This window comes from Thermobia domestica, chromosome 3 (assembly GCF_964235325.1).
Source record: "Thermobia domestica chromosome 3, izTheDome1.hap1.1, whole genome shotgun sequence".
Lineage (NCBI taxonomy): Eukaryota > Metazoa > Arthropoda > Insecta > Zygentoma > Lepismatidae > Thermobia > Thermobia domestica.
In genome coordinates, this window is record NC_137456.1 from 273,570,526 (window position 1) to 273,693,174 (window position 122,649).

Genomic DNA, 122,649 nt, shown 5'->3' on the forward strand with positions numbered 1-122,649 from the left:
TAAACACTTCCTTTTGTCGGGCCGCATGTAAGATTTGTTTTCCTTCGCTTTTTTCAATGTAGGCCAGCCATTGCATTGCAGCGATCGATTGGATACTTCTCCATCGATAGCCATGTGCCGGTAGAGTTCCAATGGTGTTGGGTTTGAGGAAATTCCGGCGAAATACTAAATTGGAAACACTTGCAATCGTTATCGTCTCCAAGAAGGGATTCACTTTGGTTTCTGTTTCAAATGACGTCATAAACGAAACGCATGTTTGTCGCAGTACATTGACATCTTGATTACAATAGTTGATAATTTCCTTCTGGAAATCAGACGTGTCATTACGATGATCGTTGTATCACTGCATGAACTTGATCCTGTCTTCGACGGCCATTTCATTTGCACCATAATACTTCGTTTCTGGAAGTGGTCCAATATACGATTGATTTTCTTTGGTGTTGAAGAAATGCGGGTAGTAGCCTTTGGTTGCGGGTAAATTGAACGCTTTGGACAATTTGCTTACTGCCATAGGCAGGAAGTTCAAAGAGTCAATGAACGTCAGATTATTGAAGATTAAACTCGATATTTTGGTCCAATTTAATATGACGTCAGGTCTCCATTGACATTGTTCTACCATGGTCTTTAGAATAAAATGTCCATCGTAGCCCTTCGAGTTGTGAGCGAGACAGAAAATCCTATTTATATTGGGACGACGTTCCCGCAAGTACTGGAGAAAATTATAAACTGGATCGTCCCCCTGGAAAATGTTGGCGCTGACCACACGTACTGCAAGACTGCTGGATATTATCGTTTTCAACACATGCGTAACATACTTGTTGTGCAACCAATAAATTCGGAACGTGTGGGAAAGAAAAAACGTAATGGGAAAGAAAAATTTTGCAGCATTCTACAGAAGTTTATTAACGGGTTGAAATACTTAAATTGTATATTTGTCTGCTAGTTTAGCAGAAATAAATTATTAAAAATAAATAAATTAGTTTCTTTTTATACAAATTAAAATATGTCTAACTTTGGAACCAATTATGGTAGAAAGACCAACTTTTTTTGTTTTATTCCTTGAGAAGAAACGACTCTAATAGTTTTAATCACAACCATATCTGATAAGCCAATTAAAAAATAGTATTTTAATATAAGTATTAAAGTCCACCTGTCAAAGTTTGACGAGGGTAAGTCACGCCCCACTCTGAGCTTGGCCGCGGAAAGGGTGGGGGTTGGTGAAATGGAGGGGAAAGGGGGTGGATGTTTGAATGAAACAGGTTCTCGACCAGTTTCTGAGATTACCTGTCAGCTGCCAAATACTGTTAGCTTTATAGAGTTTGTCTCCCTCAATGGTTCCATACTAAGAGACTGGACGATGTTGTGTGAAGTATCCTCTTTTCCCCGTTACCTCTGGAAGTTCATCAAGATGCATTCTATAGTGCGCGGGAAGAACAGTATATATCAGAAAACGCTGTTATTTTGGGACTTTCCCCCTTCCGGACAAATATTATAGCATACAGTAGTGGCGAAGGGAAGGGGGGCAGAGGGGTGCCTCCACAGGATTCCGATAATGTAAAGTCCTGGCCCCCATATATAGGTGTCCGTAAAAAAATGTCCCCTAAGTTTTCTTATAATGTCTTGGGAATATATTTCAAATTTGAGGTGTTTTCCTGGTAGCCGTCATTTTCCAATATGGCCGCCGCCCTACGTAAATATCTCTCTCTCTGTCTCTCTCTCTCTCTCTCTCTCTCTCTCTCTATATATATATATATATATATATATATATATATATATATATATATATATAAAGAGAGAGATCGTGAACCAAGACACTTAGAAAGATAATTTTGGTGTCAAAGTATAGGTTTCTGAGGCCGATGAATTTAAATATGGCATTGTTTATTGCCACTTAGAAATCTTACAACCTGGCAACACTGTTGTCTAACGATTAACTGTACAAAGTTACAAATGCGTATATGCACGCATTACTCTAGGATGTAGCGTACTTCCTCAGGACTAAACGAAACCTACTTTTTCTGGTAGCTTTCATTACGACAAGACATATTTTACATGGTAACATGAGAGAACATTTGTCTAAATCCAATATGGCAGCCAATATGATGCTAATTACTAGGCAACCAAGTAATGGACTTATTCAAATGCCTGTCAGTCCTAATTGGCCTAGAGCCTAGAGAATGGGAGAAAGAGGCAGGATACGGTCTCATTGAAGCAGCGTCTCCTGAGGGGGCGAGGGAAATTTAAAATACTCCATTTTTTAATGAAAAACACTGCACACCAAATGCTCTATAAGACGTTCTCTAAATAGCCCTGTTAGATCCAATCTGTATTGTGTGTAAACCGTGCATTTTTACGGGGGAAAAGCGGGGCAAAAGCCCTGTTTTTTGTGATATTTCTGGTTTCTCGTGCTTACTTCGCTAAGACTAAGCACTGTAAGCCAATCTCTAATTATCCTATAGCAGTGTTAATTTCAGATCATTTCCTCCGGAGGCACCACGCACAGAGGGGGAAAGCGACTAAAAATTGCGTGCTCCACAGAAATTTCTGCGAAGTCTCAAGAACCCGAGGGTGAATTTCGTAGCCCTTGGGAGAATTTCCCTCAAGAATCACCCCTGAAATCATCACTGTCCTAGGGAGTTGAAACAAGAAGCAGGATACGCAAAAAAGAACAAACTTTCAAAGCATTTAAAGTTTAGGCTCGTTGCGCTAAGCGCCTTCTTAGGACGAGGATATGGGAATTGAAAAATGCACGTTTTCTTTTATTTATTTATTTATTGAAAAACATGTTTGCCCTTTTTTGTCCCCAGACAATCATGCAGACGACACACACCAATTGTATTATTCAAAAATATTGCCATGATAGCTCCTATAAGACCCATTTGGAACGGTGTCCATACTGTGCATTGTTATATGGGGACAAGGGAGCAAAGTCAGTTTTCTTTGACTTTTTCGTTTTCCGCGCTTACCCAGCTAAGACTACGCACTGTCAGTTAGTCTCGATTTATCCTAAAGAGTTGAAAGAAGAAGCAGGATACGCAGAAAAGAACATACTTTCAGAATGATGACGTCCTATCGGTGGGACCTACTGCTTAACGTAGGATCCGAACCACTTGTGTCTCCATCGGGAATCAAACAAGGGACTCCTTGATTATAAGGGATGAGCGTAACTATTCATCCACGACACACACACACATACATACAAACACACACACATATATATATATATATATATATATATATATATATATATATATATATATATGCAGACTATAATAGACTATTGTACGTGGTAATAAATAGCTACAATAATATTCCAGGAACTTTTTGACTGTCCTTCCGTATAAGCTTTATTTTCTAGTAATGCATTCACATTGAAGGCTAGCTAAGTCTTTGAAAATAATGTTGACAAATTACAAGAATTCTTTGAATAACTTCTATCGACTTTTTTCTGTAATAGACTATTGTACATGATTCTAACACAAATACTCAACTATTGACACTTGTAATATCCAACATTTCTAGGATAGCACTGCAAACCTTTGATCACGAAATTAGTTTGAGGTTTCTCATTTAAACAAGCGCCTCTTTTAGGATCTCTTCTCTTTTACATTCAGGAGTTTCTTGAAAGACCCGCAGCTCTAGGTTTCTGCTCTATTATCTTCTCCACCAAATTCAAAATAGAAGTTCTTCTACTCTTATGCTTTCCTGTGACAACTCTCTACAATATCCAGGAATTTACAGCTCTTGTATCCGTACGTGCACTAAGAATCGTCTTGAACCTACCCGAATGAAGCATTCTGGTCGTTTTGGTTGAGTATGTCAACACCATGTTATGTTGCACAACAGCTCTCCTTCCTTTTTTTCTTCAAATGACAGAGTTATGATACATTTCAACGTAGAGTATTAAGGACTAGCATCAGGGGCGGATCCAGGACGGACTTCTGGGGGGGCGGTGGGTTGTAATACTGCTACTTAGAGGTACTTTTAAGAGCTCCAAACTCTGGGATGGGTTTTATTTATATATATAAAATAAGAAAGTTTCCTCTTCTGGGGAAGGGGGCGATCGCCCCGTGGATCCGCCACTGACTAGCATATATACGGTATATAGCTAGTCGTGACAAAAAGTATAGACCAACTCGAAATTTCAGAATCCTGCGATATACTTCCGCAATGATTTTTATAGAGGTAGTTGGTGACTACTTCAAATTATATGCCCGTAGCTAAAGCCCCTCTATAAAAAATTGTTTCGTGAGTACCTTAGGATTCTGAAACATGTATTTTTGGATAGCGCACCTGTTAGTTCCTAAGTGGATCTTGACCCGACTACGGTAGGTCCCATAATTATTTCTTGTGAAAATGTCATATATTACCTTTTACAGCCCGTGACGACAGTAAGATTTCTGTGATTCGGCCAATCCCTGTTCCTACTTGAAAATGCCTGATTTATAGCATTTACGCTATTAGTAAGCGCTACTGAGGTCAATAGGAGTTGAATTAGATTTTTGCGCGGGGCGCATTGTTATAGCATGTTTTCTAACGCGCAAAGGGATGTTCTGATTGGGGGCAGCTATGTGTATGTTTAGCCAATGGAGCCATTTATATCTTCGTGGCTTTGCACTCTAACTCCAAATAATAATAATAATAATAATAATAATAATAATAATAATAATAAAAATAATAATAATAATAATAATATAACTTTTGCCTCCTGAAAATAACCAGATGGTAAAGTTATGGTCGATACATTTTTGGAATTCTAAGGCATTTTAGAATGCTTGTCTATCATCTGGCTATCAGAAATAATTGATCACCATTTTCTCTACATATCTATAATTTTCTTACAGGGTAGTGTTTCTTACACGGAAGAGAGAGTAAAAAAAAAAGAGAGAGAGAGAAAGTGGCCGAACTTGGGCTATTGAACGTGAGGACAGGATGTTTACATTCGCATTGACACCTGCTGTAAAAACGGTCTGTGTACATAGATGAAAGAGATTTGTGAAGACCCTTCCCTTCATATCTCTCGGGACGAAAACAAAAGAAAAGGGTTGGCGCGGATGCCTTACCCTCGTCAAACTTCTTGACAGGTGGACTTTAATACTTATATTAAAATACTATTTTTTAATTGGCGTATCAGATATGGTTGTGATTAAAACTATTAGAGTCGTTTCTTCTCAAGGAATAAAACAAAAAAAAGTTGATCTTTCTACCATAATTGGTTCCAAAGTTAGACATATTTTAATTTGTATAAAAAGAAACTAATTTATTTATTTTTTAATAATTTATTTCTGCTAAACTAGCAGACAAATATACAATTTAAGTATTTCAACCCGTTAATACATTTCTGTAGAATGCTGCAAAATTTTTCTTTCCCATTAGAGATACCTAGTTCCTTAGAAACTGAGGAAATTCGGTAGCCATGTTCCCCCCATAAGGTCCAATATAAAAATTTTTGTGCCGAGAAAAGGTAGATCATCCCGTTAATCATGTGAATCTAAACGACCCGCTCGGGAGAGTAATGCTCCCGGAAGTACGCTTTTTCGTGCGCTACTCTAGCCAGCTGTTTTACGCGCTATCCTAGCCAGTTGTTTTAAGTTGGTCACAAAATTTATATCATGGAGTACAAGGGGAACAAAACGAGCCCTGCGGGCCTTCTAACCCATTCCTACTACTACTACTACTTATCTGCAGAAAAGTAAGTAAATCACTTTTTTGAGTATTATTTTCATATTATTTTAATTTAAAAGGTGTTATAAAAATGAAAAAGAAAATCTTTGCTCGGGCCGGGTTTGAACTCACGCCAAAAGAGATTTTCTTTATTAGAATATAGCGCTAGCCCACTTGGCCACGAAGACCGACAACAACAATCGTTTGATTTCTGCTATTCGATGGCAAGTTGGCAAGAAATGGATAACGCCAACCAATCAGAACTGTGTTTTTCGTTCCTACTTCCGGGAGCATTACTCTCCTGAGCTAGTTCTGAATATAAAGATCTGCATTTGGAGTTCGTCAGTGGTCGTTACGGCGAGTGTGTCGTGTTTTGTGTGCTCTATGAGGACGAGAGTTTAGTGGGTCTTTCTATACATATACATTACACTCTTTTTTCCCTTTACACGTTCATACATTCCCTTCTTTTTTCCACACTTTTTTCCATTCACTTTCCACTCCCACTATTCTCTATCTTTTGCCCTGTCCATCTTGGCCTTCAGACCTCTTTAACTGTTCGAACTTCTCTCCCGATTTTGACCATTACCCTATTGTGTCATACTTCTATCCTGATTTGACTTTTTCCCGATTGTGACATTACTTTTTTTCACGTATTTTTTACTTTATCATACTTATTACTTTGTCCATGTCATATACTTTTGTACTCATCTTACTACTTTTTCTCATTTTTCCACTAATCAAATCCTTACATTTAACACGTTTAATTACCTCTGTAAATTGCCGATAAGTCTTTTCCAAGACAGTGGCAATGGTCTTTTGCGCCACTTATGCGACGCTTCTACAAACAAACAAAATATCTGCAGGGAGTTCGACAGTGGCTGTGCTAGTGACTGCGTCGTAGTTTGCGGTGCTCCGAGGTTAAGTGGGCCCAGTGATACACCTACACTACACTTACACTTTCTGTTCCATTTACACGTACATACATTCCCTTCTTTTTTTATACTCTTTCTCTTTTCTATTTTCATTTCACACTTCCCACTTTCCTCTACTTTTTTGCCCTGTTCACCTTGGCTTTTCGCCCTCTTTCCCTGTTTGAACTCATTTCCCGACTTTGACTTTGCCTTTTTCCTGATTTTGACTTTTTTCCCGACTTGTGTCAATTCTTCCCGATTGTGTCCTGTACATTATTCTATTTTGTTTTTCAATCATAAATCCTCTGTTTAAGTTACACATTTGACCAATTAGAAATAGTAGCACACTTGACTAGAAAGCTGGTGCACCTACCTATTTGACTGATAATAGTGTTATGAAGAGGAGAGATCTGCATTTGCTATGGAATATATATAGTAAAGGAGTCCTGATAATAATTATGTTTTGAAATTATGTAAATTTTCGAAATAAATGGTTCAAATATTAGTGTGCTTATGATGTGTTTGATGTCATAAAGCTTGTGGTATATGATATATCAACACTTATTTCAGTTACCCGGTAAGTATTTACACTTGCTCTTGTGTATCTCAAACTATTAGATATTAGTGTAGAACAGGTGACCTAATTTTCGACTATTATAGCTAATAGCAGTGATACAGAAGAGAAGGGTATTCTACTGTGAGCTCTACGTTGGTTCTGACTTTATTATAAATAGTTTTGCTATATACGTTTACGAGATTTATATGACATTTATACCTTGCGAGATTTATATGGTAGAATTTGTCTTACAGGTTTACTTTTGGAACACCACTAGAAAGAATTGTTGGAAAATTATAATTGTTCCTCTTCAGTTTCTCCTGTAAATCTTCCAAAATGTGGTGTGACTACATCAGCAACATAACTGCTATTAGCTCTTTCGTACATGATTACTCTTGGTGCACCGCTAGAAAGAATTGTTGTAAAATTATAATTCTACCATAATTTCATTCTTTTTGTCCTCTAAAGGGTTTCCACTTGGCGACATGAGAATATTTCACTTTGCGTAGATGAAATTGACTGGAGCAACAGGATGTAATTGGCGAAAAATTAAAATTCGTTTACGATTTTCATATAAATACGGCTTCTGGACGTGTAGCATAAAAGGTACAGGGCTATGTGAGTCAGATGGTGGTTCCGAAATACAAAATTTATGGAAAAATGAACAGAATCATACTAATTATGATTATGAGAGTAACAAACTTTAGAAAGGTCATCACTGTAGATTGATTAATAAGAGAGAAAAGTTAAATTATGACTGTATTAAATTTGTGTTCGCGGATTGATGCGATATAATGTGAGATCTCTGTAGAGCATGATTTGACAGTGTTCTAAACCCTTGTGTTATTAACTAATTGAGGATATGTACCATGTCTTAATTAAGTTATGAGGGTCAATGTGGCAGAAAACGACCTCTGTGGGACTTCTAACCCCGTACACGCGCTCACGCTCGCTCAACTATCTTTGTAACGTAAGTAAATCACGTTTTTATCAATAAAGTTATGTGTAAAGTCAGCAACAGAAAAACCTGCAACATGAGCATGTAAGTTTATTGTGAACCTACGCCTAACAGAACAGAGAATCAACATAACGTCTAAGTGGCACGAATCACGCGAGGAGAAACCTCGGCGTTTTCCCCTGCACACTTATGTTGGAGCAAGAAACTTCGTCGTTTTACAATAAACTCTCATGCTCATGTTGCGTTTTTTTTTTTTTTTTTTTTTTGCTGCGGACTGTACAATGTAGTGTGTAGTTCGCAACACTTAGCAGTTCCAAGGTACTAATTCTCCGTAGTAATACTACACTAATGCATACAAATGTAGCAAACGAGCTGAAAATAAGAAATATTTGTGATTAATAGTGAATAATAAAGGCCAGAAATGAAACAGGTGTAATTGTAGGTAAGATTTACATAAGTAAGAACAGGTAAGGTCTAATACAACGTTGTGGGCTTTGTCCTGGGTCTCCGGGATTTTAGCCAAATTACAGTGCAAACAACAGAATTAACCTATGCTAGATAGTCACTAAAAAGCATAAATGTTATATCCCAGTCAAGGGAGGGCGCAACTTGTGGGCGCGTGGAGGTACGTCCGAAGGGAGCGGGCGAGTCAGCGATGGTGGATATGCGCACAAGCGAGGGTAGTTCAAATAATGTGGGCTTAGGCAATGATACAAGTTTCAATACCATTTGCCATGGTTTCATGCTAGTAACACTCCACTTGTGAACATAAAATATAATGTCTGTGCACTGTGCAGAAATATTTTGTTAGTGGTAGTAACGTCTAGTTAAGTGATCTTTCATATGCACTCGCTTATTTTATCCGTTTTAATGATATTACACTATGAACCCTGCACTTATAAACCTAAAATACAACTGATTAGTTTGTGTTTAATGCTTTCGCCTGCAGAAATTTTTTCGTTATAAATGTGTCTTTTCATGCAAAATATTGATTTTTCCACTGTGGTGCGCGGAAACTATACTTGCACCAATTTTTTATTGATGTTTAGATGAAGTGATGGTATCACAAAGCTATAGTATTGGATTAATTTTCTGAATGAGTGTTATTCTATTTTATTTATTTTTTTTTTTTTTTTTGCCGTTGCTCAAAATGAACTTGATAATAAGTGTAACTATCAAATCAAAACAAACCAAACACGGCATGCGTTACTTCAGTACAAGGCATATCAGATGTAAATAGTCAGGGTGGTAAAATTACTGGGAATGAGAAAATCTAGTGGTAACCATCATGGGAATAAGTGGTGTCATGTAAAAGTAACGACAGATCCTATAAACAGAAAAATAAATCATCCTCCTAGAATCAGGGCATTTAAATTTTCAATAGGTATCTCCCATTATCAACAAATGGAATGGAAAGTATTTAATTGAATGCGAAGCTACGGAATGTAATGTAACTTGTTAAGATAAAATCTGCAATTAATATCAGGACTGACAACAAAATTTTAATAGTGGCAAACAGCCTGGATCGTGGAAATCAGAAGGAATCAAACAAAGATAGATTTAAAAATGTATTTAGTATTGTGATGCCAGATGCCAGCATCAAGAAGAAAAAGAAAAAAGCTTTAGTAACGGAAACACATGTGTGACAAAGACATTATTATCATAATAGGAACTTGAGGACACTAGAAACCAACCACCTTACTGACACTCACACAGACCAGGGTTTGTCCAAGTAAACCTATCTGGAAAAAACCCGCGGGTTGGACACCTCAAAAAGCACATCTTAAAACCCACCAGGCCTTTTGAGCTTTTTGTTAGTATATTATTTTACAACTAAGCTGATCACATTGAATGTGATTTTTATAAGATTTTGAACCTTCCTTGGGCGAATTAGATGCTTGCATGTTAAGGTATACAACAACATTCAAGTTGACACCTTTACAAAATTTCTGAATGTACGGAGTGAATAATAATAATAATAATAATAATGAATACCTTAGCTTGAGATAATTGAATAAATTATTACAAGGATTATCCTAATAGCCTATTTGAACTAAATATGCAGTTTTGTATTTTAGAAAATACTTTCTATGAATAGTGTGCTTGCTGATTCGGCGAAGCCGATAGACGTTATCCTTCATACGTTTGACGGGTTTAAGGCCATAGGTGCGGGTACTACCAGTTAATAGGTAAATACATTACTAAAACTGTTTGTATTATTTATCTTTGGTGGTAACACAAGTATTCTTCAGTATAATTTGGTTTTCCAACAACAGTAGTTTAGTAACGTCATTTGTTGCTATTCATCAAATAAGCCTTCTGTAGAATCAACACCAGAAATATCGTAAATTGTATTGTATTTATTTTCATCCTTTTCATACAAATTGTTCACAACGTGAACGTATGAGTTGGACAAGTCATAAGAACACTGAATGTATACATATGTATACATTTAAATCTACATGCAATATTAAAATAGTGTGAATTTCTGTAAAAAAAAAAAAAAAAAAAAAAAAAAAAGTACAGTTTTTCATTACTCTAATTTACATACAATATAAAACAACATATCAGTTAGCCTTTTAAGTTTTTTCGGAACATAGGGGAGTATGACGTCATCATTTTACAAATTCCCTTTTTTTTTACTGTGGTCTAATTTCAACATTTTTTGGTGAGCTTCTCTTTAATCCTAGAACCCTAACATTTTCCCTAAACAGTCAGTGGACCCATTACTTTTTATGAGAATTTTTTCGGATCTCTTCGACAACATAGAAGGGGAGTTCAGAGGGACAAAAGGGTAAAAAAAGGGATATTTTTGACCAAAGATCCCACTCTCGCGATTCTTGCTCCGCTCGGCTACATGATAGGGACATCCTAAGAACGTCCTAGGGACATGAGGGTGACCTCATCTATAAGCCCACTCTATTCTAAAGAGAACGACGTATGTATCATCATCCTACGATAATTAGGGACGTGTCACGAAATTTTAATTAGTACACTACGTATTATTTTTGAAAGTGATTTCCAGATCTCTATGTTTACCCAGGCCCGCACCAGAGGGCCCCAAAACGGGAAAAAAGGGATTTTCCAGCAAAAATCCCAATTTACTCATTTTTTCCCTCCTTAGGGACGTCCGAGGGACATGGGGGTGATACAATCTGGAAGGCTGCTCTATTCTGAAGAGAATAGTGTATGAATCGTGATCCTACGATAATTAGGGACGTGTGAAGAATTTTTTGAAATTTATATAGGGTATTTTGTGACACACTGGGAATTTTCGCAGAAAAGGAAAATATTTTTCCCGTCTTTAGTGTTGAAGATAGGAGATTGGTATATGGCACAAGCAATTAGTACACTACGTAGTTTTTTCGAAACTGATTTTCGGATCTATATGTTCACCCAGGGCCGCGCCAGAGGGCTCCAAACCGGTAAAAAGGGATTTTTCAGCAAAAATCCCTATTTTCCTCAATTTTTCCCTCCTCAGGGATATCCGAGGGACGTGCGGGTGATACCATCTGAAAGGCTACTCCATTCTGAACAAAACGACGTACGAACCATAATTTTACGATCATTAGGGGCGTATCAGAATTTTTTAAAAATTTGTAGTTTGCATGTTAGGGAAATTTTGGGCGTTTTGTTGATGCTCTCTCAGCATGGATAAAAAATTTTCCCGTCCTTACTATTCAAGACAGGAAATTCGAATTTGTCACAAGTAATTAGCACACTACATAGTATTTTTCCAAATTTTTGGAGGTTTGTGCGCAGACCCGGTAGAGCCTCAGGGGGCCCTAAACTTTGAAAAAGTTTTTTTTGGTAAAAAAATCCCGATTTTCCCTAAAATAATTCCCTTCTGGCATATTATAGGGACATGCAAGTTGTACCGTTTGAAAGGCTGTTCCATTCTGAGAAAAACGAGGTATAAACCATGATCCTAGGATAAATAGGGATGACACTGTCGCTGCTTATCTGAGACTCAAGAAAAACGCCGAAAAAGGCAAGAATTTAAAAGGGTTAATAAAACCTTACTTAATAGATATACAAAATATATATACTTTTAATCTTATTTACTACAGGCGACATATTCGTCTACAGAATACAAGCAGTGCTCGAGTAGATAGTACTTGACTGCTTTACTGAAACCGGATGTTTTGTTGTTTAAAGTGGAAGGAATCTTGTTATAAATATTCACTGCCATAGGAAATGTACTGTTCTTGTGTACTTTTAAACGTGAGGACTCTACATGAAGATCAGACGCTTGTCTTGTATTATGCATATGAAAATCTGAGTTCAACCGGAAGCTGTTTGTGCCTATCTGTATATCTTTTCTTACAAATTTTAGAAGTTCATATATATATATAAACATGGAAGAGGTAAGATTTCAAGAATTTTAAATAGAGGTTTACAAGAAGTTCGAGGTTTACTTCCGGTCATAAACCTTAAAGCTCTCTTTTATAAAACGAATATGGAATATAGCAGTGCAGTAGATCCCCAGAATATAATACCATATTTCAATTTAGAATGAACAAGTCCAAAATAAGTTGTGAGCAGAACATGCTGACTGACACTATTTCGTAAAAGCTTTAACATGTAACAGGTTTGAGCCAATTTACTAGATAATTTTTGAATGTGAATTTTCCAATCTAATGTATCTGTCACCCAAAGACCAAGAAATACAAGGGCGTTTTCTTATCTCGTTTGTTACTACGTGAAAGCACATGCACGAAGACTTTGTTGTGTTTAGTATTAGTTCATTTCTATCCATCCAGTCACTGACGGCAGACATGGTGGAAACTACTGCATTACATAACTGAACGTAAGTTTCTCCGGTTACTAATATATTTGTATCATCAGCATACAGAACAATTTTAGCAGTCTAAACATTGTGGCAAGTCATTTATATATATTAAAAATAGAATAGGGCCTAAGATGGAACCTTGAGGAACTCCAAATTTTAACTCTTTGGTATATGAATAACATTTGGTTACTCCATGTGTGTCTCGAGTCTGACAGTTAATTTCAATAGTTTGCCTTCTGTTGGATATATACGATTTAAACCACTCAAGCATTTCCTCTAATACCATAATCTTGCAATTTTTTAAGTAAAATTTGATTATCAATTGTATCAAAAGCTTTGCTAAGATCAAGAAATATACCGGTTGTGTATTTCTTAGCGTTTATTGAATTTAAAGCGGAATAGAGAAAGGAGTAAAGAGCAGTTTCAGTAGACTTATTTGATCTAAAGCCATTTTGAGCAGGAGATATTAAGTTAAAATTATTTAGAAAGCTAACTAGTCTTATATACATAAGTTTTTCGAAAAGTTTAGAGAAAGTAGACAGGCATGATATTGGTCTATAATTCGATGTAAGATCTTTCTTGCCACTTTTATATAAGGGCTTAACAACTGCTAGCTTGAATGCGTCAGGAAGAACTCCACTACTAAATGAGTTACTTACTATGAAGCATAAGATATCAGCAATTTCATAAGAGCATTGCTTTAGAATTTTATCAGGAACTTCATCATATCCTGAAGAACTCTTATTTGTCATTTTCAGTGTAGTATTTAAGATTTCCTGACTAGTTACTGGGTGTAAGAACAATGATTTTTCGAAAATATCGTTGTGTCTTCGAACGTATTGTTTGCTAGATAGTATATTGTTCACGTTATTACTGATAAGCTTTTCCACTTCATTCGTGAAGTAATCGTTAAAAGCATTTGCAATTTCGGTCGTTTTTTTTATAATTTTATTTTGACAAGAAACGCTAGTTATCTTAAAGGGGGGTTTTCGTTCCCCAGATTCTTTCCGAATAATTTGCCATGTAGCTTTCATTTTATTGGAAGCTTTCCCAATGTAAGTATCATTCTCTAACATTTTTGCCTGTTTTATGACCTTCTGTAAAACTCGTCTGTACATTTTGTGGTATCGTTTAAACGCGGGAGTACGGCACCGTCGGGATAGTTAATGTAAATAGCGCATTTTTTGCTAGAGAAACCTTTATTCCAAAAGTCTTCCACTTCGAACTGACATTTACCGGTTTTTTTATCTTAAATTTTTGTTTAGGAAAAGCAGTATTAAAATTATGAGTAAGTATACATAAAAAGGAATTAAATTGGTCGTTAACATTACATTCAATATAAACATCTTCTCACGACACAGTTTTTCAACAAGTATCTGAAATATGCCACGTTAGTGGGTGTAAATGAACGCCGTTCAGACCATTTCACACCCACGTTTGTATTCTTATTAATTATTTCTGTGTAAAAATAAAGAAGTTGAGCATTATGATCAGAGTAGCCTAGGTTTAGTACATCAACATGAGATACGAAATCAACACGTGGAATTATAACTTGGACAAGAGCAGAGATTCTTGTTTTGCCTATTCTGGTACGAGTATTTACGATAGGTTTCACATTAAATGATGTACAGAGCGAACTGAGATCTTTTTCTTTGCTATTATTTAGTAAAAAAATCAATATTAATATCACCACAAATTACTAATGACTTTTTAGAGGACGAGATTTCCGATATAAGCCTTTCTAATTTATTCAACAAGTCATTCACATTACTGTCTGGCGTGCGATAGAAAAAATTCTTGTCAAATTTAAGACGCTTTATGCTCGGGGTTTCGAATACTACGTAACTCTACTACTTCAAGTGCTGAATTCAATCTTCCGTACTAGTGGATTTTTTTTATGTACAGTAAAGAAAGCTGCATTTTAGGGAAAAAGCAGTCTTGCAGCAACTGCACGGGGAATTTTCGTAATTGAATGCACAATATATGGGATGTGATCTTCAACAATAGAACCATTTATTTTGCACTGGAAAATACTTATTTCATATAAGACATTTTAAAACTTTTATTTTATAAAACATGAATTATATCTTTGTTTAAATTAATATATTTGGGGAAAGTCACTGAATTTCCTGGGATGACTCGATTTGCATTTGTTCGTTTTTCTCTATTTACATTTGTACTACACACACCACAGGGTGCAAATTTTTTGTTTTTCAAGTTTAAATTTTATGAGTATAAGCATGAGACATTCTAAATTTGCTGTATAGATTTGCTTGGATATTCAATCAAAAATTTAAAAATTGCGATCATTTTTTTAAAAAGTACTGAATAGAATTTTTTTGCATGTTGTGGAACAAATGCTATTGTTGCAATCACAATCTTTAAATATAAATAACATTTTAACACTTTTATCCCAAAAGCATTGAAATATTTCGAAAATAAAACAAACCGGAAAAAACAAACATAGGCCGAGGTCTTTTTTTTTTTTTACAAAAAGCTCGGTTTTTTTCAACCTGACAATACAAATGTAGTAGTTACTGCGTTGCCCCATCGTCACGATCTCGCAGACTCTCCCTTATTGAACAGTGAGGTACATGCAGCAAACGCTAAAATTCTGAATATTTTAAAGCGATTTTCAACTGCCAGAATTCTTGATATTAGCAGAATCAACACCTCACTTGGGTCGTTGTCAGTAGCAGATACCCAAGACACTATCATACAAGACATAGTTAGCATCTAAATAGTATCTAAAAAGTTCCTGGCCAACGACCTAACTGATCTCCTAATAATACTAGAGCCCATAAATGCTCCTATAGCTTTACTGTTTAGTGTAAATACTTCTGAAGGGGATCTAGTAAGTAAAATTACTGTGCGCCCTGTTTTAAAGCCTTAGTAGGCAAAGAATTGGAGGAAGAAATATATACAGGGACATGAAACATCTGAAAATCACCGACTTAGGAACTAGTGACAGTAATGGAAAATTTCCAGAGTGTCATTGTTTCTGGTAAGGTCTCGAGTATTGAAGCGAATGCTGTGGAAAATCAACAGGCGCTAGATTTGGAGAATGAAATTAACAATTGTTTTAAATCAAAACTATTAATTAAATTTTGGGAACTAGAAAATCGACAAGGTGTAAGAAACCAAATATTTTTAAAGACGATTTTTTATGGTAAATGAAAACCCAGGTGAGTTATTGATATACAATCAGAACGTACAAGTTATCACAATTGATTAAAGAAATGTGTTAAGAAGTGACATACCGCGTAATGTAAATTTATTATGTTTAACTGAACACTGGTTGAATCCAGATGAGCTGAGTGACCATAACACGTTTCCAGACCATGAGCCGTGGAATTTGACAGTATTGTTAAAAGCTGAGATTATAAATGGAATAGTGCATAAACCCGGTAATAGATTAGTAGCGAAAAGGTATTTTAATCACTCCAGCATACAACATCTGAATTATCCTTTACTTCACAAAACCTGAGAGCAGGCATTCACGGCTAATGACATGAATGATGCATGGGATAGTTTTCACAATATCTTCGTAACTTACTTCAACGAGGCGTTTCCAAAATAATATTAAAACATCAAGCAAAACACTGAGGTCTCTAAATATGGCGTATGAAAATGGGAATTTATCTCCAGAAATGCAGGAATATTATCAACGCTACAAAACCGTTTGTAAAAAGTTGCTTAAATCTGCCAAGAAATCAGATTACTCAAATTATATAGACAATTGTAAACACAAACAGGCAGCTATGTGGAAGGTAGTAAACATAGAGTTAAAACATAGCATCAAAACGAAAAATAATAAAAAAAAAAATACTGAATTGGATGTTAATGGGAGCAAAGTTACATACCCAGACCATATTTTAAACGCCTTCAATAATTATTACACAGGTTTACATAACCAGCACGTTCCTAATGACAAATCGCACCCAAACATTTGCAAGATAAACACAACTATCGGTACCATGTTTTTACGCCCCACCACAGCAAGATAGGTACCTGATATAATAGTGTCATTGAAGTCAAAGTGCTCTTCTGGTCTGGATGAAATACCAATTGCCATCATCAAAAAATGCAGCATTCACATCTCGGAACCATTGTCCTACCCCATCAATATGTCCTTTCAGACAGGTATCTTTCCTGAGAAGTTAAAATATGCCAAGGTTAAACCGCTATATAAGAAGGGGACAATACAAAAATCGAAAATTACAGACGAATTTCCTTGTCTTCTTTTTCAAAAATTATATAGAAAGCCTTTCTCAACTAGATTATACCATTCCTATCTAAGCATAATGTAATTTCACCTTCACAATTCGGTTTTCAAAAATGCAAATCAATTGAAATTGCTATCTATAATTATATGAATGAGGTCACCGATGCCCTGGACAAAGGCAAAAATGCGTGGGATTGTTTCTAGATTTATCCAAAGCTTTTGATTCTGTCCCCCATTACATTCTTATCCATAAACTTAACAGTTACGGTCTAAGAGGAGTCGTTAGCTCATGGATTAAATCTTATTTGCAAAATCGCACCCAAACTGTTGAAATTACTTTTTCGTCAGACACAGCTGAATCAGCAACTTATAAATCTCAATTTAGAAGCATCTCTACCGGCGTCCCTCAGAGTTCGATACTAGTACCCATATTATTTTTGTTATACGTAAATGATTTGCCACATGACGTATTATTAGCAAATACAACTATGTACGCAGATGACACAAGCCTAACAATAACAGATACAAACTATGATATTGTCTGCGATAAAATTGACGAGACAACTCGTAATTTAGAAAACTGGTCTGCCCAAAACAAACTAAAATTAAACACAGACAAATCCACAGCTCTAAATTTCCATCACATTCAAAGTAAGCAGTGCGTAGAAATTGATATATTGTTAAATAACACTGTTCAACAAATTTTGATCGAAAGTATGTAAATTCTTTGAAATTTCGATTTTTACATTCATTTAAGCATAATATGAAAGGAAATGATAATAAAAGAATTTTCTTATCTCAGGTTGTGAAAAAAACGCCGTTGTACAACAGTAGCTGTATATACACAAATCTATTAATATTTATAGAACATTTAAGAAAAATCCTTGTAAAAACCTACATTGCACTTTTTTTTATCTATTTCACTGTGATGTGATAAGCTGGGGAGTTAAGAAGTACCCTAACCTATAGCTTTCCATACCCTTGTACTTCGTTTTTCAAAATTGCACAAATACCAGTTTCACAGCGATACAGAAAATAAAGTAACCGTGGTCAAGTTAAACATTAACAATTCCGTAACAAAAATCAGTATTAACATAAAAACATGAAAAATATGTACAAATACCTTTTTGTGCAAGAGCTACACTGGAATGTAGACAAAAGTTTCAAGTGATCCCTTGTACAGGATTATGTTTATTTTATTTTGAGCGTCTTCGCTTGGCTTGCCTTTTGTAGGTTACATCTGGAGCATCCCTTGCAATAGTCCAACAATAGTCGGCCAATATGTTAGAAATCCATTTTCCCTCATATCTCTTCTCCATGGCTGCAATATCTTGATGGAAACGCTCACCATGTTCGTCACTTACTGCTCCACAATCTTCGGGAAAGAAGTCTAGATGTGGATGAAGAAAGTGGAGTTTGAGACATATTGCAACCAAGATTTTCGTAGCACAATAACAACTTTGCTACCAGTTGTTTGTAATTTGTTGCTCGATGTCTTCCCAAGAACTGTGAACAAACACTTTTCAAGCTTTCCCACGCAGCTTTCTCCTCGCCTTGGAGAATTTCGTCGAACTTGTGATCTTTGAATAGTTGCCTAATCTGTGGCCCTATGAAAACACCCTCTTTAACTTTGGCATCACTTAGTCGAGGGAATTGTCCTCTTAGGTACTTATAGGCCTCATCCTCTTGGTTCATGCTCTTACGAAAACTTTTCATAAGACCCAATTTAATATGTAGAGGGGGAAGCAAAATTTGGTTACGATCTACCAGTGGTTCATGCTGCACATTTTTCACTTCCGGCTGAAGAGTTTCTCTGGTACTCGAATCACTTTTGCGGTAATGAGATCTACGATCTCTACTGTCCCATTCACATATAAAGCAACAATACTTTGTATACCCTAACTGCATACCTAGCAACAGTGCTATTACTTTAAGGTCACCACAAATGAGCCACTGAAAATCGTAATATTTAATGTCTTGAAGTAAACGTTTCAAGTTTTTATAAGATTCCTTCATACGAACTGCGTAACCTACAGGAATTGAAGGAAGTTCATTTCCAATATGTAAAAGCTCTGCCTTTAAACTCACCTTGAACGAATGTATAAAGAGCTTCCACTCGGTAGGTTCGTAATTTTAAGTGCCCTCATGAGACCATTTACACCTGTACATGCCACAAGTGTGTCTTCCATAGTAAAAAAATGAAGTGAACATCTTCTCCCTATTCCGATACACTGAAATATTTACTTTTTCCTACAATAAATTCCATTGCTTTAAGCGTGACGCTAAAATTTCGGCTTTGCTTTTCGAGAGGTCCAAGTCTCTGATTAGATCACTTAGTTCCTCTTGAGTAAGTCTATGTGGTTCACATGGAGGTTCTTCTAAAACAAACGTAGGGTCCTTCGAAGCACTTCATTCAGGAGCTTCAACTTCTTGATCATCATCAGAAAAAAGATCGTATTCTTTAGGTGGGTTAGGAACAGGTAGTCCTTCTCCATGTGGAACACGGCGCATTGCAGAAGGAATGTTAGGATAGATCAAGGCCCGCTTCTTCGTGGAAATTCCCTTCTTGACGGAAGGAACCATACAAAAATAACAGTCTCTGATGTGGTCGCTTGGCTCCCTCCAAATCATGGGCACTGCAAAAGGCATTGAGCGCCCCTTCCCATTAATCCAATTTCTTAGATTGCTGGCACAAGTGTTACACAATGTGGGGTGCCCAAGATTTATCTTGTCTCCAATTTTACAACCAAAGTAATATTGATAGGCTTTTCTTATTAGTGGTGTTATAGTCTGCTTTTGTGAGGAAAATGTCACTTACCCACACACGTAGCAGATGCTATCCGCACTGTTTACACAATTTCGCGGCATTTTTGTTTATTGAAATCCTCAAAATGTCACTTGAAATAGTTCTGACAACTATTTAAAAATATACATTCGAAATACCAGTATTTTTGCGTACTTGTAGTTTTATTTTTATGTCTTGCACTACACAAACGTCACAACCAAAACGCTGATAACTGCACTAAACCTGTCTTTTCTAACAATAGCAGAACACTACTGAGATAAGGAACACAATGAAACCAAGCGTTCATATAGTTTCTCCAGTGTTGCCGGATCAGTGTAACATTTTACCCCAAACGAAGCGAATATATTTATTTTTAAAGCGTTATTATTAGACATGCCTGAAAAACGAAAAGTAGAGCTAATGTTAGAAAATAACTTTCAAATTCGTGATCAGCACCACAAAATCAATAAGAATTTGCTGATTTTGTTCAATTTACATTTTCGTTGTTGAACAGTGTAATCATCAAATCATGTACTCAAACTCAACCAAATTTTTAAGACTCTGGCTAAATCACAATCTCTCCTGGGAAACACATATTTTTACTTGCCCAAGAACTGAATAAAAATGCTCTGTGCATTAAAATCAATCAAAGATATTTTACAACTAGACACGATTCGTAACTTACATTTCGGGCTCTTTCAGTCTTTATTTATATATGGCATAATCTTCTATGGAAATTCTCGAAAATTAATATGTTGTTTGTATTTTAAAAAAGGCTTTTAAGAACTACAGCAGGGGCTAAAATAAACGACGCATGTAGGCCAATATTTAAGGAATTTAAAATTTTGCCTTTACTCTCTTTTTACATATTTCGACTGCTGCTCTTTGTCAAATACAACATTGACTTCTTTAACACATCAACACATAAATATGATACTAGGCGTAAGGATAAAATCCCCACCAAACAGCACTACACTAAGTTATATGAAAGGAATCCAATGTTTATGGGTACCATATTCTACAATAAACTTCCTCAGTATATCCGAAGGACAGGACAAAAAGTAGAGTTCAAGAGGTTAATGAAAACATACCTGTTGTTGCAGCACTGCTTCTAATCTGTAAATTAATTTCTAGATATGTAAGTGAATTTGTCTCTTGATAGTTTTGGAAATATATATTGTTTTGTACTGCTTTTATATCGTAGACGTAGCATAGTAGTTTAATTCAATTGTCTATTGATAGTTTTGGAAATATATATTGTTTTGTACTGCTTTTGTATCGTAGATAAAGCATAGTAGTTTAATTCAATAGGTGTGTATTTATTACTACGTGTATTTGTTATTTTTATATATTTGTACCTTCGACGAGCCTTATTCATATGCACGTAATCGTGCAATATGTTTGACTAAAAAGACGAAATAAGTGAATGAATGAATGTATATCTGCTTCCACATATAATAAAGAAAAAACTTGGGTAACAACCGGTATTAAGACATTACGTAAGACACTACAATCTCTAAATATAACGTATAAAAAAAGTAATTGTTCTCAAGAAATGCAAGAATACTATAAAACTACAAAAGCATTTATAGAAGGCTACTTAAATTTGCCAAGAAATCCCATTACTCAAACTACATAGACAGTAGCGAAAATAAACCCGCAACTGTGTGGAAGGTAGTTAACACAGAGGTCAAACAGCAATAAAACGAAAAATGAAATTACTGAATAAGACGTTAATGGAAACAAATTTATAAATGCAGCACATATTGTAAACGTCTTCAATGTTTATTACAGAGCTGTTCAAAACATGCACATTTCCAATGATATATCGCACCCGAACATTTGTAATACGCCTATCGATATCTGCGTATTACCCCCATCTGAACAAGAGAGGTACATGATATAATAATGGCATTGAAATCAAAATATTCTTTTGGTCTGGATGAAATACCAATGGCCGTTATCAGAAAGTTCAACTTTCATATATCGGAACCGTTGTCCCACCTCATTAATATCTCTTTTCAGACAGGCATATTTCCTGATAAACTGAATACTACAAGGTCAAACCGTTATATAAGAAGGGGGCCAAAAAGTTATTATTATAGATCAATTTCCTTGTCTTTTTTTTTTAAATCATTGAAAAAGTAATTCTCAACCAAATTATAACCTTTTTGTTATCTAGACATGTAATTTTACCCACACAGTTTGGTTTTCAAAAACACATTGGGACTGAAATTGCTATTTATAATTATAGCAATAGGGTCACGAAAGACCTGGGCAAAAGCGGAAAATGCGTGGGAATGTTTTAGGATTTATACAAAGCTTTTGATTCTGTCCGTCGTAACATTCTTATTCATAAACTTAATAGTCACGGTTTAAGAGGAGTTTTCAACTCATGAATTAAGTCTTATTTGAAAATTCGTGCCCAATCTATGGAAATAACATTTGTCTCAGAATCAGCAAATTTTAAATTAAATTTAAAATCATTTCTACTGGTGTTCCTCAGGGATCAATATTAGGACCCATATTATTTCTCTTATAGGTAAATGATTTACCAAGTGACGCAACGCCAGCAAATACAACTATGTACGCTGTTGACACAAGTCTAACTATAACAGACACAAGCTATGATATTATCCGCGATAAAATTGACGATACAGCCAGTAGTTTAGGAGACTCGTTTGCCCAAAACAAACTAAAATTAAACACAGATAAAAATACAGCCCTAAATTTCAATCACGTTCAAAATAAGCATTGCGTAGATATCGATATACTGTTAAATAACCAAATAATGTATTCATACACAACCAAATTTCTGGGACTTTGTGTAAATTAGAATCTATTTTACGAAACACACCTTCATTGGCCCAAAACGTCAATAAAATGTTCTATGCAGGAAGCTCTGTCAAACAGGTTGTAAATTTAGATACACTCCGTAACTTATATTTCGGTCTTTTTAAGTCTTTACTAGTGTGGTCCAATATTCACGGAATTTAAAACATTGCCCCCACTTTCTCAATACATATTTCGCATGTTCCTTTTTGTTAAAAACAACATTACTAACATACCACCAAGCGTAAATACGTTACCAGGTTTAAGGATAAAAACCCAGAAAACAGCATCGCGTAAAGTTATACAAAAGTAATACAACATTTATAAGTACCGTATTTTATAATAAATTTTTCAATATATTCGAAAGACGGAACACAGAGGAGAATACAAACGATTACTGAAAACCTATTTGTTGCAGCATTGCTTTTATTCCGCGAATGAATTCCTAGATGTGTAAATGAATTTTGTTTCGAATAATTAAAAAAAAATGTGTTTCTTTTTTATCGGGGATGTAGCTTGGTATTTTAAAGTAATCAGATTTTTTTCACAACCATATATATATATATATATATATATATATATATATATATATATATATATACATATATATATAGATAGATAGATAGATATAGATATATATGTACGTATGTATCTTTATACCTTGACAAGTCTTATTCACACGCACGAATTCGTAAAATCTGTATGATTATAAAGTCGAAATAAAATGAAATACAAAAATGTGCTGCTTACGCCACGACCTAAAAAGAAACTGCCTTGTGATTTCACATATCTGTTTCTTTTTCTAAGCCGTATTGACAGCTTCACTGAGTGCTTTTCTTTTGCAGCCTGTTACTGTAGGCTGGAAATAAATTTAGTGGAATAGCGAAAGATGGTGATATAATTAGTAAAATACTTACTATATATTAAAATAAGCTGTTTATAAAACCTGTTCTCCTACACTAAAAGTTACTTGTAATATTCTGCTTTTTAAAATATTTTAATACATGTCAGCAGGATTATAATGAGACCACAAAAAATAGGAGTCGAATTACTACATCAATTGAGATTAAAAATAAATTGCGCGCAGATCGACAACATTGAAGTCTCCATATTATTGTCAAAAAAACAGCTTTATTTTCCAAATTTGGCTTTCAACGTCTCGAAAATTCAAGTTCTATTGTCGCCTATGCATCTTTCCCACTCTTACTTGAACAAATTGACAACTTGTTGGCATACATATTACAAATGTAGTGTATCTCAATGCAATTTTATCACTGCTACAAATATAGTCTTTCCTGCCCCAGAAAGCTCTTAATGGCTTAGGAAACTTGTGTTTTACTTCATCCTTTACATTGTTATTATCATTTACTGTACAATTAGCATTTGATCACACTATTACAACTATTCATATCTTCATATTAAATTAACTCTTATTATATAGCATCTTTTCTGTTTTACAATATTTCCTCAAGAAAACGCTTTAATAATCACTGCGGAGATTTGGAGCTCTAGAAAGTTATAGCAAACAGAGGCTGACTAGCACAGATGGTTAGCCTGTCGAAAGAACATCATGAACAAGAACAGTGCTCGAAAATTTTTATTTTGACTCAGACTCCAGTTTTCAGAACTAGATATCATAATATAATTTGATATATGAGCCTACATATTTTAGATTTAAAGTGCCTAGACTCCAGACTCGTATTTCCAGTTACTATTGTTATCTGGTGTCTGGGGTTTCTCAAGCGTCGACAAGAGTAATATTAACAGGAAGTTATTATGTATTAGATGTGTTACTTTGCAATATCCTCGTTTTCTATTCCCTGCACCAAATAGATTCTGAGCATGTTAATATATTCATAATTTCTCTTGTCAGCTTTACATGTAAGCGAAGTTTAGTATATGGTACTACACTTACAGGAGATTAAATAGTGGGAAGTATTGTGTTTTATACGTTTTTTAATGTCCGCAGAAAAGAAAATCACCTAAAGTATTGTACATAAACTTCGCTTCATAAAGTTTCTTTTTGAACGTGCTAGTACCCTGCCATATACCCCAACTGGCATTTTTGTGTCCGTCAGTCTCATTGTTCGTCATATATATATATAAGGTGTTAGCGTAAAAGAAATAGATAACTTTAGTGGTCCCCAAATGTAAAGTTTTAATGACATGGTGACAATTACATGAGTTGTAGGGTACATCTGGAAGTTTTTGTGGTACAACTACACGGGAAACATCCTTTGGTTACACGGGAAACATCTAGTCTGTAGTCCAATTCTTCCCAAACACACATTAAGGCCCTACTGTCAATCAGTGCAACAGCATCACTGATACGTTCTTTCACTTGCGTTAAACTCTGAGGATAGGGGGAACATACACTATCTTTTATGAAGCCCCACAGAAAGTATCCACACCGTGTGAGGTCTGGATTTCGTGGTGGCCATTAAATCATAGCCATGTTCTCATCAGTTGAACGGCTAACCTACTGCCTAGGAAGAACTTCATTAAGGTAACCCTTTACATCGGAAAGCCAGTGGGGTGGGGCTTCATCCTCACAAATATGAAACTGTCACTATTTTCTTCAAGTTACGGCATCAACCAAAGTTGCAACGAGTTCAAGTACGTTCTTCTAGTAACGAATTCTTCTGGGGAAAAGAACGGTCCGTACACCTTTTTGGGCGATACAGCACAAAACACGTTCACCTTCGGGGAGTCCCTAATCTGCTCCACAATCTCGTGAGGGTTTTCACTTCCCCATATACGCACGTTATGTTTGTTTACGACACCACTAACGTGAATGGTTGATTCGTCCTCAAATGTGAGCAGCTGAAGAAAGTCATCTTTTTCTTCCCAAAGATTTTGTATGAACACACAATACTCTAAACATTGCTATTTGTCACTTTCACTGAAACTTTGCATAATTGCAATCGATATAGATAGAAATTGAGACGTTTGCGTAGAATGTTCCAGACAGTCTTTTGAGTAATATCAAGTTCACTCCTGCAAGTGTCGTTTATTTCCTTGGGCTGCGAACATAGCTCGCACCAACGCGCTTAGCTGTTTCTTTGACACTGGAGATCTTCCCGTAGATTTCTTTTTACAGAAACAACCTGTTTCTTCAAATTTATGCACCCAGTCATAAATGGCCGTGTAGATGGTTGTTTCCCATACTTTGTCGTAAAATGACGTTGCACTACAGTAACTGAATTTGTCTTGGCATATTCCAGAACACAGAACGCCTTTTCAATTTGACTCGACATATTCCTTCAAGCCACTTCAAGGTCAAGTTCAAGGGCAAAGCTGCTTACGTCAGACACTCGTCACTGAAACAAAAGAAAAACTGCCAGCCGCAAAACTTCAAGCATGTACTCATGTACCACACGTAAAATATTTCTGTTCAAAAAATACATAACATTTTATACATAATGCAACTTACCTATTTCTTTTAGTCTAACTCTGTATAGACACACACACACACACACACATACATATATATATATATATATATATAGAGAGAGAGAGAGAGAGAGAGAGGGAGAAATTCTGCAACATTCCTAGATAACGGCGTTGCGTGGAATTGCAGTCGATCAATAATGAGAAAATAGCATACATATAATATTGCAAATTTATAAATAAATTAAGTTGTAGCCTTCTAAACTCCATTCGACTAGTTTGTAGTTTATTTTAATAGACTAAAAATATCAGCCTTTATATGTATTTCACGTCTGGGAAAACATCGTATCACATATCTTCTTGTTCCGACCTATTTGCAAAGCAAATTTTAGATGTCCCGCTTTATCTCTTTTCCTCCCTTTGTCTTTGGATATATATATATATATATATATATATATATATATATATATATATATATATATAGTTTCATGAAAATAGGATAAATTTATGATATATATCGATGAACAGACAGTAACACAGAAGGACACATAAATGCCAGTTTGGTTGTATGGTAGAATTCTAGCTCACTTAAAAAGAAACTGACATGAATTTAAGTTTATGACCAGTACTTACCAGATTGCTACAGTCACCTCTAAAGTGTGTTTGTGTTAGTTTATATATTAATAGATACGTCTGTGTTATGTAGTAATAATATTTTTAATCACATTTCAGAACTTTTCACTTTGCTGCAAGGGTGAGAGCTTTTGTCAAATCAACAACCTGCAAAATAGGTTTTGTGTTGAATAAGTGGCTTCTGGTAGAATGAACATTCCATTGGCTACAGTTCAAGCGAAAATGGAGAATGAAACTACTGAAAATTGTGATTACGAATTATATCGTAGTAATGTTTATGAGCTGAAACATAATCATATTTCAACATGTTCTATGAATTTTTTGAAATGTAAAGAATCAACCGAAAGTGCAACGGATGGACGTAATAATATTCTAGTTTCTGCGGTGCCTAAATTCGAAACCGCTTTAGAACATAATAAAAATGATATAGTATCGGATTGGAAGCTAGCTTCGAGAACCATATGTTTAGTCAAGCGTTTATCAATACCTAATTTGTCTACAAAATACGAACCATTTCACAATACAATAAAGTTCGCGGATTCAGAATTGAGTGATTCTTGTGGTATGGCTGAACATTCAAGCAATCGTTTTTCGAGCCTTATTAGGGACAAGAAAGAAAAGAACGTTCAACAGTCTGGTTCAGGAGAAAACAGAAGTTCCGGATATAATGACATTAGACTTTCCATGGTTAGATATTCTTTGGAGCCCAAATTTAAAGCTACTTCAGAATATAATAAAAATTATGCGGAATCAGATTTCAAACTAAGTTCAAGAGCCATATGTTTAGTAAAGCCTTTATCGATATCTAATTTGGTTAGAAGTAGCGAATCACTTCGCTGTAACTTGAAATTTGTAGATAAAGAACTCGTTAATTATACTCCTAGTGCTGAACAATCAAGCAGTCCTGGATCTAGTCTTCGCAGAAATAAGAAGGAAGAGAACATTCAAGAAAGTGAATATCGAAGACTAGACGACGATGATATGGAATTAAGGTACGTTTATATTTGTAGTATTCCATTATTGTGAGAAACTCAGTTTTTTTATGCTAACCCAGTGAGTTTTATTGGACAATCGGGTTTAAATAAATTGTGTACTACATTTAAAGCCGTGTTTCTACATAAAGTATCTTTAAGCATCATTGTTCTATTTTACAGATTTGAAGTAAAATGTTGAAAATTCCTTCTCGCACAAAGTAAATCCGTGAGGATCCATCGCGTTTCGGTTTGTACTTATATCCGCTTATAGTTTTATTTGTAGAAAGGAGAAATTAGTCAATTTTGTACAGTAACAAAGAAGTGGGTAGTTCTCTATATTATAAAATAAGATTAAAATCCCCTTTTATACTCAAGATTCAACAACCAGCCGTTGTGGCTGAAGATGGTTTAGCATTCCTAAAATAAAAAAAAAATGTCAACTACATACTAGGATAGTACCTCACAAAGAAAGTCAGAATTGAAATAAAACACTTAGCTACATATTTAGCACAAATGCAGTGTGACGCATAAATATTCTCATCCCTAGAACCTGTGTGCTTGTTTCATAGTGCTTTTTTTCTTATGTCCAGGTAGTATATTGGCATAAGAAAGTTTATTTTCCACTTTTTGCTTTCGACGACATAAAACGATTATGCCCAGTGAAGTTTCTGTAAATATCATTTTGTAAATTGCATCTGACAATGGGCAAGAGATGATTATAAAACATAGAGGCAAGTTTTTTTTTTCCTCCTGTTGTATGAAAGTAATCTTACACTTTTTGTATTTACGGGTGTAGCTTACAGACAAGAGAGAAGTTTCAATTTAGCCAAAATATTATATTCTGATGTAGTACGTTAAGTGCGCATGATGGAAGACTTATTGTCTTTTTAACATTTGGAAGAGGGTGTCATTGCTAAGTGCAGATTCTTGAAGCAAAACTGAATAATTTTTCGGAGATTGCATTACAATCAATATAAAGAAATACGTTAGTATATAGTGTCTATGCAAGATAATTACAATACAGTATATGCTTAGTCATATTACCTTTTCCTTTCTCGATTCCACGAAATCTCTTGAATTGTACAGTCTGTTTTGATTTTCTTTTAATTAATAGTTTTACTTTTCATGATTCTTTTTGTTAAGTGGCACTATTCTTCATCTACCCATCATATATTCGTTTGGTAGGAACGTCCAGATAATTATCTTCTTTTATATGCAGTGTATGTTATTCTTTGAGGAAAAATTGGTAAAAATTCGTTAACTTTTATGCAGATTTGTGGAAGTAGAGGTTTAGCTGTGCCCAGTTCTGACTTATACACAATATATCGGAAAAGTAACGGAGCTTTTTTCTTTATAGATAACTATTAGCCCCATGTATTCAAGCAACATATCATCGGAAAGCTCAATATCTGCTCAAGAAAACGAGACCACAGTCATGAGAATCGATTAAAGGAGTGTCAAGTTATATAAGGGAAAATGATTGTATCTGGTATCGCTTCGTCACAAAAACACAATGGAGCAAAGAGCCAATTTTAAATTCTGTTTCAACCTAGTTGAGCTAATTTTAAATTCTGTTTCAAGCTAGGTAAGACATTTGCTCAAACATTGGAAATGATGAAACAAATGTATGGTGATGAGTGCTTATCTCGTACACGTGGGTTCCAATGGTATACGCGATTCCGGGACGGTGGTGAGTCCTTTTGAGACAACTCAAAGCCAGGCAGACCAAAAAACAAAAATCGCGATAAGTTGGTGGAGCAAGTGTGTGAAATGATCGCCTACGATGCGAATTCGACTATGAGATTGTTAGCAGAGGAACTAAATACGACGAAAGACATAATTCACGAAATTTTGACAAACGATTTAAAGAAACGGAAAATTTTTGCTTGGTGAGTTTTGCACACGTTAACTGACGACCAAAAACTTGCTAGAGTTTAACATTGCAAATACCTGATTAAAACAGCCAGACGAAACAAAACATTCTTGGAATCGATTGTAACTGGTGATGAGACTTGATGCTTCTAGTACAACCCGCTAACGAAACGCCGAAATAGTACGTTGGAGTTCCCAGGTTTTCCGAAAGCGGAAAAATTGCTTTTTCAGAAGTCACATGAGAAAACAAATTTGATTTGTTTTTACGAATCCAAAGGTATGATACGACTTCGGGAATTCCACAGGGTCAAACTGTTAATGGTAAATATTATCTGGATGTTATGCAGCCTTTGTGGAAGCAATCGTTCGCGTAGAATCCCGAGTATCGAGCACCAGACATTTGTCTTTATTGCACGACAATGCACAATGTCACAGAACCGTCGCAGTTCGTAACTTTTTGACTAAAAGACTAATCTGTGTGCTTCCACATTTTCTGTATTGGCCTGATTTATCACCGTGTGACTATTTGCCATCCCCGAAATTAAAATTGGCCATGAGAGGAACATTTTATTACTGTTACACACGTCCACTTTTCCGTGATGACGGTTATTAAGGCGATTTTGAAAAAGGACATTAAACACTCTCTACTAGAATTGATTGAACGTGTACACCGGTATATTGATGCGGAAGGGATGTATTTTTCAATAAAAGGAAGTGCAGTTCGTAAAATACCTAATTTGCTTTGTTTTAATTCAAGAAGTTCTGTTATTTTTCTGACATACTATGTACTCTTGATAATGTTTGGGAGTCGTGATAAGGATCGTACAAGATCAATAACAAATGTATTTGTATTTTCTCGTACGACTCAACATTTGCTATTTGTCTACTTTCCAAACAACAACAACAACAACAACGGTCTTCATAACCACCTCTTTTTTGTTGTCAAAAATATGAAATAAAATAACATTTGGGTAAACGAATATACCTTTCGATGTATGCATCATCTTGCTAATGCAATTGCTTCAATTTTACTGACTTTTTCATCCTTCTTATTCGACATTTATAATACTCTTTTCCTTAATTGGAAACAAACTTCCTGTGCTTTGTGAAATCACCTTATGAATGTTTTTCTTTTCCTTAATTGAAACACGGATTACATGAATAATGATTATATTTCACAAGCCGTGTTTGATTTGATGACTTTTTCTAGTATTGTGTTGTATTCGTCTTTGCTGTTTAGAATGAAAACTGTCATAGAGTGTTGATTCGTCTTTAGTTTTATGCATGGAGTAAAACAGATGAAAAAAAAAAAATGGCGAAGTTCCGTTTCTTAATGCATTCCTGTCTGGTGGTTTTATTGATTACGAAATACTCTCCTTTTGCACGCATTTCTGCGTCATGTGCCGAACTATTGCGAGGCTATGTGACACGGGACCTACTGATTAACTTGGAATCCGAAATATATTAGCTCCCACCGGGAATCGAATCAGGGTCTCCCACGCCAAAGGCGCATACGCTAACCGTGTAGTATGAAACAGTAGAGTTCGTAAACTAGACCATTAGTGTTGAAAGTATCACAATAAATATTCCAATGGAATATTAAAATACTTAATTTTCCAAGCTCCCAAATCAAATGCACAAAGAAAATAATTATTTTCAATTGATCAAATTACTCTTTTTGGGAAAATGAACACTGAAAATATAGTTTTACGCTTTCAGACGCAGCATTTAATTACAGTGCATTTAAATTACAATTTTTAAACTATACCAACAAATGACCTTTGTTTATAGGTATACCTTTAATTTTGAGTTCTTGTCACTTCGAAAAATATAGCAGGAGTGAAGCGCTTTTCTAGCACAGATATAAAGTGACTAGCACTATATATCCAGTATCAAATATTGGATCTCATATATTTGATACAATAGATTCTCGTTTAATTCTCTGTTGCACTACTAAATATAGAAAGCTCGTTACATCACATTCTGCAATATATTGTTCTCATACGTCGAATCTACAGCTTAAACAATTTTGGAGCTACATAATGTGCCTTAGATACTATGAGAATTACTTTGCTTAACATTAGGCGAAAACTATAAACAAGACTGTAGAATATTGCACTTACTAACTCTGTCATAGTAATATTAATGGAATGGAAAATAAGGATCACCTCTTAACATGTTCATTAAAATTTTGAAATGTAAAAAATCAGTAAAAAATATAACGTTGAATATAATTGCATTAAAGTTTATTTGTTAATCAAATTTGTTTACCTTCAATTTAGAATCACTTTACTTGGTAACAGAAATGATGTTACAGCAATTTTAGCAAGTTCAAGTACCATATATTTAAATAGTTATTCATGAATTCGTAGTTTATTTTTATATGGGAACCATTTCACAGTAAAGTAGGTTTTGTTGATAGAATAGTTAGAGACTTTACTCGTAGGGATGAAAAGTCAAGTGATCACTCATCTAAACAGATTGGTTATAAAAGCGAAGAAGATACTTCAGGAGATGATGATTTTTCATAATTAGAGAACAAATCTGAGAAACTCAGGTATGCCTATATTTATGCTAGTTCTCAGAATCATGCATGACACTAACATTTGTATATTCAACTCCATAAGATACTTTCTAATCGTATTGTCGTACTTTCAGTGTAAATAGAAACTAATGCGACTGGAGGGAATATGAATAAATAATACATGCCTATAATGTTTCGTAGTGTTTTCTATATAGCCTATAACATTTAATACTTATATGTGGCAAAATCTTCGAATAACAGGCTTTATAAAAACTATTTCATGAATTCTATCTTGAGATGGGAAAAAGTGTTTCCCTTACGCCTATTATGGTCATTTTAATAAATAATTAATTGTATGGTCCTATAGCTCTTATTCACATGAGAATGAACGTGTGCAGTAGCCAATGGTACACAATATTTAGCGCACTTGACGGACTGCGGACTCCTTCCCTTCTCGGTGTTTCTCTATCTAGCGTTATTGCAGATAAAAGTGGCAGGATTATTCAAGAAATGATGTTGCAATAAATTTAGAATATACTATGTGCATGCTAGAAGTATAAATAACAGCTTAATTAATTACATTTTAATTTATTCTTCTAGGACTGCTGGAAGCCGGTCATTGGTTTTATCCTACTATGACTACCGACTACTTTATATTTTGTCTCTGCCTCAGCCTATCCTAAATTAATAATATTTTTTTAGATTTTATTCACATTTCCTTGAAACCTTTCTCTTGTAACTTTTCTACATGGTATGCAAAGGATAAGGGATGTATGCAGGAGTGGTTCCTGAGGATGTACCTTCCCCCAAAATTCTAGTCTTAACTGTAAAGTTATGCTCACGTTAGAAATTTTAATGTAATTAAAGATTATATTTAATTTTGAACCCCCAGAAATTTTAATCTTTTCGAAATTTCTTGCACGCGTGACTGCACAGGATCACACACTATACTCTTACTACGTGGTTAGCTTATTGTTGTAACAGTGACAGGCTCCCTCTTTGAAGACTTCTTTCATTTAGCACAAATGCTTGATAGAAATGAAATTAGTTCTCAAGCCTCCTGATTTTTTTAAATACATTACATACAGCTAACAAATTCGTTCTTTATATACTGAAGAAGAGTTCGAGTTGTACGAGTAAACGCAAGAGGACATGTTCCCGCCGGATTACAGTCGCATATTAAGGGGACTCGTTTTACCTCCCTCCTTATGCAATATATTATGCACAAATATCATTCAACATATCATGGTATATATTGTAGCGAAATACGGTTTTACGATTTTACTCTGGGTGATGGATTTATTGGAATTAAAATTAAAGAGATTAAATTGAAGTAATAATGGAATGTTGTCATGGCATACAAGCACGTGTATTTATTTACGTAAATGGTTGTATTTGTGTTATGTTGTCACTGAAATAATGGCTAGACGCTAAGTCGTCAGTTTATTTGTTTTGTTTTGATTTGTAAAGTTGTGAACGAAATCTGTAATGTCACCAATGTGAAATATTGTCTGTTAACATTGACACAATTTGAATGTGGCACAACTTCAGATTTGCAACGATTGTTAGTCTGGGAATTTGATCACGATGTAATACGGGTTGAAACCAATGTTTCACCAATAGCTGAGATAAACACAAAAGATCGACGAAGCGAATTCCAGTGTCTGGAATCATGAACAAAAACCTCTTGTTGGAGAGGATTGGGATCAGAAGTGGATCAGAGGAATCAGAGACACTTAGGAAAAAAAGTAGCAGCCAAGCCGTGGTCTGCGATCCATTACGACTACGAATAGATCAAGAGTGATCTATTCTTCAACGTCCAACCATAGTCCAATAGTTATGGTTGCCTTCTAGTTGGTTCATTTGGAGACCACATACAACCAACTATCCAGTCCAGAAGATCCAGAACTGAGAAGTACTATTATCCAGACCAGACACTCATCGTTTAAGCAGGTATGTATATCTCAGCTATGTGCGTGTTGATCGTGATCCAATTCTTAGAGGTTTACGATTTGTGATCTGAATTGTTATGCTACATTCACACTCAAACATACACACAGACATCATGATATTGCTTAGATCAATACAGTTATTAAATGAAGCATAGATGTGTTATCATTCCTCTCAATTCACTTTGACCTACTCATTTCGGACAATGAGTAGTAGCAATCTCTGAACGTCATACTTTGTTTATCCCCATGCTTTTAAGGCACGACGTTAGGAGGTTGTTAATATATATATATATATATATATATATATATATATATATATATATATATATTATTTATATATATATATATATATATATATATATATATATATATATATGAATTTTATGAACTTCGGATCTTGAACCCCCTTACTAACGAAATACTGAGTACATCATAGTCCGATTATGTAAAATCAATTTGGTTCCTACTTACCTCGAAACAGTCGATTCACTGTATTTTTTAATATCTACACATTTGTTCATCAATCTTTAATAGATAGTTAAGTTAAAAGGAAGGCGGAATGTATTAATAATTAGTCGGTCGTGAACACCGAGCCAAAAAAAGAAAATAGTCTGTAGTTTGTAAAGATGTTTGTTTTCAAATTTTTTTACCAAATATAATGTTATTACTTTCTGTCTCGTATTATACTATAGAAATATGTTTTAGAAAAATGCAATTCTAAGTATATCTTGCAGGAAAATGAACCGAAGTACAGTTAATAAGTCACTTGGTTAACTATTGTGTGATATTGTATGAGTTCGATTTCTTAGAAGATTGAGTCCAAATTTACAGCCGAAACAGCTTCTTTTCAAGATTGTTACAATTGTTTCATATGGAAACATTTAAAAGTCTGCATTAATACAACTAGTTGTCATAGAAACATCTGAATTGCACATCTCTATGCATAATTCATCTTTCTATTCGCCAAACATAGGAATTATTGAAGTAATATAATATTTCCAGCTAGCACGTGTAGTATTGACAACATTCATATTAGTGGAAAGAAATCACTTAATACAATCGCTGGCTGGAAATTCAAAATACTGGATTACTGCAATTACAGAGCAGAAATCCTGCTCAAGACAATGTTACTTGTTATTTCGAAATCTCTATACAAGTTATTCACAGTAAGAACAGCTTATATGATTTTGAAATATAAAAAGTTTTTGTTCCTTAATTTCTTCCTGTGCAATTAGCACTAATGTGTCGTGATTTGTGTCCTTGACACTTTGAAAGATACAGCTTGAATTAAATGCACTTTTCTATCTGAAATGTTGGTGTTCATCTATGTGATTACCGGTATTTCTTTTAATTCTCGGTGTAAAGGTTTCATTTTTCATTTCGGAAAGTCGTTTACAGCATTACAAAATTTCTGAACTCTATGCCATTTCATTTCGCCGGACTCAGCAAAGGGAATTAATAAAGGGGACTATTTACCTTTGCGATTCCAAATTATCTCATATATAACTAAGGACCTGGAACACAGTCAATTTCAGATATGTGTATCGATATTTTAAATGTTGAAGATCAGTAAAAGGTTAAAAGATGGATATCATAATGTTAAATTTTCCGAGTTAAGTGATTGAGGCTATCGTCTAGAAGATAATAAAAATGATGTAATATCAGTTTGCAAAGAGAGTTCAATAGCTATATGTTTAATGAGTCGTATATAAATAGATAATTGATTGTAAAGTGTTAAACATCTCACTGTAAAATCAATTTTTTAATATTCTGAGATTTTGTTGTAGGGATGAAGTTGTAAGTAATCACTGGTCTAGCCGTAATAGTGACAAGAGCGAAGAGGACGTTCAAGAACATGATTCTCGAGAACTGGAGGACAACTCTGAGGAATTCAGGTACGGTTACATTTATCACATTTAGGGTTAATCGTGATGTAAATCTACTTTAGACATTCATCTACTTGCAATATTACGTTAATTGCATTTTCTTTCTTTAGGTAAATATGTAGTATTTTAATTGCAAGGAATTTAAATAAATAATAGAATGCAGTCTAATGTTATGTTTTCGTGTGCTTTTATGCATACAACATTTAACAATCATACACGGGACAAGGGCGAGAAAGAAACTTTATAAATGCTAATTCGTAAATTGTACCCTGAAATATGTAAGAACATGGTATATCTGCCTATAATGGACCGTTTATTAAACTGTTGTTTAGATGACGAAGATCCTGGTGTATTTCATTGTTTACTGTACCACCTAGAAGTTTCAATTTAGTTATATATTGTGTTCTTATACATTACATTAGATATATTTGGCACACATTTTATCGTGCTGTGTTTAATTATTATTTGTACATGGTCTTTTTTGTCAAACACAGATTCTTAACAGAAAATTATATAATTTCGAATAGATTGCATTTGAAGCTATACTAAGAAAGCTATATACGTTAATATATAGTATCTACTTCCGTATACCCTACGCTATATACCTTATGTTTGTTTCTCTTCCTTTCTTGACTACTTGAGATACATCGAATTCGACAGTCTGTAAATAATCTTGTTAGTTCTTAACTTATCATGTTTCTTGTTATTCCATATCTTAATATTGTTTATGTGCGAATCATATATCCATTTCGTTGTATTACCATCTAGATCATCGTTTTCCTATATACCGTGCATGTTATTACAGTGAAACCTCCCTTAACGGACACGTATATAATACGGACAGAGTTTTTTGTCCCGGCAAAGATATATGTTCTCGTACGGAACAAAACCCTCCCTTTTACGGACACTCTCAAATACGGACGCGGACAGTCCTTTTTTACCCCCAAACGTTTCAATAACGTCTTCATAACGGACAGGAATTATTCTCGGTTCTGTGATATATGACAATAGACAGAAAAGTCTTTTCCCCACAAGTGTATCTATCATCAAACATAACAACTTTTTTTTCTTTTTATGCCCGCAATAAACTGATTTCTGGTGGAAATCCTAGAAAGTCTTCAATAAGCACTAACACTCATGCAGGGTTAGTCGTATGGTCAAGAATTCTATGTGCATCTTCCCTTCCGTAACAAATTTAGTGCTTTTTCCTCTGGACCTTGCGCCTTTTCCGACAATAGATAACAAAAGAAACGTTGTTTATTTTGCAATACCATTTTTCAACGAGTAATGTTTTCTTTCTTACTTTTTTGGAAAAGCAAAATTTTTCTTTTGTACAAATTGGTGTGTCAAACAGTTGAACAATTAAAGAAATTTGCCATTAATCGCGGTGAAACAGAAGTTCTCCAATTGATCCAACAGTAGCAAGCAAATTTCGAACAGAAACTAGTGTCCGTAGGATGTACACGGCAGACAACTACTGCAGACTTATTCCCAAGAAATATGCTGTTTCTTCTCCACATTTTCAGTATTTAATAATAATATTGCATACTTATTAAAGCTATTTTTACTTTTCGTATAGGCGGTATGTGAATTAATGGATTTTTTTACATCGTGATGACATGTACTTAAGAAAATTACCATACACGCATTATCATTTGCAGCATACGAACATATTAACACATTCCCCAACAATAATATTATTTAATAGAAATTAATTTCTCCTTCTTCCCTCTCAGTAATTTAAATAAGTACTAAATAGAGTATTTTCATATTGAAGTTTATGTATTTACGCTCATACATAATGTATTTACTGTTTATTACTACATACAATTACCGTTGAGAGAAATTAAATTTTTATTACGTCTCTGTAACGGACACCTCTCAGTAACGGACAAAAATTTCCGTCCCATTGGTGTCCGTTATTCAGAGGTTTCACTGTATATGAAAAAATCTAGTGAAAATTCATTTTTTTAAAATGCAGATCTGTGGAAATAAAGATAGAGTTGTGTTCGATTGTGTGGCATTTACTCTTAAAGACGATGTATGTTTTTATAATAAGAAGCATATAATAATGAAAACAAATATTTTTCTGCTTTCTGATACGAATAACCATTTCCTAGTAATACACGTTTCAATCAGAAAAGGTAGTATTGAACCACTTATTTTTTCAAGACGGTATGAAGAAAGAAGTAATATTTGGTGAAGTGTCCCTACCTCTATGTGTGTATATATATAAAGTATTGCCTTACAATTGAAAGCATTTTCAGTTTTAGGTCACATTTTTCATCCTTTTATTAAATTCACATTTCATGTTATTTGCGAGAGATTTTCCTTTTCCTTAGGGAATCATCTTATTATTTTCTTAATGAAATGGGAATTGCACGGATAGGGATTATATTCCATTAGTCGTGTATCTTCGATTTGTTTATTTGCTGAATTGTATTCGGTGTCTTTTTGGTACACCTGCTTCCTTGCGCTTTTAATACCATATCAATTAATAATTACTTCAGTGTTAGGGTGTAATACATACACAAATCATATATACAAGTCACATATACAGTGCTTAACTCAGTACTTTTGTTAGTTACCGCTTTCTTGTCTCATATATCAACTTCGAAACTGTTCTTTGCGATATCTGCAGATTTGTGTGTTAAATGCTTTCACCGTTATTAAAAGAAATAGCAGTTTTTTTGAATTCACCTAAAGGATTTGTGTTCACCAACTTGACATCTTGAATTGAGACAGGAGATGTTCTTTTAAAGCCAGCCTTTAGTGTCAGGAAACGAAAAAAAGAGTTCTATGGTGCTGGATCCAGGAACAAAGCAGAATTGCAAGGCTGTCATTCGTTTATGAGCCACAAATTGCATGACAAACAGACCTTTATATGTTTATACAGTATTCTGCTCAAAAATCTATTAATTTTCCCAACGTTGAGACATTTTTTTCCCAAATTTTGCGAAGTATTTTCAATATTTCAAGATAATTGTACTGATTGACTGTACTTGAGAAAAAAAATAATAATAAAAGAACTTCTCATAGATTACGTTTCCCTTTATATCGGTGAGCAAAAGCTCCATTTCCTCAACGTTAAGCGTGATAAGTTTCTTTCTCTTGCTCTGGTGAAATCTTTGCACTTCCACTACATGGATTGAGATATAATATTCATGTCAAAAGCAAACATCATTGTTTCCCAAAATTATTATAAAATCCAACGGATTTTATTTGTTATTCGTGCATTGTAAAGTTTACACACACACAATTCTTGAGGTTATTTGTCCTGTTCGTACGAGAAATCTACTTGCATAGTTTCTCCTTCTATTCCCTATTAGGATTTTTCAGTTTTATTTTCTTGAAATCGTTTGTAGTGTCGTCAGATTGCAGCACGCCGTGTAGATATCCCAGTGTCAGATTCTGTATTGTCTTCTTCCCGTACCGCAAATCTGTAACTCGAGCAGTTATCGATTTAAATCATTGGTTTTCATTTCAATGAAAATTGCTTCGAGTATTTTTTTTTCTTAAAAAAAAAAAGCTTGAATATGGAAGTACAAATCACGCCATAGTAATACAGTGGGTTAGAGCATAATCAATTTTTAACATACTCATTGAAATTTTGAACAAATATGTTCGTCTAAACTACTTTTCTTCGAGAAACAAAATAGCATAATGTCATTCAGTGTGTCTTCACCTGTACGTGTTATGCGTGCGTGTGTATGTGGGAAAGTTTATTTGTAAGTACTTTTAATTTTATTTCACTGGTTCTTTTTGTTACACACTTCTAAGTTTCAAAAATGCTTCCTGCTTCTAATGAGGTCTTTCCTTAGACTTAAGCGGGACAAGTATATTACAGAAGTCGTGTTTTACAGATTATTTTTTTCTATTACAGTCTTATACTCGCTATTGTTATTTGGAGAGAAACCTGCCATCCTTGTTAGTTTAATACCACTGAAATTAGAGAAGTCGCAAACTCCCCCTCCCAAGCAAAGGGAAGACTCATAATTTATCTTTCTTGTTGCATTCATATCTCGACGGATCATCAGGTCCCAAAGAGTCCTCATTGTCATTCACATATTTCTACGTTTGTTGATGCTACTGTTAGTAAGAGCACTCCTTGTGGGAGTTGAGATACAGAATCTATTCTTTATGCCCTGGAATATTTAACTGAGCCAAATCAAACCCCCTTGAGTTCTTTTGTCTCTGGAGAAGCAGAAAATAAGATAATGGAAAAGCTGCTGGAGTGGGGAACTTCCATGTGGGTGATAGTTTCACGCATAAAAAATTGCCTGAGAAGCATAACTTTAGGGGTTTCTCCAATGTGTTGATGAGTAAACCATTCATTTTACCACCATTGAATCATTTTGTCTTCATATTTTTCCTTAAGTCTTGTCAAATTTTCAAATTAGTTGTGCTGATTGACTGTACCTCTATCAGGAACCCAATGATATATGACACTTTCATGCATGTCAGAGAAAGGAAACAGCATTTCCTTAAAATTTCAACGTAATTCGTGTATTTTTTTCTAATTGGTGAAGTCGGTGTATTGTCTTGGATAGGTTGCTGTTTAATATTAGTGTCGTGGGTAAAAAGAAAAAAGAAAAAAAACTGTTCCTTGAAGATCATTACAATTTTTTACGAGTTCGCTTTATTTTCGATGCGTTTTAACATGAGCACATATAATTCTGACTTATATTTTTGGTGCTCCGAGAGATTTTTCCTTGACAAGTTCATCACAGATGTTTCAACGTTTAGATCTCCGATAATCGTACCAACACAAGCTATATTGTTAGTCACAAATACTCGGAGCGAAGAGCCGGGTTCTATTCATGGCGTGTGGTTAACAGAAGTTGCAGATCCACGTCTCCTGTATCATTGCTGTTATAACTTTAATCTAGTCAATCCATTTCAATCACTGTATACACACTCATTCTTTGGTCACTTGTGATCAAATCGGATACTCTGTGTGTGTGTGTGTGTCAGTAACCAAAGACAGCTGTGTCCCTAATTGATCTCACCTTCTAGAAGCGTGTATGTCGCTAAAAACTTGTACTATGTACATGCAAGTATGTCCATGTGCATTTCTCACTATGCTTTCAATTTTTGTTATTATTATGATTATTGTTATCTTGTTTCACAAGGAGCTGAACGGTAATCCTTTTTTCCCCCTTTCAAGTTTGAGTCCTGGTAGCTTCTCAACACAACTCCAATCAATTTACTACAGTTTTTTATCCGGTATTATTGGTTATTAATTAGATTTTCATTCATATATAGGTAGACCAAAAAAAAAAAAAAAAAAAGTCTTATTTCCATTTATCCATCTCAATAACCGTATAAAGCAAATTTACTAATACATGTGATCCTTCTAAAATGTGCCACTAGATTTAACTACTATTTTTTTAAATTTAAAATTAAGTAAATAAAGCCAATATTAATTTAAGTTAAATATTAAGAGTCTTTGTTTAATTGAAGTGTATCCGTATAACTGAACTAATCGTCTCAATAACCTTCCATAATTGAAGTCCACATATTATAAAATTTATGTTAAGATGCTGTGAAACTAAATACATCATAAACTAAATACACTCAGTTCTTTAGTGACACATATCCAATTTCTATGTCGAAAATTAAGATGATAACATTTACAATGTTGGTGGAATACGAACCGTTAATAAAAATATCAGAACTATGTTGTTTCTCGACACTCAGCCATCACTCAAGATTACTGATCCATCGAATGTAATGAGAGTCAATCAATGACAGTGCTAAGTATCTACGAATTGAAAATCGTGTAATAGAATAATGCAATATATACGAATAAATTGCATTCTTTTGATATTCTTCACGCTGTTTACATAATGTAAATTCTTTCCGTGCGACGTTAAGTAAACATTTCGCGATACACTAATTTCACTTAGATATCTCTGGAAACTTCAGTCAGAAATTGTCCTATACTTTAAATTTTGTAATATTTATTTTCGAATTATAATTTATTTCTAAATATACTAAGAAATTTAGTAATGAGAGTTAAATTAGTTGCAACTATATTAGGTGGTATGCTGTTGTTGTTAAATGAACTATGTTGAACCAAACTATGTAGAAATTATTATTTATATTTTCTTCAACTTAAGAAATAATTTTATAGGAGTTTACAAATTGTAGAATTTGTTGTACCGTGAGATTCTATTATCTTTTTTCGCTGGTATGTAAGGCTTGCTAATATGATATGTATTAACACACATTTTTAGTATGCATTTCGTGTTGTGTTAACGACAGTCATGCTAAGAGCTAAAGAAATATCACAATTGTAAAGCAGCTTCCTTCTGCGACGACATGAATCTTTCTCTATACACTGTACCAATTGCTTTACAGTTTTAATTTACCTCTAATTTCATTATTCTTGGAACTGTATTGTGAAGAAACTACACGGGGTGGTACGACAATAAAACGACACAATGTAGTAGGTAGTAAAAAACATGAAATTAAGCCAAACACATCAAATGAAGCAGAATCAAAAGCGGTATTATTTTCGCGTGATACACATTCGAAAAAGAATGAAGGCCCTTAATGCTGAAATATATCGCAATCGGATCAGAATTGACACGTATGACCTAGGGATGGGCCAAACCGGTTTCTATAAAAACCGAAACCCGAAAAACCGACATTTCGGTTTTCTCCAAAAACCGGTTTCGGTTTTCTCCAAATCCGGTTCGGTTTTCACCGAAACTGGTTTCGGTGAAAACTTTTCAAAAACACAAAACTATTTCTGTGGAAATGGATTCGGTTTCCGGAAAACAACGAAACACCATTCTGGTCAGAAGTAGAACAAATTTTGGAAATTTCAAAAACCGGTTTTGATTTTTCTGAAAACCGAAAAACTGGTTTTTGTGCCCACCACTAATATGAACTCAACAAATATAATGATGAAAAGATGGAGAGAAACGCCTGGAGGTTCAATGGGGGTAAACACAAATGGGAAATATAAATGGAATCTCCATCTGTAAGTAGGAATCCCTTTTGCGGGTGTTTGTGTGGTTCGGATCCCATGTTAAGCTGTAAATTCACGTTTCATATAGCCTTGCTCCTGATAAGAGACTCTAAACTGAAAATCAAATCAATGTGAAGAAAGAAAACTAAATTGGTATGTTCTTTGAATACGTGTTTGAATTTCTCTTTCCCACACAATAAATTAATGATAGATGAAATAATTTTAAACTCAATTATACCAAAACTAAAAACATATTTTATCTAGAAACATCCGTAGAACTGGGAAAAGATTACAAATTCTACTATCTGTCCCACCCTAGGAAGATTATAAAACGGAAATGACGTTCAACGAGCGCGACGTTGCCACTTATTGTGAGTATGAGACCAATTGCAGAAAATAAAACAAGAACACAAACCAAACAACAGCGGTAAGCAACTTTAAAAATAATAATAATAGTAATAGTAATAATAATAATAGGAAAGGAAGTGTAATTACTTACCATACGTAATCTTCTGGAGGCAAGAAACAACCAAATCTTACTCCACACAAGTTCAGTGGGAGGGAGTTCGCAATGATAAGGGGGAGACGAAAAACTTAATATCCAGCTTCCTTTGCAATGCAGTCTATTCTGTAGAAGTCTTCTATGTTAGAAGCAACTTTATTTAACATTTCTATTACTTCAAATCTGTTCCAGCTTAAATCACATTCAACACCTTTATGTTTTAACCACTATACAATTTATTTTTTAGTACATGATTTCGTAGGGATTTTTTCGTCTTTCATTGAGTGTGTGGGGTCATATATCTATAACAACCACGGAATTTGGTGGTGCATTCGGAAGGAGTATTTCTTGGAAATGTCTTCTGCATCTAATTCTCCGTGGTAATCATCTGTTTTTGTGTCGCGAAAGACGAGGTTAGCTTCAGGAATTAACCCACTCTCAGTCATGGTATAAATCAGTTACTCCCCCCCCCCCCTTTCCAGAGGTGCCTTGACGCCTAAGGAAAAACTCTGTCTCCAGCTTCACTGCCTGCTTTCGAAAATATGAATAAACGTTTAATAACATGATTTTTTACCAGTGTAAAGAATTTTTCCCTTCTTTCTTTGCTTCTTATAACAATGTGGGAATTTTCAGCCACCTTCTCAAAAAGATAGCACTATAGCAGTTAAACAAAAAATTAACTAAGAACAGCACTAACAATAACGCAGACAACACACGGAATAACTACAAGAAAATAATAAAACAAAACAGAAGATACGCCCACAACAAAATCCACTGAACTATTACAGAACACAATGAATCAAAACTGTCATCTCGCTTCTGGCGATGTAGAAACAACTGAGCTCATGTTGCCAAAATTTACCTTATCGTAAGAAGTTCAACTGATAAAGAATAAGCTTGCATACCTCTATTGTTAGTATAACAGTCAATCTAACTTTCTTTGTGTATCTACTGCAAAAGTAGCTTCATTATAAAAAGGTTTTCGATACACTAATATTTGGGTGAGAGTAAATCTGACAATCTTACTTGTGTCATACTTCTGCTCTTGTTGTCGGCTACAGTTAGGGTTGCAAGTACTTATATTAATAAGCTAAATCAACTTATCAGCTACACTGGACACATAAACAATTATAAACTGTCGCGCAAGTCAACTCTCAAGGATTTTTTTTTTTAACCATAATCTTGAACACTAACCGAATTCACCAAAACCGTTTTTAGTTTTAAACCGGCTCGGTTTGCTACTAAAAACAGTTTGGTTTTCTATTAAAAATCGGCTTCAGTTACAAACGCAACAGTTTTTAAATTCGAAACAATTTTCTCTGAAAATCGGAACTGTTTTATAATCTTCGCAGTTTTTCAAAAATATCTGTCGAAGTACCAAAGGGGTCATTTTGACCCCTCACTGTCATTCATCATTCTTTAATTTGAACCGTAATTAGTATATGCAAAACATATGGCACCACTTTTCTTCTCTCTAACCAGTGTGATTATATCATAAATACCATAGTACAGTCATTTTTGGTTTTCTTTAAAAAAACAAAAATAGTCACACAGGGGTCATTTTCACACCTACTTATTTACTTTGGAAATGAAAATGAAATCCTTGAGTTTTACGTCCCACGATTATGCCGGTTAGGCTAAAGTAGACGGTGATGATGAGAAATGAATGAAATGGTGCAATAAATAAAGTGGGAGGAAATGGGTGATCCTCGAGAAAACCCACGCAGACGGTGTTTGTCCACCACAAATTTCACTTCCTATTTATTTTACATGGATAAAAAATGCGTTTTTTGATTCTTGTTTTTACTTTTTATCAAGGTGTATTATTGATGTCCTCGAAACAATTTTGAACAACCATTGAATTGTGGTAGTTATTTTGAAGAACGTGTTTCACTGTTTGCGAATGATTGAGTCTTCAAGTGGTAAACGACATGCACAACAGAGTTTCTAGCATAGTTACAGGATATTGACGATAGTATTTCTGGTGATGAGGACAGTAAGAGCTGGGTTGAAAAGGAAGATGTTACAGACCTTAGAAAATTAGATTTTTCCAGTACTTATGACAAAGGAGTCAAATATACTGATTCTGATTCTAGTAATAATGATTCAAGTGAAGAATCTGAGCAAGGGAATTCAACAGAAATTACTGGTAGGCCTAGTGAACTCCGAATCAGACTGTGTGGACGATAGTGAATGTAAATAAGACATGCGGAAGATTACAAAAACATTATATAGTTCGTATCAAACCAGAACCCACATCATTCGTTATGCGTAATATGGATGATGCTTGTGCAAGTTCATTCAGACTGATTGTAACCAATATTCTACTGCGAAATATAAATAAGTATGCAGAAGTTGAGGCCCGTCGAGTTTTAGATGATCCTAACTGGTCAGTTTCTCTCTAGTTTGATAGAATTATTGTCGTGCTGTATTTCTGTGGAGAAATGAGGATGAAAAGCGTTAAGTGTAAAGTGTTTCTGTCTGGAAAGCTTGGGCTACAGCTTTTTTCGGAATGTTATGCTCAGAAACAGGTTTGAAGAAATGATGAGTTTTATAAGATTTATCTTCAATCTAAGAGGAGCGAAAGATGTAAAACTAACAGGTTTTGTTTATTTCCTGCCCAAATAAGCTAAATCCTTATACTTATTGCACTATTGGTGACCGGCTCTTTCCAAAGAAATCTCGCGGTCCATTTCTTCAGTTCATGGATAGTAAGCCGGATAAATATGACGACAAATTTTGGACGCTTGTTGAAGTGAAGAACAAATATATAGTAAATAGTTTTCCATATCTAGGAAAAGATGAAAAGAGGCCAACGAACATCCCTTTTCCTAAACATGTAGTTTTACATCTTTTGAAACGTGGGATTGCAGGTAACTTGAAACAACATTTTTACGTCTCTACATTTTGCAAGGGAACTAAAAATTATCGCAATAAATTTGCTTGATACTGTCCCAAGCAACAGAAGAAAAGTTCCAGCTTCCGTACGTTTCCATAATAAAGATCTGTATACCACAGACTACTCAAAACCGTGGATGATATCACACTCACCACATATCAATGCAAGAAAAACAAAATAGTACTGATATTGAGCACCCTTCACAATAACGTACATGTAATGAGTGGTCACGAAAATAAGAAAACTGAAAGTTTTGTTTTACAATCAGCAGAAAATTGGTGTAGACATTGTAGACCAGATGGATAGTAAATATTCTGTGAGGGCTGTTAGAACTAAATGGCTGGTATAGCTCTTTTATAACCTACTTGGTTTGGCCGCCAGAAACTCTTATATCTTATACAAGTATATTACAAATAGGCATATTTGTAGACAGAAAATTGGAGAAGTTCTGCCTTTTCAAGTTGGCAAAGGAACATTCTGAGAAAGTGAGACAATAGCGTACTTTGAAAGACTTACTAACAGCATCAAGAACTTCCACCGGAGAAACAAAGAAGTGCTAAATCCTGACATGTAGCGAAATCAATGAATTGAAATTAATACCTATATGCCTCAAAATAATACTATTATCAAAATTTTGATTTATTCTTGAAACTTGTACTCGTTTATATGGTCTCATCTAATACTTTTAAATAAATGCATAAATTATTGTATAGTAAATTTTCCTGAGTTTGTATTTTTAAAAGATTCAAGTGTACATTTATTCACATATTGTCCAACATTTTGGCGTGGGAGATCATGGTTTGATACATGGTTAAAGCTAATGTGGATTCTAAAGCACATTAATTTTTATATCAAGTCACATCAAGTCTTGATTGCCAAAGGAACACTAAATTTCAACCTAAAAGCCTCTAAAACACAAGGGGTCAAAATGACCCCTTTGGTAGTTCTTGTATAATTAATTTTCTGGTAGTTCTTGTATAATTAATTTTCTGGTAGTTCTAGTGTTAAAAACTGAAAAACTGTTATTTCTTTTCGCACCAGTAGTATGGAATACCACACAGGACAGTGGGTAGTCCGACACCCTTTTCCGTAAACGTTGTTTCAAAGTTCATTTTTTACAAATTTTAGCCTTTATATTTTTTCACCGCTTCAATGACTTGTTCAAGCAAACATAGTTTTGCTAAAATACTTTCAATACAGAAAGGGCAAGCGCCTTTACACAGCTTTTACATCATAAGTAACAATAAAATACATAAAAATTGCAGTGCACGAAAAATAAGAATACAATAGAGTATTAACTGTGACAATTTTAAAATGGTTATGTATAACTTCGACAAAAATAATAATGCAAGAATTGAAAAAGAACTTTTAGGGATGTACAGCCCGGATCCTCCCTGGCCACACTACTGCTACAAAAATTAACATATTTTAAACTTTTGTTATACTACACTTTTCATAAACCTTTCGTGATGAGGAGGGAATCTCGTAAATTGTGGATGAAATTAAGAAAAATTAGGGCATGAATAAATTTGCAAAACAATCCGAATAAATTTTAAGATGAGACGAGAACTAATCCTTCGATAATTTAGACGAGAAATAAGTCCTCCATAGTCGAGACGAGGCAACTTTATTTCTGGTCTTGTGAGGAACACTATTTTGACGGATTGGAGATTATCACTATTCATCTAGAGACCCCGAAAACTATGAGTTATACGCTAATCTTAGTGACTTTGCATATTTTAATTTTCATACTCAACATGGGGATGGGGGCTAAGCTTAGACTTAAACAGCTTCGGGAGAGTTCCTATTCACTTCAGTAACCCCCAAACTATGAATTCGACCTAATATCAATCACTTTCGAATATTTTTACATTAAACCCGCTACAAACTCGTCATATACAAAAAGCGCGCTCTCCCACTAAGAAGGGAATCAATACGTACGCCAGGAACTTTTACTTGGGGTAATATTCAAAATGATAGGGCGTGTATTCACAAAGAAACATATTCTGTAACTCAACTATTAGTTATAATCTCTGGTTTAGTGGACTCCTCCCTCTCAATCTCCATTTATACTTATGAATTTGCGAAAAAAACACGCTTAATTATTTCCGAGAAGGAACTGCGGCGCGCAGAAGACAAGGATTAAGCATGTCTATTTTCTTAATTGTCTTGATCGAAACTCTGAAACAATGAAATCATGTGTTTTACAAAACCAGGCATGAGCATGTGACTACTTCGTATTTTGAAAGGAAACAAATAAATGAGCAAACCTTTTTTTAATTGATGCAATAAACATATGCAGGTAAGGAGAAACACGCAGAAACCCATTATGACATTAATGCACTAGAATATCCAAGGGTTGACATCAAAAGTAACTGACCTTGAAGCATTCTTACATACAATAGACAAACAACCGCAAATCGTATGCCTGACCGAACATTGGTTAACAAAAGAAAATTTTGAACAAATAAAAATTCAAAACTATGAAGTAGTTAGTCACTTCTGTAGGGAAATAAACAGCAGAGGAGGATCAGTAATCCTAGTCGAAGAAAACTTGACACAAGATGTTAAAAAAATAGACATGCGAAGTACCGAGTTCGCTTATGAATGTGCAGTCAGTCATTACTATAGAAAAGTTAAATTTAATAATTGCTGTAGTATATCGTAGCCAACGGGGATCTCTTGACACCTTCTTTAATTCACTCAAAATGTTTGTAGAGGGCATACGGAATATACACAAGAAAAAAAAATTATAATGTGCGGAGATTTGAAGATTTCCTTAAAAACTGTCCAGAAAAAGAACACGCAATTACACTTCTAAACACGTATAACGTAACATATATCATAAATAAACCCACTAGAATAACCACGCACTCAAAAACGGCTATTGACAATGTGTTCACTAATGTAAAAGATGACATCAACTATGATATAATTGATGGGCTATCTGATCACACATGCCAGATGATGTACACCATGTCTCAAAAAAGTTGAGCGCATTCTTTATTGCTGTTTCGAGGCAAAAATTTTCTAAGTCCAACTTCGGGTATCTTCGGGAAAAAGTAACCAGGTTCGAACCTCGAAGCCAACCTTTGCAATCGGGAAAAATCTTGCAGATGTGTTTTTCTTCTCTTAAATATAATAAGGCGTGTTACCAATTATATATAAAAAAGCAACATTGATTGAAATACTTAATGATACAATATTTCGAAACTGTATTAATGCCAGCACATGCTTGTTTGTCATTTTGCTCTCCATACTTAATGGAATATTTAGATACGTAAACGAATCTTTCCATATGCAAAAGAATGGTGAAAGTTAAGAAATTATTCTCTCCTGAGTACTAAAATAAAAGTCAAAGTAGAACAAAAACAGCGTTTGCAGTGGATATGAATGTAATTATTATCTTAAATACCGTTATATATCGCTAGAAGTATTATTCGTGGAGCGCTTGTGTTAGCTCAGTGGTACGCCGTTGGATTTCAAATCGTAAGGTCGAGGGTTCGATTCCGATCTGAGTCAATGTTTTTTATGAAATTCTATTTTCCGCAATGCATGAAAAATTATGTAAAATAATTACATTAAAATACGTCAGTTGTATATATATAACATACAATCATTGCAGAACAAAGTGATTATTATGTTTAAAATATAACAGGTGTTCACAGTACGTTGGTATCCTATGATATATGTGAATGTTAAATACAAATTAAGAAAATAATATCATCGTAATGAATAAATTATGTAGTGTATTTATTTGGAGCTATTTGTCGTCGGAAGTTACATCTGAATTTTCTCATTACAGCAAGTGATTTACGCTTTCTGAAAGGTAAAGAGACTATTCAGGTATAAACAGAAATTATTATACAAACTCCAATCTTCGTTACAGACACAAAACTCCCGATCCCCAAAACTATGTAAACAGGAAATTTACGAACACGAAGTCATGTCTAAGAGACTTATTTATACTGGAGAAAGAAGGCAGAATAGGATTTCTTTCCAAAGGATTTCAGTTCAATAATCTGCAAGGCTTTTGTATATGGATGTGGTCCCTTTCTCTCCGCCAATATATATAAAGTAAAAGCGATCGATATTAGTGTCGAATCCATAGTTGTCGTTGTTGCAGAAATTAATAATTACAACTCCGAAAGCGTTAAAGTCCAAATTTAACTCTCATTGTAAAGCTCCTTTGTGGTTAAGCGTATAGCGTACACGCTTTCGGTGTGGGAGACCCAGATTCGGCCCCCAGCGAGAGCTCATGTAGTTCGCGTTAATTAGTAGGTCTATGTCTCATATAGCCTCACTGCTGACGGGACGTTAAACTCAAAATCAATTCAATTGATTCAAAACCCATTATTATGGCGGGCGATAAAGAATGAAAAATAAAATGTCTCAAGTGACTGAGATTAGTGTCAAATCCATAGTTTGAGTTCGTGACACTGTTACAAACACAATGTCATTTAATGCCACGTTTTGGTATGAGCGACTATGCCTCCTGGATTTTGAATTTACAGGAGCAACATCAAAAGCATTGCTGACACAGCTCTAAATGTTTTGATGTATGTATACGTGTATATTCCAGCGAAACTCCGGAATGTCTGGAGCAACTTTTACCTAACATGGGAGACATATTACTTTCAATCTAAGAAAAAAAAATATTGTGGAATTCAGATACCTCAAGGGATTGAAGTTGGGAAGAGTGGCATGTAAAAATAGTGTAAAATGACTGATTGTAGAGTGTTATCCATTGTTTTCTCGGTCGTTGAGATGAGTAGTGAGGCACTCAATGGCGTTATATCCAAATTCATCCCCATCTTTACAGGATGAGGGGCTTGGAGATATGATTAATAAAATGTAAAAACTTACTTAAATATTTGTCGAAGTAATAGTTTTCTGGGGTCGCGAAAGCGTTTCTAATAACTTTGGAATGTAGTTTGTAACCACTTCAAGATGGGCTCTTTAATCATATCAATTTCTCACCTTAAAAAGAAATTTCCATCTCAACTAATAAATATATCAAGCTAGCCTTCGCAATCGAGAAAAAATTGTGTAGATGTATGTTTCGTCTTTTAAATGATATACTAAATCTAAAATCAGAGATTGAGTTGGTCGGTGGGTCAAATGTGTCAAGATTTATGAGTGGGTCAGTGGATCGTAAGTCAGCAAGGCGTGACCCACTGCGAAACACCATCACTGTGACTCACTGACCCATTGACCCACCAACCCATTCTGCTCAGTGCCTTCTAGATAGCATTTTCTGAACACTGGCAACTTTGTCTATGTTTTACTTTCAAGATCTCCATTTTTCTTCTTTTTCTTCATTTGGTTGTAATGAAGAAAGAAGTTCAGGCTCTTTTGGATTTTGATACTTCTAGTTGTAACAATGGCAATAGGACTTACTGCTTGGCTTTTGAGATGCAGGCTATGAGCTTTAGAGGAGCTAACTACTGAAAAAAAATGGTTTATTACAAATATAACCTCTTAAGTCAGTAGAGAGGATGGCGTGGATAATAGATCAAACTTAATGACGATGTATTTTAGTGGGTCGGAGTTGTCACAATGGTTCAGAGTTGTTTATAGTTGGTGATGGGTCTGAGTGGGTCATGGTGGGTGAATGGGTCACGTTGGGTGTTGAGTCATTGTGGGTCACGATGTGTAGTGGGTCAGTATTTTGTGGATCAAGGTTTCATTGACCCACACCATCTCTTGTCAACATTGCACTAAAGGGGAGAGTTTCCGAAGGTGCGCGTCGGCGATTTTCTCAAATTTTGCACATAGATAGTACCCCACCAGAAAGCAATAAATCTCGAAACGGTTCACAGTACCATCTCACAGAACTCGAGATAGAGGGATTTGTTTGATTGGCTAAATTAAAACCTCAATAATTTATCCTTCTACAAGCGAGATTTTCTTCATCGTTTCCGTGGCGAAGTCAGAAGAATATGCGGCAAGTAAACTTAAGAATATGCGGCAAGTAAACGAAGTCAGAAGAATATGCGGCAAGTAAACTCGCCCATATGCTTGATTTGTTTATATTCGCGCCCACCTTGGGATACTTGCTTTTTTCCCCTAGTATTTTTTACACTCACCTGAATATAAACAAATCAAGCATATGGGCGATTTAACATATTTTGGGGGAGAAATTTTGTGGTTCGTTGGCGTTTCGTTGAGTCTCTGCCGCTGGTGGTATAATTTTAAAACCGAAGTGGGGCCACCACGGATCGTAGCTGCGGGGTCACCAACTTTTGGCGAAATGTCGCCAGTAGCGCATCGGTGGTCTACTGACGCTTACGACATGGGGGCTTGTATCTGAAAACTAACAGAATAAAGAAGCATGGTATCCATGAAGCCCGTTGACACTAATAAAAGTCTGTAACGATGAAACAGATGTCAACACCAGAAAACATGTATTTTATAATTTCAAAGGTACCCCGTGTCGAGGAAAATGATTTGCCCCAAGGTTCCCCGGTGGGTCTCAGGAGTGGTTCAACTGAAAATTTGAAAATGGTAATGGGAATCAAGTAGTATGTCATTTAAAAGTATTACTAAAATTTAAAAGAATGGTAAGAGTCCCGAGTCTTTATGCTAACTTGTGCAAAATAGCGAGCGTTCAAGATGGTAATAAATTCTTCATTGAAAACTCCTTGACCACCTCTACAAATGTGAAACTGTGAAACTACCCAGAAGAGGTAAACACTTGTCTTACCATTGCAAAAGTATAATGCACCAAGGTAAAACAAGAAGCGACCCATTATGGGTTTATTACATCACTAATATTAAATTCTACGTTCCACGATTGTGTCTTTAAGCTAAAGAACAGGGTGATTGCGAATTATGAAATTAATGGTAGAATACAGAATTGACCCACAACCAACTATGAACCACTCTGAACCATTGTGACCAACTCCGACCCACCAACGTAATCAACTCTGACCCATGATCCACGTCCTTCTCTCCATTGACTAAAGAGGTTACACTTGAAACAAAACAAGACTGTGAAATTTTCACTTATCGGAGTTTGAATTCCTACCGTCAATCGCTCAAGCACCGCTCTGTTACAATACCGGTGGATCTGACCTTTACGATATACAATTCTAAAGTGTTTCTCATCTTCCAAATTAAGATGAATTTAAATTTATCATATATAATTATTTCTTTCTTGGCTTACATATATATTTCAGTAGAAAACAGGATGAAATTTGAAAGTATCAAATCAAGATAAAGTAGACCAACGTAAGAAGAAAAGAAAGAAAAACTAGTTTTCCATATAATTAAGCATGCCGTACTAATTTAAAATGCTCATGAAATTAAGCTTTTAATACAAATGTTATGTCTATTTTTCTCACAACTTTATGGTTTGATTGCCTTATGCTCTGAACGATCTATATATTAAACACCAGCTTCAGCAATTATTATATTAGAAAGCAGTGGGTATAAAATGCAAAGGACTGTAGTTTTCATTCCTCAATTAGTTTCTCAACTAATAACAATCGTTTTCGATAATTTTTACAAATCAACCCACTACCAATTTCCAATATATAGAAAATCCCCCTCCCCCCGCTCATAAAACACATTTTTAAAAATGCCAGGACACGTTCTGTTTATTTTTAGTAAAGAGTTATATACTGAATTTAAGCTCTCTAAGTTGAACGGCTTGTAAGATACTCAGTTTTTCGCAAAAATTCGGACACCTACTCCCCACTAAGGATATGTGTTATAATGAAAGTGATATGCGTATGATAACTTCCCAGTTGGGATTGAGGCCTGATTATATACCAAATGTCATTTTATTTGACTTTGCAATTTGACCGTGATAATCACGCAGACATAGTTACTTTCAGTTTTTTATACTAGGTATAATAATTCATATATTACAGGTGATTCAAAATTTTTTTCCAGCAGTTAGCTCCTCTAAAAGCTCACACGCTGTATCTCAAAATTGAACTCCTGTTGCTATTACCACTCTTACAATTGCAAATATCAAAATCCAAAAATGCCTGAGCTTTATTCATTAGAAATGGAGATTCAGAAGAAGAAAAATGGAGATATTGAAAGTAAAACGTAGACAAGCTCACCAGTGTTCAGAAGATGCTGTCTACAATGTGCAGAACAGAATGGGACGGTGGGTAGTTGGGGGTCGTTTCGTCCAAAGGATTTTCGTCCAGATACATTTAGTCCAAACACATTTGGTCCAAAGGGCAATTTCTCCAAAGAACATTTTGTCCAAAAGACAATTGGTCCAAAGGACATTTCGTCCAAAAGACATTTGGTCCAAAGGACATTTCGTCCAAAACACAATTGGTTTAAAGAACATTTCGTCCAAAGGACATTTCGTCCAAAAGCCAATTGGTCCAAAGGACATTTCGTCCAAAAGCCAATTGGTCGAAAGAACATTTCGTCCAAAGGATTTTCGTCCAGAGACATTTAGTCCAAACACATTTGGTCCAGGGACATTTTGTCCAAAGGACATTTCGTCCAAAACACAATTGGTGCAAAAGACAATTGGTCCAAAGGACATTTCGCCCAAAGCACAATTGGTCCAAAAGATATTTGGTCTAAAGGGTATTTCGTCCAAAAGACAATTCGTCCAAGGGACATTTCGTCCAGGGATGTTTAGTTCAAAGCACATCTCGTCCAAAGAACATTTGGTCCGGTAACGCTTGGTTGTCAAGGGTTTGCTTCTATTAGAAGAGTAAAAGTGATGCATATAACATTATGACTCACAAGTAATACTTCCCAAGTGTAACACTCCGATTTTGAAAAAAATAGGCAGGTAGATACTACACACAAAATAAACGAATATGTGTTTTTCTGCAGAAAAGTGGTTTTAGGGGGGGGCAAAAGCCCCTACTCAAAATTTTGAAAGTTGACGCCCGAAAGGCAAGAAGAGGTTGACTGAAATGAACGAAATTGTGCACAGATATTGCAGACGTAAAATGAGGGAATACGTGTTTCGTATTTTCCTGGGAAAAAAATGGTTACGTGGGGCACAGACTCCTCCAAACCTTTGATCACGAAATATCAAAAGTACTAATAACAGTATGTCAGATGTGTGTAAAGAACATGAAGAATTGCAACGAAACTTTGAGTAGGGACAATACGCAAAAAATAAATAAATACGTTTTTTTTATTTTCTGCGAAAGAACGGCTTTAGGGGGCAAAAGCCCCCATCCAAAAGTTTGAAACTTGAGGCCCGAAAGGTCACAAGAAATGAACCAAAGTGAATGAAATTGTGCAGAGATATTGTAGACATAAAATGAGGGAATACTGGTTTCGTATTTTCCTGAAAAAAAGAAAAAGATTTGGGTGGGACACAGACCCCCTACAAAACTTTGATCGTGATACATCAAAAGTGCGAATAACAGTATGTCAGAAGTGCTTAAAGGACATGAAGAATTGGAACGACATATTGTGTAGGGACAATACGCAAAAAATAAACGAATGCGAGTTTATTTTCTGAGGAAAAACGGTTTTAAGGGCCCCACCAAAAATTTTTAAATTTGAGGCCTAAAAGGCAAGAAGAAGTGTACAGAATTGAATGAAACTGTGCACAGATATTGTAGACGTAAATTGAGGTAATTGGGTTTCGTATTTTCCTTTAAAAAAAAAACGGTTGCGTATATCACGGACCTTTTAAACTGTTGATTACGAAATGTCAAAAGTGCAAATAATTATACGTCAGAGGTTCTTAAAGAGTATGGAGAATTGCAACGAAACCTAGTATAGGGACAATTCGCAAAACAATAAACGAAACGTGTTTTAATTTGTGCGGAAAACAGTGTTGGGGCCTAGGCCTTCTCCGAAAAAAAGTAAATATTACCGTAATAGCGCAGGAAGTAGTGGACCAAAGCAAATGAAATTGTGGGTAGACATTTTAGAGACCCTATGTAAAATAAGGTCTTTCGTGTTTCTGAAGTATCCCTATCCGTTTTTCTTCAAATTTGGCACATCAACAGCAAACAGGAAATTAATCGACACGTGTTTTTGTTTATGCGGAAAAACATTGTAAGGGTTAAAGGTGCCTCCTGAAATGCTATAAAATACACTATACTGTTTGTGCTTGTTGTTGATCTGCCAAATTTGAAGAAATCATATGGAGACACTTGTGAAACACGAAAGGCCATATTTTACGTATCCAATATCTACATACAATTTCATTCACTTCGGTCCACCTCTTCTTGGCTTTCGGGCTTCAACTTTCAAAACTTTGGGTGGGAGTTTTTGCACCCTACATCCCTTTTTTTCGCAGAAAATAAAACACCCGTGTTCATTTATTTTTTGCATATTGTCCATACACAAAGTTTCGTTGCAATTCTTCATGTAAATTTAGGCACTTCTGACATACTGTTACTAGCACTTGATATTTCATGAGCAAAGGTTTAGAGGGGTCCGCACTCCACCCAACCATTCTTTCTAGAAAAACACGAAACCCGTATTCCCTCATTTTTCGTCTACAATATTTGTGCACGATTTCATTCATTTCGGTCCACTTCTTCTTGCCTTTCGGGCGACAACTTTCAAAATTTTGGGTGGGGGCTTTTGCCCCCCTAAAACCGTTTTTCCGCAGAAAATAAAAAAACACGTATTTACTTATTTCATGTGTAGTATCTGCCTGCCAAATTTTTATCAAAATTCGAGTGTTACACTTGGGAAGTGTTACTTGTGTAGCTTCTTATTTCTAAAGGAAATTTTGAAATAGAGATTTATTCCGCAATTTTCTTTTCGATAAAACAAATATATGTTGAGATATTCAGAAAAAACGTAAACGCCTGAAAACTAAATGGCCACCTTTCTTTGCTTTCATTAATAATTTTACAAAAATACAGTTTTAGCTTCGCAGAAATACAGTTGTAGCTTCGTTGGTTAAGGAATTCACCTCCCAAAATGATAAACAACCCTTTGAAGAGCATACTCCCTCTTCATTTGCGGACAACATTGCCTCCGCATGGTCATGTGAATCTTGTATTTGGTTTGAGACTTTGCAATGGATATCTTAAATGTACTGTGCTGTACCGAGAAAATTAATATGAAAGCAAAATTATATACTATATTTGCATAAGGAGTAACACTGAAATAAAAATACAAGACAAGTTAACAATTCTGGTTTGTCATACAACTCACTAATTATGTAGAAACGTCTGCCGAAGTTACACACTATCAATAGTCTACAAATAGAAACCAGACTTGTGGTTAACCTGAAAAGATACGTATATTCTACACGAAATGTTCCAACTTTCATCTTATATTTGTCAATCACTTTTCACAATGTTGCAGCCAAGAGTGTGACTGTTTAAGAGTATTATCTTTGGACACTAAGAATATATTTCACTTGTATTTTTCTATTCTCAGTATATTTCATGTGTATTTTTCTATGCTCAGTATTTCTTCAAAGATACTTGACACATAATTTTTCACTTTTCTAACACAAGGGTTTGACTACCTAATATTTAACTTACTCAAATTTAAACTCCATTAATTTTAGTTACCGGTACTTATTTTAGAACTATTTCATTCACAACATGAAAACTTTAGATGTCATGTTAGCAGTTATTACAGCAACATACTTCACACTACAACCTTTCCCTCACTCCTGTTGTTCGGCCATGTTGTTTTCAGGCGTTTACGTTTTTCTGAATATCTCAGCATTATTTGTTCTATCAAAATGAAAATTGCGGAATAAATCTCTATTTCAAATTTCCTTTAGAAATAAGAACTTACTGAGTCATAATGTTATATGAATCACTTTTACTCTTCTAATAGAAACAAACCCTTGACCCCCAAGCGTTACCGGACCAAATGTTCTTTAGACGAAATGTGCTTTGAACTAAACATCCCTGGACGAAATGTCCTTTGGACCAATTCTCCTTTGGACGAAATGTCCTTTGGACCAATTGTATTTTGGACGAAATGTCATTTGGACGAATTGTCCTTTGGACCAAATGTCTTTGGATTAAATGTCTCTGGACGAAATGTTCTGGACTAAAAGGGTGGTCACCGGGTGGGCCAGTGTGAGTCACGGTGAGTGGTGTTTCGCAGTAGGTCACGTCCTTTTGACCCACGATCCACTGATCCACTCACAAATCTTGACCCATTTCACCCACTTACCAACCGACCCACTGACCCACTCCATCTTTGATTTTAACATGTATTGTTTCATTTAAAAGACGAAACATACATCCACATAATTTTTTCATCGATTGCGAAGGTTGGCTTAATATCATAATTGTAATGGTAATTTCTTCTTAAGGTGAGAAATTGATATGATTAAAAAGCCCATCTTGACGTGGGTACAAATTACCTTCCAAAGTTATTAGAAACCCTTTCTCACCCCGAAAACTATGAATTCGACAAATATTTAAGTAATTTTTGAGATTTTATTTTTAGCTCTCCCAGGCCATCATCCTGTGAAGATGGGGATGAATTTGGATGTAACCTCCATTGGGAGCATCAATATACATCTCAACGACCGAGAAAATTATGGATAAAACACTAAGATCAGTCGTTTTACATTATTTTTACATGTCACACCTCCCAACTTCCATAACTTCATACTACTACAATATTTTCTTCTTAGATTGAAAGTAATATGTCCTCCAAGTTTGGTAAAGGTTGTCCCAGACATTCCAGAACTACGCTCTCCTTATTAGATGTGCTGGGGGATCTTACTCTTACTGGAAGTTGAACTTAAACTTAAAGGTCATCCGAACTGCTCCCAATGAACTTGGCGACCACGAAAGATATGGGTTGTATACTAACATTGGTTATTTTCAATTATTTCTACATGTCACAAATTTCACAAACTCCTTCATTGTGTTAATGAGGGCTTAACTTACATGGCATCTGAAGTTCCAATCTTTACCTAAGAGACCCCCAAAATTATAGATTCGACACTAATGTAGGTCTTTTTTTATAATTTTGATGTCAGTCCCTTTCATTCCTCCTAGGACAGCAAATGGATACTGCCACTGCTAGGACTAAATTTGGTCTTAAATGGCATTAAAATTTCTACCAATTAATTTAGCGAACAGTGCTGCATTTAGAAGCTCGGCGTCCCTACGCACTTTTGCTCTCGGCGCCCCCAATAACTACACATTTCTCCGTCCCTTGATCCCTAACTTCCAAATAAAACTTAATTCGAATATGCTTAATTAGTGAATTTATTGCAGTTAAATACCACTCACTAGATGCTACAGCTAGAATTACGTAACAAAACATAAATGGGAAACATGTTCTGAATTATTTTCAAATTTCTTACACTATCATTAAATATATTAGAATAGTAAAAGAGGATTGCTCATGAAATAGTATATTTGCTCTCGATTTGTTTAACTTTTTCATTAAACTTTGCGCTCTTCAAATATGTTGCCCTCTAGGCACGGGCCTAGTTGGACTAATGGGAAATGCGGCACTGAAAACTTACGCTTCGACTCTAATATTGGTTGATTTCCATATTTTTTTGTCGCTACGTAACCACCCTGGGTGCGTTGAATTGAAAGTAGAACTGTTTACCTAAGTAACCACGAAACTATGGATTCGATACTAATATCGATCCTTTTCTAGCATTTTTGATATATATCCCGACAGTACTCTTTTCCAGATTGTAAGAAATATTGTTAAAATTGCTCTAGACATATCAGAATTATGTCGAAACACACCCATACATCCACATTCATATATATAAATACAGAGTGAGCGAGCGAGAAGGTGAGAGAGAGCGACCAAAGGCATCACCACTTCCACATTGCAAAAGCATATATCAGGTATTGAATTGAAAATCTATGTAAAGACCTTCTGCTGTGGCATGCTTCATAAGGACAATTCCAGTCTGCTCACGTGACCTTTGGGGTTCATGAATTTCTCGCGAGCGTTCCGACTTTGGAATCTCTGTTTATACCCTCTTTTTATGCCTCGGATAATTTTTCAAGAATATCAATGACATGCTGTAATACGAATGTTCAGAAGTAACCCCTATATGACAAATAGCTCCAAATAAATACACTACATAATTTATTCATTACGATGATATTATTTTCTTAATTTGTATTTAACATTCACATATATCATAGGATACCAACGTACTGTGAACACCTGTTATATTTTAAACATAATAATCACTTTGTTCTGCAATGATTGTATGTTATATATATACAACTGACGTATTTTAATGTAATTATTTTATATAATTTTTCATGCATTGCGGAAAATAGAATTTCATAAAATAACATTGACTCAGATCGGAATCGAACCCTCGACCTTACGATTTGAAATCCAACGGCGTGCCACTGAGCTAACACAAGCGCTCCACGAATAACACTTCTAGCGATATATAACGGTATTTAAGATAATAATTACATTCATATCCACTGCAAACGCTGTTTTTGTTCTACTTTGACTTTTATTTTAGTACTCAGGAGAGAATAATGTTCTATGTCTTAACTTTCACCATTCTTTTACATATGGAAAGATTCGTTTACGTATCTAAATATTCCATTAAGTATGGAGAGCAAAATGACAAACAAGCATGTGCTGACATTAATACAGTATCGAAATATTGTATCATTAAGTATTTCAATCAATGTTGCTTTTTTATATATAATTGGTAGCAAGTCTTATTATATTTAAAAGAAGAAAAACACATCTGCAAGATTTTTCCCGATTGCAAAGGTTGGCTTCGAGGTTCGAACCTGGTTTACTTTTTCCCGAAGATACCCGAAGTTGGACTTAGAAAATTTTTGCTTCGAAACAGCAATAAGGAATGCGCTCAACCTTTTTGAGACAAGGTGTACATAGAAACACAACAAAAAATTGACAATACACACGAAACACGCACAATCAGAAACTACAGCCTAGGACATAAAGAGAAGTTTACGAGATTAGTAACAAACGAAACATGGATGGACGTGTATAACAAACCCACAACTGACGAAAAATATAACGCCTTTTTTGGTCGTATTCACTGCATTTTTGACGTATCCTTCCCGAAAATAATAATAAAAATTAATACAAAAAACACAAAAAAACGTTGGGTGACACCAGAAGTTTAGGAACTCAGTAAAATAAAAAGACGTCTACTGAAAAACTCCCAACAAACAGGAAATAAAACACTAAATAAAGCATTTATAAATCAATACAAAAGAAAATTACGTAATATCAGACAAGGTTACTACACAAACAAAATAATGACAGCAAATAACAAAACAAAAACATTGTGGAAGGTAGTTAATCAAAATACACGAAGGAAAAATAAATGTACACAAAACAATATTAGTCTTTATGTCAATCAGACACAGATCACGAATCCTGACCAAATAGCAGATATATTTCATGATTACTTTATCGATATTGCAGATAAATTAACGAATAAGATGCAAGATAGCGAAAAGGCTATTGAACTATTAAAAAAATTTAAACCTAGGACATGCAAAACTATGTTCCTCATGCCGATAATAGAACATGAGGTGTTTTATGAAATAAATAGATTAAATCCAAATAAAGCTTCAAGCGACGAAATTCCAATTGAAATAATCAAGCAGAACAGCCGAAATTTAGTACCTATACTCACATACCTATTCAATGAAAGTCTCAATACATTAGAATATCCAAGAAAATGAAAAGAAGCTAAAATAAAACCAATCTTTAAACAGGGAGACAGAACACTGATACAAAATTACAGACCGATATCACTCTTACACCCAATAAATAAAATATTTGAGAAACTAATTAAAAAGAGACTAATAAATTTCTTGAACAAACAGCAGGTACTATGCCATGAACAACACGGTTTTGTAACTGGGAAAAACACAACTACGGTAACATATACGCTTATAAAAAAACATACTAAAAGAGATAAATGATAAAGTACTAATCTTAGGCATTTTCTATGATTTAAGCAAAGCCTTCGATCTCGTTAACCACAAAATACTCTTACGAAAACTTGAGCATTATGGCATAAGGGGAAAAGTGTTACAGCTGATGGAAACCTATTTACAGGGGAGGACGCAAGCAGTTGAAGTCTCCCACATACAAAATGGGAAATGTAAAAACATATTTATCAAACCCAAGACAAGTCCGCAACGGCGTGCCTCAGGGCTCAATATTAGGTCCAATCCTATTCCTACTGTATATAAATGATTTCTCTGGAATATTGAAGAATTTTGAAGTAATTTTATATGCAGATGACACAAGCGTAATTGTAGAAGGTAAAACCGTAAGTGAGCTAAGGAACAACACATGTAGAGTATTGGATCAAGCCAAAAAAATGGTTCGAAAGTAACTGCTTATGCATAAACAACACAAAAACAAAATACCTACTTTTTCACACAAAACAAAACAGAAAATAAAAGAAACCAAAAATAAATTGACCGATTTAAAACTAGATTTCACCCATGAAATTAAATTTCTAGGATTAAATATAAATGAAAATCTTACTTGGGAAACCCACGTTAAAGAAATAATAGTCAAATTAAATTCCAGACTTTATGCACTCAGGATAAAGAAACGTTAAACACTAAAGCTTTGATCCAAGTATACTACGGGCTTATACACCCTATACTAAATTACGGCATCGTTTTCTCGGGCAAATCTTCAAGCAGCAAAGCAGTCTTCATGAAACAGAAGCAAGCAATACGGATAATATTTGGTCTACACATGAGAACATCATGCAAAGAAAAATCTAAACAGCACCACATTCTTACCCTACCATCTATGTATGTATAGGAAACTGCAATCTATGCAGCTAAATTGAAAGATGGAACCCAAATAAGTCACGTTTATAATACCAGACAACAAAATGAAAGAAGACAATATTTTACAAAACTAACATTAAAATACAGGAAGGCCCCAGCCATATGGGAGTACAAATTTACAATAAGCTGCCCAGAGAAATAAAAAAAGAAGAAAATATAAATGTTTGTAAAAAGAAACTCAAGAGATTCCTGGTGGATAAAGTATATTACAGCGTACCAGATTATCTTTGCAATAATGTCTTTTAAATAGTGTAACATATTTCTTTTTCTAAGTGTATTTGAAACAAGAAAGAAGACTGTCTGAACCCTCCAAATACCAAATGTATCTTGGTTTCAAATGGAGTAAATAAATACAATACAATACAATATGATACTAATTTATGGAATTGGGTTTGAAGATAGAATTGGATTCCTTTTCTATCCAGGCGTGTGTGTAAAAAAAAAAAAAAAAAATGAATGTTAGAGGGATCTAGAATCTAAACGCTAAAATTGCTAGGCTTTAAAATATCAAATTTCAGCTTTCCAAGTTAAGCGGTTGGTGAGATACTCATTTTTTTGCAAAAATTCCGACCCCTCCCCACTCCTCCTTGGTATAGTAATTATTAGGCCTATAGTTAATGTGATATGATAACATATCAATTGGGATTGGGGTCTGATATAAACCGAAAATCTTTTCAATCTGCTTTGCCGTTTGGCCATACATAAAATTGGATTACATACGGTATTAAGTTATTGTTATAAATAACTACATAAACTCTCATGTGTCATTCACTTCCCACTTGTTCAGCGAACAGAGGCAATCGTAGGGTTCGTAACCTTGTTGTATAAGACTATTGCCCGGTTGCACCAACCGAGGATTAATCCGTGGATAGGGATTAAACTAAAGTTAACCCCCGTCTGGTACCACGAAAAAAAATATACTAAAGGTACCATGGGGTCAAATATTTGACCCCACTTACAAAAGAACTATACAAATAATATTACTTCTGAAATTAGGTTTCTTTATCCAGACATCTTTATTAAAGAATTTGAACGTTTTCATCATGTTTCAATATTCGTGTGTTATTTTTTTACTATAAATGTTTTATGTACACTCATCTTTAGTGCATTGCACATTAGCATAAGAATATTCGTTATTTCTGTAATTGTTCCTTTGTAGTTCTCTTTAATCGTCCTTGCATACGTCGCACTTTACAAGACTCATGTTATGCTGTTTGCACACAAAATTGCTGTATTCGATGCAGAATGTGGCGTGTTTGTTGTCCGCTCGAGGACACATGTAACACCGCCCGCGCTTTCCATATAGCTCTGTACCACTTCGTTGTGAAGGATTGCTTGTTATCCTCATACCACAGCTCTCAATGACTTTCTTCACTTCCTGTGGGGTAGGCTGGAGTCACATCACTGCCGTTTTCTTCCTTGCACTCAGACCCACTTGCACTTTCCTCACTCTGGGAATCAACCACTTCGTTGAATTCTTCGTCACCCTCATCGCAGCTCAAACTAGTCTGAATAGCGTCTTCTTCCTCACTGTTGAGCTCCTCCAAATAGACCAACTTTTCTTCTACAGATAGCTTTTGTCTCGCCATTATGTCGTTTTGTTTACTACCGCATGATAACAATCCGCCTTATGAAGAGTCGTTTTGATGTATGATTAGCGACATACTAAACGCCTGACTACTGCAGGAAACATATGTTAGTCGAACTCTTTATTATGGCACTAATCACGCGTCAGAACGACTCTGCATAAGGCCCAATGTGTCTACTGATGCTAGCGTTCAGAATTCTAGAGATTGCAATGTGGGCAACACCAGAAAGAAAATAGCCCATATTCCAGGAAAATATATTAGACTCAATATGATCCCATATTCAAGGAACTGTTCAATTCACGATTGTAATAATTATAAAAAAAGGATTATTATTATTATTATCTACCATTTATTTTGGTAGAAAAAATAATACATAGGGCACAAGTCATAAAAAATGAATGTAACATATTTCATAATTTTGAACACAAGAGGTACCATGGGGTTAATTTTGACCCCCAACACGTATACTAACAAATACCTCCCATTAGGTAAACCCGAGGTCAAGTATGTACTAACCATAATTCCTGTCTCAAACCAAAGTGAAAATGCAAAAAAAGGCTTGAAGCTATTTCGAATGTATTAAAAGTTACAGCACTGGAAATAAAACTGGGGTCAAATTTGACCCCATGGTACCTGATGTGAGTTAATCATCGAAGTGAGGATAATGTGTTGCACCAACACTGATCTGAAGATTATATCCCCAAATCGTCGAATTAAGATTAGCCATCGAAAACGGGAGATTAATCCTTGATAACGTCGTGATCAGCTGTGAGCAGAGTGAATACGCTTGCAAAATATTTGGATATTTTAGATCTATCTGGTGTTCGAACAGATAGAATATGCTATCCGACCTAGAAGTTTAATGAGACAAGGAAAATCCTTCTGAGTACTTCAACGATGATGCACTTTGTAATCGTTTTCTCCTGTCGAAGTATTCTGTTTTGGATATTTTACAGCGTTTTGTTGCAGGATTGCTTACAGAAGATTATAACAGTAATTTGGCTGTTTATGTGGTTATGTGGATATAAATGGTGTTACTGTTCTTATTTTAATTGTTCCTAAAGCAAGAAAGTGATATTTGTATCAATAAATATCTGTCATTACTACAATGGAGCGATTAAAGCAGCATACTTTCACTAATTCATTATATATTTATTTTATTCATTGACTTATTTATTATAGATGTGAATTAAAGAAATTTAGTTTTTAGTGGCTACCTAGTAGAGTTGGAAATAGTAGGGTAAATTTATCTCGCATTTAAGGTAATTATATTTATAAGATTCGACCTTGCTGCATGATACTCTCTGATAGTCAGTTATATTTTATGACATACACTGCCACATTCGTTCATTTAACAGGTCTATTGGCATTTTAAATCTTTACAATTTTTGTTTATTTTGGTTGAATATGCCCTTGTATATTAAATACTGCAGAAGTAAGTGTGAAAAGAAAAGCAATAAACCGAAGCAGAAAATCGGAACACTTAATTTTGTATGTCATAAACTAGAATTGTTCCCATCCTTACATTAAATCTGCTAGCATGTTCTGCAAATTTTACAATAAAAACTATTGATTGCTGGTATCGTGCTTCTACCATTAAGTCATACAGTAACCACCGTAAGTAATAACTTGATGTGTATATATTTTTAAAAAAATGTAAGCAAATTTTTACTAGAATTTCCGGTGCACATTTACTGCACAGATCCATAGATTTGTAAAATTTTCAGAACAAATTTGTAATAATATTTTAACAGACTAATGTGTTGCTAATCGAAATATGTTTTCTTCTTACCTGAATACGTAGCTATGTAAAAATATATTAATGAAAGTCGAACCTGTTATGCGCGGACTTGGCAAGGTTCTAGATTACTGGTCACCCTTCCCATTGATCAGTAATAAAGACAAAAATCAACGTGCCCTGCGGGGATCTAACCCTCCTTAACTCGCTAACGCTCGCTCAGCAGTACTGTGTAAATTAAATGTATAAACTTTAGTACAGAAAAAAATCAACCCAGCTACTAACCTACATGGGGGACCAGTAATCTAGAACATTCCGCGCGGATTTTCCTATAAGGTAGCTATTAACCATAGTATATGAAGTAAAGTATCTGAAGTCAATATGCTAATTCATGCCGCGCAACGACAAATGTCTGAGCGTTAAGAGGTTCACATAACTGTGAAATTTACGTTAGTAATGTGTTATGTTAATTTGAGCATTTGTGCTGTATCGCCGGACCACACGAAAATCGTAAAAAAAAAAAAAAAATCGTTAGATTAGATTAGATGACATTATATTAGCATAGTGTTAAGTTTAGAGTTACCCCTCCATTTTTTTTATAAAAAAATTAGGAAAATTTACAGGGGAAATGAGGTAAGAAATGATAATTTGGAGTTCTTATGTGTCGTTTAGGTTGTAACTTTGGCAGTGAAGTTATGTTTAATACGAGAAAAGATATGTGGAAGTGGGTACTATTTGCAAGACGCGGAAGGTTCGATGACTCAGTAGCGTGCCCATTTTATGTCAAGAACAGAACCCAAGGAACCTCTGCGGGGCTTCTAACCTGTTCCTACTCCTCTCTTACTTCTATTACTACTTATACTATGGATCCGGGTAGTAAAACTGCACGTTTTGATGTTTTTACTGCTTTTTTGTAGGAATGAAACTGAAGGAGGCTTAGGCTAGGATAAGTTACAAGTCAATTAACTTGAAAACAGATACGTGTTAATTTTTACAGTTTGGAATAAAAAAATCAGAATACTCGTATAAATATGGAGTCCGGATATAGGTATGGCATAAAAACTACAGTGTAAAAAACATAAAATAAATTGTGCTAGGTGGACACTATAAAGCACGAATGCTACCAGAGTCGGGGCAGGGTGAAACTAGTGGACCCTCACGATAGTGCAGAAGTGCATCCGAAAGGAGCGGGCGCGCCAGCGACGTCGTGTACGCGCGCAAGAGAGGGTAGTGAAAAGATGTGAATTTTGGTAATGATACGAGTTACAATAGCACTTTTCATGGAATCATACTAATAACTATCCACTAGTAAGCATAAAATACACTGTCTGCACTGTTTGCAAAAGCACATTGTCGTAGTGGCCACCTAGCAGGTTAGGTTGGTTCACTTACATTTAGTTAGGATATAATTCGATAAAACTCTGATACGAGTGTCTGAACTCTCTGATTCGATACGAGTGTCTAAACTTTGACACATACGCGCCATTTCCACACTGCCTTATCTGCCACTAAATCATAACAAGTGTACCTCTCCGCCATATAGTCCCTTCCACCTCCATATGCAATGCCGTTTACATCGAAAACAACCAACAGCAGACACTACCTTAACTTCAGCTTTTCTCATCATATGACTTTCAATGATTCTTCATAAGAAATCAAAGTAAATTAACCAATTTACCTCGTAAATTTACTAAAACTGGTCCGGCTATACAGCACTTAACCCTTATTTTGGAACGCAAATATACAAGCAATAAAAAAAATCGGGATATTACCTATAATGTTTTTAGTAACGAACAAATACATTATTCAACATGTAAAGTAATTTGATGCCATATATTGTGTTTGCACTATCCTCGTTTATATGTATACCCACCTTCGTTAACACACCCTCGCTACCGATCGGGTCACTCCTCCTACCGTAACTTGCTTAGATAGCATTCATCCTTTTAGTGACCATCTAGCAAGAGTTGGTTAGTGCCTTTTGCGCAATAGTTCTTATCGTGTACATACACTGAAGTTCCCCTGAAATGAATCTGTACAAGGGAATGCAAGTCCTCACCCAAGAATGGTTATTTAAAATACAAGAAATCGATTTGCTGAAAAAGAAGTATATATATATGCAAGAAATTTGTAATTCTGCACCGCATGGCCAATTGGTAACATTATGCAAACCCGACACTCAACTATTAAAATAAACTTTACTTAATAAAGATGAGCATATTTACGTACACCAGTGCTACTTTCTGGAATAAAGTATAACCAACTAACGACGCAAATGTAAACTTAAACCATTGCTATTTTTTTTTTCAGCGGAAATGGCGAGTGATGTACATGTAAATATATGTCTGGGTTTTAAAAAGGTTGCCCGAACAGAGTCGTGGGGGGCGAGACGGGGACATATAACCTCATTGTTGACTTTTATAACTGTTAAATACAGTGTGATGGTGAGACACGACAATATGATGAGTTAACCTAACCTAACCTTTTCTACTGTCCTACACTAAAAATAATGCCGTAAATATTGATTGTAAGGTAACCTAACGTAACGTAACCTAACTTACTGTACTCTACATTTCGAGCGTTTACCTCTGGTGCGTGCGGTCCCTTGTTCGATTGCAGGCCAAGTAAATTTGTTTTGGACAAGATCGTGTCCGTGAGTTTTCTCAGGGTACTTCCGTTTCCTCCAATATTCTCATTTCACCAATTCTTCTATCATTCCTTGTCTTCCTTAGCCTAAATGGCATAATCGTGGGACGTTAAACTTAAAGGGCCTTATGCAGAGTCAATTTGACGTGTGATTAGTGACATGCTAAAGAGTTCGACTTACATATGTTTCTTGCAGTAGTCCGGCCTTTAGTATGACACTAATCATATGTCAAAACGATTCTGCATAAGGCGGAAAGATTTCATTTTTCTACCCTACATTTTAAAATAATGGTTAAACATTGAGCTAACGTAACCTAACGTACTCTATCCTACCCCACATTTAAAAATAATGGCAAAACATTGAGCTAACGCAATCTAACTTACCCTACGCTGCCGTATTCTACCCTAATATTTTCTACTTCTCCCTATCCTACCGTATACTTTAGTGCAAAAACCGAACGTTGCATTTTAGACAAGACGGTATTTGTGTGAAGCTTAGCGTAGTTTGTAGTCAAAAATTATTTAAGAAAAATGGACTACCCACCCTTACTTGAAAATGTCTCTTAACAGCCGGATAAAGGAGTTTGATCTGCTAGAACAGCTATTCTTCTATTTTTTTTAATTTTTTTTTTTTTAATTTAATATTTTGAACCTAGATATCTATATTTGATTTGGTTTAGAGTTTAGCATCCTTTTCAGTAGCGAGGCTATATAGGATGCGGTCCTACAGCTTAATGTAAGATCCGACCTGAGCTAAGATTTCTCATGAGTTTCCTTGGTCTTATATAGAGTCATTTCCGGAGCTGATAATCGAAAGAACTTGAAAATTGAAAAATGAGAGTCATCCAAATATATAGGCCTATACATATTACCTATTTAACCTTGCTTTAATGTCAGATTCTGATTCTACATATCAAACATTTTCATGAATCTTAAAAGTACTAGAAAATGTATAATTATTAATTAAGGATTTCTATCGTACAATTCTTCTGGTTCATTTAACTTTTCTAAAACAAAATAATAACCAAAGTTTTCAATAAATACACTCTTTGTATTATGTTTAAATTGGATATAGATTTGTTGGGGGAAAGGAGTTACATTTTTACCAAAGCATGACAAAGATTTAACTTATCTAACAGATAAAAGGAATTTTTAGTCGTATTTGACATTACAATTTACAAGTAAGTAAATGTGCTAATATTGGCAGAACTGAGCTCTCGCCGGCGGATCTTCCACGCCATTCCGCTTATCCCCCCCCAAAAAAAAACGCTCGTATATATATATATATATTGGAATATCAGAAGCAGTTTCTTTTTTTAGTATTTGATATGACTTTCTTTATTTTATTTTATTTTTTTGTTAAAGGATATGTTTGTTCAAAAGCATTAAAACATATTTGCCTTCCCGAGCAGTCAATTTCACCCGCTTTCTTCCCATATCTAATACAAAAGTTACCACTTGCTTCGCGAATCAGTTTTCAGTTGTTACTGCACTGTTTTAGCCAATCAAATACATGATATTGCATGACGTCATGTCATGAATGTCATAGTTTTATACAGCTTGCGATTACTCGTGCATAAGTTAATCCTTTCTCACAAACTCTTGGTGCAACGATGTAAGATTCTTATCCAAAGATAAAAATAATCAATGGATTATCTTATCCGATCTTAATCTTCGGTTGGTGCAACCGGGCTTATGTGCACATGTATAAAGGGACAATAGTCTTTCATCCTTTCTGACAGAAAAGTGCAGATTTTGCTACTGGCTACACTGGTCTGACGCGTGTTGACGTACTTCCGTTTTATAATCTTCCTAGGATGAAACAAAGAGTTCTGCCAATATTAGCACATTTACTTACTTGTAAATTGTAATGTCAAATACGACTAAAAATTCCTTTTATCTGTTAGAGAAGTTAAATCTTCGTCATGCTTTGTTACAAATGTAACTGCTTTCCCCCAACAAATCTATATTCAATTTAATCATAATACAAAGAGTGTATTTATTGAAAAGTTTGGTTATCATTTTGTTCCAGAAAAGTTAAATGAAGCAGAAGAATTGTACGATAGAAATCCTTAATTAATAATTATACATTTTCTAGTACTCCTAAGATTCATGAAAATGTTTGATATGTAGAATCAGAATCTGACATTAAAACAAGGTTAAATAGGTTATATGTATAGGTCTATATATTTGAGTGACTCTCATTTTTCGATTTTCAAGTACTTTCGATTCTCAGCTCCGGAAATGAATCTATATAAGACCAAGGAAACTCATGAGAAAAATTAGCTGCATTCAAGAATACTAAACGGTACTGCAAATGACCTAAAGTTTCCAGTTCATTTACAGTAGAAGGAATGAGGTATTTTTCAGCTGAAAGTTCCTTGTAAAGTTTGGAAAAAGAATTGTGAGTAAAGGGATTCTTATACCTTTTACCGCTGGTTTCTCAGCCCCATAAGATAACGTGTAATTTTTTTCTTCGTGAATATGTAACGAAGTATGATACTCAACAACTTTAAATTCTCCATACGAATACAGACAAGCAATGAAAATTGGATGATTGTTTCAATTTTACTCTTACTGTTCTAAATCAAGAGTAATGAACTTTTTTTGTTAACATTGTAAAGGACTATTTATTTGAATGTTGTCTACTCCAATTTGGTCTTCGTGAACAGATGTGCTGCTGAGAAGCAGTGGTACTTCCCCCACTGAAGTCCTTTTCAATGAATGTAGCAGAACGTCGTGTTGTGCCATCCTCATCGCATTTGTCTCCTTCGTTTCCGCGGAGCGGATAGATTTTCTGTGAACACTACAAAGGAAGAACACGACAATTTGACCTATTTGCTTCTAGTTATTTCCTTCTATGATGTATAATGCGAAAGTAAAGTTCAAGTAGAGAATGTCAATTTGTGCATTACTAATATCTGTACTGATATAATTATTACTAGCCACTAATTTATATTAGTAAGTTCCGACTCTTCGTAATAACACTACCCCAACTGTAAAAAAATATACTTTGGAGAGCAGGATCAATAGTTCAATACAGATTATGGTTTAAATTTAGCGTTCCTTTGGAGCACTAAGTTTGAATGAGGCCTTTACATAGATACAAACTGCATTATTCTTTCTAGCGATTGGGATTTGAAATTCGTGGCGGGTAATTACTTCCTTTTTTCTGGCTACGTTATTCCAGTAATTTTCAGAAAGTAATGAAAAAAGTAAACTTCATTTCAAAATCCATTCAGCAGAAACTATGGACTAAACCCCATAAAGCAAGTTCCCCATGAATAAACATACCTAATAAATTTCCAAAAATACAGCAACTTTTTCCATTGGCTAGTTCGCGCAGCTTTGGAGCACGGATCTGGAGTTCGATTACCAGTGGAAGAGTCTTGAAATTTCAATGCATTACTAAGGATTCGATTTGCACTGAAGGCTCACGTTTCTTATAACATCGGTGCAGAAAGCAGCGCTAAACTCTGAAAGTACGAAACCAACCAAGCTAAATGGAGAGACGTAGTAACGTCACAATAATTTACACTGCGTGGGTGATTTTCTAGTGTTTTTATACTATGGTCATAAATACAAGTGGAACTACGGGCTCGAACATTTCTAGTTCTAGTTACTCAAAAGTAAGTAATAATACATACAGATAGTGTTAGGAAATAACTTTGGAAAGTGGATCATCACATAAAAACGTGAGAAACTCTATAGACCAACCTTGGTGCAGAAATGCGTTATTTCAGTGGTATAGTTCGCAGAAAGTTTGTCGTAACGGGTACAAGAAAGCAATAACTCCAGAGCGAAATGTGGGATAAAAGAACATGGTGATAATTTTCAGGGTACGAATGGATATATTAAATGTGTCAGTTTTCGAGACTTTCCTAGGAAAGAAGTTGCATTTTCTCTGCCTCAAAAAATAAGAGTATTTTCCTCAAGGGAAAGGTTTAAGAAAACAATTTTCTCTCAAACATCTGAAACGACTTTTGTTAATATTTCATACGTAAATATTTTATTAACAACCCCAAACTGTGATATAAGTGATTCAAAAATACAGAGCGGGTATTTTAGTCTTGGGTGACTGTTTTTGGACGATTTTTTTCTTAAAACGACTCACGCCATTCTGTTGATATTTTATAAACAAATGTTTCACTAATATCCTGACAATACAACGTAACCCATTTGTCTTACAAAGGATCAACAGGGTAATTTACCCTTGGAAATACATGAGATGGACAAAATTATGAAAACGCCTGGTATGAAAGAGGTGGCCATTTCAAACACGTATCTCATGAAGTATACAACTTTGTTTGTGAGGTACAAAATAACATAGTGGATGGCTTTATGCTTACTGCTTCAACGTAAATTAGGCTCTTATCTATTTCTTAACTGTAACTGTATGAACCAAAGAACCTCTCAGATCTTTACGATTTCTTCTTCTACATCATAAATCTAAAATAATTTTAATTTCATACGGATAATCTTATATACTTCTGTAAGTCATAATCTTTTGCTCAGACGCCACTCGGTTTAGCTTAGTTAAGCTTGAACAGTGCTTATTCGGGCAGACTGGTAAATAACTTGTGCTATTCTGCTAAAGCATTTGTAAAAGTACGACTTTACCTAATAGTAAACTCGTAGTGTACCTATGACCTTGAATTTTACTTATTTTTAGAAATCACAGTCGACGGCTATTCCACAAAGTAAGTAAAATCTGGTTCAAAGGTAACGAGCAGTGTCAGTGTACATCACACAATCGAGTTTTGTTTCTATGGTAGATATTTTCACAGTTAATATTAAAACCGGAAATAGGAATAGATTTCTAACACTTCCGGTTTTAGTAGAGAGATTAGACTATAGATAAAATATATATTCTTGGGAGGCTTAATTCATTGCAGAAAACTGCTTCTTGTTGTCTATTACAGCTTTTATTCTATAGCCATCAACGCTAAAACGGGAAGTCGTTGATTTCTACCACTGTTGCCGTGAATAGGGGCTTAAGACGGAAGATGGTAGATATATTAAAATACCGAATTGAATGTAAGAAAACGCTTCTCGCTAACTGTTACCATTTCTGTACTATGGATATCAGAATTTAAACCGGAAATGGTTAATTTCTAGGACTTCCAGTTTTAATTGAAGATTAATGGCGATGAAAGCTGTTCTTGAGATGGTTGAGAGCTACTCGATTGGACAAAACCGCTTTTGTCTATCTTTGCTGTTTTTTTCTTGGCAGTGAAGGAATCATGTCTTCTTTTTCCTTGAGACTTCCAGACGTCAAATACAGGCAGGTGGGTGAATTTTCACCCAATCTAGTGTTTGCGTTACTATTGAATGAGCAACTCTTGCTAACATAAAATTGAATTCATCACATATTAGTGAGTGCGTAACACGAAATTACAAATTTGTGTTCTGTGATAGTAAGTGCTCAAGAAGTATGTGGATTAATTTGCTTTTTCCTTTCGGGAGGAAATTCGTTGGTGACTCTGAAGGATATCATGGATAAAAGACGAATTTTGAGAGATCGGGAAATTGCTAGTGCACTTTTGAAAGAACTTGATACAGACAATTTTGACGCAGTTGAAGAAGAATTTGTGGACAGTGAACCTGATCAATTAGAAGTAAGTGAGTTGAGGATGATGTTATTGATTGTGATTTCGATCCCGATTTTAATCCTAACGAGTGTGTTTCTTCATCCCACTCCGAAGAAGCTAGCTTTTCAAAACAGCGTCCCAAAAAGGGAAAAGCCGATTCACTCTCAGTGAAACAGCCTTCAAAACAAAGACGTAGGTCTGAAAAAAATACCGAAGAATTAAGAAGTTTACGCTGGAAACCTAGTTCTCAAAATTTACATCATCTTCTTCTGAAGGAACCAGTTATCAAAGGAAGAAAACATGGAATGTGGTCAACTGTTGAACCTCGAAATAAATCGAGAGTATCTGCGAAAAATATAATACGTAATATTCCTGGTCCTATAGGGGATGCAAAAAAATAACTTCTGAAATGGACTGCTGGTCTTTGTTCATGGAAAACGAACTGCTTAGTAAAACTGTACTTTACACAAATCTGGAGATGTCACATCAAAGAACAGCTTGTACTCGAAACCCAGTCTGGGTAAGTAAACTCAGTGTTGAAGAACTCAAGGCGTATATTGGTATTCTGTTCATTTTAGGAGCTAGACAAGACAACCACATACCAACTAAGGTCTTATGGAAAGAGCTTGGTTCGCAGGTGTGATGTCTAATGGAAGATTTGTATTTATTTCAAACTGCCTTCGGTTTGATGATAAAACAGATAGAGCTTAAAGACAAACTAAAGATCCATTTACCCACATTCGCTGGGTGTGGGAGAGATTTCTTTCTCATTGTAAGAACCATCGAGTGAAGTGACCATTGACGAGCAACCCCTAGCATTCCGAGAAAATTGCAGATTTAAAATGTATATACCAAGCAAGCCTAACAAATATGGTATTAAGATAGTTTTTATGGTCGATTCTAACTCATTTTACCTCGTAAGTGGAATTTCTTATATCGGGAAGGAAACACCAAATTTTAACAAAGGACTGGCTGAATATTTTGTGGAGAAAATATCACAGCCAATTCATGGATCTAATAGTAACATAACAGACAATTGGTTTACCAGATTCCCCTTGATGACAAAGTTGCTCAAGGAACACAATTTGACTATGGTAGGGACTGTGAGATCAAACAAACCAGAATTACCACCAGTTATTATGCACGAAGAATTGTGAGCAGGAAACTTCTATTTTCGTTTTTGATACCCATAATCAATTGCAACTTGTGTCATTTAGCCCAAAGAAAAACAAAGTTGAGCTGGTTGCTTCTTCCATGCACAATTCAGCCACCATATCAGAAGAAAGTAACAAGCCTGAGGTCATAGAATATTATAATAGAACAAAAGTTGGAGTAGATGGTTTTGAGAAGCTGTGCAAACAGTACTCGTGCAGCAGGAAAACATGGAGATGGCCCCAGGCAGTTTTCTACGGTATTCTTAATGCAAGTGCCATTAATGCAAACATCATTCACAAATTCAACATGACATCAAGTGTATTAGAAGGATTGAACCGCCAAGAATTTAACCTTAATCTTGGACTGAAATTAGCACAAACGCATATGATGACAAGACTACAGTCTCCAACATTGCAGTTGTCTGTGAGATCAAAAATTAAGAGTATTCTGAAGATAAATGATGATGAAGGAAATTCAGATTCAGATTCTGTCAGCACTTCGTACGAAACATGCCCATCAAGGACGATGTCGCTTATGCCTTCTCGTGTAGACAGAAAGTATGCTGTGGAACGCCCGAAATGTGCTTCTTTTGTGTGTAATGAGCACAGTGGCACTTTCTGTAAAGCTTGTCAGTAAGAGTTCGTTACGAAGTTCAATTAAAGGACTTGTGGAATGAAAATGTAGCAAAGTTTCGAGAGCATTATTTGAGTAAAATCGTGTGCTCTAAGAGTAGTAGACTTTCAGTAATAAACTTTTCCTTAATACGCACTTTACATTAAAAAAAGAAATGGGTGAATTTTCAACCAGTCAAGTATTGAATGTATAGAAAATCTCTCACAATTGTCTGATACGCACCTTTTATTGTATTGTCCAAAAAAGTGTATTCTAATATATGCCGAAAGAAACTAAATACACACAACGAAAACTTATGGAAATGTTTGTTTAATTTTGTAAACATTTTGGGTAAAGCATAAAAGTATAATTATTAGTGATTAAACAAATCCTGACTAATATTTTATTGGTGAAAGTGGGATTTTAGTTCATTTAAGTTTTGAACAGGTTTCCTTTGATATTATTTACCGAAATATTGTCCAAGAAAAGAATAAGTGTATCTACTTTAAAATATAGTTGTAAGCTTCAAATCAAATCACACACAGAGGAAAAACAAAAAATATGTCGGTGAATTTTCACCCAGTCTAGTATTAGAAGACAAAAAAATAAGTCTAGTAATCTAGGGTTAAACAACCTCCTGCTTGAAGATAAGGATATGTCTGATTTTCCGTGTCTGATCTGATCTCTTCATTCTCAGAATCGAAGTAGACACAGTTGTACATGAGTCAAAATAAAATTTTTGTAGTAGCTTCCTTGTGTACAATTTGTGAAGTATCTTCATGTTACCATTGCTATATTTCTCTATTTCTAGTCCTAAGAAATATTTCACATCTTCTACAGTTATCTTAAATTCTTTCTTCAGTTCGATCAAGTATTCTTCAACCTCTTTCTTGCAATTGAATGCAATTAATCCATCATCAACATACAAAACGATGATTATATTTAGAGGTCTGAGCGGACACGAAATATCGCATCCGCATCCCTACCGCATCCGCAGCATCTCTATCCGCACCCGCATCCGCAGATAATGATGCAGCAAATATATACAACTTACATATTCTATAATATACGTAGTTTTCTGAATCAAATGAAACAATATATTATACCAATTTCCTCGTGATCAAATATTAAATACGATAAATAAAATGCAATAGAAACCGTGCAGATACAAATTAGAAATTAATGAACGATTTATGTACTTACCCAAGATCTTCAAATGTAGATATCGGACCAAAATAATGCGACGTAGGTCATATCCCCTCATCGACTAATTTTAGAGCACGTCACTAAGTTTTCAAACTTCATCATTACTCATAAAAAACGGGGCATTTGTTCTAAACAAAAAGACGAAATAGAAATAATCGTTATTAGGAAATAAATATTAATAATAGGACCGCAAACACATCCACATATCCCGAACTGTTACTAGCACCAGTAATTGCATTAAATTTAAAAAATAAATGACAAAACTAAGAACGCAATACAATGTATGCTTTCACGTCCAAGCTCCTTCGTGGCTAAGCGGTTAGCGTACGCGGTTTGGCGTGGGAGACCCGGGTTCAATTCCCGGCGGGAGCTTATTTGGTTCGGATTCCACGTTAATCAGTAGGTCCACGTCTCATAGCCTCGCTGCTGAACGGGACGTTAAACTCAAAATCAACTCAAGGTTTCACGACCACGCTTTTACTGAAACTAGAAGTGAAAATAACTTCGAATACAAATAGGAAGTCTATACCGTTAACTTCGGGAGGGGGCAATAGAGGAAGTTTAGAATTTACTGCATTTCTTTGCAGCCCCCAGTCATTGTTGGACACATTTAGGGTAGGAGAAACAACGCATTGGTTGTTCTTTCTTTACTAGAAGCCTAGAACATACATACATATACACATACAAGAAGAAAGAGAGAGAAATAATTGCTGTTATAAAACTCCAATCCCTCGGAATGTTCATTGAGGTCCGTGGCACCTCTCCGAAGAGAGAAATCTGTGGGGTCGCAAATGTGCATTCAGTATCTGCTGTACATCAAACAAAACTGAAGAAGATTTTTTCTTTTCTTTTAAGAGAGGGAGAGAGAAAGATGAGCGTATGATGTGATTTGTTTACTATTTCGGTGACCTACGCGCCTCTCCAGTTTGCCACAAAAGGCAAAGATAATTCTGCTGACCAGTTTCCAGTTTATGGAAGGGGATACGGTGTTTTAAATTAGGGTTTTGGTTCCTGACCTCTCAGGCTAGAAAAACTTTATTTAAAGATATATCTTCCTCTTCAAGGCAAATGGTCTGGAAATTTTCAGCTTTATCAGAGGGGCTTTGGCGGCAATTATTTTTCTTTCTTTCTTTTTTTTTTTTTTTTTTTTTTACAGCAAATAGCGGTAGTTGAGGAGTAGCGGTGTGGTCTCTCGTTTCTTTCTGTTTAGGTCAGAGTTGTCATTCACCTACAAAACGGCTGCTAAAAATATTGAAAACAGCAATAAAAGGACAACTCTCTCGTGTCATTTTTTGTCCTTTTGCTGACACTGAACACAAGCATCAAACACTATTTTATTTTGATTTTAGTATTTCTCAACTAGTTTTAAAACTTTTAATTCAAAATGAATGTTTCTGGTGCTCTTTCTACCATTAGAAAATTCACAGCATTTTTCTGGGTAAAAAAAATGTAGGAAACATTATTCGCAACTTTATCCGCTATCCGCAGAGAAAAGAGATATATATTCGCAAATACCCAGTTTGATACGGATATCCGCTTCCGCGCAGACCTCTAATTATCTTGTCTTCCTTTCTTTCCCTAGCAAAAAGGCAGGGATCGGCTTCACTCTTCTTAAAGTCTTGATTGAGTAAAAAATCACCAAAACGTTTATTCCAACAACGAGGTGCTTGCTTGAATCCGTATAAACTTCTTCTTAACCTACATACCTTCTCTGATCCATCTTCATTCCCCTCTGGTCGTTTCATATGTGACACATCGAGTTGCAATAAGTTCAAAACTTCATTGGCTGCTACATTTAAAATTGCTCTAATGGTTCTAAGTTTCGCAACTGGACTGAACGTCTGTTTATAATCAACGTTCTTTTCACAAAATCCTTTCGCAACTAATCTGGTTTTCTATTTTTTGTTTCTACAATCTGTTTCTGTTTTCATTTTATCAACCCATTTACAAGGAGTTGCTTTCTTTCCTTTTGTTTTCTTCTGCTTCTGCTTGCTTTCTTTTTTAACTCCCATGTCTCATTCTCCTGTAATGATTCCATCTCATTATCCATCGATTTGTTCCATACAAAACTCTCTTTACTTCGAGTACTTTTCTTTAATTCGAATAGCTTTTTTACTCTGAATAGCTTCATCATAGGAAGTGGGATAGTCTGTTTCACTTACAATCTCTTCCAATGACATCACAAGATCATCATATTTTGCTTGCTTTCCTAACTTCTAACGATCTCTAAGTACTCTTCCTTGACTAATGAGTTCGTTTTCATTACCAGACGTGGGACGTAACTGTGAATCGATCTCATCTTTAAGCTGAATTTCTTGGTTCTGAAAAAAAGATTCTGACCCTTCTTCTGAAGTATCTTCATTCTGAGGTTGTCTTTTTCGAAGTTGAACTTCTCTTGAAGTTTTTCCATTTGTATTCTCTTTGAAAATAAAATCTCTAGATATTACTACTCACTTTTCATCTTTGATCCAAATACGATATGCTTTATCTCCATTATATCCAATAAGGTGTCCTTATTTTGCTTTCTTGACCATTTTTCTACTTTGTATTGGAATATGCTGAAAGCACTTGCGTCCTATTTATCTCATGTGCTTAATTCTAGGCTTCTTCTTCCAAAGTTCATACGGACTTACTCCCTTCTGAGATGACACTGCTCTTTTGTTTAAAATAGAAATTGCAGTAGAAACCACTTCTGTCTACATTTCAGATGGAAATTGTACTTCTGAATTGGAATAGAGAAACGTTCTTGCCACTTCCTATGGTGCTCATTTCTCGTTCGCTACCACCACTCTCCTCTGGTGTGTGTAGGGAGCTGTGAGTCTTTGATAAATGGCGTTCTCTTTCAGTATTTTACGTACTTTAGCATTATCAAATTGTCCTGCATTATCACTAAGAAATTCCTTGATGGCACGACTTTCATCTTTAGCATTTGTTAATACTTGTCGCAATGCCTCTTTCACCTTAGATTTCTGATGTACAAGTATACCAAACCGATATTTCGAATAATCGTCACGAAGCACTACGAAATATCTCTACTTTAGATACTATTCCTGAAAAGAGCCATATACGTTTGCCGAAAATGATGACGGTTTTCGATTGCTAAAAGTTAACGTAAGTGGTTTCCAATTTACACATGATTCACACAGCATTCTGGTATCATTCACGCAAATAATCAGTCTTGTCCTCTTTAACTCTTTAATATGCTATTTGCCCTGATGACCCCATTTTGAATGGTATAGCTGTAACAAGGCTCTGTCCGACATTATAACGTTCACTTCTGCGTTGTAACGTATATATTTGCATACAGTATTGCCTTCATTAAATTTCAGAGAACTTTGAAGGTGTTTGTTGTTAGTTATTCAATGGATATACCTTATAATATACAAACGAAAGTATAACATGTACTGGACATGTGGTTTATGTTGATTTAGAAAGTTGTATTTTATTATTATTCGGTTAGATTGTGTTAATTCTCAGATTTTATGTTATGTGTTAATTCCTGATTTCGACGTTACTACCCTGTAATATCGAGCAAGCAGTGGCTTTCAGAGTTCACAAATCCCTCATTTCATGCACATGTTTAACTTCGTATCTGTATACCAGCACTAAATTTGATTCCCGCAGTTTGTTTTCTGAAATGATTCTGTTATCTACTTTTGTTCTACTAGTGTACGTTATGTAGAAATATGCTTGAAAATGTTCCACTGCCTTAAATTACAGTCTGCTTACACATACTGTGAGATTGCTTAACACACAACTTCGAAAACACGGCGCATCACAATAGACTAATATTTAACAGTTATAGAAGTTTTTTTGTGTATAGAAAAATGTGTGTAGAGATGAATGAAACCTAGATGAAAGCATCACGTAAGATATAGCAGATAACATGAATTGTTTTTTCTCTTCCTTCAGAATAACTAATTCATCCAGAGATGGAAGTCACATGTCAGTACATACGGCTGTCGTCTCTCATAACTGCAAAGAGTATGGCCGAAGGGTCAATCACAAATCAAACTTAAGAGCTCACCTGTTTACACATAGTAAGAAGAACCTTCATTGTCGTGTCTGCAGTAAAAAGTTCACTTTCAATTCAAACTTGCAAAGTCACTTACGTATCCATTTAAATAAAAGGTCCTATCGCTGCAATGTATGTGGCAAATGTTTCAATTTCAAAATAGCTTTGGAAAATCATATGAATATTCATACAGGTGAAAGGCCTCATAAGTGTAAAATGTGTGGAAAAGGTTTTACTCAGAGTTCAAGTTTGCGAGTACACATCCTTAGTCATACCGGCGAAAAGCGTTATTCTTGCGACAAGTGTGAAAAAAAATTCGCTACTAGAGCACAATTGATATCTCATTCCTTTACACATACAGAGCAGAAACGTTACGTATGCAAGAAGTGTAACAGAAGCTTTAGTAAAAAATTATATTTAGATAATCACCTTGTCACTCAAATGGATGAGAAATATTACTGCCAGAACTGCTGCGAAACTTTCAGATCTAACCCAAATTTGACAACATGCAACTTTACACATTCCAGGGACAAATATCAATATTGTCTTAACTGTGGTAAGGAGTTATGTCATAAGTCGAACCTAGAAGCGCAGAAGAAGCAAGATCTTCATTATTGCCATCTTTGCGGAAAAGGATACACGTCTAAATCAGGTTTGAAAATACACGTTTTTACTCATACTGAAGAAAAGCCTCATAAATGTGAACAATGTAGCAGAACGTTTAAATAAGTATTAGGGCTACTGAATCACATGAGAACACATACCAAACTTAAATCTTATCACTGTGAAAATTGTGGTAAGGGATTCAGTCGCAAATCTACCTTGAAACGTCACTTGTACATGCATATGGATGAGAAGCCACTCTGTTGTGAAATATGTGGTAAAGGTTATATTCAAAAGATAGGTTTGAATTTCCACATGATTTCTCATACAGGTGCTAAGTCTCATAAGTGCGAAATCTGTGGGAAGAGCTTCGTTCAAAAATCAAGTTTGAACATACATATGCTAACTCATACAGGGAAAAAGGCTTATTTTTGTGACAAGTGTGGAAAAGGATTCATTCGGAAACATCACTTAGAAACGCATCTGCTTACGCACACTGAGGAAAAGTATCACTATTGCGAAGTGTGTGGGAAGGGTTTCACTCAAAGGTCACAAATAAAAATACATAATTTAACCCACATAAATAAAAAATCTCATCGCTGCCACGAATGTGGTAAACAGTTCTTTACAAAACATGCTCTGCAGGTACATTTTTTAATACATACAGGTAAAACACCTCATAAATGTGTGATTTGTGGAGCAATGTTCCATCAAAAAGCAATTTTAAATCGTCATATCAACACCCACAATGATGCAAAACTTTGTTAAACCAGGAAGAACTAGAGTGCTCAGATATTATAAATTTTGTTCTGGATGTTAACATAGACCACGGATGCGCAGACACCAGTGAACTGTAAAATTTTGGGAGAGAGAAAATTATTGTGTAAATTACGTTGGATGACAGGTGATTACCAGTGACTTCGTTATTGTCAAGAATGTACCAGGCTAGTGGGCTTAAATTATTTACATAACATTTCGCCCGATGATAATATATTTATTTGAAGGATCACAAAAATAGGTAGAGGATTGTTTTCTTTCTTATTGTTTTATATCTAGCATTTAACCTGAATCAACTCTACCAGGTATAAATATTTGACAATTAAAATGCTAAGTAGTTGCAAACGTATATAACCAATATATTTCTTGTAACGGGAAATATAGACTTTTTAAGAAAATTTACTATTAATAAATTGTATCCATCTTAAGACTACTTCAGCTTCTTTCGTAGAAACAAAGTACGTATTAGTGTATCTCTTTGTAGGATACTACACACTTCTTACAATGTAAACAATGTAAAACTAAAAATGTGATGACAATGGAAAGCTCTAATACTCGAATCATTACGGAACACATTAAATCCATCTTTCTTATGTTTATTTATGTTAAGATATTTCTGCGTCACGCAAATATTACTGTTGCTATGTTCTACATTTCAGTATCACTATTTGCGTTCGACTGAACAACGTGAAGTTATATACAGGAATGTAGAAAGAAGTAGATAATCCTATTGTATTACCTATTAATATTGATATTCACATCCTATTTATTGCCGCAGTTCATTTATGTGTATAATCGGGAAATGTATAGTTGTGCTAAATTTCATAGGAAAAGAATTATAAATACGAAAATTAGGATGAATAAAACAAAATGTTGCTAAATGGAGAAGCATGATTTATTTTCGTTTTATTGTCCTTATTTACTGCACTTTTGACACGAAATATGCCACATTCATGTCTTTGCCGATTATACATGTACTGGCTCAGTGATTATACATGATGCGGTGGCTCAGTGGTATAGCGTTCACCTCTGGTGCTTGGGGTCCCGGGTTCGATCCCAGCCCCCTCCAAGTGAACTTTGTGGTGAACAAACACCGTGTGCGTGGGTTTTCTCGGGGTTGTTCCGTTTCCTCCCACTTTCTTCATTCCACCATTTCATTCATTTCTCATTATCACCGTCTCCTTTAGCCTAACCGGCATAACCGTGGGACGTAAAACTCAAAGATTTCATTTCATTTCATTTCAAATTCTTACCATAAATCCCCTTTATTTGAAAAACCTTTTTTTTGTAACGTTCTAACAAATACTTTCACAGCATTTAAACCAATATAACTACCTGAGCTTTTATATTTTTCATTTGAATATTTAATATACTATTCTTTATATACAACTGTGCATGCAGGACATGAAGTCAGGTTTCTCCGTCTACACCAAGCATCCTTTTCCTTTGTTACTAGAGCTCGGTTCCTCTTTTTTACCAGCGTTTGTACATATATATATATATATATATATATATATATATATATATATATATATATATCTGTGTGTGTGTGTGATTTACATAGTATCAAAGAGGGGCTTTAGTTTTCCCTTGTATATCGTTCATTTTCCTTTCCCCTTTGTTTTTCATTATTATTATTATTATTATTATTATTATTATTATTGAGGAAAGCAGAAAGTGAAATAAACAAACAAGTGATAGAACACTACAAGCAACTAGGAGCAAAACAAGAAGACAAATGGGAGTTAGCCCTAGAAGAACGCAAATCCTGGTTTGGGCCACAAGAAACAAAAAAAGTTAGTGCACAGAGCAAAAAAGTAGCTATGAACTTCCTCAAGAGGAAGATCCAACCCTAAAAAAGCGAAGAGCAGACAGACGAACAACAGAAGAGGTCCAAAGAAGAAGACAAAACACCTCACAAAGCTAGAAACTGAATAGAGAATCTCATTGAGTTCTTGAACTTCCAAAAGTAGAAAAATACAAAACCGCCAAAAAAAGGTCCCTTTTAGGACCACCAAAACCTCAGAAAAGAGTTAAGTTGAATATGCCAACCCTGAATACAAACCATTGGTCCTCGTTAGGGGCACCAAAAGCTCAGGAAAGAGAAACACTGAATATGCTAGACCCCAACCAAAACCAAAGGTCCTTAGGACCACAAAAGTCTCAGAAAAAAATCAAACGAAACATACCAAACCCTAACACACCTGTGAAGCCCACAAAACAGCTGAACAAAAGTAATGACCAAATAAGAAGAAAGAAAAGAGCAGACTCAGAAACAAAAACATGAAAAGGAAAGAATCACTCATACACAACCTCTCAAATAAAACTTTAAACCCTGACCAACTTGAAATGCTGGAAAAAGGATTATCCTTCTGCCCAACATATAAAACAAATACAATGGCCCTGAGAAAGGACCTGAAAAAGTTAACGCAGACACTAAACACACACTACCAGACATCAATAAGAAAAGAAAGAGCCAGAACAGAAAACTCCCCTTGCTAAAAAGAGAGCACAAAGAACCAGACATGACCATACACTGCATTCAGGAATACACAGGTCTGCTACAAGAATAAATTATTGAACCTTTACAAAAAAGAAACAAATCAAATCTATCTCTACGCCACACACACCCATTATACCAACTCAAATCACAAAAAGATATAAAACCCACTGAGAAATCAGGAGGCCTAGCAATAATGAACACAAGAGACTATGAAAAGCGAGCACTCCTCCAATTGGTAGATAAAACCACATTCAGAGAAAACAATCAAAGAAGCAATCATCAAAATGATAGAAAAGAAGATAACCTTTTTGAGAACCTACTGAAAAATACAGGAGCACTAAAACACTTCCACGCAGGAAGACTAATGAACAAAGGGCCTAAGCTACCGAGCTTCAACCTACCACCAAAATACATAAACAACCAAGACCAGCAAGGAATCTCCCATCAGGGAGACCAATAGTACCAGCCTGCAACATCCCCCCATAAAGCCTAGACGAATACATAACACACTTTCTTATGAAACTCCTACCAATACTACCAGAATGGCTAAAAGACACCACAGATTTCCTCCAGAGAATCAGACCAACCGAGGAAACTAATCCCACGAACCTTCTATACTACACCATAGGCATAAAAAACCTATACCCAAGCATAGAAAGCAAAAAAGGCATAGAACTCGTATTACACTATTACACTTCAAGGTATGACTGGCTGAAAAAACGAATGCAAAGGAGAAACCTTGGAGCGACCAGCCCCCGCTCTAGCAGAGGACTGATAATTTTGATATATAACAACTACATCAGATTTGGTGACTAAATATTTCTCCAACGCAAGGGCACAGCCACGGAAACCTCGGTGTCGGTGGCCTATGCGAAAATCTATGTTCACATGTAGCTAACCCAGACAGAAACGGGCCCCATAGAACCTCTACACGAATGTAGATTTGTAAAGGACATTATGGGAATCTTCCCAGGCAATAAAAAGCAACTGGAAACATATATTGGAAACCTACAAAGAAACAAAGGAGGACTAGAATTCACCATGGAAACAGACCAAACTCGAATAAACTTTCTAGATGTAACAATAGTGAAAAGACCATGCCGACACCTACAGACAGACATCCACTAGGCCTACAAACCCACAACCAAACAAAAATTCTTGAGAGCAAACTCAGCACACCCCACGACACTGATAAATTCACAAACAACAAGCCAAGGACTACGACTAACAAGAATCATTGAAAACAAAGACTAAAAACCAGATTAAAATTACTAGGCAGAACCTTTATAACAAAGAGGCTACAAAAAAGCACTGGTCAGAACCAAGATAGAAAACTTGCTAAAATAAGAAAAATTAAAAACGGGGGACTGACAGACTAATATTCCCACTACAGAACTACCCAAACTAAGAGGAAAGACTAAAAGTCATTATCAAACAATTCTTGGAAAGAGCGAAAATGGAATACAAAACAGAAGACTAGTGGCAAAAGATACCCCAAAGAATCTTAATGATAGTATAGAGGAGACTCAAAACCTAAAACAGCACCTCACAAAAGCAGCATATGACCAACCAATAAAAAAAGAAAACACTAAGAAACCAATAACAACACGGGAAGAAAACACACATAGAACAGAGAGACTAACACTCCAAGATTAGAAAACAAGAAAACAGAGAAAGAGAACAGAAAAAAGAATATATGAAGAAATGCAAAAGAAAAGTGAAGATAAAAAGAAAAAGAAAACGGAAATAAAAAGAGAACCCCTGGAAACAAAGTCAACGTGAAGAGGGAAACAAAAAATAAAAAAAACATGGAAAGAAAAAAGTAAAATAGAACAGAGAAAACACCCGACCTTAAACCAAACTGTAAACCACAAATTGAGACAAAACAGAAACCAACCAAAAGACCACCACAAAAAAGGATATAAACCAAAAGAAACTAGTAATAAATACTATATGGAAGAGAAAGGAGGGAAAATGAAAACGGGAAAAGAAAAGCAGAACGAAGAGGACAAAAACAGAAAGACAAAGGAAAACAAAAAAAACACCCAAAAAGAAACAGAGAAGGAAGCACAGCCTGTGGGAAACTAGAGCAACTGTGGTCACAACCAAAAATAATATGAAGAATAAAAGTACCATAAAAATAACAATAATAACCTTTATATAAATTGAAACAAAAACAATAATGAAAGAAACAAGGCAAAAAGACGAAGGATACTCAGGGGGAACAAATTCTCTCTCAGTTTGGTTTTATTGCTGTATATCACACATGAACGCTGAAAATGGAGAAAATAAGCTCCATTGACCAAAGGAAAATAACGCTACGTGAACACTTCGGAACCGCACTCGGTGCTCCACCTGCACATTTGTATATACATTGTACTGTGGCAACGCAGACCAAGGAGTCAGAATTTAAAAATCAAAACTGTACTTGTCAGTACAAAACGACAATCTCACCACAAAAATCACCACCACCAATCTCATCCTATACCTCGTAAAGACTTGTGTGGAAACGTACTTTTTAATACGAACCCTCAAGGATTGTATAACGCCGGAAAACCAAAAACAAAGAATACCCTTTAACACAAAGGAGAGGCCAAAGAACAGAGGAAGTGAACCAAGGCCAAACAAGAAAAGAAGAGAAGAGTAAAGGAGCAATACTCCAAAAAACTGAAAACAACCCGGAACTCTTTGGCCCAGGTACAGGCTGAGCAGGGGAAGGAAAGAGAACCTTAAAAACACTACGCAAACTAGTGTACTACGACATCTTGCGCAACACCACCAAGCCAAATAAATAGGGGATCCAACTTGGCAAACCCTTAATACGGCTTCAAAAACCAAATATAAACTTGGTTGAAGACACCAAAGTGCCAACCAATTTCGAAAGCAAACACACAAAATATAATAAAAAGAACTAAAGTTGAAATAAACAGAGGAGTCATTGAACACCACAGGCAACAAGAACCAACACTACAAAAAAGGGGGAATTGTTCTAGAAGAACGCAAAACCTGCTTCAGCCCACATGATGCAAGAAAGAGGCAGTCCATAGAAAAACAAGTAGCTTAGGACTTCCCAAAAAGAAATATTCCAACCACAACAAAAAATAACCAAACCATGCAAAGAGGGAAACAAAAACACCCCACAAGGAAAACCAAGAAGGGAATCCATAGAAGAACCTCAGGATTTCCTGAAGAACTTCCCAAGAATAGACAAAAGAAAACCACCAGCAAGAGAACAAGGGTCTTTCTCAGGACCACCAAAACTTTAAAACAAGGTTAAATTTTACATAACCAACCAAGGGGAAACTGTAAAACAACCACCAACAAACCCAACAAAAATAACGACAAAAAGAAAAAGAAGCAGAACTAGAAAACAAAACAGGAAATGTAAATAATCTTTAATACGCAACCTCTGAAACAAAATTCCAACCACCAACCAACGAAAAGTACTGAGAAAAGATATTCCACTCCTCTACACACGAAAAAATCAGATTGTCCTGAAAAGGAACCTGAGAAATTCACAGTGAAACTCGAACAAAATTCTACCAAATAGCACTAAAAGACAAAACAAACCTTCCTAAAGAACAAGACAACTTAGAAAAATAAATCCCACAGACATCAAAGTTTTACAACCAAACATGAAAAGCAAAAAAAGAATAACACTCGCACCAAACCATCACACCTCAAGACATGTTGGGCAAAAAAGAATGCGAGGGAGAAATTCTGTAGCCACCAACCTCATCACTAGAAAGGAGATTGCTGGATAGTCTGATGTGTATTATTACATTAGACTTGGTGACAAACATTTCTCCGGCGCAAACATACACCCACAGGGGGACTGGTTCTCGGTTGCCACAGGACTGGTTCATGCGAACGGCTACGCCCACGTAGAGCTAACACAGACAGAAGCAGGACCTAAGAAACCTTTATACGAAAACAGAACTGAAGCCCATCGGAAAAATAATCATCGGCACACAACAAAGACTTGAAACATATAAAAACCTGCCAAAAATCATAGGTGTATGGAGACTCACCATGGAAACAAACCAAAGACAAACTACAGAGTTGTAGCAAAAGAAAAGACAATGCTGTCTCCTAGAGACAAAAATACCTTACCAGCCCACAAATAAACAAAAACCCCGGGAGGGGACTCGAAAAGGGAAAGAATAAAGAAAAGGAGAAACAAGAAAAGTAAATAGAAAAAGGAAAAAATAGCAAAAGAGGGATAAACAGAAATCTATCCAACTAAAAAAATCAGAGACACAGAATAAAAAAAATCGATACTAGAACCTATGGGAAAAGACAAAAGCAACCAGAACAGTCAAACATCCCAACCAGGAACCACAAAAGAGAGATCGAAAACAAACCACAAAAAGGGCTTTAATGCAGACCGAAAGACAGGACCAAAAGATCACAGAAACAAGAACTATAAAGTAAGTGAAACAACAATAATAGCACACGGGAGACCCGGGTTCGATTCGCGGAGGGAGCTCATTTGGTCCGGATTCCACGTTAATCAATAAGTCCACGTCTGATATAGCCTTGCTGCTGAACGGGACGTTAAACTGAAACTCAACTCAAGAATAATAACAGAAAAAATACCGAGACAGCCAAAGACGAAATATAATAAAGAACACTTAAGAACAACAACAAAATAATGAAAGAACAGAAACAATAACCACTAGACTCTAAGTTAACATGGGATGATCACGTGAATGATTTGTTGAGGAAATTAAGCGCGAAAATATATCTTATACGTAAAGTTAGTAAGATTCTAACTACAGAAACATTGAAAACAATTTATTTAGGATTGATCCAGTCAATTCTGTCGTATGGACTCATTTTCTGAGGTAATACCTGTTATGCGAAGAAAGTATTTACAATGCAGAAGAAAATGTTACGAATAATGTTATCAGTTTCGTTTCATACACCAAGTAGACCATTGTTTCAGAAACTTAAAATATTACCATTGCCGTGTATACGGTATACATTCTCGAAACATCATCATTCATACATATGAATAAAAGAAACTGTCAACTCAATTCGGACCTACACCAATACAACACAAGAACAATCAAATCATATTCATATACAAATTTTCCGTCTAACAAGACCTCAAAATTCGTTACACCACATAGGAATAAAACTTTATAATAAATTACCTGATCGTGTCAAACGAATGCCAAACTTGCAGTTTAAAAGACACCTCTTACTTAAACATCTCAACTATGGTTTAGATGAATATCTTCAGTGTGATCTTTCTTTGTAATGCAAATATTAAGATTTATTTGACTTTAGAAATATATAAAACAAGGTGCAATTTATATTTTCTCTAAAAATACACTTTGTTATGTTTCATTGTTACGTATATATTTTATATTATTATTATATATATTGTATTATTATATATTATTTTTTAATAATTGTATTATTAATTGTAGCGTTTCTCTTGTAATTATTATTATTAATTGTGATAGTAACTATATCTCTTGACGAAGGCACGAACGCTAAGTTCTTACGGCGGAAAATGAAATAAATAAATAAACTTATAGTGAAACAACCACGCGTATGTTCACATCAACATAAACAAAACGTGTTAACGAATAAGAATAAGAATAAGAATAAGAATAGTAATAATAATAACGAAAAACAGAAAGGAAAAGGAAAAAGAACGATATACAGGGAAAACTAAAGCCCCCTTTCGATTTTTATAATCACATATATATACAGTGAAACCCCCTTAACGGACACTTCTATAATACGGAGAGTTTTTTTTTTTTTTTTTTTTGTCCTGGTAAAAATATATGTTCTCTTATGGAACAAAATCTTCCTTTTTACAGACACTCTCAGATAGGACGCGGACAGTACTTTTTTCCTCAAACATATTAATAACCTCTTCATAACGGACAGAAATTATTCTCGGTTCTGCGATCACAAACACACACGCATACATGTTCTTTCTGCAACCGTACTGAAGATTCTCAGTGGACACTTGCTAAAGAGTTTTATTACCCTTGTAGAAGAAAAAGCATGTATTTTTCGCTAAACAAAAATTTAGCCCATTAGTTGATTCCAAACACATCGTTTCAGAAGGTTCTGAGAATTTGAAATAAATGAAAACTGCTTAGTGTGATGACATACATGTACTTAAGAAAATTACCATACATTACCAAAATTGCCATGCATTACCTTTTGCAGTATACGTATATATTAATACATTCCGCAACAATAATATTATTTAACAGAAATGAATTCCTTCATCCCTCCCAGTAACTCAAATATGTACTAAATAAAGTATTTTCAAATTGAGTTTTACGTATTTACGCTCATACAAAATGTATTTTCTGTATATTACTGCATACAATTACCGTTGTGAGAAAGTAAATTTCTCTAACCTCTGTAACGGACACCTCTTAATAACTCCCAAAAATTAATGTCCCATTCGTGTCCGTTATTCAGAGGTTTCACTGTATACACAAACGCTTGTAAAAAGAGAAACGGAGCTCTAGTGAGCAAAGGAAAAGGATGCTTGTTGTACAAGGAGAAACCGGACTCTATGTCCCGCATGCACACTTGTGTAAAAAAGAAATCATACAAAGAGAGAAGGGAAAAAATATCTGTCATCATACACATCAAATTTTGACACTTTTTACCCCTCAGAAACAAAAACCAAGATATGCCTAGGGTGCAGTTTCCCTAATAATCTTATTGAAACTATTTATGGTGCGATCTGCAGGCCAAAGAGGAGGCTTCCAGATATTTGTATATTTGTTCCAATGTAGTCAGCAAGATTGAAATAATAATGGGAAGAAAAGGAAATTTTCCGAATTACCTAAAATCAGAAAATAATATTTGGTCTCAAACACTGCCACCAGACAGACTCGAACTATATAAAAATAAACCTTAGTGGATCACTAATATATCCTACAAGTATCATGGCGATATCAAACAAGGTAAACATGAAATTTAGAAAATAATGTCATTCTACGTCAAAAATTCTCCATTTTCTTACTATTTACAGAACATGGTTTATTATAAACCTCAACTGTACTTCCCCGAATTATCCTACTAAAAGTTTTTATGGTGTATTTTGTAGGATAAGGACGAGGCTTTTAGACAGTGATGCGTTTGTTTGAATGTAGCTAACAAGAGGGAAATAATGCGGACAAAAAATGGAATTTTTCCAAAATTTTCAACTAAAATCGTTAAATAAAATTTTCTGTAGCTGCCAATACTGCAGCCACAGACACACAAGCTATCTTAAAGTAAACCCTGGTATCCCCTTAATATATCCTAGAAGTATTGTGACGATATCTATTAAAGTAAGCATGTCATTATAAAATATCTCATGCTACCTAAAAGAAAATCCCAGTTATCTTTCCAGTTAGAGAACAAAGATGTAGAGTAAACCTCAACTATTTCCTCTAATTATGCTATTGAAACTTTTTATGGTGCGTTGTGTAGGGCAGAGACGAGACTTTCAGATACCTGTACGTTTATCACGTTGTAGCAAACAAGAGGTAAATAATAGAGACAAACAATATTTTTTTTTTCAAAATATCCCCCTGAAATCGGAAATTGAAATTTTCTGTAGCTGGTAACACTTCTAGTAGACAGACGCAAACTATCAAAATAAACACTGGTTCACCACTAATATATCCTATAAGTATCAAGGCGATATTTAAGAAATAAAGCTTCCCATTACAAAAAAAAATAGATTTCGGTAAACAGAAAAGTACGAAAAAACTAAAAAGATCAAGGGGTAGAACCGAAATACGAATTTTTCGTGCGCCCCTTCATTATTCCATTGTAACGATATGTACCTGCTTTAGTTCAGTAAGGACCAATGTTCGACAAGCTTAAGTTGACTTGCGCTTGGACGCAAAGGTACAGATTTATTAAAAAAAAAATGCCCAGATTTAGGGAAATTTAAATTTCCCCAGTTGGCAACACTGCGCACGGGCCTGTTTAATTGATGTCAACAATTAGGTATCCATTCAAGGTATGTATCAAACAAGTCTTAAGCAGATTTATCTACAACGGGGGAAGCTACAGGAAAAAATAGAAAATTCGAAATTCTCGAATTTTATACTTCGGGCTGTAATTTGACAAAATCTTCCAGGTGCTTACAATCAGTACACGTGATTTCCCTGAGGCTGTACTCTCCTTTCTAAAACAGCAAGTGGCTCGAAGATCTGTTTCTCTGTGTCTCCGTGACTGATTGTCGGTCACTGACATAATTCATGTTCCATTGCCCCATTCTGAAAAAACTTACTTATAGGGAAGAAACATTTGTTTCCGAAAAAAAATATATACATGTACTCATCCGAAATGTAACGGAAGTAACGCAAACTACATACGTTACTTAAAAATTTGTAACGCGTTACCGTCAATGTTTCTTTGGAAATATGTAACGTGTTACTAACAAAGGTTCCTTAGAAAGTAACAGGTTATAAGTAACTCCTTACTTTCGTTACGTTACTTCCCAAGACGAAATAGTCTGGTAAATAAGTTATACTGGAAAATAGAATTTCTTGGGATAGTTCTTGTAAAAGTTCTTGAAGATACAGATAGGAGCATAGGCGCCGACTTTGGGGGGGCAGGGCACTTTTGGCCCCCCAATATTTAAAGGTGGGGTCCTCGCCCCCCCCCCCCAATATATCTAGTTGAGGAAGAATTACCAAAGAGGAGCAAGAATTTCTGTTGTAAATTACGTCGCGCCTTTAATTCAATATTAGGAACAGCCTTCTTATTCGATAAAAAGCACCATTTTCAAATCGGCCTTTAACCTTTTTAGGATTTTCACTTTTTGAAGTAAACTTTAGACTTTCACTCAAACAGCTACTGCTTCCTTACTATTTATCGTAGGATCGTGGCTCATACCTCGTTTTTTCAGGATAGATCATACTTTCCAACGGTACCACTATCTTGTCCGTATTATACACCAGAAATAAGAAAATTGAAAAAAATTAGATTTTTCGAAAAAAATTGAAATTTTTGTGCCCCTCTGGCCCGGGCCTGAGTTCACGTAGGGATCTGAATCTTAAAAGAAAAAATCTTCTTATATACATAATACGTGCGCAAAATTTCGTTCTTGTATCTTGAACACTGAGGTCGGGAGGAATTTGTGAAAGTCTGAAGGTGGCCCATCTTTTCATATATGTATATAAATAGAGGAAGTTCGGGTATTATGGAATAGTCGGATAATATGGAATACCTCATTAGCTCACCTGTGATGTGTTGCAGTAGTATCGGCCCCACTCTACCGCACTCTCGATTATCCAAATCGGGGTCCCCATTGACCATAGTGAATGAATCAGGAATGCTTTGGCCCGGCATTGCATCACCTATTGAAATTTTGCTTATGCTTATTCAGGGGCCGCACGCTGGTGCGAATGAGTCAGAGGTACCTTGGCCCGGCTATGACGTCATTGAATTGGGAGTTTTGAATCAGGTGTTATGATAATTCTTTAAATTTACTAAATATATGGTCTTGATGATTCATTACGTTATGAAAGAGTACAGGTTTATGAATGCTTTTTTTTTTATTTTCGTTCCCTTTTATGGCATAAAATTTGGAGATTGTTATATCTTTGATGAGATGGACTAACACGGGTGCAAATGAAATCTTTAGTTTTACGTCCCACGAATATGCCGTTTAGGCTAAAGGAGACGGTGACGATGAGAAATGAATGAAAGTGTGGGAGAAAATTGGAGCATAATGTTGCCCACCACAAAACTATTTTCACGGGGTTTGAACTAGGGACCCCATACAGCAGAGGTGAACGCTCTACCACTGAGCCACCGCACCTCTACTGGTATGAATGAATTAGAGGTAGTTGGTTCGAAATAATATGTTCGTTTGACGCTCCTGAACTGGGATTTTTAGCTTGGAGCTTATGATGGCTTGTTTCGTTCCCTTTTATGGGTACAAAATTACCAAAACAAGGTTTGATCACTTTCTTCATGACCTATTACATTATGAATTAGTAGACCCCAGTAATAGTATAAATTAGTATTAGTATTAATATGAAATTCGAAAACTTTGGAGTTCCTTTGTCGCTAACAGGTTAGCGTATGCGCCTTTAACGTGACAGACCAGTTTTCGCTTCCCGGAAGGAGCTCATGCGGTTGGATTTCACGTCAATTAATAGGTTCTTTTTTCGCTGCTGAGCGGGACGTTAAACTCAAAATCAACTTAACTCGAAAACTTTGGGAGGAATACTTGATTTTTGGTTGTTATCCCTTTGATGAGATGGACTAACACTGGTGCAAATGAAATTTTTAGTTTTACGTCCCACGATTATGCCGGTTAGGCTAAAGGAGACGGTGACGATGAGAAATGAATGAAAGTATGGGAGAAAATTGGAGTATCCCGATCATAATGTTGCTCACCACAAAACTACTTTGCAGTGTTTGAACCAGGGACCCCATGCAGCAGAGGTGAACGCTCTACCACTGAGCCACAGCGCTCTCTACTGGTGCGGATGAATTAGAGGTATTTATATTGTATTCGTTTGTGGATTAAATAAAACTGTTGGAAAGATTTATAAAGATTCTTTCTGCATTGACTTATAATCATATGTTGAAAAGGAAACGTCAACTATATCGTGTTACATATGCTTACGTATTCGTTGTCACAGTATCGTTGGCATTGTTTGTTTGAACAAGTACGATGATTAATTGTCAAATAGTGTGTAATGATTTACTTTGGAAAGATACAGGAGTTCATTTCATATCATAAGACATGGGTATATTGATGCATCCTTTAAAATTTGACAGGGGTCCACCCACCCCACCCCACCCCTTCAATTTAAGCATTTATAGGACCTCAATATGTATCATGATAAATTTCGGTGGTCCTTTTATGCGTACAAAGTAGTACAACCATGTGTTCGGTTATTGACTTAGTCGTTTCCTTTGATGAGTATCAATGATTGATTTTGGAGCCTTATTACGTTATATGATTATTTGGAGGTGTACCTAAGATTATTTCTTAAATTTGATATGTACTTTGGGATCCATTTCGTTTTATCTTAGGGATGAGCGTGGATATCTTACATATGCTGATTACTATGTTATAGACATTGCAATCGTCCTGAGTTCGATTCTTGGTGCTAGTTTCAGGAAACCTTAAGTTTTAACGCCCCGCAAAACGATGGTGATGAGAAATGGTAGGTTGAAAACAAGAGAAAACATCATAACTTTACTTGGTTGTGAATTGAAGGGAAGATCTTACACATTAGAGACAAGCGCTGAGCCACCATACTCCATTGAAAAGTTTAGTTTGTTGATTATTACGTTATAGACATTGCATTCGTCTGAGTTCGATTCGTGGTGCTAGTTTCAGGAAAATGTTGAGTTGAACGCCCCTCGAGGCTAAGGGAGACGACGATGATGAGAAATGTTAGGCCAAACAGGAGAAAACATGAACTTGCTTGCAGATTGAAGCATGGACCTCACACATTAGAGACACGCGCTGAGCCATCGTGCCCCATTCGGTGTGGGCATTTTCACGTATGAAAAGAAACATGGACATGTTACGTTACATTACACATTTTCTGCTCATTTTTACGCATACGAGTTTGTTGTGAAATTGCAGAATCTGCTTTTACGAAGAGTATAATATCAGTTTGTTTATTGAATATCTCTAAGAGGTGTAAAAGAGGAACGATTCAGGACCTGGTTAATAACATTAATTTATATCGTTTTCGTTCGCAGATTAAATAAAAATGTTGCAAAGTTAAAAAAAAAGCTTCTTCGTGCATTGGCTTATAATCATATGTTTAGAAGCAAACGTCAGCTATATTGTGTTACATGTGCTTACGTATTCGTTGTCAGTATCATTACCATTCTTTTGTTATTGCATATTGAACATATACAGTATTTATTTGTCAATGATTTACTTTGAAAGGATATATTTCTTTTGAGATGAATAAAAGGGATGAAATGATGTGATTTTGGACATAATTAGTATCTCTCGTTTCCGTCCGTGGATTAAATAAAAAGACGATTCTTTGCTTAAATCTGATTAGTTCATTGTTCGAGCGATTTTTAAACGCTCTGCGTTTGTTGATCAGTAAGCGCTTCATTGATGGAACCGATGTTGCCAGATTTTGAAAATCTAAACGGCTCCGATTCTTTTTGAAACGGTTCCGCTGAGTTCAAGAATTTTCAAAACTAAATTTTTTTCGAATAAAAAATTAAACTTTTTTTAAACGAAAAAGTTTTCAAACTAAAATTTCAAACAAAAAAATTTCAGTTTTGAAACGAAAAAAATTTAAAAAATTTCAAACGAAAAATTTTCGAACAAAAGTTTTAAACTTTCAAACTAGAAAGGAAATTTAAACAAAAAATTTTTAATCAAATTTTGGAAAATTAAATTAAACTTTTCGAATTAAACTTATAAACTTAAAAATGTTCAAACTCAAGATTTTCAAACCGAATTTTTGAAAACAAATTTTTTAATTTGAAAAAAATTCGAATCAAATTTCAATCTAAAATTTTAAAAATCAAATTTTTTATGCGAAAATTAAAATTCTTTAATTAAACTTTTTTCGAATTAAACTTATAAACTTATTTTTCAAACTTTTCAAATCGAAAAAAAAATCGAATCAAATTTTTTTCAAACAAACTTTTCGAACTCAGAAAGTTTCTGATTTTGATTTAACTTCTCCTTCAACAGCAAGAATCGGACCTATTGATTAACATAGAATCCGAAACACATGAGTTCCGTCGGAATCGAACTCAGTTTTTCCACGCCAAAGACATGGCAAGTTTACTTTTTAATGTTTGATTAATCGTACCCATTTGGCTGGACATAAACTGCAAGTTCTCCAGGATTGAAAAAAAAGCCATCAAGACGTGAAACTTGATCATTAGAGCAAGCATAATATATGATATACCTATTGCGAACCAACCAGGATCGTGTACGGATTAATTCACAGATGTGTAGATTCTTAGATAAGTTTGAGGATAAAATTGAGTTATCTAGGAATTTAGCATTTGTTAACAACCAATGGTTGATTTTAAGACACTAAATCAATTCATTGTATGAAAAATAAATCTTATAAAGTAGATCATATTCTCATAGAACATAATAAAATAACTTTTTTGATTTCGAATGTTAGAAGTAAATAAATAAAAATTTTAATTAGGATACTTACTTATTTTCTAATTTCGTTTTCAAACTTTTTAAACATATAGCATTTTCGATTACAAAACGCACAATGTTTCGTTGGATACAGACAATGAAATGTTTTATAGTGATCACTCGTGTAATAGTAATAACTGTTGTTTCCGATTAAAATTTTTTTCAGAGCTCCTCCGTGGCTAAGCGGTTAGCGTACGCGCCTTTGGCGTGGGAGTCCCGGGTTCGATTCCCGGCGGGAGCTCATGTGGTTCGGATTCCACGTTAATCAGTAGGTCCACGTCTCATATAGCCTCGCTGCTGAAAGGGACGCTAAACTAAAATCAACTCAACTCAACTAAAATTTTTTCAGGACCTCGTTTTTTTAATATCCTATCGAAACTGTAATATACAATTGTCTTTCCATGTTCACACTTTTTTATCAATTGTTCAATGTTAAAAAACAATGCTGCTTAAATTTTTTCACCTTTACGTATTCACTTGCTTTTACGATTAAAAAACATGTATCATACACAAGGCACGACATATTGTGAATGAAATTACACTAAAAGATAAGTTAAATTAAAATTAATTTTACCTAATATCCCGTGTCGTATGTTAAATTTAGATGAAATAACAAATAGCTGATTATTCGACTATCATGCTAAATTCAGGCATTCTTGAAATTTTATCATTAAAGGTGTGAAAATAAGATGACATGTTCACTGCTTATGATTAATTTGCTTTCTATAATCATGTAATTAGATAATGTATTTCCTTTGTATTAATTTAATAAACTGTATATTGAGCAGATCTATATGCTGATTAACGTTGAAATTTTATATAAAACATCCTTTTGAAGTTTCAAGCTATGTGTTGAATAATGATTATCGTATAAGCTTCTTATATGTTAATGCTGATTTATACTTTTACAAAATTAAAGTTTCGTTTAACAGTAACACTCAAATATTAGATTAAGAAATATTTGCCGATATTTCATTTTAATGCATATATTTCGTACAAATTAGCATATTTTAGTAAATAACTCATAATTAAAGAATTCATTATCTGTCCTAACAAAATATGTGCTTACAACTAATTTATGTGTAAATCAACATTATTGTAATTATGACAAACTAAAATATGTGAATGCTATGCTTAAAAATCCTTAATAAACGAAAACGAAATTTTCATTAATTAATACCTATAAACAAGAGTTATTTTGTTAAGAAGTTAGCATATTTATTGATTTAATCATATAAAAGGAATTTCTTATTGTACTGACAAACAAATTTTAATATTTTTATCTGATATAGTGATGACATAAATAATAGTCACTTACATTATCCATATCAAAGTTCAGAATTTATATTACTTCATTGTGAGGAAATAAAATTAATGCGTCAGTAATATATTTGTCAAGTTTACGATTTATTGGTTAAGAATGATGTCATACATTGTGAAATTAAGTTTATCCAATTAATTAAGTAAATGAATATGCCTATGATTTAATATAAATACTTACTTCAAACAACTTTAAAGCATTACAAAAGCATCATCATCAACAGCTACAACAATAACCATACATACAAGTATCAAAATGGCTTCATGTTTACAGTTTTTAAATAGCAAGAATACATTAAAATTTACGAAAATTGGTGATCTGGAGACAAACATACCATATATGATTTTGTATGCTGAAAAGATAAAAACAAAGTTTGGAGAACGTTTATTACTACACATGGAAAGAAATGTAAACACCATTTTACCTAAACGATTCTTCCCAGAAGATACGTCGAAGCAAGAAGAGTTATTAAACTTTTTTAACGTTAGTGATGTGACATTATATTACGAAGGCCTCGTTAATGGCACTCATAGACTAAATTTTAAACAACATCCATCTGCTTCAAGAAATTAGCACAAACTGTGAAGAAAAACTCATAATGTACAAGTGAATGAAAATTAAGTGTCTTAAATATAGTGTAATGTATCATAATACAGTGTACTGTGTTAGTGCTTTCTAAATCTGTGTGTTTTATGAATTTTAAGTGGATACCTTTATTTGTTTCATTTATAAATATACAGTTTATTTATAAATAAATCACGATTTACTATAAATGTTAATATTTATTTCTATTACGAAGTTATGAACTTGATTCTCTAAATCTAGTAATCTGCTACACAACAATGACCTAATGTTGAAGAGTAATCAGAAATAACTTAAAGGATATACTGAAACTTGAAAACTAATCCTTACAGCTGATCGACTTTGCTTGATTCATGTCAATGAATGGTCTGTACATGCGTGTGTGTGTGTGTGTGTGTGTCTGTGTGATGTTAGCCTAAATAGCGGTCTTTCCTTGAACGAACTTTAATTATCATTGTAGCATCTGCTTTCCAAGAACATCTGAGGACCATAATAATAACGCCAAAAATCGAATCTGGAACTTGGCCACTGAAATCTCAAATGGACTTAAGGAAAGATTTTTTTATTTTTTTTTTATTTTTTATCGTAATGCATTTAACTTGGAAGATGCTGATTAGCACTTTGTCCTACAAGTGAGAGGAGTGAGAGGAAAGGAAATACTTCCGTGCTTGACATTGTCCGTGCAATGAAATTCTGTCAATCTTAGCATTTTGTTTGTTCTGTGCTCTGAACATTAAGCTGTTATCCGTTTCTTACAAGTTCAGTACTATAATGACTAATATTTATTAACTCACGTCTTAATGTCCGCTAACCAAATAGTTTTTATTTTCATTCCTGGAGAACTTGCAGTTTGTCCAGCCAAATGGGTACGATTAATCAAACATTAAAAAGTAAACTTGCCATGTCTTTTGCGTGGAAAAACTGAGTTCGATTCCGACGGAACTCATGTGTTTCGGATTCTATGTTAATCAATAGGTCCGATTCTTGCTGTTGAACGAGAAGTTAGATCAAAATCAGAAACTTTCTGAGTTCGAAAAGTTTGTTTGAAAAAAAATTGATTCGGTTTTTTTTTCGATTTGAGAAGTTTGAAAAATAAGTTTATAAGTTTAATTCGAAAAAAGTTTAATTTAAGAATTTTAATTTTCCCAAAAAATTGATTTTTAAAATTTTAGATTGAAATTTGATTCGAAATTTTTTCAAATTAAAAAATTTGTTTTCAAAAATTCGGTTTGAAAATCTTGAGTTTGAACAATTTTAAGTTTATAAGTTTAATTCGAAAAGTTTAATTTAATTTTCCAAAAGTTGATTAAAAATGTTTTGTTTAAGTTTTCTTTCTAGTTTGAAAGTTTAAAACTTTTGTTTGAAAATTTTTCGTTTGAAATTTTAATTTTTTTTGTTTCAAAACTGAAATTTTTTTGTTTGAAATTTTAGTTTGAAATTTTTTTCGTTTAAAAAAAGTTTAATTTTTTATTCGAAAAAATTTTAGTTTTGAAAATTCTTGAACTCAGCGGAACCGTTTCAAAAAGAATCAGAGCAGTTTAGATTTCCAAAATTTGGCAACATCGGTTCCATCAATGAAGCGCTTACTGATCAACAAACGCAGAGCGTTTAAAAATCACTCGAACAATGAACTAATCAGATTTAAGCAAAGAATCATCTTTTTATTTTATCCACGGACGGAAACGAGAGATACTATGTCCAAAATCACATCATTTCATCCCTTTTATTCATCTCAAAATAAATATATCCTTTCAAAGTAAATCATTGATAATTAAATACTGTATATGTTCAATAGGCAATAACAAAAGAATGGTAATGATACTGACAACGAATACGTAAGCACATGTAACACAATATAGCTGACGTTTGCTTCTAAACATATGATTATAAGCCAATGCACGAAGAAGCTTTTTTTAACTTTGCAACATTTTTATTTAATCTGCGAACAAAAACGATATAAATTAATGTTATTAACCAGGTCCTGAATCGTTCCTCTTTTACACCTCTTAGAGATATTCAATAAACAAACTGATATTATACTCTTCGTAAAAGCAGATTCTGCAATTTCACAACAAACTCGTATGCGTAAAAATGAGCAGAAAATGTGTAATGTAACGTAACATGTCCATGTTTCTTTTCATACGTGAAAATGCCCACACCGAATGGGGCACGATGGCTCAGCGCGTGTCTCTAATGTGTGAGGTCCATGCTTCAATCTGCAAGCAAGTTCATGTTTTCTCCTGTTTGGCCTAACATTTCTCATCATCGTCGTCTCCCTTAGCCTCGAGGGGCGTTCAACTCAACATTTTCCTGAAACTAGCACCACGAATCGAACTCAGCCGAATGCAATGTCTATAACGTAATAATCAACAAACTAAACTTTTCAATGGAGTATGGTGGCTCAGCGCTTGTCTCTAATGTGTAAGATCTTCCCTTCAATTCACAACCAAGTAAAGTTATGATGTTTTCTCTTGTTTTCAACCTACCATTTCTCATCACCATCGTTCTGCGGGGCGTTAAAACTTAAGGTTTCCTGAAACTAGCACCAAGAATCGAACTCAGGACGATTGCAATGTCTATAACATAGTAATCAGCATATGTAAGATATCCATGTTCATCCCTAAGATAAAACGAAATGGATCTCAAAGTACATATCAAATTTAAGAAATAATCTTAAGTACACCTCCAAATAATCATATAACGTAATAAGGCTCCAAAATCAATCATTGATACTCATCAAAGGAAACGACTAAGTCAATAACCGAACACATGGTTGTACTACTTTGTACGCATAAAAGGACCACCGAAATTTATCATGATACATATTGAGGTCCTATAAATGCTTAAATTGAAGGGGTGGGGTGGGGTGGGTGGACCCCTGTCAAATTTTAAAGGATGCATCAATATACCCATGTCTTATGATATGAAATGAACTCCTGTATCTTTCCAAAGTAAATCATTACACACTATTTGACAATTAAACATCGTACTTGTTCAAACAAACAATGCCAACGATACTGTGACAACGAATACGTAAGCATATGTAACACGATATAGTTGACGTTTCCTTTTCAACATATGATTATAAGTCAATGCAGAAAGAATCTTTATAAATCTTTCCAACAGTTTTATTTAATCCACAAACGAATACAATATAAATACCTCTAATTCATCCGCACCAGTGAGAGCGGTGTGGCTCAGTGGTAGAGCGTTCACCTCTGCTGCATGGGGCCCCTGGTTCAAACACTGCAAAGTAGTTTTGTGGTGAGCAACATTATGATCGGGATACTCCAATTTTCTCCCATACTTTCATTCATTTCTCATCGTCACCGTCTCCTTTAGCCTAACCGGCATAATCGTGGGACGTAAAACTAAAAATTTCATTTGCACCAGTGTTAGTCCATCTCATCAAAGGGATAACAACCAAAAATCAAGTATTCCTCCCAAAGTTTTCAAGTTAAGTTGATTTTGGGTTTAACGTCCCGTTCAGCAGCGAAAAAGGAACCTATTAATTGACGTGAAATCCGAACCGCATGAGCTCCTTCCGGGAAGCGAACCCTGGTCTGTCACGTTAAAGGCGCATACGCTAACCTGTTAGCCACAAAGGAACTCCAAAGTTTTCGAGTTTCATATTAATACTAATACTAATTTATACTATTACTGGGGTCTACTAATTCATAATGTAATAGGTCATGAAGAAAGAGATCAAACCTTGTTTTGGTAATTTTGTACCCATAAAAGGGAAGGAAACAAGCCATCATAAGCTCCAAGCTAAAAATCCCAGTTCAGGAGCGTCAAACGAACATATTATTTCGAACCAACTACCTCTAATTCATTCATACCAGTAGAGGTGCGGTGGCTCAGTGGTAGAGCGTTCACCTCTGCTGTATGGGGTCCCTAGTTCAAACCCCGTGAAAATAGTTTTGTGGTGGGCAACATTATGCTCCAATTTTCTCCCACACTTTCATTCATTTCTCGTCGTCACCGTTTCCTTTAGCCTAAACGGCATATTCGTGGGACGTAAAACTAAAGATTTCATTTGCACCCGTGTTAGTCCATCTCATCAAAGATATAACAATCTCCAAATTTTATGCCATAAAAGGGAACGAAAATAAAAAAAAAAAGCATTCATAAACCTGTACTCTTTCATAACGTAATGAATCATCAAGACCATATTTTTAGTAAATTTAAAGAATCATCATAACACCTGATTCAAAACTCCCAATTCAATGACGTCATAGCCGGGCCAAGGTACCTCTGACTCATTCGCACCAGCGTGCGGCCCCTGAATAAGCATAAGCAAAATTTCAATAGGTGACGCAATGCCGGGCCAAAGCATCCCTGATTCATTCACTATGGTTAATGGGGACCCCGATTTGGATAATCGAGAGTGCGGTATATTGGGGCCCATACTACTGTTGCTTCCAAGCAGAGAGGAAAGAAACTACTACCTCATGTCCCCATGATTCTCTACAGTCAGTCTTCATGTGATTGTGACATTCGTTGTGTTGGTAGACGTGAAAATCTGATTTGTTATTACAACCTGTATTTTCCTATTGAAATTTAATAGAACAACAATTCTTTATTTACAATGACGTTGGATATACAGAGTGGTAGTTTGATAAGCGCTATTATCCTATACGCCTTCGAATGCGTTTAACAGCTTATTCGTTTCCAAGCTGGCGTGGAGGGCAATATCGAATACCCGCAAGAAAAGCATGGTATTCCGTATTCCGTATGGTATTCCGATTACAAAAATGTCTATCGGTATTGGGCAATTAAACATACATTTATGATAATAACAATGCTAAGTGTATTTTTTATTACAGCAAATTGTATGATGATACAAGGGGTGAGCTTGGGTCCAGCGTTCATGATGTTTAATGTGAGCACACAATGACTATGCCGATCCTGAAGCGTATTATATTTATGACTTTTGCAAGTAATCACAATCAGTTATGGCTTGGCATTCTGAATTTTCATATATTGTCACTATATTCATTGTATGTTCAACAGAAAACTTTTTTCTTTTCTATATAGCATTTGTATTTTATATCACCCGTCTATTTCATATTACCCTCCAAAGTGGTTTCTTTACAAATTATAAATTTTACCCGCCCTGTAACGAAATTTCTTTATCAAGATATACATACATAAAGCTAAATATGTAAGGCGTATACTTGTTTTCCTTTCTGTTTCAATGTGCAATTATTAACTGAGTTACAAGCGAAACAAAAATGGTATTTCACGATACCCGAACTTCCTTTATATATACCTAAGTATAAAATATTTTTAAAAAATGTACTGCGTCATTTCTATTTAGCCTAGAGTCATGGTTCAAACGCCATTTTCTTCAGTATAATAAGCCCTTTCCAAAGGTATAATTCACATGTCCGTATCATACACCTAAACCAGATAATTAGGGAAAAACTCGGAAGTATTTTTGCAAATCCAACCAAAAAATTTTGCCCCTCTGGCCTAGACCTGGGTTGACGTGGGGATCTGATTTTTTTCTAAAAATACATTGTTATGCACGTAATACGTGTGCGAAATTACAATCTTGTATCTTAAAAACAAAGGGCAAAAAAATTGTTGAAAGTTTGAATTTAGGCTCTCTCTTTATACACACACATATATATATACTTATTATAAAAATTTACTGCGACAATACTATTTAGGCTAGAGTCATGGTTTAAACGTTATTCTCTTTAGTATAACAAACCCTTTCCAACGGCGTCACACACATGTACGTATCGTATTCCTGAACCTGAAAAACTGATTTTTTTTCTTTTAAAAAATCAGCCCGTCGGAACATTTGCGTCCTTCGTGCCCGGACTCGGCTTCACGTAGAGATCTCAGAAAATTTTGAGAAATATCCAAAGGTATATATAATTCCAATCTGATATCGTGAAAACTACAGGCGTGAACATTTTTTGAAATTTGCCTTAAGAAAAAGTAAGAAGTCACGCCCTTCCGCACCCACTTGGCACAGCCAAGTTGACTATCTGGTTCCAAAACGCATCTGGGGTGTTCTTTGGTCCATCCTTGACTTGACTAATAAAAGAACGACTTAAGTACCTGCTATAGAACCTAAATAAGAGGTCAAAGACCATAGTATGCCATGGTAACAAAAGTTACCAAAATCCTAAAAGAGTCAATAGAGCACTGAAGGTTCAACCAACACTATGGTAACACTGATATGAGAAGTGAAGATCAATGTGGTGCACTGAAATTCCCAGAATTTGAACTTGAATTTGTTTTAATGCGTTCACACAAATTTGACTTAGGTCATGAATTTAGAAGCGGAGCGGATGCAGCAGACCGAGATCTGGAGGGAAAGGGGCCTTTATCCAGCAGTTGGTAGAAAACGGCTGAATATGATTATATATTTATTCATTGTTTTGCCCCCCCCCCTCAATATTTTCTTCAAGTCGGCGCCTATGGATAAGAGAGCCTACATAAGTAAATATTTCTTAGATAAATTTCTCCTAAATTTACGAAAGATGTCATTTGGGTTTGGTCGTGCATTAATTAGAAGACTTCTGACGTACGATTTTTAAAGCTGCCACTAATGGAGTACAACTAGAAGTTTTTGTTTTCATTTCCTTTTGCGACATCTTAAAATATCTCATTATATAAAGGAACTCGTCACTTCAACGTTCATATCTTCTGAAGCATGTAAATTAAACTCAACAATGAAGGACGAACAGGTAATACAGTTTTGCTACATTTTACGAAGAGGTAGAATGTGTATTAAACTAACTCCAGCGATACCATATGAAAATTCTATTAGAAAGTTTCAATCGTAAAGTAGCACGGAATATTATTTTCAAACTGATTAAAGGAAAGCCATCATAAAGAAACAATGACAACGGCGTATCTATTCATGAACGTTGAAATATACAAAATCATATCATGAAAAGTAAATAATTTCCAAACCGCGACATTCGTAAATACACTTGTGTAATACAAGCCTAAAACACCCAATCAAATTGATCACGGTTTAGTAGACAGAAGACAATGTAGAGTAATTGTTTTCCGGTCATTTAGAAGAGTTGACATTGATAATGACGGCAACTTACTAGCAGCAATTATAAGAAAGAGATTATCGTTGAACACAGAAAATAATACGAATCTGATAACAGGGAGGCTTAGTTTTAAAAATGTTTCAGATGAGAGGGAAATACGAGATTGAAATGTCGATTTGATTTTCCGTTTTAGAAGATTCAAAGTGCACTATTATTAAGGATGTTGGTATTAAAATTATGGATAGCATTAAAATTTCAGTGAAAGAAAAACTAGAGAGCTTGGAACCCAGAAACAGACCAACACAAAAATGGATCCATTGGGAACATACAAAATTAGCTGAATAGACAAAGCAGGGAAAATTCGTGGGATTTCAAATTCCAACATTATAGCTGTACACAATGTTCTTGACTTGAGGCAGATTTAAAAAAAAATGTTCAGAAGAAATAGACCTGACATTTAGAAAAATATAAAAGTATTGAAATGCACTATAATACTAAGGATTGTCCGTGACATGTATAAAGCTACCAGCGAATGTAAGGAAAGCTATCAACCTCGTGAGGACGAACAGATCTAACAGATAATGATATCATTTTAAATAGCTCGACAGTTTTCTTTGGCAAATGGCTCAATACGCAGCCATAAAATCGGAAAGGAGAAACGCACACAGAAAAATCTACATTTCAGATCCTTACCGAACACAAACAGAAATTGTTATAAACAAAAAAGGAATTGGACAAGAGAGAAAAGAATACATTATTTCAATTCATGACCAACACAACGAAAGTCACTGCATAAATATCGAGGAATATGGACTTTGTCAATATCATGTAAATCACTCTCACACATTCCAAATATTCTTAGGATATATTATTAGTAATATATCATAAATATACTTACGTCTGTTTTTCGGTTCTAAATAAATGTCTATGGTTGTCGTGTTGGAAATGAAACACTCCTCTTGGACTCATGGCAACATGTCAATGTTTTAGTTTAACATCGAGTGATTATGAAATGAAATTATATGAAATTTTCAATTTGACGTCCCATGATTAATTACGTTAGGCTTATGGAAACGATGATAAAGCAAGTAAATAATTATGGAAGAATTGATAGTAGGGATGACACGAGTCGAGTCGAGTCGAGATTTAAGCCTGTCTCGACTCGTCTCGAGAAAATGTTGTCTCGACTCGAAAATATGTTTCTGTCTCGACTCGACAGTCTCTGTCTCGACTCGACTCGAGACAAAATATACGAATTAAAATATACGCACACATCAGCCACACCATTATGACTACCTACCTAATTGTCAGTATGTCGACCTTTGGCACGGATAACAACGGCGACACGTCTTGGGATGCACGCGATGATCCTTGGTAGGTCGCTGGAGAGAGTTTACACCACATATGCACACACACGTCACCTAATTCCCGTAAATTCCGGGGAGGGGGCTATGTGCTCTGACGTCATGTTCAATCACATCCCAGATGTGTTCGATTGGGTTCAGATTAGGGATGGCCGGATCCGAAGATCCGGATCTGATTGGGTCAGGATCATTTGGATCCGGATCTCGGATTTCGAATCTGGATCCGGATCTCGAATCTTGGATCTAGATTCGGATCTCGGATCTGGGTTCGAAATTCGGATCTGGATCCGAAATCCGGATCTCAGATCTTGATTCTTATCCAAACCCACATCCCACCCAAATTGTGGTAAACTTGAATATCAAAAACTCGCCGAAAGTAATTTCACGAAGTCACGATGTTCAGATTTCGAACCCTACACTTTTGAGTAGAACAGCATTTTCGTAACAGATAATTGAAATATAAGCACGTACGCAGCAATTTTTTCGGAAGAAAAATGAAATGAAATCTTTAAGTTTTACGTCCCACGGTTATGCTGGTTAGGCTAAAGGAGACGGTGATAATGAGAAATGAATGAAATGGGGAATTAAGAAAGTAGAAAGAAATGGGAGAATCCCGAGAAAACCCACGAGCGCTGTCTTTGTCCACCACAAAGTCCACACGGCGCTAGCTGGGATCGAACCAAGGACCCCAAGCACAGGAGGTAAACGCTCTTCCACTGAGACACCGCGCCCCCCTATTTATTTCGGAAGGGTCAAAGGTATTCGGGGGGGTTCAAGTTCAATTTGAGGATAAATTATATTAAAATTTGTAAACTAGCCCCTAGAATTATACTAAATTTGCACATAAATCAGGATTTCGTGGGGTCCGGACCCCCAAATTCCGACCCTTGCGTTCGTCCCTGTTGAAATATCTATGTTTTATAGCCTATTCCAGACAGCAACGTAAATTACGAAAAGGCAGCATAATATTTTAAAGCATGGTTCATAAGATAAGAAATGTACTCACATGGTCCTTGGCAATTTTTTAAAAAAAAACGACTATATTTTTTGTCATATCTGGAGATAATTACTCGACGTTTCTCTACACACTTATACGTATGTTTAAAATTCAATTAAAATTTTCATAATTCGAAAATATTTACAGCTTTCTTGTCTGCCACACCACGCAACAAATCACACGACCAACTAAATGAAAGATACTTCATTGGTGAAAATTCATCCCACGACCTTTTTTGTGTGTGTGTGTGTTCCCGAAACAGAGGCCGCTTGCAAAATGTTCAGATTCACAGGATCCCTTGAGCCGCTGTGGTCCAAGAGATCCAAAATCTTTTCCACCTTAATTGAGCACAAACTCGAGAGCGCGACGAGTTGAAGTTGCTTCTCAATGACAAGAAAAAAAACTAAGATTTTAGACAGGAAGCTTGGTTTACTAAATTGCTTTTCTCAACGTGTCCGCAAGTGAGCGGGCTTCGATATCAAAAAATGTTTTCTGCCAAAGCATATAAAGAAACAATAGCACAATAGTTTCGATAACATCTGTGTGGTCCTTCGGTAACCTTCTTGAATGCACATTTCCGTTTACTGAAAGCCCATTTATGAAAGAGAGAGAGTCTGAGTTTTGCTCACCGTCCACTTGTGCCTTATTGCTTTATTTATCTCAGGAATTCAACCCTCAACTTTCCAGCTCTAGTGGCCATTGAATTAGCGACAGACAAATTTTGTTGTAAGACATCAGTCTTTTCAAAAAAAAAATCTGGTCGGTTCAGAGCCTTTATGGTTTATATTACCGTGCGAAAAAGAAATCAACAAAGGGAAACACGATGATGTACCACCGAGGGAAACATCCCTGAATATTAATAACTGGCTTCAAGAAGGAACAAAAATTCGCAGCTCTTTCTCCTGAAAGAAAAAAGGAAAACGAAAACAAACAAACAAAAACTCTGATTTTCAATAAACCTATACATTTATTATTTGGTATCTTTTTTTAAAATTTTTGTCAACCCATTTTTAAGACAGAAAAGGAAATATTCCGCTCCCATTAAAAGGTGTCAGTATGCTGTACCGTTGCGTACCGACAGAAAAATCGACATATATATATTCTCCCTTCCGCCAAGTTGCGAAGCTGAATTTGGATTTAAACAGCCGGAAGTGTCACTGTTCATCTTGGCGACCCCGAGAACTATCGATTCGACACTAATATCGGTCATTTTCTATGATTTTTATATATCTCCTCCCTCCTCCAAGTTGTGGGGATGAATTTTGATTTAAATGGCATCGGAAGTATCATTGTTCATTTCAGCGACCCCGAAAATTGTGGATTCGACACTAATATGTAGTTTTCCCCTCTCCCTTTCCCTCAAGTTGCAGCTTCAAAGTAAAATTATAAAAACCATCCCGAACCTCATCAATGTTGAAAAGTTCATCGTGGTCGGTCTGATGATTCAAGAGTTATTAAGTTAGAAACATAATCACTTTCATTTTGATTGTTATAGATAATCGGTCGCACTAGAAATCATGTATTTCATTGCATATAGGATTTTGTACATAAAGTTTATGTAAGCGTCTATATTACAATATTAAATAATAGTAATTATATGTTTTAGTGCATGAGTATTATTGAAATTTGCCTACTGCTCTTTCTCTTAAGAAGTAATTTGGTTAAAATTAACAAAACTTCACCAGACCAAAGAGCATATTGAGAACTGTTTTATTCAAGAGACCTATTTGTTGCAACAGAACATTTCATGTTGGTAGGCTTGTATGTAACTGTAATTAGTGCATGCAACTGTATGTAACTGTAACTTCTGTAATTAATGCACATCCACGAATAAACGACATAACAGAAATAAGTGCAGACTATTAATTTTCAACTAGCTGAACCTTCACTCTCTACACAGCGCATCATTCACATATGAACATGAATTTCCTTGTCATTCCTCATGTCTGTACATGTCCCTTTACAGATACAAGTGAAGAACGCCTTCATAAAAATCGGCAACGGGAATCATAAAGGAGAAATTTTTTCGACTATTTTTTTCAATATCTCGCACCGTTTGCAACATTTGAGCCGACTTGTGATTGGAATTTCTAATTCATATATGACCAGTGTTTTCTTTCTTTTTGCATGCATTATGTAATAAGTAAATAAATTACACACACAATTAATTATATCAGTTATATACGGAGTTCATTTAAAAATAACTCCAAACAATGAAGATTCATCTTACACTCCAGAAATGGTTATCCTTCGTTTTCTTATCATTTGGCCATGAAACAAACACCTGAGAGATATACAACTATGTGATGTTGGAATATATAACTCGTAGGGTATGAAGCTTTACTTTAAAAAAAAAAAAAATCAGTACTTCCAGTGTACCCCTAACAATTTAATAAAGAACTAATTGTCATGCTTTTTTTTTAATATTCATTAGAACTGGACAATTTACACAAAATTTGGAATCGACCAATGAAAACGACACCTTTCTAGCACTTGTGGGTTCAATATCTCATTGTAGAAAGGACTGGAGACAAACATATAAACTTTTCTGTGGGGACAAACAAATACGCGTAAATCTAGTATTTTAATACAGATAATAATTGAAATAGTTTTATTTTCGAGTGCTATATTTTAATATTCGCAATAGTGAAATTTTTGAACTTATATATCATTACTAGTAAAATTAACCTAATACAAACATTTTTTAATTTTTTTTCAATATTTCCAATTTTTCCGGAAAGAAATCGGAATAAACGGTTTTTTACCAACAGGTTCAAAATTTCCTTATATTTTACAACACTAATTCAGACACACTTGCACTTTTCCCAGCATTAAACTCTGATATTAGTTCCGACGCAGTTCGCTGCCTGTCCTGTTTTCCCAGTCTGCTCAGCCTACAACGCCCTACATATGTAATGAGGTGGGGGGTGCCCAACACCTCGACGTTTGGACGTCGTTTCCCCTTGGTTTCGCCACTTGTTGAAGACATTCAGCACAGCACTCCTCAAACACCTGACAGATCCTGCAGTTTCCGAGATTCTGTATGCCGAGTGTTTCTGAATGAGTACTTTCTTCAAAATAATATTAAAAAGTATAGAAAGATTTTCGAGACATTCGAGTCGAATCGAGATTTTTATGAGCTTTCTCGACTCGAAAATTCGAGTCGAGAAATACGTTTGTCTCGACTCGTCTCGAATTTTACAAAGTGTGTCTCGACTCGAATTCGAGTCGAGTCGAGTCGAGATTCGAGACATGTCTCGACTCGTGCGCATCCCTAATTGATAGAATGAAAGTGGGGAAGAAATGGGAGTACCCCGAGAAACCCACAGGCACGATGATGTCAACCACAAACATTGCTGGCTGGGAATTGAACAAGGAAGCCACGCACAAGAGGTGAGCGCTCAGCCCCTAGGCAACCGTGTCCCCACTCCAATGATTATGCACTGTAGTTAACAGATGGTGATGATGAGATGAATCAGATGAATGGAACAAGAATAATTTCTAACCGTAGAAGTTAAATTTACAAATGAGAAAAAAATACAAAAGGAGAGGTAATACTATCGTTAGCATGCCTGAAACAAAGGTGCATAAGATGAATTACATAAAACGACGTAGAATTCCAAATTCGTCTCATACTGTGCTATACGCACCTTTAAACAAAAGAAGAGAAATGTAATTCGGACATTAATAAATACATGGTTGGAGAAGGAAATATCATACTCCTTAACATGGGTACTACGTCGAAACATCGAGTTTCATGTATTGATGTAGACCAAGTGGATGTGGAAAACGTCCTTTGTAACACGATTTCTTACTAATTTATCACACATGCTTAATACATCGATTCGTAATATTTACTACTACTATGGAGAGTGGCAAAATGCGTACAGAGATATTTCAATGAAGGTGCAATTTATTGAAGGATTACCTTGAACGAAGACTTTTTACCTGAAACTGAACCTCGTCTGATTAATATTGACGATAATATGTGCGCAGTCAACAGTAGTATAGATGACTTGTTTACAAATGGTTTTCATCATAGAAATTTTAGTCTAATATTTATGACACAAAAATTTCAGGGAGAAGGAGGCACAGATATGAGTTTGAATTCTTCTTATCTTGTATTATTTAAAAATTCAAGGAATAAATCAAAAATGAAACATATGAGTAATCAATTAACGCCTGAGAATCCAAAATTTCTTCTAGCCAGCTTTAACGACGAAACAAAGTTACGACATGGATATTTATTTATCGATTTAAAACATTATACCCCAGATAAAAATCGTTTACAAGCGAATATATTTACTAATAATGTTTATAATTACCTTTATGTTCCGTCGACGTAGAAGAAGTTGCTGTTGATGATGTTCAAGCTGTGTTTATAATGCTAGTTTTAAACTGTGTTTCTTTATTCTATCAGCGTGTCTCCAGTAGCAAAACACGGGGATCTTCTTTGTACGCTGTTCGAAGCAAATCTTAAATTACTTAAAGCTATAGTGGCAAACGCAGACACCCCAGTGATTCGTAGTCTTTGGGAATGTTCCATAATTTATTATAAGGTGATGTACCTCTTACAAAGACACTGAAACTAAGACCCATATAGCCAAAACGACTTGATACAAACTTGCAGCAGATTTGCAATTCAAGTCTGGCAAACCTGCAGCGGACTTGTGATGCAAGTCTTCAAGTTTAATGCAAACTTCCTAGTTGACGCTCTTCGAACTTGCAGCACGCCTGCAGTGCAAGTGTTTTGTAAGTTTAAAAAACAAGTTTCTGCAAGGTGTTTACTTGCACAGCAAGCCTACTGCAAGTTTTCACCTGTACTGCAAGTGCACAGCAAGTCGGCAGCAATTTAGTACAGATTTGACGCAAGTCTCTCCAAGCATATCACTTGCACTGCAAGTGCACAAGTTGGCAGCAAGTTTGTGTAGTTTGAAAGCAAGTCTCTGCAAGGATACCACTTGCACTGCAAGTCCCCAGCAAGTCTACACCAAGTTTGTAGTAAGCATTCTGCAAGTATATATTTGCATTGCAAATCTACATCAGGTATTCAGCAAGTGACTATAGTAAGTCTTCTGCAGGTATATACTTGCATTGCAAGTCTACTGCAAGTGTGTGGAAGTTAGCATAGCAAGCCTGCAGCAAGAACTTTACTGTATACGAACATACAGTATATTTTTCTCAACAACTTTGTCAAATAATACGTACACGTTTAAAATATAAATTATCTCTACATACTGGAACACTTAGGTAATTATCTTAATTACCCACTTGTTTTAATGCTTCATACAGTTCGCACCTATTACAAATGGCGGTCTGGCGAGGAGATTTCTAAGATTAAATGTTTGTGCCACCTGTTGGTAGAAACTAGAACTGACACACTTGTTACAAAGTTGCAGCAAGCCTCTGAATCAACTAAAATCTAGCAAGTGAAAATCAAATTACGGCATTCTCGGATAACTCTTTCGAAAACCCTGCAGCAGGTGTACAGTGCACGGAAAGTCTGACAAGTTAAAATCAAATATAGTGAAAGACTTGCTACAAACCAGCATGTTATTAGGGGATTAAGAAGATACAAGAGTACGCTTCGACATCTTATGAACAAAGGAAACTCCATCGAAAAAGGGAAAGCATTCACAAGTGCAACAGCGTGGATTCCTACTTGCATTGTAAGCTCCTATTCTAAGTGGTGCGCTATCAAGTTTACTATTCCGTTAGTGAAATGTAACACATAAAGAAAATGATTTTAGTTCCCCTTGAAGTTCTTAATCGTATACAATCCAGCCCTGGAGAAATGTGAAACATATTGGATCAAGACGTACAAAACATTTAACATGTATCCTCTCTTAGTGATGAAGATAAATGGAATCAATATAATAATATTCTTCAAAAATATTTACATTTAATGAGAAAGCAAGAAAACCTGTGACGCTTTCGTTACGTCAACTAAATCAGAGAACCTGAAGTAGAAGGAGAAATATTGTTGTCTGTACCCAAAATGTATCGCAAAAAAGCAGAATTCTTACTACATGGAATGAAATAAGATGGTAATATCACGTGAGATAATAAAAGAACCGTTTACATCAAAGATGATAAACTAGAAGGATCTCACATTGTAGATTTAATTTGCGATGTGTCGCGACCAAGGAAACACACAAATCCGCCTGTATAGGAGAAATAATGTACTTATTTATTTTCCAATAACAATCCACAATAACTTCTTGGAAATCAAGCAAAACAATACATCATCGTGAACGAAAAACCTATGAAATCATCAATTGTAAAAGGAGACGGAGTAGAAGAAATAAAGGAAAAAGTATTATCTCCTATAAGAAGAAGAAAACGAGTGTGTAAACGTCCATTATGGTCAAGATGGAAACCATAAAGTGTTAAACGAAATTCATTACAACCTTTCAAATTGATATTCGTTTTCAACTACAAAGAAATTCTGGATAGCTACAAAGAAGAAAATTACCATACGCTGTATAAAAAAGTGATTACTAAAACAATCAACATATACATTACACAAACCATTGCGTCGTCGTTTTAAAGGAGATTTCTATGTAGTGAATATTATCCCTTTCTATACGGGGAAGCACAATTGTGCGGGTTGATTAAAATAGATGTAGAAATGCCCCCTATTAGTTTCGTGCTTCAAAACGGCGTGCGGTGATTGTGTAAGTTTCCTTCAACGATTTGCAGTAGTTTTGGTTTGTGATAGAACATTTTTGGCGCGTACAAGAAGAAAGAAAAGTAGTGTTCCCATCGAAGCAATTACTGTCGCCGCACAGTGGGAGATTTCATCAATCTAGGGGAACTTTATTCAATCTATGATGCACATTTGAATGGTGCATGTTTTGACGTTTTATTCGATTGAAATATGCGATTTCTTTGATAAAGAATGTTATTTGTGTATTTTTTACCAAATAATTAACACATGTGTGAGAAAGGTAAACACGATAGTGTATTACACTAGGTAGTCAGGACAATAAACAAGAGTCAGCGTGTACGCAAAACTGACGGGAAAAATAAGTTCATTAGTCTTAGTCACTGCTCTGTTCGGAATGATCAGAGGAATCATTCACATAAGGCTCTTTTAACAATCGTAGTACCTCGGACATTATGTCTGAACGTTTGGTTTTGGCAGAAGCACGTTTACTAGCAATATATGGATCAAAAGTGATGAGCAATCTATGAATTAAATCCGTGTTGGTATTCCCTCTAGATAATTTTCTTATAAAGAATTCCCTATATTTCTTATTGTTCTTGTTTCGAACCTCCTGTGCTTCTTCGGGAAGCTGGCCTATAGGTAGAATACTGTCCCGTGAAATAGGGCTTTGAGTACGCTTACGGAGATATGATACCAAGAATACTCTTGTAAATACAGTTCCAAAATGCAACGAGCGCACTCACTAAATATGTTTGTGTCAGTCGGAAAACCACAATTTAAGCATTCTAAAATAATGGGAAATCGCTTAATTAAGTCGACATTTAACCCAGTTATTTCGTACGATTTTTCAGCATTCCGAAAAAACTTACGGGCTATATTGCCATCATTGGTATTTCCTGTTTGTTGTTTCGGGATATCTACCAATAGTCCGAGCTCACTACAAAATTTTGCTTGGATAAGTTTCTTTTTTATTAATATTATTCCATTTTCATCCGATTTTCTTTGCCTCGTACATGCCATCCTTTAATGTCTAGGCGGTAGGCAATGTGGAGAATGCATTCCAAAAGATGTATCCAAGAATAAGCCGGAGAGAGTCCAAAAGTCAAAAAGTTCATATCTGAAGTTTTATGAGAAGGGATACTAAGATTATTCATTTCTTTCGGTTTCGCTTCACATAAATAACATGTTTGCGTAGACGCACATGAGGATGCAGAATTATACAGTTTTCCATCAATCATACAAGAAAATCATCTTGGGGCGAACGATAAATTCCTTGTCTTCTACTTTCTGGACTTCGTTTTGTAAAGCCTCAACCGTTTCTTTTGCAAACACAGAACTTATGGGATGACATTATCTAGTAGAGGATGGAGCGGGATTTTGCCAAATGGAACAGTTTCGATTGTTAGTGACACTATACAGTTGAATAGGGACAATAGATACACCAAACAAACTCTCGTCAGTTGAATGTTCATCTAAAAAAGTTTGACGATACATACTTTATTGTGCACCATCACAGTCCCCTCACAGTCCCCCTTAACAATAATGTTAATGTTGCGAACATTGGACAAATTTCGAACCGTATCTTCTTGCGTTTTACTGAGTCTTCTTATAGTATCATCAAGAAGGGATTGCACCGGTATGTCAACGGATGTTTCTGTGATTTTTATTTCGTCTGGATAACAATGTTGCTTAGCATCTATAACCTTATCATAGGATGGATACATTTTACAGCCTGCTTATTTTGCCTCATTACGCACGACATTTTACTGGTTTTTCGAAAGATTCGCATCAACTAGTAACGCCAAAGCTTCATCTTTTGATAATTTCGCCGGAACTGGAAGTGCAACGCTTGGAGATTTTTTGATTTTCGTACCCGTGTGGGCAAGAACAACAAATTGATTCTATGTTCTTTAACTTTTCTACTCTGCACTTTTGAGGTACATTTTCGGTCTACCGCGTTTATTTTCAAGAGAAGTATCCGTTGGCAGAACAGGCGCTATGTTGAAGTCCACTTCATTTTCCAACCACGTTGCATTGTCATCTATCAACCTCTCCTGGTGCCGATTGGCTTTGTCCCGTTTAACTAGTACGTATACCATTAATACATTTTCTTATTCTTCCTGGCGAACTAGTGGTAAGTTCTCCTATCCCGGTTTCTTCTATTATGCAATATGTTAAACCTTTCAACCGCTTTGTTGACGCATGTTGTTCCCACACATCTAATATAGCACGCCATGTAGACACGGGAGACATTTTTACATCACGTCTTCACGTTTTTGCGCAAATTTGCGCAAGGTTTCTCGATTGTTTCCACTTCTAACCTAAATAAGCTTTCAGGTGAACTTAATCCGCAGGCTGAACACCACAGAACACCTACTTAAAACCTTGTTTCTAATTCCCACATAACATTTTTTCCACACTTTCACACACTTTTTTCCACGCTATCCCCCAGGAACAATAAAATGCAATGCAAAGTTCAAGTGCTAGATCTTCCCTTCGGACACCCTTAATACTGTTACAGCACTGCACTGATCACTTTGTGTAAGCACAGCAGGACACAAGTCAAATGAACTGCTAGTATAAAGCGTACCTGTCGTAGGCTCTACGCGCGTGCACTTCGTTGCCTCTTTTCAGGCCATATTTGCAACCGTTGCACACTACCATCGCGCGAATTCATGTCAATTTCATACCAACGGCATATTTAGCTACCTACATCGCAGGTATTCTTTGCTATATTGCATGGTCGCAAAATTGAATAAAGTTCCCCTAGATTGATGAAATCTCCCACTGTGCGCCGTGTTGAAATGGATGTTGATGATGAGTGGGAAACTGATATTAATGATTTTCAGTCTCTTCATAAATTTAATGACGGATATCGTTATATTCTTACAGTGATAGATGTGTTCAGTCGATACTCTAGGGTGCTGTCAATAAAATCTAAAAGTACAAATGATGTATTAAAAGCATTAAAAGTTGTTTTCAAAGACAGAACATCAATTACGTTGCGAATAAATAGAGGAAATGAATTTATTAATATAACAACACAGAAGTACTATAACGAAAGCAAACATAATAGAATTAAATGTTCAGATGTAAATCTAGTATTGTAGAGCGTTTTCATAGAACTTTAAAAGAAAAAATGTGGAAGTATTTCACAAAGTATGAAACGTATAATTATGTAAATGTATTGCCTCTTGTTAAATCATACAACGAAGGTTACCACTCAAGTATTAAGATGTCACCTGCAAACAGGGCCGGCATTAAGCCGATTGGACCGATTGCTCCCAATCGGGCCTCGTGCCTAAGGGGACCCCGTGCTAATGCCGTTAATTCTACTGTCCAGTCTAATACACTCTCCAGTGCTGTTTTAACAGCATATCAGGCGCTAGAGCAAACAAGTGTGTTGTTATCCCTATGACTGAATTTTGTTCCTAATACATGCAATTAATATACGCCATTCTGTTCACGTGGACCCCGGCCAAGTGGCTTTGATACTGTTAACCCTAGAACTCATACTCAAAAAACTTTACACTTGGGGTCTAGTAGACCCCATCCGCGTATCTCAGTGGAAGTAATTATAAATGAATATTTCGTTTACTACAACATTAGTTCATTATGTGCTAGTAGTACTAATGCTGTTTTGACATATGCACACTGTTTACATGTAGCTCCGTAGGAGTAACATTTTACCATCTTTACCTTTTCTCTGAAGCTATGCTTCTCCTTTTAAGATTTGTGCAACATCAAACATATTTTGTATAATTTTATAATTTCATCAAACGCATCTTGTGTAATAAAATACTCCTATGCGCCTTGTGGAGTAGTTGTTTTGATGCCGTGTGCTGGTCAAGGTGTGTGTGAAACACATTGTGTTGACGAGTCTGACTGTGAAGTGTACTGTAATAGGTATACTGTACAACGTCTTCCTATTAAAATACCTTATTCACCGGCTTCTGGATCCGAAAACTAGTTTCGTTGCCATTAGAAAATTCAATTCCACGTGAACTATTTCTTACGGATCACGTATGCTGTGCGTTTTCGAAGTAACAACTATCCTTCTGCATTAGTCTCCTCATGACTATCTTCAGGACTTCCCTCAGAAGATAAAATTCCTTCTTCTGCAAGTCACTCAGACACAACTTCTCTGAAGTTACCATCTTTTGAACTCACTGAATCTTTGATCTCCCTTTTCCGGAACTCATTTTCACTGGCTAGTCGGCGTATCTTGTAACTATCACCAAATTACACTGATACTTAATAATGTTACACTAACTTCACGCGAAGTAGAGTACTTACTCTACGCCATTAAAATTATGAATAAAAGAGGTTTATTATTAGCAAGCAGGTTCATAAATACGTTCAAATCTCGGAAACTAACAGCAAAAGGACTACACAGAGAAAATCACAAAACAAATATAATGAGTTTCCTTTATAGTTAAGTAGATATATGAGTTTTCGTTTGTTAGATGAGTATTAAGATTTAAAATGAAGTTAATTCATCAACGCAATTTATAAAACACCTGTAAAAACTTAAGTATATATTTAAATGGAAATAAAATGCACTTATCTAACAATGTTCATGTATAGCATTACAAGCAATGAATTATTTCTTGTTGGGGTCTGAGGAGCCCCAGGTATGGAAACTTGGAGTAGTGATACAAAATAACAGATATCTCGGAAATTATTGCTTGCACAAGGCTAAAATTACGTACACATTTAGATATAAGATGTCACAAAACATGAAGATTTGATGCAGATTTATTATACTACAAGGCACTTTATTTACCTCTATGGGGTCTGTCAGATCCCACATATGCGTTCTGGGGTTAAGATGGCTCTGTTACTTTCAGTTCTCAAGTATACCCAACAATATATTGCAATACAGATATATTCATGGACTCCGGAAGGGAGGGTATGGCTTCTCCCTAACAAGTAAATGAATAGTTTGCATTAAGTTTCCGAGCATAAACAAATATTTTCTGAATTTAATGCTGCAGTAGTTTATTTATTTATTTATTTATTTATTATGTTTACAACTTCTGTTGTAAAAATATAGATTATGTCCAGGGAATATTCTGCATACCCTCAACATCCCAAACATTTCCCCAAATTTCCTTACACACATCCCTGGGCGTAAGAATTTTGTTTTCTTTGAGTTTGTGTAAAAATGTACAGTATATCTAGAGCAACCCACAGTATGCTTTATTTCTTCCAAATTTGCTTTATTGTCAACTTCAATAATTGTTCTACATTAATCGTGTATAATGTATAATATTTACTGTACATTAAATATCCTAAATATCTTAATCTATTTATTAATATTTTATGCACGCATTTTTTCATATTTAATGAACCTTCTACTTAATGTACTATAAAGAGATATGCTTTACTCGAGTCAGTTTTTTCTATCACTTGTGTACTCCTTAGAGGTGCATATTTACAGAAAGGAACAGTAAAAGATGCCACCAAAAAGTACAGAAAATGTTCAAGTTCAATGTACAGATAACAATATAGTTTGGAGATCTTGTGTACTATTCATTGTTGGCGGGAAGTTTTCTTTCTTCTTTTCTCCACATCAAAGGATTACACCGAAAAATATACAGAAATAAAAATAAAGTTTTCATTGTTGCATTGTTATGTTCTCAATGATTTTGCATTGTAAATATTGGTTTTGAAAAATATTAAATACAGTATGTTAAACTTGCAGTTAAATAGAAATTTCCAAGAACTATGTTATATATTTTAAATTATGCTTTATGCTTTATTTTCTAAAATTATGCTTTACTATGCTTCTAAAATTAGTTTCTTCTGGACCCTTCTAGACAACCACAACCATGTTCAAGGTACCAACCATATGTCTAAACTGCTATTATGCTTTTTATGCTTTCGGGTTGCCCTATGTTTATCATTATTCTGAGTGCACGCCCTCTTATTTTGAACACCCCACTAAACAAAAGTTCCTGGTGTTGTTACTGATTATGTTATGTGATACTACCGTGAATACCGAGATGGTATGAAATAAA

General features: G+C 35.2%; 1 protein-coding gene across 3 annotated transcripts; it reads left to right on the top strand.

Annotated features, from left to right (window-relative positions):
• Positions 1–6,538: 6,538 nt before the first annotated feature.
• Positions 6,539–83,893, top strand: LOC145681055 (uncharacterized). Of its 3 annotated transcripts, none has more exons than XM_081752400.1 (4): positions 6,539–7,152; positions 26,846–27,738; positions 35,856–35,963; positions 81,529–83,893. In XM_081752400.1, exons 2-4 carry the CDS (start codon positions 26,936–26,938, stop codon positions 82,358–82,360), a joined length of 1,743 nt encoding a protein of 580 aa, XP_081608526.1. In that variant the 5' UTR covers positions 6,539–7,152; positions 26,846–26,935; the 3' UTR covers positions 82,361–83,893. The 3 variants fall into 3 exon arrangements, with proteins under 3 accessions (XP_081608526.1, XP_081608527.1, XP_081608528.1); XM_081752401.1 differs by lacking the exon at positions 6,539–7,152 and adding an exon at positions 7,194–8,101; XM_081752402.1 differs by lacking the exon at positions 6,539–7,152 and adding an exon at positions 10,182–10,278.
• Positions 83,894–122,649: the final 38,756 nt, after the last annotated feature.

Coding starts and splice junctions, on each gene's coding strand:
- LOC145681055 (XM_081752400.1), top strand. CDS start 26,936: ATGAACATTCCATTGGCTACAGTTCAAGCGAAAATGGAGAATGAAACT. Junction 27,739..35,855: donor GACGATGATATGGAATTAAG/GTACGTTTATAT, acceptor ATTTTGTTGTAG/GGATGAAGTTGTAAGTAATC. Junction 35,964..81,528: donor GACAACTCTGAGGAATTCAG/GTACGGTTACAT, acceptor CTCTTCCTTCAG/AATAACTAATTCATCCAGAG.